We start from the raw sequence: 144,179 nt of genomic DNA, 5'->3' as shown, positions 1-144,179 counted from the left end.
ATGGCAGAGGAATGGATTTTAATAGATGAAAAAGATAGGCCTTTGTCCAGCATCTCAGTTAAGTATTGCAAAATCTGAGGAATATTTGGCACAGCTATATCAGTTCCTTGTGCCTGGTTCCAAGCATAGAATCTCTTCCATTTTCCAGCATTAGATTTTCTAGTACTAGGCCTTCTGGCTTCCAAAATGACATCCATCACAGCTTTACTGAGAGGTGTGTTTTGTATGACTACATTATCCGCCATGCTGCCAGGTTTAAAGTCCTGAGTTGGCTGTGCAGGATCTGATTGTTTTGCTGGGACAGTAGATGAGGTATTTGAGGTAAGTTCCAAACTGGGCATTGAGACAAGTTCTTTAGTATTGGATACCAGTACTGGCGGGGCCAGTCTGGGGCAATCAGTATCATCTTTGGCTTCTCCTGTCTGACCTTTAGGAGTACCTTGGGGAGGAGATGCAGTGGGGGAAAGGCATATACTGATAGGTTTTCCCAGCTGAAAGATAGGGCATCCACTTTCTATGCTTGTCTGTAATAAGTCCTTGTGCAGAACCTTTTTAGTTGGTAGTTGTGAGGGTAGGAGAATAGATCTATGTCCAGGCATCCCCATTTCCTTGTTATCATGCTGAAGACTTGTGGATCCAGCTGCCACTCGTGGGGATCCATGAGGTTTCTGCTTAGTTCATCTGCCAGAGTATTTTTCCTTCCTGGTAGGAATTGTGCCTGCAGATGTACTTGGTAAGTCAATGCTGTGTCCCACAAAGTCATGGCTAGTCTGCAAAGGGGGTAAGAATGTGTGCCCCCCTGCTTGTTTATATACCACATGACCGTGGTGTTGTCTGTCTTTATCAGTAGTTGTCCTGGATGAAGTAGGTCCTTGAAGGCCATCAGGGCATTTTGAACAGCTAGCATCTCTTTTTGATTGATATGTAGATGCATTTGGTTTGAGGACCATGTGCCCTGAATGCATCTTCTTGCCAAGTGGGCCCCCCAGCCATAATCTGATGCATCCGTTGTTAGGGTCTGCCTGGCTGGGGGTAATGTGAATGGCTGTCCCTTGTTTTGGTGACAAGCCTTTGTCCGCCATTGAAACTCCTGTTGCAGGCATGGAATGAGAGTAATCATAGTTTCCAGGTTGTGGCAATGTTGAGTCCAAACACTTTTTAGGTACCATTGAAGTTTCCTCATATGCAGTCTTGCATATGGAATTAGTAGGATGCAGGATGCCATGAAGCCCAAAGCCTGCAGAATTTTTCTTACAGATAACTGGGCCTTTGTTGCCAACATTTTGAAATAGGTAGTCAGTTGCCTTTGTTTGTCTGGTGTGAGATAAGCCATCTGGGCAGCTGTATTTAAGCTTGCACCCAGGAATATTATCTCTTGAGAGGGTACTAGTTTTGATTTCTTTTCATTGACTGTGTACCCTACACATGTTAGAAGTCTTTTTACAAATGCCAGATGCTTTAGAAGAATGTCCTTGTTCTCTGCTTGAATTAGACAGTCGTTCAAGTAAGGATATATTTGTATTCCTCTTTGTCTGCAGAATGCAATTACTGGTGCCTGGTACTTTGTAAAGACCCTGGACACAGTAAATAAGCCAAAGGGCAGTGCAGAGAATTGGTAATGCATTGAGCCAGCCTTGAATCTGAGGTATCTTCTGCATAATTGTCTGATTGGGACATGCAGGTGTGCCTCTTTTAGGTCTAAAGTCACAAGCCATGCGTTCTTGCCCAGCATGGGCAGAAGTTGCTGCAAAGTCAACATCTTGAATTTTGGTATATCCAGGAATGTGTTCAGAATAAATAGGTCCAGTATTGGCCTCCAGGCCTTGTCCTTTCTGGGTACCAAGAACAGTCTTGAGTAAAATCATTGTCCCTGCTCTTGCTCTGGTACTTGTTGAATGGCCCCCATGTCCATGAGGGATGAGACTTGTTTTTGCTCCTCTGCCCATTGATTTTTTGGCAGATCTGGCCAGCCGTTTGCCTTTGGCAGGGTATGAAAATGGAACTTATAGCCTTGTGACACTATATTTAGAACCCACTTGTCCTGGGTTATAATGTGCCAATTTTGTGAATAAAGTGCTAATCTTCCCCCTAAGTGTGCTGCCAGGAGATAAGTGCTTGGTGTAGGCAGAGGGAAGTCATTGGGACTGTTTCCTGTATGGTTGTGATTTGTCTTCTCCAACTTTGGAGGTAGAAGCACCCCATTGCTTTGACCTGTATGAACCTTGTGCCTGGGATCTGCCTCTAGGGCATCTGGATCTGCCCCTTTGAGGTCTGCCTGACACAGGAAAGGACCAATTCTTGGTTGGCCAGTGTCTACTAAACCTAGGTGGCTGTACTTGTAAAAAAAACTTTGAAAGTTTGCATAGATTTAGCTTAATCCTCCATTTTCTTTCACACCTCTTCTGCCTTAACACCAAGCAAAGTATCATGCTGTAAAGGTGCATCTAATAATTTAACTTTGGCGTGATCAGGCAGATTTTGTTCCTTTAACCAAGCATGCCTTCTAATTACAGAATTTGTAACTGCGGCCCTGCAGGAGGCCTCCAAAGAATCAAAACCACAGTATGTTTTCCAACTTGTTCAGCTGCATGCAATAAATCCTGCATTTCCTTGTTTTCTGCACATTCTGGGTTAAACAGCATTTTCTGTTTAAGCAATGCCATGACATGTTGCTGATATTTGAGCATATGAAACTGACAGTTTAAGGCCCTTATAGCCAAGGTAGCAGATGTGTAAACCTTTTTTCCCCATCTATCCAGTGCCTTAGAATCTCTGTCAGAGGGGGTAGGGGGTTTTGCAGCGGAAGCCTTAACTCCTTTGGGACCCTGTGAAATAGTTTCTGGGTCTGCAGCAGGGTTTTTAAAAAGGAATTTATGAGAGTCAGGAACCCTGTAATATCTGTCAAGCTTAACAGGAGCTGGAGGTAAGGAGTCAGGGGTAAGACTAGACTCCAAAAAAACATCATCTACAATATCTAACACAGGTGGAATGGCTAGTGGCCTGTGATGATGTAGTAAAAGGAAATACCTGAGCCTCTTTTTAGATTCTGAAAAATCTTGGCTCTCCCAGTGGAAATGCTCCCTCATGGTATGCAAAGTTTCCCCAAAAGAATAGTCCTCTGAAGGAGAAGCTGAAGGAATAGATTCTTCAGCATCAGAATCCTCATAGGGTAAGAGAATATTCCTGATCAGAAGAGGAATCAGAAGAAATAGAAACCTGATCTGAAGATTCATAGTCTGTCTCTTGCCTAGGCCTCTTATCGGGAGGGGGATGGGAACCCCTGATCAAGGTAATCAAGTCTTCGGCCATTTTGAGCATCATTTTTTTGGGCATAGAGGCCTGTCCACGTGGCTCTTGAGTGTGTTTCTTTGCTTTAGAAGGTGCTTTAGCCTTTGTCTTTGAAGCTGAAGTCGGTTTGATGTAAAGATGTTTAGGTCTGAATACACCCTCAGAAGCCGGTGCCTGCTCAGCGGCTCCGGACCCATCTGAAGGAATGCAATACCTTGAGATTCCAGTGGCATAGCCGACTCCATGTTCGAGTCAGTAGTGGCCTGCGACTCTAAAGTAGCGGGCGTCAGGGGCTGCAAAAGTGCCTCACTGAGAACCGGCGAACCAGCGAATGACTTAGAAGAAGCTTTGTCGTCAGTTTTAGGCCTTGGTTGTCTATCTCTCTCTCCTTCTCTTTGGGTTTTTGTGAACTCCGGTAGTCGGATGGCCATCCAACAGCATTTCTGGATAATTAAACCATCGTCCAAAATAGTTTAAAGCAAAATCATACCAACGCTTAATAGTGCATTGGTTAAATCTAGCACAAAACCGACAACCAGAAAAGTTGTGATCAGGGCCTAGGCAAGGAATACAGTAAGAATGAAAGTCCTTGTGAGGTATTTGCTTTCCACAAGAAATACAATTATTTACTTTTTCTGACATTGGTCTGGAGCAAGAAAAAAGTTTCCCCAATGGGGTACTTAGCTTTATTGAAGACTTTGGATCTGAAACTCGAACACAAAAATCTCAGGAGTCGGCCGACTGGCACTTGCGAACTGCTTCTGCTTCAAGCACCGCACGGCAAGAAAGACTAAAGAAAATGGCATCAGTTGCTTCTTTTATAGCCCTGACAACCTGACATCAGGGAAGGGGTGACAGCAGCTGACGCAGGACCCAGGACTTTGGAATTCAGGCCGACTGAGGGAAACCTGCAAGCAGGATTACCCAAATGTAATGACCGCAACAGTGAAACACGAAGAACATCAGCAATGAAACCCACATTTAAAGAAAATGCATACGTCTGGTGGCAGATAAAGTTTACCTTTGGGCTGTTTTCAAATCATAGGCCCCTTGCACACATTTTTAGGGCCATGCATACATGCATGTGTTCTTTGATTCACCTTCCTATTTGTATTAAATTATATTCCTTGTATAATACAGCACCACTTGTTAGAGCATGTTTTAAATTTGTAGTTTTGAACATTTTTTCAGTAAGCAATGAAACAAAATGCATGAACCAATAATGATAAAACTGTCTAAATCAGAACATTTCATCAGTAAACGTCTACTCAGACTTCTATCATTATAATCCACCAATATCAGTCAACATGCACAATCTCTTCAGAAGTAAAAATCATCTGAATAATTCCATATTAGAGATCTATAACTAATGAAGAGGTTGCTGCTAGCAAACAACATTTTATTTCAGTGTTTCAATAACAAAAGCAGTGCCTGCGGCCATTGAAGAATAAATTACTTATGTTACATTAAATAAATGGCAGGATGGTAATATTGCACTAGAGAATGGATTGCAAAGTGACAACAGGTTCATAGTTACTAGGCATCTCCTCCAATGGAGGAAATACTCAGGTCTGAAGTACCCCACCCCCTTAAATTACAACACAGTGTCAGCAATCCAGCTACATGCTGTGGGAGTAGAACCTACACCCTTCTGCATCAAAAGCAAGCATGCTACCTGTTGTGCTACTAGCAATGCTTTTAAATTCTTTAACACAATGCTGATACCACTTGCTAAACAACATTTGCATATTATAAACAGTCTTAGCATGAGCAGCACTAAACTTCTCTTCCATTGGAGCTCTCATTTCCTCATAAAATGCATATGACACTGAGTTTCTTGTAAAATGCACTTGACACTCAAACATACCTCTTAACCTTTTAGCACAAGAAATCTGGACAAAGCCAAAATTAATGGGGGGCAAAGGCCCAAAACTAGGGGCAGATTTTATATATTGCTTGTATAATCTTAGAAAGTTGCTAAAATAAAATGTTTTGTATTACCATGCATTTTCTGAAGGATGGGAAGACTGAAACTTAAATGGCTGTTATTATTTAATGAATTCAGTCCTCACTGATTTACCAGAAGACCTCAAATCTGAGACAAAAATCTAGGCAGTCTGTGAAAATATGGACAGTTGAGAGCTATGCACTCAACTCCTTGAAACTCAAGTTTTTTTAACATCTTGGTGGTTGAGTTAGATGATTCAGGATCTTGCTTCATTTACCTAAGATACAGGGTTTGAGCCTGAACCAATTAATTAACTTAACCACCAGTTATCCGTCCTTGTAGCATTTTTGTGTGCATACACACACACACACACACACACACACACACACACACACACACACACACACACACACACACACACACACACACACACACACACACCTTACTTGCTGAAGATGAAGCCTCATTTCATAGAAGCAGCACAAATCCATCCAGGAATGCATTGCGGTATATGAAAGGAAACAGTTAAATCCCACACACCTAGAAAGGAAGAACGGTTTGTGCAACGACGCATTCACAGATGCAGCAGGTGTGTGTGACCAAATGCAGGGACGAATGTCTTCAAAATATGTAATTTAAAAAAGTGTGAAAGTTCCTCAGCAAGCAGGCCTCCTTGCAGACAGCCCCCCCCCCCCCCCCCACCAAAGCCAGTGGGCCCTAGGCAACTGCCTTAGTGCTGGATCCAACTCTGCTTATAATTGCAGTTGGAAATGCACATATTAAAAATACAGATGCACATAATATGCTAACTCTTACTTTATGGCAGAGGACACCAGAGATACATAAAAAAATAATAAGAGGACAAACTATTTATTTGTCCAGACTGACATCTAACATAGATTTTAATCTAGAAACTGATAAATCAGAATGCTTATTTTCTGAAAGAAGATATGATAATGAATTTATTCAAAGTATGTTTTCTTATTTCAGAAAGTATAAATGAAATTAATATAAATAGATTGTTGGTAAAGACTTTGAAACAGCAAATTCTTTTGTATAGAGCGTGGATGCCAAGTACATTAAATAAATTATAAGCAACAGCTGGAGGATCATAAAAGGTCATCTGGAATTGAACAAAATACTGGAATATATTTGTTTTTGCTCATAGAATAAATAAAATAATTGGGCTGTTACTGGATACAGTTTCTCAAAAAGAGAGAACAAAAAGACCAGAGAAAGACCTTGACACATATCCATGCAATGTTTTGCAAGATGTAGAGGTTTATTAATAAAAGACCAATGATTATGTTAGTACATATGAACATGTAGTCTGAGATGTTATGGCAATATCAACACTGTACGATAAATGTATGAGCATCAAGAGGAAAAATAGAATGACATCCACTGTCATTGCACATTAAAGACTTCAGTTTTAACTTCAACTTTATTTAGATGATTTTTTTTCACAAAACACCATGTACAGTAGAATTCATCCAAGAACAAACAGTAAATATCATGTAAAATTACATAAAAGATTAAAACAGGTAAAGTAATCCCCCTGCCCCTTTATCAAAAAGGTAAGTTTTAAGTAATCTATGGAAGCTGGCCAATGTGCTGCACTGCCAAAGCTTCTGAAGTAGTAGGTACCACATATGGGAAGACTGATAAACAAAACAATAACATGACAGAAGTCTATAGATTTACCTGAGGAACTGACACAGGTATCTGAATGGCTAAGCGTAGAACCTTAGAATGGGTATATAGCAGCATAAGTCTTTCAGGTAAGATGAACCCAAGTCATGGACACATAAGTACACCAACACCAGGACCTTATACATAATCCTGAGTCAAACTAGCAGTCAGTGCAGACCATGCAGAACTGGAGATCTAAACTGGTAATGTGATGTACCAGTAAGTAACCTGACAGCAGAGTTTTGCACCAACTGTAAATAATCAACTTTAATGTTGAGAAATCACAGGTAACAGGCACTGCAGTAATCTAGCCATGACCAAGGCATGAACTACTACTGAATTATTAGCTTGGGACAAAAGGTGCTTTATCTTAGATAGTTTTCATAAATGGAATCATGAAGATATTGCAAAAGCTGAAACTTGGTCCAGTAGTGTCACTCTGCAATCCAAGATGACACCAAAATTTCATACATTTTACAAACTTGAGCTTATTCCTTTTACAGAAAACATAATTAAGAAGTAATGGGACACATTGAGTCTTTTGTGGTAGTAAGATCTGTTATAGCCTCAATTCTGGAGGTTTTTAATTTCAGCCAGTTAATAGATAGCTATAAATGTATGGTTTCAAGATGATCAGTAAGGGAATACTTATTCATCATTTTATCCTGCAGGAAAAGGTAAATTTGGGTATCATCTACATACATAACTGTGATATGCTAGTTCCCTCTTCCTGATAAGATCTCTTCACAGAATCATGTAAACTGTGAAGAATAATAGGCCTAAGATTGAACACTATGAGACTTCATTGTCCGAAGGGTATGGTGAGGATTTGTTCAAACCTGAGCAGGTCCTTTGAGAAGGGCCTAAGAGATACTATGCAAACTAGAGTAAGACCATAGAGCAGAGGTCACAATCAGATTTTAACTAATCAATCAAAATGCATAATCAACAATATTGAATGCTGCCAAGAGATACACAATGACCCGAACTAAGTAGTAACACTAGTCTCTGTCCATCAGTAGTTAATTTATTACCCAAATGAAGGTTGTTGAAATATAGTGGTAAGTGCAAAACCTAGTATGAAAGGGCTCCACAAAGTCATTTCTATGAGATGTCTGAAGATGCTTAAAAAACAGCCTTTTCAATAACTTTACCTAATAATGAAAGGTTACAGATAGGGAGGAAATTATCTAGTGTACTATAAGGTAGAGATCATGCTCAAACAAAGACTCACAACATCTTTTGAAGACTGGACAAATCCATCTTAGGGGCAAAAGCAACTAGCATCAGGGATATTAACCTGCTATAGTCACAAACCAAAATGTCTAGGACCCCTGCACTACTCTCCAGAATGAACTGAGGGTGAGTAGATGAAAAGAGCTCTGGAGTGATATGTCTAGTGGAGCAAATTAGCCTCCATTCCTGGACAGGGGAGTCTAAGTATGGGAGTTCAAAACAAAAATAAAGTGGACCAGAAAATCATCAGACAATGAAACATTTATTTTATTTTATTTTATTTTATTTATTATTTCATTTTATTTTATATTTGTTTACCGGGAAAGTCCGACTAGATATATTTCCATTTTCAGTGGAGGCCCGGGCAGAAAAACTCTAGAAAGCAGACTATAAAAACATTAGGAACAATAGAAACATTTAGAGATAAGTATAATATGCAGTTTTCAGTAGGGTGACAAACATGGATAAAACATAGTAGACAACATCAAAATCATGCGGCTTCAATTTCAGACAATAATACACGGAGTTATGGGCTAAGTCCCTTCAAGAATTCGTACACTTATTAGAGTATAAGATTAAAATGCTTAGGGAAAGTTTGCAGGAACAGTGGGTGGTGATTAGTTGGGGTTTAAGCAGGGACACTGCCAATGCTGTTGGAAGTATAGTTTGAGGCTTTTTTTGAACTGGGTTAAGGAGGATTGGTAAGAAAGTTCGGCAGGTAGCATATTCCAAGTTTTGCCTAATGAGTTAGCGTATAGTGAATCCCCAGTCACATTTATGCTCTTAGTTAATTGTACCAGCAGTTTGTCAGCAGAACATAGTGTCTTCAGCTTGCTGTATGGTTTGATGATCTTATTTAGTGCTGGTGTTTTTTCGGGTTGAAATATTATTTTGTGGGTCATTGTAAGTTGGTTGTATCGGAGAAGACTGGGCCACTCTAGACATCCTAGTTGAGTTAGGTTGATACAATGATGGGTCCTAGAAGTAGCACCAGTAGCAAATCTAGCAATATGGTTGTAACAACTAGCAGGTTTGGTAATGGTGGCTTGGTTCAGGTTAGTGAAGAGGGGGGAGGCATTGAGGAAGGTAGATAGTAGGTGGGACCGAGCAATAGTGGTTCTTGCAAAAGGAGTGAGGAAGAGTTTGATCCTGTATAGGGAGCCCAGTTTTTTGTCGACAGATTTGATGGCTTGATTGACATGGAGATCATATTTTAGGGCGTTATCGACTGTGACACCCAGGAGTTTTGTGTGAGTATCTGGGGATATGATTGTGCCATTGTTGGAACTTATAGTAAAGAATGGCAAGGAGGATTTGCAGGTAGGGGAAACGATGAGCAGTTTAGTTTTGTTGGGGTTTAATAGAAGCTGATGGTTTGCAAACCATTTTTCTACAGCATTGAAAGTATTCTGGGTTAGGGTTATAAGCTCAGTTGAGGAGGAGGTGGTACATATTAAAGTAGAGTCGTCCACATATTGGATGCAGGGGGCCGTGGGAGTGATGGTGTGTAGGTCATTGATAAAGACTGAGAAGAGTAGTGGTCCTAGTATGGAGCCTTGGGGGACTCCTAGAGTAATGGATAGATGTGTGGATAAGGTATTCTGCCATAAGACTGCTTGTTGTCTATCAGACAGGTAAGATTGGAACCATTTAACGGAGCTACTATTCCGTGACAGTTTCTTCAGGGTGCAGAGAAGCAGTTGGTGATTGACCATATCAAAGGCCTTAGATAGATCTAAGAAGAGAGCTGAGGTAAATTTGTTATTGTTTCGATTGGTGTTGATAGAGTTAGAGAAGGATAAGAGGGCTGATGTGGTGCTGTAGTGTGGCCTAAACCCACGCTGAGAGTTGGCCATTAGTTTATTTTGGGTGAGATAGTGCATTAATTGGTTGTGGATGCACTTTTCCATAATTTTGGCCAGTGGTGATAGTATGGCTATTGGTCGGAAGTTTTAGAGGTCTAACAAATTCCCTCCTTTATGAAGGGGAATGACATTGAAAACCTTCCAGAGAGAGGGGATAGTGGCTTTAGTCAAGTTGTGGTTTATTATAATCGAGACAGGGTATGCAATGGCATCTGCCCCTTTTTGTAAATATTCTGGTGGGAGGAGATCAGCTGCCAGGGTAGTGGGCTTTAGTTTGTTAATTAGAGATCGGATGATCGATGTAGTTACAGGTTGGAAGGTGAAAGGGAGTGTGGTAGTGGTTGTGGAGGAGTTTTGAAAGGAGCTGGTGGGGGCAGTTGGTTAGCTAGTGATTGGATGGTTTTGGTAAAAAAGTTGTTAATGATGTTAACAGTTTCCTCTGGAGTTTTAAGGTCACAAGTTGAGGTGGTGGGGGTGGAGATTTGGCCAGCATGGAGCAGTTTGTTTATGCCTGCCCAAAATTTTTGAGGTTTGTTCTGGTGCTTTTGCTGAAGGTGCTGATATAAGTTTTTTTTGTCTAACAATGTGGCTTTCTTGGTATCATTCCTTAGTTGTCGGAATTTAAGATGGTCGAGTGGGTCTTTGGAGGTGTGCCAATTGTCTCATGCTTTAGTTCTTGCTATGATTTTGGTTTTGGTTACTTTAGAGAGCCAGGGGGCGGTCTTAATTTTGGCTCTAATGGTGCGGATAGGAGCAAGGGAATCTAGAATGGAGAGGTATTTAGAATTAAAATAGTCTACAGCATCATCTAGTGGAAGTTCTTAAGTATGACCCAATTGCATGCTCTGAGTTCATTCTGAAAGTCAGTGGAGTTAAAGTTCTTGTTGTTTCTGATAGATTTATATAGAACTAGGTGGTGGTTATCTACTTTATGCTTAATGATGTAAGTGAGTAGGTGGTCACTTATATCAGCTGGGAAGGTACCCGTGTTATACAGGTCTGGGTGATTGTTGATAAGAATCCAATCCAGGATACTGCCTTTGTAGTTGGATTTATTTATTCTGGTGGGTGAGGATATAAGTTGGGTATAGCCATAGAGGTTTATATGGGTGGTGGGAGATTCAGAGGAACAACTGTTCCAATCAATATTAACATCTCCTATGCCTTTTAGGAACATAAAGTCCAAATTATGACAAAATCTATGAGTTGTAGAGGTAATAGACTGAGAAACAAAAACAAGTCCTTTCATAATATAATTAAATTCTTGATCAACCACTCAGGTCAAAAGTTGAAGTCACCAAGTACATAATCATGACCAACAACTGAGTCAAGGAGGAAGACAGAGAGCTCCTACAGGAAATTTCTTGCATAGCTGGGTGGACAGTAGAAAAAGAGAAAGCTGTATTTTGCTCCTACAGCTAAGATATGCTCAAAAAAATAGTACCCTTAGCAGGAATCTGAGGAATCTGAAGTCCACTCCTCACACAAACAGCAACTACTTCCCCCAATCTTAGCCCCCTGAGCCACTGCATTACTTAAAAAATGTGAAAGCATAGATGCTAAGAAAGAACTAAAGTTATTATCAAGCCAGGTTTCATTAGAAATGCAAGCAAAACATCTGCAACAGATGCAAGAAAATTCAAGTCTTGTTACAGATAGACCTCACATTGGAATACAGCACCCCAAGAAGGGCCTCAGGAGAACCATTTCCTTCCCGGGTTAAAAAACACAGAATCCTAGGTATCATACAAAAGTAAGCAGTAAAACAATGTTTCCTAAGGAAATTAGATTAACACCAAGAAACCACACAGATAAACATTTGCAAGGGAGATAATGCCAGCTTATCCATCTCACTCCCCAAAATGCTTCCTCAGAATTTGCAGTTGCCTATGCAGCTGAAACATTAGCAACTCCAGTGCTGTTTCAATCACTGCCAGAAGAGCTAGCAAACAGTTCAAGCTGATTTTAGCTCAGCTGAACTGCAACATTCTTGCTTTGCTGTTTATGATCATGGGAAAGCATTTTAAAAGGATCATATTTTGAAAGGATCACAAGGAAGCACTATGCAACATTTTGTGCTCAATTTAAAACATAAATATTGCTTTCACATGTATTATCAAAACTGCTAACAATTAATTGAAACTTGCTTGACATGATTCAAATAGAAAGATGATTTTGGGGAGACAATGTACAGTATTCAATTCTTGAGAAAGAAAATTGTTACATTACTGTCACAAGCACTTTCAGAAGCACTAGCAAACAATGAAACTGATTTTGATTGAGCTGAAACCTTGAAACCCTCTCACTTTGTAGTGTTATGACTATAGGGAAGCAGCACATAACATTTTAATTTAGACAAAAAAATGACATTCTTTTCAAAATCTATGTCTGAAGTGTTAGCAAACAATTGCCAAAAACACAAGACCTAAGCAGTACAGCATCAGTCACTGGCACATTTTGCTGGTATTCTACTAGTGTCAGTGATGGGCTGTTTATAGAGTGTCCTGATGGTAAGCAAAATCCATTCTCTCATCTCTGGACCTGCTTCATGTGTAAAGAAGTTTAAAGCATTTCCTAATTGTGGTATCTCACAGGAAAATCTTTCAGATGCTTCGACTCACTTATGTTGTAATAAGCCTATCTAGTCTGCCCTTTTAAGCACCTTTAACATTCTACCCCACCATCCTTGCTTTCCTTTAGACCTATTCTACCAGCATTTGCCCTTTTCATTACCCTGTGTATTTCCTCTTCACCACCTTCTTTGGTAGTCTATTCTAAACCCTCAGTATGAAAACATAATTTTGGATATAATCTCTATAGTCCACTGCCTGTGCCTCCTCTGACCTACCTGGTGAGACAGACACTTCACATCTTGCTGATACGATAATTTTCACCTGTAACATGACCATTCTGTATTTTCTGGTTTCTTCTGAGAAGAGTTCTGTAGGCTCATATCCCTTCCCCTTCCTGTCTATCCAGACCTTTCTGGTGGCATTTTTCCACATTCTTTCCAGCAGTCTGATGTCCCTTTCCTTATATAGCACCCAGAACTGGATGCAGGTTTGGAAGTGTGGTCTGACTAGGACCTTGAAGAATAGAAGTGTTACCTCCTTTCTTCTGAAATCTAGTCCTCCTGAGGCAGGCATGTCAGCATTCTGTCTGCTGCTGCCACTGCCATCTTGGTCTGTTCCAATTTTTCCTGCTCTGAGCATTTTGCCATCAATCCCACTGCTCCTGCTGCTTCATTCTAGGATTGTTTTGTACAAGTGCAGCACTTTATATTTATTCACATTGAAACTCAGCTGTCATGTGCTTCCCTGGACACTTCCCCAGCCCCAGCCCCAGCCCCTGCTACTGCCCCTATCTTTATATCATCTGAAATAAGTCAATCCCAACAATGGTCTTTCAGTTACATATGTGAAAACATATGGAATACTACTGGACCTATGACAGATCACTGTGATACTCCACTACTTATATTCCTAATTCCTACAATTTTCCCTCAGACCACAACCCTCTGTGTCCTACCATTTGACCATTCAGGTATCCTGTTCCTCAGTTTTTGTCTTGTCCCTAACAGCTCTATTCAGACTCCTATATGGAACTGAGTCAAAGGCTTTGCTGCACTCTGTATAGACCGTATGTATTGATGCTGTCTTGTCAAGTTCACCTGTAACCTAGTGTTAAAACTGAATCAAGTTTGACTGAGAGTTGCATTTGATCATATGCATATGTTGGCTTCTGTCCTTGATGTTGCTGCACTTAAGAAATGTTTCAAGCTTTTCTCTCAAGATGCACTTCATGGTCTTCTTTATCACATTTGTTAAATTTACTAAGCTAGCAGGCCTAGATTTTTCTTGATCCCCACATTTGTACAAGGGTGCTACACATGGTGTCTTACAGTCCTCTGGCACTTGTAAAGTAGCCACTGATATATTCAAGACCTTTGTCAGGTTGTAAGTTAATACATTTGCCAAATTCTGAGGACTCTGTGAACCAGCTCATCCAGACCTTGTGTTGTATCTTCCTTAAGGACAGATAGTACCCTCTACCTCCTTCTTTTCTACAAGTATTTGTCAATGACCAGTCACTCCACGTAGCTCACCAAAAACAAAAATTGAAAAAACACTGTCCGCTGATCAGCACAATAAAGGTATATCCTCCAGTAATTTCTGAAAAACCATGCTCCAGTAATAAAAAATGTATATAATTTTAATCAATGTCAAACACCAAAAATGTCTACAAAACATGGATATAGCGCGCTTTTGTCTCTACCCATGAGACTTCATCAGAATCAATTAAAGTCATTAGTTATTATGTATAAATACTTTTCATTATGATCAATTAAGAACCATAGCAACAAATTGATCTAACTAAATGAATCAACTAAATCAGTTAAAAAACAGTTAAAAGCATCGCTTGCCATGTATGTGTTCCTTAGTCCATGACATGGATAGTGTCTGGGATGTGCACACCTCCCACATGCATGTACAGTGACATGTGGAACTGTGCCTGGGGTGCCAGGGCCATGGTGTGTACAAAGATTATCATCAGATGTGCCAGTCTTGGCCACCTGTGGCAGGAACTGGTAATGGACAGCAGATTAACTCTGCACCTACATTGATAGCATGCTAATGGCATTCTCTGGTGTCAGTGGCATCTGTCCATATAGGGAATGTTTTCAGGCATGGTATGTCATTTGTGGGTCACATGTGATGGCACCACAGGTGTTGCAGGTGTCCAGTGGGGAACGATGCACTGTCTGCATGTATGTGCCTTTTGGACAGATGGACAGGGTGCCATGCCCTCTGTAGGCCACTGCAATCACTCCGTAGTTACTATCAGTGGACAATATGCAGTGTACTACACACATATTGGCTATTGCCTTGGCATGTGTGGGTGTATGTGTGTGTGTGTGTGTGTGTGTGTGTGTGTGTGTGTGTATGAGACATGGGTTGAGAGTGTGCTCCGGGTAATACTGGGGTTGCTATCTGTGATTGCCTGGCCTTGATGTCACATGTATGGGTAAGGATTTGCACCCTAGCCTCATGGCTATTCCACATCTGTCATCCCTGTATAGTGGACATTGTGAAAAATACTAGGGCCACCATATAAGAAATTTGCAAATCCTGCTCCACATTGGGCCCAGTTGTCACACACTCGCACCTACCTCCACACAGGATATGAGTTACAAACGCACACACACACATACACACACATACATACACACACACACACACACACACACACACACACACACACACACACACACACACAAACACACACACTTGTCATGTCTGGGAGTAGAACCCCTACCCAACTAGTTTATTAGACTACAGCACTATGCAGTTATAGTACGTGCCACAGAGATTACTGGAGTACACCTTCCCCAAAGGTGTATATCGCATTGGATGACATCTGCAGGATTGCCAAAGTAGGACATTCGAATTGTAGTGAGTGTGGCTAGGCTAAAATACATTGCTCCCTAAACAGACAGTGACACACACACACACACACACACAAACCATCCACAACCGACATGTGTGGGTATAGAACCCCTAACAGAGGCCTATAGCACACTACAGCATAGAGCTGTTATAGGATGCACCACAGGGATTACTGGAGAACTCCTTCCCCAAAGGTGTATAGGTGTATTTCACAATGAATGACATCAGCAGGATTGCCAAAGTAGGGCATTTGACATATACTGAGTGTGACTAGCCTAAAATGCATTGCTCCCTACACAGACATTGAAACACATACAAAACATCCACAACCAACATGTGTGGGTATAGAACACCTAACAGAGGCCTATATCACACTATAGCAGTCCACAGTTATGGCACGCGCTACGGACATTACTAGGCTACATCCTTCCCAGAGGTGTATTTCTAGGTGGATGACATCAGCAGCCTTGCCATAGTACAGTATAGCAATTGTATGGAATGTGACTACCCTAAAAAGCATTGATCTCTACACAGACAGGCACACACACAAACACAGTTGCCAAGGCTGGGGTTAGAACTCCTACCTAACTATTTTATGACACTACAGCAATATTCAGTTATGGGACATGCCATAGAGATTACTGGGATACAACCTTCCCAGAGGTGTATTTCTAGGTGGATGACATCAGCAGCCTTACCAAAGTAGAGCATTTAAATTGCAGGGGGTGTGACTATCCTAAAAAGCATTGCTTTCTACACACACACACACACACACACACACACACACACACACACACACACACACACACACACAGTTGCCAAGACTGGGGTTAGAACTCCTACCTAACTAGCTTATCACACTACAGCAATACACAGTTATGGGACGCGCCACAGAGATCACTGGTCTAAAACTCTCCCAAAGGTGTATTTCACGTGCATGACCTCAGTATGCTTGTCATAGTGGGGCTATGGGGAGGGCAGTGTGTGTGCATGGGCTAAAACCCATTCAGCTAGGGGTTGACATGCCACATGCAGGCACAACTTGGGTCATATTTCACAGGTACATGTATACAGCTGCTAGATGACTACTTCCTTAAACAGTCATGTTGCACAGCTGGCACGTGCACCACATACTCTGTAATGCTGACAGATACTGGTGGCTAGTATCTGCAGTGAGTGACATCTGACCCTCATGTAGTTGTGGCCCTTTGGCTATATGCTGGGTGGGACAGGCTTGGATGGCTCCTTGTCACAGTCACCCTCTTCCACACATCTATGTACATCTACCTTTGGCTTATTATAGTGTTGTCCTTACATATATGCCTGTATTCCTATCCACTGTGTGTGCAAAGCATGAGTGGTGCATATTGAGGAGTGTCTGCACTAACATCTGCGGCTGCCAGTTATGTCTGGTCTACTGGTGTTTGCAGACATGGCCTCCATGTGTGTGAGCATGTCCAGTATGACCTTTCAATATGTTGTTGAATGACATTGCCTTCATTTCTCTAAGTCTGTGGGCATGCCTAGTATGGCCGCCTGTATTGAATGTGTGGATCAAGTCCAGATAGTTAGTACTGCAGTGCTTACCTTTGTGTTGTACACCTACAAGTAGTGTGCTGCCTCTGCAGGGTTCTGCATTGGATGGGGGGGCACACCTGACTATTTCTACATTTCTACACAGGACTGGGGGGGCACAGCTGACTATTTCTACATTTATACACAGGATTGGGGGTACACCTGACTATTTCTACATTTCTACACAGGACTGGGGGGGCACCTGATTATTTCTACATTTCTACATAGGATTGGGGGGGGGCACCTGACTGTGACTACATTTCTATGTAAGATGGGGGTGGCACACCTGGCACTTGTACATATTTGCTAGGACTGTACTGGTATGTCGGGTACTCCATTTCAGTCTGTAGTCTTACCTATCATGATGACTAGAGGCATACCAGTGTACTACAGATCTTAGCTTTTAATTAACTACATGTTAGTTTCTGACTTCCTACCCTTCAGAACTAACATCCCACTGCCTGACCTGCTGTAGTCTATCTGTCTAGGCCTGGGAGGGGGCTTACACATAGGCCTCATTCAGAGGCCATAGCACAGCCTTTGTTTGTGTTTGTCTACATCTGTGCTTCTGGCTGTGACTGTTGTTGAGTATGTGAACCACCCTGACTGGCATGTGTGAGTCACTTACCTTGTTGGTGTCCCACTACTGAGGGTGGTACTGCAGGGCTGCCTATGTCAGATGCACATAGTTCACTCCCTACACATGGTTAAGCACAGGTAGTGCAATGTCTGGTACCATGTTTACTGTATGTGAGAGTCAGAGAGAGGTGTTATTCCCTGGGTCCCTCCTGTGTCAGTGTATGTGCTATGCATTGCCTCTTTGACAAGGCCAGGACATACTGGGCATGCCTCCTTCTGCCTACTGGGCAGACTCAGGTTGTTCCTCCTCTAAGTCACTATGTGCATGTGCAGGCCTTGGCAATGGTGGAGGGCTGTGGGGCCCTGCCCTGTGCTGTTCCTACTGCAGCTGTTTCCACAGGATCATATTGTGTAGCATGGCACATACAAGGTCAATTTGGGTACATGTAGCTGGTGAGTACAGCAAGGCTCCATCGGATGTGTCCAGGCACCAGACCCGTGATTCGAGCATCCCAAACACATGCTCTACTACAGTTCTGGTCTGTGTGTGTGCCTCATTATGGAGTTCTTGTTCGGGTGTGTGTGGATTTCTGATGGGTATCATCAGCCATGGCTCCAGTGCATATCCAGCATCCCCCACTAGGTGACCGTCAGGGATGTCCCCATTGGCAAATCTCTGGTACAGCTGCATCAGATGCCAGATGTGGGAATTGTGATAGCTTCCAGGGCAGCCAGCACACACATTCATTATTATGCCCTGGGCATCGCACATGACCTGGCAGATGATGGAGGGGAAGCCCTTGCGGTTGATGTAGACCCTACCCCACTCACCGGGTGGTGCTTTGGTGCATATGTGTACGAAGTCTATAGCACCCACTACCTCAGGGTATTCTGCTATTTGGTGGAACAGTTGCATATTGCTGGCCAATGCCTCACAAGTGTTGGGGAAATATACACGCTCACCGACATGTGCTGACGTGGCATCCAAGAACTGGTGGAGCACCCTGGATGCTGATACCTGTGAAATCCCCATCATATTCCCAGTTGGCCTTTGGAATGTACCTATAGCTAATATTTATAAACCTACACATACCTAGGTATCCACTGGGATTGGTTCTCCTGTGTTAGTTCTGTGTGTCAGGCATGGCCGGCACAGCTCAACAATTTGCTGTAGGAGGTCCCTGTCCACCCTATAGCGCTCCACTATCTCCAGCTCATGTAGCCCCTGGTAGGTTACCCTGGGTCTGTACACTCTTCTCCATCTCCTCCCTGTGGGTTTGTTGACAGCATTCACCTCCTCGCCACCCTCAGTCTCTTCCACAAGTTGTTGTATGATAGCTATTGCAGCACCTATCATTTTGCTGTTGTGAGTGTTAAAAGTTCCCCGCTTGTTTACACCAGTGGTGTAGAGTGTGGGAAAAACCAGAGGGGAAGGTGTTTGCATAGTTTATAGTAGTGTTCTGGGCTGGGCTGGTCTCCTGCCTGTGTACTTGGCTGATTATGATATATTTCACCTGCCAGCTAAGCTAGTTCTCCTTGATTACCTTCCTACTGCTGTTTTCCCTTCCCATTGCCTTTCTGTTTAAGCCCGGGTGCACGCCGCACAAACAGAGTGCTCACATGTGCACACTGCTGCTGTTTCCTGGTTTAACTTCTTTTTTCTTCCTGTAAAACCCGGGGCGCGGCATGCACACCAACTTAGGTTTTGTAAAGAATGCTAGGCAGGTTTAGACACACCCCCTAGCTTAGCTGTGCTAAGCTAGGAGCAAGCCTGAGCCACAGGGCTCCAATCCGCTTACAGTATGCCTGACACACACCCCCCCATGATGTCACCTAACTCCTAGGCTTGCACCAAGCTATTCCTACTCTTACACTATTGGGACCTGACTCACATGCTGGGGAAAACTGGGATTCACTATCCTTTCCCTCATTTGCATAGGATTGCCTGCTAATGCTTAGTTACGTGTCTCACACTGAGCCTCCCCCCTTAGCAACCACTACTCACTGGCCATGTTGTCCTCTGCCTGCCATTGACTTGCATGGCAGAATACTGATTTTAGTTAGATTGCTTAATTTAGTTTCATTTTGTTATTTTCCCCCCAATCCCATTTGCACACCGCTGCCCTACGCTTAAACAGCTGAGATCGGCTAAAAAAAAATAAAAGTTGATTTTTGTTTTTTTTTACTGTTTGCAGTGCCAATGGCCTTATACTTGGCCATTGGCATGCTTACTACATGATATGCAGCCTTTATTTAGAGCTGTCACAGCTCCATTTTGGATTCTGCAGAAATGTACTCGGTTACTAACCGAGTACATTTCTGCAGATAGCACTAGTCCTGCACGGACAGTTGCAAGCTTCCTGGATTGCAAAATTGCCTAATTTGCATAGATTTCTTCTGCAAATGGGATGATTTGCATACAAGGGCTTAGTCCGTGCAGGATTAGTGCAGGAGCGCTCGTGCACACCCCTGCAGGCTGTTCCTGGATCGCACAGCAGACATATTGCCTGCTTAAGCTCCTGCACCAATCTTGCATGCTGTGCAAGCTATAGAGAATCCGGGGGTATGTCTTAAACTACAGGGCACATCTGATCATGTCCTTTCTTTAAAATCAATTATTGTGCCTGTTTTTAAGCTTCTGTTTATTTAAAACACATTTAAAACTAAAATGGCCATTCAAGCCTGCCAGATATGTGGTATTTAATCTTATTTGCTACTCATATTCTTTGCCTAACATACTCTTAGCATCTACACCCCTGATATTGGGTTCTATCACATCTAACACATAAAGAATAAACACTTTAAAACTTGTACACTTCAAAGAGTGTCTATACAAAGCATTTTTACCACTTTTCTTCATTATTGCATGGCAGTATTTATATGCTATTGAACTCAATTTCCTAATAGTCCTGCTCACATAAAATGTCTGGCATGCCAGAGACTTAGCAGCATAAATTATAAGTATTATAGTTACAATATTTTGCTGTAGCATAACTTATTCTTATATTCAAACAAAAAAGTACTGTTTGCTGCAAATCTCTATTGATTGCACATATTACATGAGTATATTCCTTCTATTCTTAAATCATTTCCTTCTGTCTCCCCTTCCTATCTTTCAAGAATATTTTTTAAAAACACCATTATTGAATTGTCACTTAAGACACAGGCAAACATACATTTATATAAAAGAAAACAGACCATGTTAACATGTTAACATGTTCACAGTTACAAACATTATACTTGACATACATTCTTTTATACAATTATCATCAATCCAGTATTACATAAATTCATCAATTTCCACCTTTCCTTAAACCTCACTCCTCCCCCAAATATTCTGTGTGTACCATTCCTACAATTTCCATTTTTTCTATGTAATTTGCTCCTACCCTTTTCTAAAGATCCCATTTCTAGTTCTATCTCTGGTACAGTGTTAACTATTTCAAATACAATTGATTTATACTTTGATTTCCTTTTTCTAATATTTTTTCACAGCCACCAGAAATAAACTTAACAAGGCCTTACAATGTCTAGGCAATTTAAATGATGTATCCCAGCTCAAAAAATAATTGCCTTAGTTGCACCCACTTTCTCACTAAATATTTCTGACAGAGTACTCTGTAGGGAGTTTTTCAAGTTTGCAGAACTCATTATACTCCCAAAATATATAGTCTCATGTATCGTTTTCTTCCCCATCACACCTCCAACACTTGTCATCTACCTGAGGAAAAATTATTTGGAGTCCACTCAGGCATGTAAAAATACCTGTTAAAACCCTTCCAAGCAAAAATCCTAAATCTTCTGGACTTTGTTGCACATTTGGAAGCCATACATACGTCCTCCAATTGTTTCCTTGTGAATTGCTTAGCCAGTTTCTCTTCCCAATCTTTTCTGACTTCCGTAAATTGATTCTTACAGTTATCATGCAATATTTTATATGTCCTACTAATTATCCCTTTTTTAACAGCAGATTCTGTTCTAGATTCAACCAAAAAGTCCACCACAGCAGGACTTTCACTTAGGATTCTCCTATCCCTTTCTCTTTGCCTATGCTCTGATATCAATCCCTGATAGCCTGTAATCCAAATGTCTTCTTGGCCTCTTCCTTCTCTTTTACCTTCCCATTTCTAGTATTTGCTCCCAATACCTTGATTGCTTTGCCAGTTTTGTCCAGTAAATTCCAGCCCTCTCTTGCCTATTCTGTGTACCCCTAATTGCAGTTGTCCCTATCAGCAGAATCTCCTTTCTTCATTCTTGTGTTGGCTTAGTTCTTAGAATGCTTTCTAGTACCTTATGAATATAATATTCTGTATAGCTGTTAATATTCTTCTTAAGGATCTGCATCCCAAATTCCACTCTCTCCTTATTTCTTGAATTTCCCCCTGCTTCATCATCATCCCTTTTTACATTAAATTATTACTTTCTGCTTGTGTTATATGCATATGACCCTTAACTGTGTAGTAATAAAATGTCCCTTCAAATCTGATACTCCTAAACCATCTTGTTCTGTTAAAGGACAAGATTATCCCACATGACCCTTTCCCTCTTCCTCTCCCAGATAAAATCTTTCAACTCTATTGCCACCCACAACTTCGCCTCGTGTTTATAAAAATATGCATGACCTGTATATAAAACTAAAGAGATTAAAAAAATTTCACTGCTTGTAACTTTCTATCCGTATCCATAAACAAGAGCTTCCAGTTTCTCAGTTTTTGTGTTATCTTTTGTTTAATCTCTTCCCTCCATGTCTTTGCTGCTACAGCAGAATTCTTTTTAACCCATACTCCTAAATATTTAATTTTATTGTGTCCCCATAAATATGACATTTACTAAATCAATTCATGTGCTAAAGCCTTTGTTTTGTCTTCATTAATTTTATATGCTGAAAAGATTTGAAACTGTCTCAGAATGTTCCACAGCACTGAGATGTCCTTTTCTGGTTTTTATCAGACATAAAAGAATATCATTTGAAAATAAAGCCAACTTTTCTCGATTACCATACCAATTTTATCCTTGAATTTCTGAGTCCTGTATTTTGTTTCCAGTCACTCTAAATATAACATAAATAGTAAAGTAGATAGAGGACACCCAACCTGCTTTCTCTGTTCAGACACAGCTTATCACAGAGTGATCTTCTTACTTTAATTTTTGCCACCAGTTCCTCATATATCCTATTAATTATCCTTACTATTTGTATCAGAGAATGGAAATGCTTCCAATGCCAAACTCATACAGTCTCAACATATTCTTTCAAATGTTTTCTCTGCATCAAGACCCACCAACAACAGCAGTATTTTCTTATATTCTGCTTCTTTCTGGGTCATCATTGTTCTATTAATGCTGTCAAATGTTGCCTCCCCACCACAAAATCACATTGATCCATATCTATCAAATTTGGCAACACTTTTGCCATTCATTTAGCTATTATAGACATAAACACTTTATACTCGTGATTTAAAATTGAAATGAGCCTATATGAAGCTGGGTCTGATAGGTCTTTACTGTCTTTAGATATTACAACCACCACAGCTTTCTTTCAGGATGTTAGTGATTCCCCTCCTTTTAAAATACTGTTAAATAAAACCTTCTAGATCTTTATTACTTTCTTTCTTTCTAGCTTCCAAACATCCACAGGAATTATATCTATTCCTGGAGACTTTCTTGTAGATTGATTATACATCACCATTTTCTTTCATCTCCTCCTGTCTTAACTGTTAGTTGTTGAGCCTCATCTACCTGTAGCCTTGGCATACCTAAGTCTTCCATAAATATTTCCATTTGTGCTTTTGCTTGATTTATACAAATTTTCATAACATTTCCGAAATATCTCTAATACCTCTTCAGTTTTCCTGGTTATTTTTCTTGTTATAGACTCCTTAAGTTTAGGAACAATCCTTTCTACTTTCTATTGCCTAAGTCATTGTGCTAAAAGATTTTGTGCTCTGCAGTTGTTATTAAAAACAGTTGCTTAACAGCAGTATTTCTATACTCATGCATATTATCCAGATACTCCCATATTTTCTCATTAGCACTCTGCCTTTGGGCCTCCTATTGTTATGTGAGACCCTTCTTATTCTGTAATACTTTAACCTTTAAATCTTTGCACCTCCTAAATGACAAGAGAAATCTTTATGAGTGAATGGGAAATAGAAAATTCACCCCATGGATCACTCCAGTGGCTCTACTCGGCAGAGGCACTGAGAACTAAGGTCAGGTGGCACGATGCCAGGGTACTCCTATGGGCTAGACTTGTAAAGGCTCCAGGGCCATTAGCTTAGTACACACTTATGAAACTATCTATTTTTCCATTGTTTCTACCCTACTTTTAAACTCCACTTTCATTTTAAATCACTCACCAGCTATAACTTCTGAAGAAATGTCTATACTCCCTAATACCTTTTGATTAATTTCTACTACTCATTCCTTAAATTCCTCTCTGTTTAACAGGTAGGTGGGGAAGTGCCAGTGTTTCATTTGTACTGCATTACCCTGCATTTTTATCTTAGTTGTTACTGGCACATGATCTGAAATAGTTATTGGATCTATGTCAAAGCTTTCAGTTAAATGCACATGTTCATGTAATATGTGCAATCAATGTACATGTTCCGTGAAATTAAATTTCTACCTAGCCCAGCCCAATTATTGTACTATGGGGGAAAATATTTAAATTATCTCCACATTCCTACTACTGAATCCAATTCGTCTATACCAAATATTATCATAAGTTTCCTCAGAAATCTTCCCTCTTTTATTATCTTTTCCCTTCTAGGTCCCCAGATACATCCACACTGTTGTCCATTCCCCACTTAAAAGTAATATCCCCTGCTGAAAGCTGATTACTTCTCCCCAAATTTTCTTAAGCTCCATAATAGCAGCTTTAGGTGGAACTACATGACAGTGTAATCCTCTTCCTTTCCCAATAGCCCCTTGCTACCACAAATCTACAATTACTATCTTTTCCCCTTTTCTATCCCTATTGGAGCTCCTCTAGCAATTAGTATAAGTACACCCATTTTCCTTTGTCCCTGATAGTCTGCTGAGTATCCCTTCTGAAACAATTTCTTTTTTTCCAAGTGTGTCTCCTGTAACATTATTATTTGAACTCTGCATTTATTAGTATAATTTGATAAGCTTTCTTTTTTTACTATATCTGTGAGGCCATTCACATTCCAAAATAATATCTTTAGTGTAGCCATATGATAAGAAGTTACTATTCTCACCTAATATATAGGGTAGCTTTTTAAATCTAGTTTCTGCTTTTGTGTTACATGCACCAAATAATATTTGGCAGCCTGATCTTTTATACAGTTTTTTGCCATCTCCATTTAAAACTATGTAACATTTTACAAGACTAATGAAAAACCTTCAGAAAACACACCCACAGAATACTTCTATATCCTGTTGACTTAAAGCAAACACACACAACTTTGCATGTCTTCAAATAATGAAGTTAAGTCTCCAGATAGGAACAATTGTCCCAAATCAACAGCTACACACAAAGTCAAAACCTAACCTAAAATTAAGGTTAGCCATGCTAAAACACATATTACAGCCTGCACTCCTACTTACACTACTTGTTTGTTCTTGTCTTATATTTTATTCAATTCACAGATGTGAAAAACAACTTGTATGTGTTCAAAAAACATTAACTTTTAGCCTTAATAAAAAGTGTACTAGCTAGTCTTAAAAAAAACTAAATTATACAATGTTCTGGTAAATGCATTAAAATATTTAGTTACCTGAAAAGCTGCTATCACTTATTCACTTTCAATAATTTCAAACTTTATTTTTTAATTGAACTGCTGCTCTTGTCCCTTTTAATTTTACTTTCCTCTTGGTAAACAATGTCCAGACCTCATCATGGAAACATAAGAACAAAATGTAGACCCACTGTCAGCTACAGATTTTTCAAGTGGACCTGAACATTTATTTGCTTAAAGAAAACTATTTATTACATTGTGGTCTCTCATTTTTTAAAAACCCACTTGCATTCACAAAAAAGAACAACTTATCATTAGATTAAGCCATTATTTCAGACATTCACCTATGCAAAAGTAAAAGTAACGTTTCAATTCTACATACATTATATTGAGGACAGACTCCCCCCCCATGTTCTACAACAGCTTCCCAAGATTACAACCTATTGACCTAAACATGCTTTTGTCCAGCCTTTCTTCTCTTTTTACATTGTAATGCCTGCATTTCTTAAAATTAAAAGAGAGAGAGAAAAAGGTAAAAAAGCACCTGTTTACTTTAGTATCTTTATCACATACAAACACTGAAAATAATTTACTATATAACATGCAGTGTATATCATAAAATGCTTTATACAAATACTGTTAAGAACAAAAAGTGTTTTACTTATGGTTACCTTTTCCCACTTTCTCCCTCTTTTTTACCTTTTGGTGTAGTTCCAAACATTAATGACATGAATTTAGGAATATACCTGTCAGTCCCCCAACAAGTTCAATAAAGTCAACAAAAATCCAGTGTTTTTTTGGCCACTTTTTCTTGTAAAGTCATACTTTGCCAATGTAATTGATACTTTATAGTCCCACATTTATTCACTAATTTCAATATTGCTGGTCTTCTTCCTGTTCATCTCCATCTCCCAACCCCAGACTCTGGTTCAAGTCCACGGTACTCCAGATTCTTCTAGTCAACTCCTGTGCTTTTTTCTATGTCTCAAGCATTTTCCTTTGGACCACTGGGAAAGGTTTCACTGGCAAAGTCCCCTTTTGTTTGATGGCTCACCCATTGTTGGACAAACTTTTCTATTTTCCCCTTAGCCTGCTCTGTATCATAAAATGCTTTGATCCTCCAGGAAAAAAAATATTCTGAAGACAGCCAGATACAGCAGTTTAAATCTCATACCTGTCTTTTGACATTCCCTGATTACTGGGATACATTTGTTTCTATTCTGTCTGGTATGCAGTGAATTCTCTTTTTCCACAAACATTCTGTTTCCAATTTTTAATATTTTGCCCTTCAGCAACAGTTTTGTCTGGATAAACTATTTCTGCAGGTACGATTGTAGCTTTACTAATGTGGGTCTTAGGTGTTTTCTCATAGCCAGGTTTGGAGGACACACAAGATCTATCCTTTTAATTAACACATCCTGCTGTGGAATACCAAACCAGTTACTGATTTGTGCTTTCATAAAAATAATAGTCTCTTCATTCCAGTTTCTCTAGTGCAGAAAAAATAGGTATTCTCTGTGTGTTCTGTCCTCTATCTCTACTATTTTGAAATAGCACTTCTTGAGCAGTCTCGTACTCAGCCAAATATTTCTTTATTTTGACTTCTGATTTTTGTACTTTTATCAGTTTACCTCAATAGCTTTTTAAAGCTTCTTTCATTTTTCCGGTATTTTGTTGTTTGAGTTGATATACTCCTTCCGTGTTTAATTTATTTTAATCAACCTTGAGCACATTTGATTTATGTTTTTCCAATAAATTACTGGAAGCCATCTACTGTACCAAAGCTAAAGCTTGAAATGTTTTTTTTTTTTTGTATCCAGGCACTGTACTTACTAGCCAGTAACTGAATTTTACTAAAACAGACACAATTACTGGCCCTTAGCTATCTGCTTCCTTTTTCACAATGAGAAAGCTGAAATTAAACTATCGATCAGCGTGCAGTCATCTTGGAAAAGCCCTTGCCTTCAAGACTATTTTTAATGCTGTAACTTTATATTTATAATGTTGGGTTGTGCACCCACCACTTTATACACTACAGGTTCTCCAGACTGTTATTTATCACTAGATCATGAATTGCTAGAGTGTCTAGCTTATAAGTTAATACTAAACCTAGAGTATACATGCTTGTATCATTAATATTCATCTCAGAAGGGTTAGCATCATCTTCATCTTTATCAGTCAATGGTTTATACTGATGGTTTCTTCCTTTTTCTGTATCACTGACCATCTCCTCGTTGACACAGAGTATCCTCTTTCTTTAAGCATTCTTTTTAGACTGACCATTTCTCTTTCAAAATCATAATAATTTGTGGTTAGCTTACTAAACTTCAGATCTGACCTCTTACTATGTTTTGCTTCAAATAGGTGGGATCCATGCTACCATAATATAAGTAGCTATTGCTGGCAACAGCTTCCTTGCAACTGTGATAAATAGCTTCTCATTTAACAGGCATTTCTCAAGCTTAATGTCCAAGAATACTAAACTGTAACTCTTTTTAGTGAAAGTAAAATTCAAATATTTTGTTGTTTTATTCAAATATTCATGAAAGCTTGCAAGCAAATTATCACTATGCCAAACAAAAAGTATATCATCAATAAAAAGAACATAATTTTTCCAAAAAAATGGGAAAAATATTGCTATAAACCTTCAAGTCCTCCCAGTGTGCCAACAATATATTAGCAAATGTGGACGACATACCAACCCCGATTTCCACCCATTGAATTTTCTGGTCAAAATTATTATTAAAAATTAAGTAGCTGTGCTTTAAAACTAACTCCAGGCATGAAGTGATAAATCGACTTCTCTATCAATAAATGTCCACTTTTCAAGCAAATATACTTTAAACCAAACAAGGCAAGTGTCAGTGGGAATAACTATATAGAGACAATGAATATCTTCTGTCACTAAATAATATTGACTTGTTATCATAATGTTATTTAACTTGCTAATGCAGTCAGCAGAATCTAATATAAAAGATTTTATATTTCTTACTACAGGTTTCAATTTATATTCAACAAATATATCAAAAGGTTATGCTTTAGAACTTGCAGTTGACATTATCAGTCTCAAGGGGAGACTGTTGCAGTCCTTATGAGGTCTGGGTATGCCAAATATCACTCCTGTACTGGAGAATGTTACAGTCAAAATGTTTATCATCTTTTCATCTAGATACCCTTCTTGCAAATTCCACTTAAAAAAATCATCGATTTTCTTGTGCCCATCATTAATTGCACTTTTATCCAATTGTTCGTAAAAGGAACCCAAAGTTAAAAGTCTGCACATCTTTGTATTACATCAAATGTATCATTTAGCACAGTTCCACCTTTATTGGCATTCATTATCATAGAACATTTTAATAATGCATTTTTTCTTCTACAAAAAGATTTTAAAATGTTCTCTTTTGAGGTTACAAGGTTGACCTGATTTTTTTTTTCTTTTTCACATATCTATTTCGCATATAACTTATGTGAAATTATAACATCTGTAATGGATGCTCTCTTAGAGGGCATAAAACCAAAACCTCTTTGCAGCAGTTTAATTTCAAAATCAATTTCCTACTAGATCAATTGTAGACTTTTAAATATGTTGTACTTCCGGAACCACTCCAGAGTATGCTGACTCCTGCTGTAAAATACACTCAGTCTCTGTAGCCACTAGTTGTTTTGGTGGAATGTTAATGTGCAGGTTTGTCTGCCACTCATTTAGCTTTTTAGCTTTTTTTTTTTTTTTTTTTTTTGATACCAAACTATCTCCAGAAATCATTGCCCTAGATGAACTGATTAAAAGTTATTTGTTATTTGACACTCAAAACACAAAGTAAGCTGCTCTTTTCAAAGGGTTGGTTCTAACTGCAATGAAATCAAGTCTAGGAAACAAAAGAAACTACAAAGGAATAAGATGTATTATGACCACCACAGGGCAAATTCTATATCAGAGGATCAGCAAGCATTTATTAATTACACTGCAACTAGTCATAATTAATAGAAGAATAATATGGAAGATAACAATAGAAGACTTAATTTGGAAGATCTGTTGATTTTCCCCATCTCTTCTGGTTAGAGGGATTAATGAGTCAAGTATCATAGCATCAGGGGGTCCAACAATCTGATTACCAAACATGATATTTCTTTGCTGGTTTTGTTTACGAGTGCCCTATAAGTCAGCTGAAGGGAGTTTTGGCATGCTGCTATAGCTGATAGATTGCCTAAAACTTCAAATCTTAAAACACAAGACTATCAAAGTTACTTCAACAATTGCTCTTATGTGCAAATAAATTAGAATCCACCTGTAAGATATTTTGGCAGACTGATACTGTAATGTAAAGGTCATGTTTCAGTCTGTACAAAAAGAGCTTGTATCATCTGTGTTAGAGTGACTTACTTTGTGTTCTAACTAAAAAAATATACGTGAACCACTTATTAAATAGGCTCAGTCTCCTTCAAATGCATTTCATTTAATATGTAAATTCCTCTTTAAAACACTTTTTCAAATAACAATAGCAGCATTTGGAAAAAAAAGCTCACCATTCATTATACAAGAAGGCACAGAAAGCTTTCACCCCATTAGTACAAATACTCTTATTCTTACATAGGTTCATAGGTAAGTACTAGGCTAGCTGCCCTCAGATCATTTTAAGCCAAGACAATTTCCCTTTTGGTGCTTGAATTAACCTATCCCATTTGGTGTTACACTGGCCTTACCCATGCCATGGTCAATAATTATATATTATCTCAAGTAAGAATAACTGGGATGACACGATAGATAATTTGAGGGGACTCATGCATGCGATAAAGCATTTAGGAACTGCCTTTGTCCATTAATAATACAAGGAGCTGTTCTGGGTTAAATTTTCTGTTTCCTATCTATAAATCTAAGTTGTACTTGAATATGGACTGGGGTGAGCTTTATTTTTTGTGGATGAAGACTCTCTTCCAGAGCAGTAGTATCCTCTATGAGATATACCTGTCCTTCCAAGCCATTCTGTTGATGTTGCAAAAGATGTTTAGATCTCTAGACTGGGTATTCCTATTGCCATTTGGCTTACTGACATACATTAAATTTATCAATATTGGGTCAGCGGATGCCGTGCACCAGACACAGGTCACCTCCTAACAGTCTGTAGGATACTGAGTATAGTGATTGAGCTTTGAGTCATTCCATGTAGTACATATTACTTAGGTCTTGTATCCTTTTTGTAAGGTTTCTCTATGGCCATTCCACTTGTTGCATGTGTCTATACAGATACTGCCAAAGGGGGCATAATACGAATTTAATGACCTAATAAGCTGTGTAAAAGGGGATTAATGACATCCGTAGATCTTGACATTATCCCTTTGTTTATAAGCTGTGCACTGTAGAATGACTTTTTTGTGACAATGGACACATGTTGATTGAAAGTTAGGTCAGTGTCCACATAAGTTCCCAAATCCAGAACAAATTGGTCAACTCTTACAGGAATATTTTCAGTGTTGTTGTTCTCTAGGTGGACGACTTCCCAGCTGATACAATAATGCTTTTTTGGCATGTAGTTTCAGTCCATGATTTTGTCACCAGTTATTTGTTTGGGATAAGCCTTCCTATAGGATGGCTAAGTTATTTGGTGGTTCATAGGACTGCCTCTTTCTTGCAGTCAGTTACAAACTTAGTCAGCCAGAGCCTTTTGGCATTTTCTTTTATTTCAAAGAACAACATTATAAGTGAATGGTATTTACATTTTAAAGTGTGCCCCCAGTGTTTACCCTTTATCCATGATTATAAAGTTGGAGGTTATAAATAGTAAAATCAATGTCAACATTAATTTGATAGAGACAGCTTGCTTTGTATTGCTCATATCAGTCAAGTTTTTATGAAATAAGAAGTTGAATATCAAGAAAAAGTGAATATCAAAAAAAGTCCTGGAGAGCAGCAGATTGAAGTGACCTTTGCTGAAATGGCCACATCAGTCAGTATGAGTGCTTCACTGCAACATATTATATGACTAATATTTTAACTTCTACACTACAGGTCTGTGCAGCAACAGAAAATGGTTATGAAGCACATTCCATCACTCAAGTAGCTAGACATGCTTCAGAACAAAATAATTGTAAACAAACAAGCCATTTAAATATAACTGAAGCAAGTCACATGGGCAAGCCAAAATTATGCTGTTTAGTTTAGTCCTACAAAATTCTAAAGATCTAACGACTCCATATTAAAATATTTTCTGAATTGTGACATAAATCTCACATCATCTAAATGGGTGAATAAAAAAGACATGTAGTTCATTCCTATTAATCTCTGAAGCTCTAGTTCACAATATTAAAACCATTTCTATGTAGTGCACTCTAAATGTTAAAACTACATTTGTTACTTAAAAGATTGATAGTCAGGTATTAATTTATGCCTAGTGATATCCAGGAAACAGTTTCAGTTGCCATTTCAGCTATTTATGCTATAGCAAAGTATCCTGATTACCACCTCCTAAATCATTCTCCAATGTACTGATAAAAAAAAAAAAAAAAAAACTTTTAAAAAATCCTTAGGATGCATCATTATCACAGACATGCTAGTTATAAATCTTGTAAAATGCAGTCTCATTTTTGAAAAATTTCATTAGTGCCTGCTGAACATCTGGCTTTGGCAATTACACTTTAGTTGATTTTTTTTTCTCTGAGCATGCAGTTAGTTTCTAATGTTAGATTGTGTTCTATATACTTCAGACTTTTCATTCTTTTTACATGTGTTTTTGTAATGTAAAATTATATTAGCTTAGCCAGTTTTGGAGCTGCACAATGTTTTATCATGTTTTTCTTGTGTCTGAATCTATACTAGCAGAACATCAGTTATGTAAACACCCTTTAAGCCTTCAGTTGCTCATTGGAATACTTCTGACATGGGAAAATATCAAACTTAAGCCTCAGGAAACCATACATTCCTAACAGCACATTAAGTGCACACTACTTTATGCTTTCCCCATCAAACTTTGGCTGCCAGAATCCAAGATTTGCATATAATGCAGAAAAAAAATCTTTGACATAGTTGCACCATTTCCTCAACCATATAAACAATCATCGAGTACATTGCCCCATTTGGCATGTACCTTACTAGACACCTGCAACAAATGGAGAGGGCACAAAAGTACCTCACAAAGAGGATCCTAGGCCCTAAACACTTATCCTATATGGACAGACTCAAAAAACTCCAACTATTCTCTGTCTCATATCTCCTACTTAAAAGTGATCTCTGCTTGACATACAAAGCCATATCTGATCCAGCTCTGTTAGAAATGCTGCATCTAAAGAAATGCCAATCCCTCTGCACCACACACTCCAGTGACCTCAACTTCTTTATCACAATCAACAGAACATGCTGGAGGACAGGTTCATAACCCAGAGACTGCCCTTGCTATGGAATAGACTTCCCATAGATGTCAAACAGAGCACCTCACTGCCCCTCTTCAAGTGAAACCTTGATGAGTGGATGGGAAATAGAAAATTCACCCCAGGATCACTCCAGTGGCTCTACTCGACAGAGACACTGGGAACTAAGGTCGGGTGGCACAATGTCAGGGTAATCCTCTGGGCTAGGTTTGTAAAGGCTCCAGGGCCATTAGCCTAGTACACACCTGTGAACCTATGGACCTATGTCTAGTGCTCTCATTTAATCATTTTCTGCTCAAATATTTGCAGATTATTTCAAATGTGAAGCTTACCTTGATCATAATAGTGACTATATTGTTATATTGTTTACTGATTCTGTTGGCTCTGTCTGCTTCTTAATGATGCATACATTCTAATTCAGTTTGCTTTCTGCTTATTTCTACTTATCTGAGCTAACAGGGCTTTCCTAGGACCATGGTTTATTGGTACAGTGGTTAGAGTTATCTAAATATGATAATGAATAGCAAGCTACCAAAACCTGTTAATAAATCAGCATAATCATGCAATATATCCTTTCTGTGGCTTTATAAAGTATTCAGGGAGGTTGTGCAAATATGTGACTATTCTTTTGTACATACCTTCATACATATATGATTTGTTTCTGAATGCTGTGAATGCGTTTTGCAATGCCCAACCTCTCAAAAGCCAGACAACCTAAAATATTAGGTAAACCTCCTTCAGTTTTCCTGATTTAGTACTACTGTATGAAGATGAGGGAATGCCTTATGATTTTTATAATCATATGTCAAATGATTCTGACCCAGTGGATTTACTTGGTGTTCTCGCCACTCATACTGACTGTATTGCTGCACTTCATTTTTGCTCTCTGATTTTACTGTATAACACTTTCAATTTTAAATGCACCACTAAATACGTTGATTTCATGTTATGCTTCAGTTACACAAATTATTCTGAACACACGTTTTCTTTTGTATATCTTTGTAAAATGGTTCTTTTCTATCACAGCTTTTATAAAACATACCATATATGACATTTTCTTCTCTCATGCTTATACCCGCATCTAGTATATGACACATGAATTTTAGCTGCACCATACTTAATGCATACCTACTGGCTTTTTTTTCACCAGTATTCTGCATTTTTACTTTGGACTTCTTTTTAACCTTATTATTTTATTCACATCTTTACTGTATACACTTCCACTTTTCATTTAATTCCTTTAATGGTCTATTTGTAATGTCATTCACTCTGCATATATGTAGAATTTTATTTAAGGTCAGGTCTGCCTCTTTTAATGGCCTTCTCCCATCTCATCATATTTATGCCACAGACCATTATATCAACTATCACTGAATCATACATTGCACCAGATTTATAGCTTTTGGCTTGACTTTGTAGAACAGAAACATAAGCACATAGTTTTACTAAACCATGTTTTTTTTTAAAGAAGAACTGAAAAAAGGTACCATTTTTTCTAGGCTGACAATAATTATTGAATTATCTTTTATTGTTGTTATTTTATCATTGCCTTTTTCTTTTTCTTGAAATATAAAGATAGTTTCATAGTTTCAGTCATTCTGCATTTAGGGCACAAGGCCATCAAAGATTGCATAATCCTTTAACCCATGCATATACTTCCTAATTCCTATATAATCATCTAAACTTATTTTAAAAGCACTATGTTATGTTGACATGGGTACCTTCAGTGGTAATGTATTCCATAAATATGGAATATATTAAGCTCAATAAGCATCCTTCTTCCTAATGCTGCTTTTATTAAATGTAAAATGTGGACCTCTGGGTCTTACTTTCTGTACTTCATTTTTCAATTCAAGGCCTACATCCACTCTTAGTTTTAACAGAAACCATACCTTTAAACACAAGGCATTAACTTACTCCTAAGATATATATATATATATATATATATATATATATATATATATATATATATATATATATATATATATATATATATCCTAAACTGAATAACTGTAATTTCTGAGATGTCCCACTATATGTTTGATGTATGAACTACAGACAATATACAACGACTACAATACTGAGACTCGCCTTGTTTTTCCTCTTTTAAATAACAGTCCTAATTGCTCATTGCCTTATTTTTAATGTTTACCACATTTTAAAATGTAATCCTTAGTTAATTTGCATCCCCAGATCTTTAACAGAGTCTACAATTTCAAGCCAGTGATCATTAAATTTATTACCTTATATTGACTAGTATTAATGCATAAACCTGTTTGAATACCCAGAAATTTCTAATGATTAATTACTTAACATGTAGAAATATCTATTATTACAAATAACTACATCTCAAGTTTAAAGTCATCAGCATGCTTACCCAAAATAAAACTATGTAGAGCTAGGAAAACTGGAGCAAACCATATTAACCAGTACTGACATCATATACATATAAAGGTTATTTCCCAGGAATTATGAGAAACATGACAAACTATATATTTCCAGGCTTATTGGCTGTTCCTGTCACAGTGAGGAATAAATCAAATGTATGGATCTTTATCTCCTGTTTACTACTGTATTGCTTTGCAGTGAGAAAATTCTGGGAAGTTCCAGTTCTGGGCAACCTTTTCTTTAAAAGAATGGAATACTCTGAGGATATCTCACAAGTTATGTCAGTGAAAGAGAAAAATTGAGAATTTACTTAAAATTAAACTCAATCTATGTATTATATTTCTGCAACTTAGAATAGTAAAAGACTAAATAATGAATATATGTGTTCACTTATAACATGCTGATTTCTCTCACTGAAGAAGGCAGTAGCCGAAACTAGTCTGAGTGGTATTTTTGGATATTATCATGTCCTTTTTCAGTATTTCATCTAATATTGAATAAAACACGTGGAACTATCTTTGCTGGCCTCTATTGTTTTTTTCGGATTGGTTTGGCCGAGCATGCTGTATGTGCGAGGCATGCTGTTTGGAATTGGTTTATTGACTCTCGCTGTTGGCGTTTAGCTCCACTTTTCGGTAGGAGAGGACTCCTTCCCTGAAATACTACTTTTTTTACCTTACCGGCGTGATACCAGGATTATACCAGCGAATTTGGAATTTTACTTTATTTTTGGTACTATCTATTCATTCGTTGACTATTTGGGCTTATGGGCAAATCAGCGTATATGTGCAAACATCGCTCTGCGTGACTGGGAGAGTGTGTTTATGCAGGAACTCAGGTACTGAATAAATTCACACTAAACAGACTCTTTTTTGACATTTGGGGTTGTCCAAGGTTAAACAACGAATTATTTCTATATATCAACAATTGGTTTTGTGGATTACAACGAGTACGCATTGAAATTACATTACGGAGGGCCTATGGTTTATCCAAATTCATTATTTGGGCATATGGGTGAATCAACATACATGTGTGAACATCACGCTGCGTGACTGGAAGCTTGTGTTTATGCAGGAACTTAGGTACTGAAGAATTTACACCAAATACATTCTTTCGAGACATTTGGGGTTGTTTAAGGTTAAATAACGAATTATTACTACATATTAACAATCGGTTTCGTGGATTACAACGTGTACGGATTGGAATTACATTATGGAGGGCCTATGGTCTATCTGAATACATGCCACTTATCCCTATGAAGAACAGTATTTGGTCTATCTTCATTACGAAGCTTGGGCTTTAAAATAATTCATGGACATATATGTATTATCGACATTTATAAGTTGTGGAACCTGTTGAGTCATGTTTTTTCGGGCATATTGTCTATGAATGTTATCTTGCATAGATACTATACGATGATTGCAGATTTTGCCATTTTGTATTAATCACTGGGAATGACAAGAGTGTTGTTATCACTTTGGGAGTACTATTTCTAATTTAAGACCAGAATATGTGTTTTTTTCAGTTAATAATGTACCTCATTCAGGGACTGTTAATAGGTGTTGATCTAACAATTTAATACTGTCAGCAGGGCACACCAGGACATCATAATATTATGTTCTTAGGGCATTATAAGCTTTAATCTGATCACATTTATTTTGAACCTTCTGTGTCTATTATCATCAATACTGGTTCTGATTAGATTTATGAACATATAGTAGGAATGTGAATATGTGACCTTAGATAATAACGTAATAGTGTACTATTCTTTTTTTGAACAAGTGGTGAATAGTATTAAAAATCTTTTTAGTGAAGGATCACTAATTCAATAGAACAGAACAACGCTAATGCTAGAATGTGTTTCAAATGTTATTAAATACAGATGTGCCTTATTATTACACTTTGTTTCCCTGAACATTATAATGAGATAGGAATGCATTGCCATTGTGTTGAGTTATCATAATAGTTTGTTCAAATATTCTGGTTGAATTTGTCCTATGTATTATTTATAGAGATTTTTTTCTACTATCATTGTATGGTACTGGTTTGGACACTCTTTCTGGCCCTGCCTCTGGTCTTTCCATTGAGATTTAATTTGGCACTATTCATATAAACTACTGTGAATTTAGTTCTTGGACAACTTATACTAAATTGAATTATGGATTTGGACAAAATACTAGATGGGTTGTGTGCTGACAGGGAAGATATTGGTGTCTTTGGATTGGACCAAATCCCAAGCAACAACCAAAGTCAACCAAACTCTAATATTTCTGATGGTTGTGAATTGGCGTTTCGTAATTTAGAGAAAGGCTTGAAAGGGCTGAGAGCTAATATATGGCACCTTAGGCTTTTTAAGGCCTATTTGCATAAAAATATGGCCCCCAGAGGCCTTCGTATAAAACTACGGCCAATAGTCAGCAGATCTGAACAGAGGCTGACTGATGAATGGGAACAGGCATTACAAAATGGCTCTATGATTTTTGTTAAAATCTTAGCCTCTTATTATGAAAGGATCATTTACTTATGTGTATCTGAAGTCAAAGATTTGAGCATTGAGTGCAAATAATTTCAGTCCAGCATCAATTATCATGAGTTACTTGATAGGTTGTCCAAGGAACTAACCACATATGACAAAATGATAAGGGATAGGAAAGTTAAAAAATTTAACAGGGATGTCATGGACTACAACAAGGGACACCCATTTCAAATACAGAGGACTGTGAGATTTCAAGACACAGTTCAAGGAACGACCAGGGGCAGGACCAGAAAAAGACCCAGGTCCATACTTAAACATAGGGACAAATCTTATACCAGTACATCAGGGGAGGAGTCCTCATACACCGATAGTGAGGGTGGAACATTAGTTAACTCACCACTAAAGAAAAAAATGAATACAAATTTCCCTTTAGGAGAGGTAGGAAACCCAGAGGGGGGAGGAAACATGCCAATCGAAATAGGAACAGATTCAATGACAGGACTGATTCAGTCCCTACTGAAACAATAACAACAGAATTTGACAATGTTCTCAATTTATCAGATTGTGTACTGTCTGATGACCAATACAAAATACTTAATAAAGGATTGGGTTTTGTACCTAGTTTTTTCTCTGACCAATGTCAAATTGCATTGGATGTGATGGATTATTGTCAAAGACTTAACCTTAAAATATTTTTTTCAGAACAGGACACATCTAATACTCAAAGATCTACTGATTTTACATTTCATAAATCTACTTTTCAACCACCAATGAATAAGAATGTGGCCATCTTCCAACAGGCAGTACTTAAGGATTTACGTTTCCCCTATTTGGAATGTCACATTTCACAGGATAACATTACTTCTGCTGAGAAAAAGGCACTCTCTGAACTGAGGCTAAATCACAACATTGCTATACTCCAAGCTGATAAGGGAGGAGCTGTGGTGATTCTAAATATGGACTATTATGTCCAGGAGGGACTCAGACAACTATCTGACTCCAAATGTTATATGCATATGGGTATCGATCCTACACATCGATTCAAACAGGAGATTGATGCATTTCTTGACTCAGCATTGGAAGAGGGCATTATTCCTATTAAAACAGTACAACACCTCAAGGTTAAGGATCCATCTAAGCAAATTCTGTATTTACTCCCGAAGATACATAAATCTATTACTCACCCTCCAGGTAGGCCCATTGTATCAGGTAATGGTTCACTCACAGAACCATTATCGGCATTCTTAACCCAATATCTCAAACCTCTCCTAGCACATGTAAGGGCAAGAATACAGGATACAACAGAATTTTTGAAAATTATTGAAGACACACAACTTGAGCCAGAATGGTTGATGTGCACACTTGATGTTAAGTCCTTGTATACAAGTATACCACACTGGGCAGGGTTGCAGGCTTTACAACACTGGTTGAACAAGGTCGAACTGTACCCACCGGGATTCAACACATTGCTCATCTATATGTCAGAGCATGTGCTTAATAAAAATGTATTTTACTTTCAAGGGGAGAGCTACTGGCAACTGCAAGGTACGGCCATGGGGGCCTCCTTTGCCCCCATTTATGCAGATCTTTTTATGGCCTATCTGGAGGAATGTCTTATATACAACCCCCTGCATAACATCTATTTGGTGGAAATTGATATCTGGCGGAGATACCTTGATGATTGTTGGATGATGTGGCGTGCAGATTCTACCTATCTTATTGAATTTGTGGAATATCTTAACAGCAACATATGGGGTATTGAGTTCTCTATTACGTCACACACTGATCGAATTGATTTCTTGGATGTTACAGTATATCGGAATGAAGACCACACACTTAATACTAAGATTCTTTACTTCATGCATCTTGTATGCACCCACGCCACACCATCCGCAATATCCCTAAATCTCAATATTTGAGAATCAAATGAATCAATTCCTCAAATATTGACTATGAGAACGCCAAAGTGGATCTGAAAAACTGATTTTTGGCAGGGGATATTGCATCTTTGATATTACATCTGCCAGTGTATGGACAGATAAACAAGACAGGAAAACCCTGCTAGAATACAAGGACCGTATAAATAACCCAAAGGATGACACTATCAGGTTCATCACCACCTTTGGTAGGAATCATCAGGTGGTTAGGAATGTTCTAAATAACAATTGGAACATTTTGCTAGCTAATGATTACCTTCAGAGTATCCTGGGTAACCAATGTCCATTATCATACAGGAGAGGAAAAACCTTGGGAACATTATTTTCACATTACAAACAGAGAGAGAGTGGAGGGGCAAAGTACAAACAACTAACCATAATAGGGGATGAACCCTTGGGAACTTTCCCTTGTGGCCACTGCACCTCATGTAGTCAAGTGAACAAGCTCAAACAATTTACCAGTTCCAGTACAAGCAAGGTTTATGATGTCAGGATATTTGGTAATTGCTCCAGTAGCTGGGTTATATACCTGGCCACATGTCAGTGTTCTGCCTTCTATGTGGGCAAAACCTCACGATCACTAAGAATTAGAATAGGGGAACATCGGAGTGACATTTGTAATAAGAAATTGACGAATTCTTTATATCAACATACCATCAAACACCCCACGGCAAAATTCATGTTCAGAGTTATTGATAAAATTACAGGAAACAGACATAATCAACAAGGATGGCAAAGTATACTCAGTCACAAAGAAAAACATTGGATAATTCATATTGGAGCCTTATTTCCACCAGGTCTTAATGACCATTTATGATGAGTATATCAATTTATTCTATTATCAGAGTATTTCAACATAGCATGGATTTAGTAAATATTGTATATATTACTATGCCTTATATAGCATTGTTGCTTGGTTTTATTTTTATTTTTATTTTTATTTTCTTTCTTATGCTTTATGTCATTTTTGATCAAATGCAGATGCTTACATGGATTATTTGCCTATGATTTTTGCTGTACCTATGCATACAACTTATATGACAAATAATAATTTAGGGCACCTCTGAATATGCCTTAAGTTATTTTATTTAATTACTCTTTTTCATTATAGCCTGGTAGTCAACTCATGAATTATTCAAAAGGTATGGATCATACCTTCTATCTCCATTGGCTGGGTGAAGAATATAAAAAGATCACTGGTTTGCTGGTTGTATTTGCTGATTTCTCTCACTGAAGAAGGCAGTAGCCGAAACTAGTCTGAGTGGTATTTTTGGACATTATCATGTCCTTTTTCAGTATTTCATCTAATATTGAATAAAACACGTGGAACTATCTTTGCTGGCCTCTATTGTTTTTTTTTTTTTTTTTCACTTATAACATCTCTGGCACTAGCTATAACGTATGATGTTTGTCAGGATGTTCAGTAAAGGCACATACAGACTCATGCCTTTTATATAGCAGCCATACATCAGACTCATGAATGACTAGACTCCCTAAGGTCTTTAATATGACAGTCAGGTACTGCTAGGATCTGTGGGTGACATTCATACTCTAAAGGAATTAAGTTAATTCTTAAAGCTATATAATATTGTACTCTGTGGTCATTGCCAATAAAAAGTTATATGACGAGGAAAAGTCAACATGCGGCTCATACAAAGTGCAGCAAATGCTTGTAAGTGACAGAAATAGCGAAGCAGTATAGGAAGAGATTAAACATACAAAAATAGAAATAGAGGAGGGGTTTGTATCTCTGGTAGGGAACAAAGAGGAGAAGACGTATCCCTTATTATTATTATTTTATCTTTTTCTTTTTTTTCTTTAAAATATGTAGATTATTTCATTGTTTTGGTCATTCTACATTTAGGCCATGAGGCCAACAACGAATGCATAATCTTTTACCTCATGTATATACTTCCTAATTCCTATATAATCATCTAACATTTTTTTAAAAGCACTAAGTGATGTTGACATATTTATAGGAGGAATGGCAAGGAATAGCTGATGAATCTCTGAAATCGTATAATGTGTTATATGACTCAAGGGAATCTATCTGTTATTCAAAAACATGCATACTTATTGGACAAATCACTCAGTGTACCCATCATAAATCCATTCTTACCCACAGGAGCAAGTCTGCAATAAACAATCCAAAAGTCACATGAGTCCCTGCTACTGTAGCTACTAAAAATAAAAGCTATAGTCATTGTATTCACTGCATCACTAAATGGAGAATATAAACAAAACCAATAAGCATTAAAATATAAAAATAGTCCAACCATCTTCAGAGCAAAAAAGTGTAAAAAAAATGCTCATAGAAAGCAAGGCAGTTGCAAACATTCTACCATAAAAAAACTGCTGCATGCATGCATATTCCTAACTCCTTTAAAATGGGGTAAAAGAAATGACACAAATTGCACTCAGGCTAATTTACTGTGCTGGTATCAAAAAGTGCATACCCTAAAAATACACAGTACGTTAGTCACATGTCCACTATACAGCATAAGAGACAGGATGATTAAAGCCCGTTCATACAATGGCATTACTTTAATAATGTAAGATATTTCTTTATTAAATAACATAATTGTATAAGAGAGCAACTCATGATCCATTGTGGGTAATGTAGAATTTATCCATAGTTGGCTTGATCCATCAAACTTTACCTTTATGATCAAATCACATCAGTCATGGATAAATCCTGCATATACCTGAATACAAGTTATTGCTAAAGTAAACACCAAATATACTCCAAATATACTCAGTAGAAAGTCAGAGGATAAAGAATAATAGTGCTACAGAGAGAGAGATTTAATAAGACAGATAGATGTGAGATAGGTAGTAGGGGCTACTGGCTATTTGAGAAGAGGAAATGTGACAACAGAGTTGAATTTCACAGAAATTTTACAAACTGGTGAGGTACAAATACTGGTACTACTTTGTATAGCAAATAATATGAGATGCAACATGGGAGACCTAGTCAACTCAATGTACTGAATATTGGTACTGGTGCTTCTAAAAGGCAGTAAGGGGAAGGAGTTCTGGCTGCTTTGAAGTATGATGTGGATTGTACAGTTTAAGCCAACAGCAAAAGGATTGAGCATTTAGGTCACACAATGACCACATTAGAAAATTCAGTGTAGGAATGTATACATATGCAGTTACACTGGGACGCTGTAGATTGATAGTGAGAGGAACTCCAGGAAAATATGCAGGTACTGCTTCTGCTGTAATATTCATTAATTTAAAATTAGTATAATAGTACTTGACTGTGTTGGTGGAAGAAATTCTATGGTTTTAAAGATGTATTGGTGTTATATTCCAACTTGCATTTCTCAAGAGTTAAATCCACAAATGCATAAACAAGAAGTGATGCCATAGCTGAATATATTTATTTGAAACACGTAAACTTTAAAAACACATAAAATAAAAGAGATGAGCACTTTCTGCTTTTAGCCTTCTTCAGATCTGATTTCCTGTTATCAAGTGCTCATTAAAATATTAAAACTACCCAATAAAATCCTTGCTTCACTGTTGTAGTGTATAAAAAACTCTGATGTCTCTCTTCACAGTCACAAGTTCAACTAGCCAATCACACAAGTGAAAAGGAAAGGGTGTACCCAATCAATGTCATCGCCTCAGCCAACTCCTCTTTAAGATAGGTTTCACTGGTAGCACTTCATTAAGCCCTGGTTCCTTGTATTCCCTTAGGTCAGCAAACCATTTACTTCCCTCATATTCAGTCAGTCCTTTCAAATCAGCTTTTCTTGTGCTAGATTTCAGCAGCTGCAAGGCCATAAAATAAAAGAAATGATCAGGGTTCATGCTAATTTGTTTGTAAAGGGCATTAGTGCTATTTTTATTCTTAATGTCCCTTACATGCAATTGTATCCTGATCCTAAATTGGCAGTTCGATTTGCGTATATAAAAGGCAGTGCACTTCGTGTACTTTGCAACATAAATAATTTTCTTCATTGCACAATTCACAAATATAGGAGTTCTATATGTCTTGCCTGTGATCAGATGTTGGAAACATTGATCTTGCATCAGATGCTGACATGCCGTACATTTACCACATCTAAAGGTACCACATTTCTATGTATATGACATCTCCACTTTTTCTTTGTCTTGACATAGTAGCTGTTTCAAATTCTTCTTATTTTTATAGCAGAAGCTCGGATTGTCTCCTACTATATGCCTTATTAACTCATCAGTTGTTAATATCCACCAGTTCCTTCTAATTATATCACATATCTGTTTAGCATCTTTACTGTACGTTAATGTACATCTCATGGAATGTTGTTCTGTCCTTCTCCCAGTTAAATCATCTTCACAATCAGGGTTATGGTTCCTATGAAAATAAGGTCGACCCTTAGTAGTTCATAGATGTCGCAAATTCACTATAGTATCATTAATTTATTGATCCTTATATCCTCTCTGCAGCAGTTCTTCCTTTGTATGTATTACACTTTCTTCATAAATATTATCCTCAGTATTCAGCCTAGAATGCCGTGTTCTGCTTTTTATATAGGTCAAACTTCCTGCTCACTTCATATACGTATGTCCGAACATTTTAATGACATCAAGAACAAGTGAGGTTCCAGTGCCCTATTTAGACATACTGTTAAACATAACTCTACTAGATTTACTTTTATGGTGATTGAGAAAATTCAGGGAGATAGAACTAATAAAATAAATTGGTATTCTCTACTTAACCAAAAAGAAAAAAGTTGGATCGTTAAGCTAGGTGGCTTGTTTTCCCCAGGTCTTAATGACCACTTATAAGTAATTAATAGGAATGGGTGGAATACCAACGTGTCATTTGTTTTTCTTATATATAGGTACACATGTTTTCATGTATTTGTACTTTGTCATTGAGGAAGGCAGGTTTACCGAAACCGGTCTATTTTAATGTTGCCACGTTTTAATAAATATTGATTGTCACTCAGTTTAGTGCTGGCCTCTTTTTCTTTAGGAATTAACACTTTTTGGCAGTTTGCACCAGTCATACGTGCAAGGCTGTTTCAGGTCTTAACAAAGTGTTACCAATGAAACCTATCTTAAAGAGGCGTTGGCTGAGGCGATGACATTGATTGGGCACACCCCTTCCTTTTCACTTGTGTTATTGGCTAGTTGAACTTGTGAATGTGAAGAGAGACATCAAAGTTTTTTATGCATTACAACAGTGAAGCAAGGATTTTATTGGGTAGTTTTAATATTTAAATGAACACTTGATAACAGAAAATCAGGTCTGAAGAAGCCTAAAAACCGAAAGCGCTCATCTCTTTTATTATATGTGTTTTTAGAGTTTACATGTTTCAAATAAATATATTCAGCCATGGCATCACTTTTTGTTTATGCATTGTAGATTTAACTTCTTTCTTGAAGTGATTTGGTGGTGTACTTGGATTTAATTTATCAATTTCTCAAGAGTTGCTACTTTGCAAAGGAAAGAAAACTGTATCATATTTCTTCTTTTATGATATAATGTTTCTCTACTTTTATTTCTGACAACTAAGAACTAATGTCATGTCTTCTGTTGGGGTACTGCACATCAGATTATTTCATTATAACATCAACACCAAACCATGTGTCATCATAAATAATACAATCGTTTGTGCAGTACTGAGGATGAAGTGACAACAGTGCTATTGTTGATGGCAGGATGACTGTTATTCATGTAATCATTTTTCCATCATGTGTTAGGTTTTTAATACTGTGTACTATTTCATTTTGCTTCTACCAATACCTTTTTATAGATTACTTTTCTTTTTTCATTATCTTTTGAGTAACTGACAGCAGTAGCATTACTCAAATGATACTTATGATGCTGAATTGGCCCTTAATGGTGTTATGCATTGCAGTTTGCAACTTACCCCTGTCCCTTTTTCCCCATTTATTTTTTTCTGTTATTGTAATTGCAAGCATTATCATTACTCATCTCAAATAATTTCTGATGAAAAGCAGTTTAGTACATTGCTTGCTGAAATTTTCATTCCCTGCCCCCATTCTACATATATTCTAGAGTATTATTTAACCCCTAGTATGTCTTCTACACCCTTTGTCTTCTGTTTTTAAATTTATATCTGGAACATTTCCATCTCTGGCTTGTTCTCTTTTTACCTCTTCTGCTCTGATTTTCACAGTTGCTTCCTTTCTGATTGTTATTTTCAGTGCTGTTTCACACTGCTGACCTGACCCTGTCAGTACTGGCTCCAACCAGCTAGGCCACTGTGGCATCCATCTCCACTCTCTCTCTCTTGAACCTCTCCCCCAGTTTCTTTCATTTTCTTTACTTTCCAACCCTTCTCCCAGACTTTTTATTTATTTATTATTTATTTATTTATTTCAGTTTGATGACCAGGGGGTCCACTGAGCTCAGGAGCCCGTTTTCAGTGGAGGCCCGGGGAGAAAAGCTCCACATTACATAGTAAACATTACATTTTCAGATTAAAGTTACAATTCAAGATGGAAATACATTAAGATAAGCAAATTACAGTTAATATTGAGGATGCAGATGCATTATAAAATCAGAGACATGAACTGGTACATTGGTTACTTCACATATGAGTCATATGTTGAGATGAAAATTTTCAATGATTATATAGAAAATGTGTCTTGTTTGGGCAGTTATGGCAGAACAAGTACAAATGATAGGGAGAGGAGAAAAGGGAAAGCAAACTATATACAATTTATACAAAATGCACACAAGATAACACTGAAGAGTGAGTCATTTCCAGGGGAGTTAAGTAGTAGGCAAAGGGGAAGTAAGGAAAATACAATTTAGAATGGGGAGAGAAGAAGGCTAGGTGGGGAAAGTGCAATTGCACTTCCAGTTAGAGAAAAAGTAGGAATGGAGATGGGATTTGAAGTTGTCAAAGTTTTCAATAGTTCGTAGAGAAGGAGAGAGAGAGTTCCATTTTTTTGGCAAAGGAGAAGGACAGGAGGTGCCGTCCAGCAGGGCAGTTTGGTTTGTAGACCGTGATAAGGTTTAGGTGAGAAGATCTAAGTGGCCTGTTAGGGGTGTATGGTTGTAGGATGCTGTAAAGAGCAGGGCATATAGTAGGGTTAAATAATAGCCTATGGACAGTAATAAGCTGGAGGTAGTCGAGATGGTTGGGAAGTTCTAGCCAGTTAAGTAAGTGGAGGGCAGAGCAGTGGTGGGAGGAGTATTTGGCTTTTATGGCAAATTTGGAGATTTTATTGTAACAACTTTCCCTTTTGGAAGAGATGGAGGCAGATACGTTAGTATTTGTGCACCATACACTAGAGAGGGGAGAAGGTAGGTTGTGGCGAGGGTTTGTCTAGTAGAAGGAGCGAGATAGTAGATGCTTCTGTAAAGCAGGCCGAGGTTTTGATGTGCTTTCTTGATGTTTAGTTGAATATGGGTGTCAAATTTTAGGTGTTCAGCTATGGTAACCCCAAGTAGTTTGGCATAGGGAATGATTTTTATAGTAGAATTGTTGTGACTTCTAATTTGGAAAGAATTTTTATCATGAGGGGAGGATTTTGAGGAAGTGAAGAGTAGTATTTTGGATTTGTTAGCGTTTAGAGATAGATGGTTTTGCAGCATCCAGTCCTCAGTGGCGGAGAAGGCAGTTTGTGTGTATGATTGAAGTTCTGTGAGGTTGGTGGGGAAGCAGATTAAAGTGCCGTTGTCAGCATATTGTACTATTTTAGTATTTGGGATGGCAGAGTGGAAATCATTGACAAAGATGGTAGACAGCATTGGGTCAAGAACAGATCATTGGGGAACTCCAGTATGAGTGGGAAGGAAGTTTGAGGTGCCTTTCCTCCATTTTACAGCTTGAGATCTATCTGATAGGTAACATGAAAACCTGGACAGGGTATTGTGAGAAAGGTTTTGATTAGCAAGGTGGCTGATGGGTACGGGAGATTGTGTCGAAAGTCTTGGAGAGGTCTAATAAAACTGTAGAAAAAATTTTACCAGAGTCGCAGGCGTGGTTGACTATATCTAGGAATGAGAGAAGAGCAGTAATAGTGCTATGGCCAGGGCAGAAGCCATGTTGAGTTTGAGAGATTAGATGGTTTATGGTTAGGAAGGGCATTAGTTGGGTATGAATGCATTTTTCCAATATTTTTGATATTGGGGAGAGGATGGCTATGGGGCAAAAGTCTGAGGTATTATTATTTTTACCGCCTTTGTGGAGAGGATGTATAAAGGCAGCATGCCATAGCTTGGGGACATAAGATTCTTGTATGGATCTGTTGATTAAGATGCTAATGGGGAGGTCGATGCTGTCTGCAGCAATTTTTAAGAAGTTAGAGGGAATGTTGTCTGGGGCATTGGAGCATGGTTTCAGCTTGCTGAGAAGTTTTTTTATGTAGGAGGTTGAAATTGGTTTAAGTTCAATGGTAGGGGGAGAGTTAGGTTTAGAGGCTGGGGTAGAGTGACTAACTTGTGTGTGTGGGGTATTTGGGAAGGACTTAGTTCAGCTATAGAGTTAATAAAGGAGTTGAATAGAGTGGCAATTTCTGGATCAGTCTTAGTAGTGTCAGGGCAAGGGTTGTTTTTGGTGCCTGGGTTAAGGAGTGAGTTGATGGAGTTCCAGAATTGTTTGGGGTTTTTGGAGTGGTTGGCTTGGAGTTTCATATAGCGGGATTGTTTGTCCTTGATTATATGTCTTTTGGTGAGGTTGCGTAGTTGCTTATATTTAAGAAGGGTTTCGGGATGTTTATTGTGCAGAGAAAGTTTCCAGGCTTTATCTCATTGTTGCATAAGTTTTTTGGTTTCCTTAGTTAGCCATGGTGCAGGGTTGGATTTGACTCTTATACATCGTGGAGGGGCTTGGATATTAAGTACATTTAGGAAAGTAGAGTTGAAGTAATCAACGGCGTTATCTAGAGGAAGTGTTTTTAGATTATTCCAGTTAGTTTATTTGTGGGTGTTAGAGAAAGTTGTAAGGTTGATGTTTGTAAGAGTATGAGTATGTATATATTGGTGCTGGTGAGGGGAGGAATAGGTTGCTCGGTGGATGAAGGCAGGCAGGTGGTCACTAACAGAGTCAGGAAGGAAGCCTGAGTCTAAGATGTTGTTAGGGTGTGTAGTTAGGATCCAGTCCAGAGTGGATCCAGGAGGATTGATTTTGTGGGTCTGGTGATAGAGTTAGTAAATTGAGTAAAGTTGAAGAGATTGACAGATATGGCAGGATTTTTGGTGCTAGTTTTGTTCCAGTCTAAGTTAGTGTTACCTAGAATGTAGGTCTCTAGGTTAATATTAGTTGAGGCCCACTGGAGGATTTCTTCTAAAGTAGTGGTGTTGTTACCTGGTGGAATATAGAGGGATATAATGCAGATATTTTTATGATTATTCATTTGTAGCACACCTATTACAAATTCGGTGTTGTTAAACTGAGGAATGGGATTTGGGTATGGAATAATGGGGAGTATGTTAGAGAATATCAAGGATACTCCTCCACCTCTTCTATTCAAGCGGTCATATCTAATGGCTTGGTAACCAGGGGGTGGAATTTCTGAGTCAGAGATGTATGGTTTTAACCAAGTCTCAGAGACAGCTACAATGTCAGGTTGGTTCTGGTTAAGCCAGGCATGGAAGATAGTTGCTTTATTTGTAAACTTTGGGCATTAAGAGTAACTAATTTAAGGCTTTTGAGGCTGGTGGTTTTGGTAGTTTTTTGGGGAATGGGGTTGTTAGTGGTACTAGGTCCGGGGTTTGGATGTATATCACCTGTTAGAAGTAGGTAGGTGAAGAAAGAAGGTAGTAAGTGATTTAGTTTTCCTTTTGAGTGTTGGGGATGATATGAAAGAGGTTTAGGTAAGTTGTATTTTGTTAAGGTGGGTAAGATCTTTGGTTTGAAGTAGTAGAGATGGTTGGGCTGGACTAATGAGGCTGATATGGTATGGAAGTGAGGTATTGTGAGGGTGAGATGGGGGCTGGGAGAGGTGCAGTGAGACAGGAGAGAAGGGGAAGAGAAGTGGAGGAATAGGAGGTAGTATGGTATAATAGAATTAGAATTAACAAGGTGGAAGAGGGGATGAGAAGGGTTTGTAGTAATGCAGAATGCATAGTGAGATGGTATAAGTTTATAAGATGGAGTAGAGAGGGAGGTATAATATAGGTGAGGTATAAGACACAGAAGGAAGAAGGGGTGAGGAGTGGAGTATAGTGAATAGTATAAGGGGAGTGGCTTTTAATTGAGGGGTGGGGTGAGAAGAGGAGGGCAGAGAGAGGAGGACTGTGAGTGCAGTGATGGAAGAAGGGAGGAGACTACTGGATGGAATAAATGTAGGAGTGGTGGGGGCATGTGGAATTTGGGGGCAGGGTAGGGGAGTGGAGTGAGCCCACAGGGCGAACAGAGCGGGTAGAGCCAAGAAGAGGAGAATCCTACAGGAGGCAAACAATCTGTGAGAGAGGCTATGGACAATGGCTAGTCCTGCTGTACTGGGGTAAGTGTCAAGCTTGGGGAAAACTGAGGGCCAAGATAGCAGGGACAGAAAGTGACTGGTTGGGTAACTGGATATTTAGATTGCTAGCTCTTGCAATGTAATTAAGAAAGTATAATAAGTGAAATAATTTTCCTGGGGAGTGCTGACATCTAGTGGTGGAATTGGGGTAATAGCTGGTTGCTAAAGAGTGGAATATACCTGTGGGATGCAGGGAGCTTTATAGGAGGGGTGTGGGGACTAATGGCTGCAGAAGGCTGCAAGCACACACACGAGAGGTCAGTTTACAGGGGGATAATTGTTATAGTTACAGTTCCAAAGTTTATTTAAACTACCTACACAGTGGGTTGCTGACTGAGTTTCCAAAAGGCAGGAAGGTCACAGTTTAACAAAATGGGTAGTTCATGGCGTCCTTTCGGAGATGGCAGGAGAACTTTCTTTGTAGTTTGGTTGCAGAGAGGGCACCTGACGAGAATGGCTGTAATGAAAGAGAGAATAGAGTTAGACACTTTAAGAGGAGAGGGAAGGGAATTTCAGGATAGAAAGAGCGATGAGAGTATACTGCTGAGAGGAGGAGGATGATGGGGCAGGGATGTGAAAGAAGACAAGGAATAGTGAGGAAGGTAAAGAGCAGCGAAAATCAATAATGTTAGCAAGTGAAGACACTAACAAATGCAACATACATTTACATTATTTAAAAACAGTGCTAGGAAAACTAACAGTTCTTCAGATAAATGCAAGATCCATCTGCTATGCAAGCACAGAAATCAGTTAGATTAAAGCCACTATTAGTAGCATGCTGGAAAACTGAACTTGTCTTCAGAATATGCAGGTTCCGGTTGTTATGCGAGCACAGCAGACATGTGTATAAAGACGCTATTGGTAACATGCTGGTAAATACAGTGGGTTGCTGACTGAGTTTCCAAAAGGCAGGTAGGTCACAGTTTAACAAAACGGGCAGTTCAGGGTGTCCTTTTGGAGATGGCAGGAGAACTTTCTTTGCAGTTTGGTAGCAGAGAGGGCACCTGAGGAGAATGACAGTGGGTTGCTGACTGAGCTTCCAAAAGGCAGGTAAGTCACAGTTTAACAAAACGGGCAGTTCAGGGCGTCTTTTCGGAGGTGGCAGGAGAACTTTCTTTGCAGTTTGGTAGCAGTGAGGATAATGGATAGTGGGTTGCTGACTGAGTTTCCAAAAGGCAGGTAGGTCACAGTTTAACAAAACAGGCAGTTCAGGGTGTCCTTTCAGAGATAGCAGGAGAACTGTCTTTGCAGTTTGGTAGCAGAGAGGGCACCTGAGGAGAATGGACAGTGGGTTGCTGACCGAGTTTCCAAAAGGCAAGTAGGTCAAAGTTTAACAAAACAGGCAGTTCAGGGCATCCTTTTGGAGATGGCAGGAGAACTTTCTTTGCAGTTTGGTAGCAGAGAGGGCACCTGAGGAGAATGGCGGTGAGACGAGCAGCCAGCCGCAAGACCATTTTAGGGGCTGTGGATGCTAAGGGGTATAATTAAAAAAAAAATTGCCCTTACCTTACCCTTCCTTCCTGCGGCACCATCTTTACCTCTCTGAACCACTCTAATCCTTTCCCTATATCACTGCTAGAATGTACCTTCCACTCCACTGATTTTTTTTTTTTGTTTTGTTGTTGTTCTTCTTTGACCTTGATTCTTCCTTCCCTTGGCTCTACCCGCTCTGTTCGCCCTGCGGGCTCACTCCACTCCCCTACCCTGCCCCCTAATCACACCCGCCCCAGTACCTCTACACTTATACTTAGCTAGCCACTCCCACCGCTTCCACTATCCAATCCAAACTACCCATCATACCCCCAAAATTCCCTTCCCACACTTCACCCATTTAAGTAAGCCTACCCTTCAGAGTTTAGTGCCAAACACTACTTATCCCAATAAACTACCAAACAATTAACCTAAAACCATAATCTCTTAATCAAATAAACTAACTTCCCAACTTAACTCACCCCTTAAAACCAACATCATGACCATCAAGCCTGTATCCCTACTTATTCAAATAATACTTCTAATTACCTTAACTTACCTAAACTATATCACCCAACCTACTAATGCAAATCACTCCCACCCATTTCACACCACTACCCCAACCTCTACAAAGTACATATTTACTGTTACCCTTATATGTCCCAGTCTCTACCCCCTCAAGACTAGCATGCTCTTCCCCTATAGACTCCTACCTAACTCTAAAAACACTATTCCCAACTACACTAGTCTAATGTCCACAAAACTCTCTACCTATATACTACACCCCAAACAAACCAAATACCTCATCCATCATCTTATCTCTAACCTTCTCTGTGGGGACATCCACCCAAACCCAGGCCCCTCTACCACACTAAATCCAGCTCCCCACCCCCCCAAGCAACAGGCAAACCCCTCCACTTCTCAGCTCTAAATGCTCAGAGCCTATGTAAAAAAATTCCAAACCTTAATGCCTGGCTTCTACATAACCAGCCCAATATTCTCTCCATCTCAGAAACCTGGCTTAAGCCCCACATAAAATATTCTGAAATAACTCCTCCCAACTACCACATGTTAAGGAATGACAACACAAAAAAGAGGGGTGGTGTAGCACTCCTTTACTCAACATTCCTCTTAGTCACCCCTTTACCAAACCCCTTCCCAAATTTGGCAAGGTAGAAATGATACCAGCCCTACTCCACCTAAACAAGCATAAACTGATATTTGTTCTTTCCCTCTATATTCCCCCTGGTGACAATATCTCATCCCTTGAAGATATTCTCTCCTGGGTCTCCACCAACATTACTCATGAAACCACAATCCTGGGGGGATGTGAACATAAACTGGGTCCCAATCCAATCCCACTAACTCACTCAGTATTAACTTATATAACTTTACACAACTAATCAATTCTACCACCAGGCCTTCCAAGAACTACATTACTAGAAGTACAATAGACTGGATTCTAGTATCCCATCCTCACTATATCTCTGATAGTGGTATTCTCACAGACCCATGAGCTGACCACCCCCCCTTTTTGCCCACCATCTCCCCTCTTCCACACAACTAACTCACACCTATATTTCCACTCACTGCCTAAAGAACTTCAATTCTGAAACCTTCTCAAATGCACTAAAGAGCACAAACTGGAACCCATTAAAGACTCTTCCCCTAGATAATGCTCTCTCATACTTTGACTCTACTTTTACAAACTTGCTCAACACCTTTGCCCCTCTAAAAACAAAATGTACAAAAAGTAACCCTGCACGCTGGTTAACCAAAAACACCTTAGCTGCTACGCAACTCTGTGACAAAGCCTGGACACGTTACCATAAAAATAAAACCACTATTACCTTTAACAAATATAAAGCACTATGAAATAAAGTCAAAAAATGTATTACCTCAGACCGCAACGCCTATTTCTCCACTCTCCAACCCAACCACTACACTAATCCCAAACTATTTTGGAAAGGAATCTCATCTCTCCTCAACCCAGGAAAAAAAGAAAACCCTTGCCCTAACCCAGATGCCTCTGACATGGACTTAGCCACCCAATTTAACTCTTTCTTCATAGAGTTCATAAGCAAGCTAACACCGTCCTTCATCAATACCTCTATGACCCCTCCTCAGCCTGCACCCATCCCTTCCTCCCCTAGTATCCCTTGCCCCCAACCTCAACCCTTCTCTATCAATCCCATCTCTATATCCACCATAAAAAACTTCTCCTAAAATCAAAACCTGGTTCCAGTGCCTCTGATGAAATTCCCTCCCACTTCCTAAAAGTAGCTACATAAGCTATTGCTCTCCCTATCAGCATACTAATTAACCGGTCTATCTCAGAAAGCCAGGTCCCCCAGCTCTGGAAGAAAGCCTTTATTATTCCTCTACATAAAGGAGGCAATAATAATGACATTCCAAACTTCTGCCCTATTGCTATCTTATCCCCTATTTCTAAGCTTCTTGAAAAATGTATCCACCAACAACTCTTACCCTAGCTCATCAACAACCAGCTTCTTACCCCCAAACAGCATGGATTCAGACCCGGTCATGGCACCTCCACTGCCCTCCTCTCCTTCCTTGAAATAATTAACAAAGCCCACCCAATTCATGTCCACCCTTCTTATCGACCTCTCCAAGGCATTTGACACTATTTCCCACAACCTGCCTCTTAATAAACTCTCCAAACTAAACCTACCTCCTTCCTGTACCTAGTGGTTCTCCAGCTACCTCACAACCAGACAACAAGCAGTCAAATGGAATAAAGCCACTTCACCCTTCCTTAATACTCACACAGTTGTCCCCCAATGTTCCATTTTAGCCCCCCTACTATTCAATATATTCATTAATAACTTCTACCAAGCTATTACAAACTCCAGCCTCATCCAATATGCCGACAATTCTACCATTATCTGCTTCTCCCCTTCTATTCCCACTCTAAATAAGATTACCTAAAGTGCCTTCTCCTCTACTGGGCAGTGGAAGCTAAACAACCATCTGGCTCTTAATGCAACCAAAACTAAACTTATGTTATTCACTGCTTCCAAATCCTCCTCTCTTGATAAACACTCATTCAATGTCACCAGCAAAAACAATACTCCCCTAGAAATAGTCTCTGACGTTAAACTACTAGGAGTACTTATTGATGATAAACTAAAATTCAACAAACATTTACAAGTAAATATCAAAAAAAAAAAAAAACACAAAAAACTTGGTATGCTATACTGCCATAATCATTATATCTTTCCTTCCACTAGGCTCATACTAGCCAATACTTATCTCATCCCATCCCTCCTATATGGTGCATCTATCCTCACCAACCTGCAATTCTCCCTCAAAACAAAACTCTCCTCTTGCTATAACAAGATATCAAAATTTGCAGCAGGTCACAGAGCCATTTCTCACCATTGAAATTTTCTTCAGCAACTAAACTGGCTTGAGCTACCTAACCTCCTCACTTATACCCAACTCATCCAAGCACACAAACTCATTTACATCCCCTCTCTTTGTCCCTCCCTAGCCACTACCTTTGAAATGCATTAACCAGAATGACTTCTAAGATCTAATTCCCAAAAACTTATTAAATTGCACAAACCCACACGTCCAGCTGGGAATCACCTAATGTCCTTCTCTCTTGCGCTCCTCTGGAATTCTCTACCATCTCCTATCCACATCACCAGCAGTCTCTCCTCATATAAAACCTTCCAGCACTCACGCCTAACTTCACAATGGAAGTGCTCCTGTTCTCATCCTATCTAATCCTTCTAATACCACTTCCTACTCTCCTAGAACTAAATACTCCATCACTGCCTCCTATAGTTCCACAGCTCTATTGAACTATTTGACCAACTACTTAAGAGTTACCATATGCTGCTACTTTTATAAAAAAAAAAGTGTTTTTATTGCTTTTAACAAACTATACTGATATATTCTATCATCGTTAACCTTTTCTTATCATATTTACTTTGTATTCCTATGAGATAATCTGTAATGTATATGTGCAATGTGTACTATGTATTTGTATTTTTCTGGAGGTTTTCTCCCCAGGAGTCCATTGAAAATGGCTCCTTGGGGCCCAATGGACTATCCTGGCAAACAAACTGCAAATAAATAAATGTATATTTATGTATGTATTTATTTTTAAACATTTCCTTTGGCTTTAGACAGTGACACTAGTCTACTGAAATGCATGCTAGTGGATTGACACATCCTATTTCATTAACTGCAATGGCATCCCTGCATTATAATACATCCAAAGTGTAATTCAGTGTTCCCTAATGCTAGTGTGCGTGATGCTGACTATGATAATCAGGAAATGCTGGCATGTGAACTTGATGATGACTTGCTGTGATGAAGTGACCTATTGATGTAGGTGATCCTGAAGACACAGATTTCACAGTGCTGCGTTACCTAGACCTCAAATGAGAAGTTCTGCTATGTGTAGATGAAAGCTGATGAAGCCTGTATGACTTCTGTTGTGTTATGCCCCCACAGACTATTTCCAGTACATTTCTAAGTTGTACATGGAGTGCCACATACAATGCACCCATGTCCGGATAGTACTCTGTCATTGTGCACCACTGACTCCTATTTTAGTCTGGTAGGTCCTGAGTAGTGCACATGCGGAGGTGGACATGGCTGCTGTGCGTGTCACTGTGCTGCATATAAGTGAGACCATGGCAGTATCCCTACTCTATATGATTTCCATATAGTGTTGAAAATCCAGGGTGGCCACGGTGGTGCAGCAGTTAGCGTTGCCACCTCACAGCAAAAGGTTCTCTGGTTTGATTCTCAGCTGGGGTGCCTTCTGTGTGGAGTCTGCATGTCCTCTCTGTGGTCGCGTGGGTTTCCTCTGGGTGCTCCGGTTTCCTCCCACATCCCAAAGACATGCTGTAGGTGGATTGGACACTCTAAATTGGCCCTAGGTGTGAGTGTGTGTGTATGTGTGCCTTCTGTGGAAGGTTGGGTGCCGAGCTGGCAACTTGACACCATAACACTTCACTGCCAATCATAAGCGGACAAGGTGATCTGCTGTGGTGACCCCTAAATGGGAAAAGAAGAAGAAGTTGAAAATCCTCATTTTAACCCTGTACTACTCTGACTATGTCTATCTGACTCTCTGAGGCAGTGGACTGAGCATGAGCAATGTCACTGCTCATTTGCTGCTGGGCAGCCAGTACTTTTCTTGTTTCTGGAGTTAATGTGATATGTGCCTGTGCCTGGCACCCCTTTGCACAGGTGTTAGAGTGGATACTTCTACTTCCGAGATTGTGTCATCCTCTAGAATGTGCTCCTGTGGTTGAGAAGACACTGGTGTTGATGTGTATGGGTTCTCTCAGTGTACAGCCTGCCATGTAATGTACCCATCTAATTTTGTGATCTAGTATTACTTCCTGCAGAGTTTTGTACCTATTCTGGTGTTTGTGATCCTGACATTAAATTTGGCAGCTGGGTGCCACTGTCTTCAGGTTGTCTCATAAATATAATTATGCTATCAACATACATTATTACTGAGACAACGGAGCACACTACCGAATGTTGTGTAATAAGGTATGGAGAAATTACTTTATTACATTATTACTGAGACAACGGAGCACACTACTGAATGTTGTGTAATAAGGTATGCAAAATTACTTTATTACAGAGACAACGAGGCACACTACTGAATGTTGTGCAATAAGTTATGGAGAAATTAATTTCTTACATTATTGCTGAGACAAAGGAGCACACAACTGAATGTTGTGTAATAAGGTATGGAGAAATTAATTTATTACATTATTAATGAGATAACTCACTGTGGTGCAATGGTAGCATTGTTGCCTCACAGCAAGAGGTTCTCCTGTTTGATTCTCAGCTATTGTGCGGGGAGTGCCTTCTGTGTGGAGTTTGCATGTCCTCCCCGCGGGTTGAGTGGCATTCCGAAAGACATGCTTGAATGGGCGTGCCTTCATTGAAGGTTGGGCGTCAAGCTGGCAACTCGGCACCATGAAAATCTACTGCCAATCATTAGTGGACCGGAGTTCCGCTGTGGCGACCCCTAACCGGGAAAAGCCAAAAGACAACATTAATGAGATAACGGAGCACACTACTGAATGTTGTGTTATAAGGAATGGAGAAATTACTTTATTACATTATTACTGAGACAACGGAGCACACTACTGAATGTTGTGTAATAAGGTACAGAGAAATTAATTTATTACATTATTACTGAGACAACGGAGCACACTACCGAATGTTGTGTAATAAGGTATGGAGAAATGACTTTATTACATTATTACTGAGACAACGGAGCACACTACTGAATGTTGTGTAATAAGGTATGTAAAATTACTTTATTACAGAGACAACGAGGCACACTACTGAATGTTGTGCAATAAGTTATGGAGAAATTAATTTCTTACATTATTGCTGAGACAAAGGAGCACACAACTGAATGTTGTGTAATAAGGTATGGAGACATTAATTTATTACATTATTAATGAGATAACTCGCTGTGGTGCAATGGTAGCATTGTTGCCTCACAGCAAGAGGTGTGTTATAAGGAATGGAGAAATTACTTTATTACATTATTACTGAGACAGCGGAGCACACTACTGAATGTTGTGTAATAAAGTACAGAGAAATTCATTTATTACATTATTACTGAGGCAACGGAGCACACTAATGAACTTTGTGTAATAAGGTATGGAGAAATTAATTTATTACATTATCACTGAGACAAAGGAGCACACTACTGAATGTTGTGTAGAAAGGTATGGAGGACACTTATCATGTACCCTCAGTTCACTTTCACCTCATCGTCATCATCATCAACCTTTTTTTTTACATGGGGTCAGGGTATCATGTTAACTTTTGCCATCTCTCTTGATTCAATAGTACTCTCCTGCCTTCTTTAACACTCATACCTGACAGTCACAAATCTTCTCTCACACAATCCATCCACGTCTTTGCTGGATGTCCTTGTTTCCTCTTACCTTCTTCCTGTCTTTCCCGAATCTTCTTCACCAGATTGTCTTCTACTTTTTTTTTACAAGTATCCTAATCGCTATAATCTGTTCTCTTTGATCTTTTCTGCAATTTGAGCTACTTTGCCATCTGCTCCTATGTCCTAATTTCTTCATCTTTCCCACAGTGTGCATTGTACCACCCTTCACAAGCACTTCATTTCCATCACCTTTAGCTTCCTCATCTGCTCTGCCTTTAATGCCCAGATTTCTGTACCATACAGTAGTATAGCCACAACACTGATTTGTACACCTTACTTTTCAGATTCTTTGGCATTCTACTGTCATTCACTACCCTGAAACTCTATGCCAGTTGGCTGCAGCCCCTCTGATTCTAGCTCTGACCTCTTCATTCAGATTTCCATTCTCTTCAACCACCCCTCCTAGATACTTGAAGCTATTAACCTGTTCCACTATCTTCCCTTCTCTCTCAATTCTCAGCTGCTTCTGATTTCCCCAATTTGCTGCCATTACCACTGTCTTATCTGTGCTTAGTTTCATCTCATGTGCCTTTAGTTTTACATTCCATTCTCCAATCCTTTGCTGAAGTGCATGTCTGCCTGTAATGCCACATCATCTGCATACAGCAACTTTGTTGATCTGTCCCCCTTGACCCATTTTCTAATAAAGTCCATGACCAGCAGGAACAGCAGTGGGCTCAGAGCTGAACCCTGGTGCACACCCACTCCCACTGGGGAGCCCTCTGTGAGGCTGAACACTGTTCATACTTGAGTCATTGGGTCCCTGTTCATAGCCTGCACTAATTCTACCAATGTTTCTGGGACTTTGAATCACTGCAGTACTGCCCAAATTAGCTTTCTTTGGACCTTGTCATATGCTTTCTCCAAATCCAGGAATGCCCATTTGGACTCTTTCCTCATTTCTAGCATCTCCTCAACTAACTGTCTCACTGCAAACATCAGGTCAGTTGTGCTGCATCCTGATTTGAATCTGAGCTGCTCTTCTCCCATCTTACTTTCTACGATTCTGCGTATCTATTTATCAATCATCCTGTCCAGAACTTTCATGCAATGTGACAGGCGTTTGATGCCTCTATACTGCCCACGATTGTGAATGCCCCCCTTTGTTCTTGTACACTGTATGCTTATTCTCAAGTCATCAGGGATATTCCTTTTTCTCTACACTGCTATGAGACCCCTCAGGAGCCATTTATACCCTATCTCACCCAGCATCTTCATCATATCTGCTGTGACCTCATCTGAGCCTGCTACTTTCACTGACTTCATTTTCCTTAGTGCTATTCTTACTTTTTCTAAGGTGGGCTCCTCTTCTTCTGTCATTGTAAGCTATGACTGGGACAGTACAGCTTCTGTGGGGTTTTCCTCATTCAGAAGCTTCTGGAAATACTCCTTCCATCTGCCTTTGATGTTCTGTGGACTGGTGAGCAGGTTGTTGCTGTCATCCCTTTTGAAGGGTGTCTGACTATCTTCTTTATCTTTCTGTCTTTGCCTTGCAACCTGATATAGTTTATTTGTGCCACCTACTGAGTCACTTTCCAGAAGCTGGTAGACAGCCTCCAATGCTCTGTTCTTTGCTATTGAAACTCCTTTCTTAGCTTCTTTGTTAGCCAACTAGTATTTAGAAATAAAAAACACCAAACACTAATAAAAGAAAAAAGGAAGCACACGGCCGATAAACACTTCAAAAATATGTTTAATTAAGTGCTTTTGTCGGTAGTACACCTTTGACTTCTTTAGAATAAAGTAATGCCATTAATAACTTTCTTTTATACTCAAAGTCATATGACTGACTTCATTAAAATCACACATCGTGAATGGAAAATGCAGCCTAAAAAATTGGATTTAAATACATGTATAAACACAATGTATAAACAAATCTTTTTATATACTTATATATGTTTTTATGTATATTTTATAAATTTAAAAAAAAAATCCTTACTCAACAACACCATGACCCCACTAACAACAAATAACCAGTATATTAATAAAACCAACAATGTAAAATTTAGGTGAATAAGCTAAAAATATGCATAATATAAATGCATACATAAAGAAACATGTAAGCATGTATATTCACACACGTACACACAAAACACAGAGATATTCTCGATTATACCCTCATATAAATACCTATCCAAAAATTAGCTATTGAGCAGGTTGAAAACAGGTCAAGAGGAGGACCCGTTGATTTATTTCTAGAATATAAGGAGTTAATGTGGCAAGTGAGAGTCAATGCCACTCATCCCCCTGAACTCAATGAAGTGATTTCTATCTCTAGCTTTTTAAAATTACAAGCTGATTTTCATTTGTAGTACATTTGCACAATAATAACTATAATTTTTGGATAGGTATTTATATGAGGGTATAATCGGGAATGCCTCTGCGTTTTGTGTGCACGTGTGTGTGAATATACATGCTTACATGTTTCTTTATGTATATAAAGATTTGTTTGTACATCGTGTTTATACATGTATTTATATCCAATTTTTTTAGGATGCATTTTCCATTCACAATGTGGGAGTTTAATTGAAGTTGGTCATGTGACTGAGTATAAAAGGAAGTTGTTAATGGCATTATTTTATTCTGAGGAAGTCAAGGGTGTACTACTGACAAAAGCAGTAAATTAAACGTATTTTTGAAGTTTTTCTTGACCGTGTGCTTCATTTTTTTGTTTTATTAGCCATTATTCCTTCCAAGCCTGGTCGCTCTTTTATATCTACCACTATTTCCTGCACTCCTTCTTTCTTTCGATGACTTCCTGGACTTCTGCATTCTACCACCAGCTTTACTTATGTACCTTATTTCCATACCTGGGTTGGCCACATATCTGTTCTGTAGTCAACACACATGCTGTTTTGAAGCGACCCTTTCTTCTTCAACTCCACCAATTTCCTCCTCTTCTTGGGATGTTAGAACTCTGAGTAATTCTTTGAACTGTTGTAATTTCTTTTTACTCAACTTCCAGGTCATCAGCCTGGTCTTTGTTGACCTTGCAGCCCTCTCTGACCATTGCTTGCAGCTGGCTGTGGGAACCAGTGGTTTATGCTGTGGGCCAACTGTTTCACTGGGGACGACTTTGCAATCATTGATTCCCCAGTGCCCTTTCCTTACTAAGAGGAAGTCTACCTGAGTTGCATGTTGGCCTCCAATGTATGTGATCTTGTGACTGTCTCTCTTTCTGAATCATGTGTTTGCTACTATCAAGCCATTTTCCAGACACAAGTCAGCCTCTCCTTCTTTATTTCTGTTGCCCCACCCATGTGGACCCAGACAGTTCTCATATCCTGTTCTGTCTGCCCTGATGTGTGCATTCCAGTCACCTATTATGAACACCAATTCATGTTGTTCTGCTTTATTGAGTAGGTCCTGCAACTGCTGTCTGAATGCAATCTTTTCCTCACTATCACAACCCTACTCTGGGGCATAGGCTTAGATTATGTATATTGCCCTATCATTGCACTGGAGTCTCCTTTCCAAGAGTCTGTCAGTAATTCATGATATCCCTCACTGTCTTCTGAAGCATCTCTCTCACCATAATTCCCACACCATTTCTAGCCTGTCCTCCTCCTGAGTAGTAAAGTCTGGATCCCAAATGAAATTATTTCACTGCACTGCTCTTCCATCTTGTCCCTTGGATACATAGACTATCTAGCCTTCTCTGTATCATCATTAAGTGCAGCAATTCTCAGTTCATGTTTGGCAAGTTGATTGATTTTACATCTAGTTTTTGCTCAACAGAGCTATCTCAGGTAAACCAGGCTGGGCAACTTGACACCAGCCAGCCAGTAGCATATTGACCCAGGGCTGCTGGGATTTATGTCAGGCACACACTGTCCAACAGGGGCACTTACACCCCTCCCACCATTAGCTTGGGTTTCTGACATAGGTCAGAGTAGGCCATGTCATCAACCCACTTATCACTGGCAAATACCCATGCCCATTTGGCAACATTAGTCAACATGACCGAATCACCTACAGCCATGTGAGTACCCTCACTTTCACGTGTTGATAGTAAATGTCATGTGTTACATGTAATCAGTTAACCTCAGCAGGCATCTTCATAATGTGAATATGTTATAGTGCATGCACTAACCTTCCAGAACAGATGTCTGTAGATGTTGCTGAGTTGGGTAATTGTCAGTGTCCACATCAGCTCTGATTATGCCTGTGCCATATCATAGTAATCTCTGTGTATGGAGAGGAGGTATTCCTCAGTGGGTGTTTAAAAGGTAAATGCAGGGAAGTTCCCCATCAGTACTGCCATGGGCAGCTGCATTCCATCTTGCCTTTCTTCTGGCATGTCTAACCATATCACTGACCCTTTTCCTGCACTGTTTCTGTTTGCATTTCCTCCAGCAACAGCATTTACATGCATACTCACTTTTGCTCTCTGAACCTGTTTTGGCCCACCATTTCCAAAAAGATGCTTGCCATATGTCCTGAGGGGCCCCATGAGAACATGGTTTTCTTCAGGGCTGAATCTGTCTTTTTTTCTGTCTTGATCATTGCTGCTGTATTATGCATTAACCTGAAACATACTGGAGTAATCCTAGTGAAACATGATTTAAAAAAATGAAACCCAGGCAGCAAAAGAAACAAAAGCACCCCTGCATTCCTTAAACCCAAATCCTTTTCCAAACCATGCCTGTAGCACCATAAAAAATTAATCTTCCAAACAAAATCATACCATTAGTAACAAAAGGCCTGAGTACAGCAAAAATAATAAGTTTGATTAACTTATCTTAAATGCACACTACATTCATACATTAGTAAAGTGACTCAGGCTTCAAAACTGAGCAATGTCCTGTTAACCTTTTGTACTACTGACCTGTACATCATCATGCACAGACAAAAACAGTATTGCAAGCATTTATCATTTCCACTATTATCATATGTTTATTTAAAAGGATCTGCACAAAATGAAATATTCAGTGACATCTCCCCATACATTTCCTGTATCTATTACACTGCCATGGATGTCCAGCTTTAATAAATGACACTTCATATTCTCAAACCTTGCCATTACCATACCTGTCATTGTCATCAGCATACATCAATTGCATATAACATTGACTTCAGTGTAAAAAAAATGACATTTTCATGAGGGAAATTATCCATTAAATTGAATTTGCATATTTTGCCAATAATTTATCTCACACCTCTCAACTGTCCAGATTTTTGCCTCATTTTTTTTTTTTTTGGTTTGCTCCACATAACATTTTTGGTTGATTGGCAAATCGTTGAGGATTGAAGTCTGAAAATAATAACGGACATTTGAGTTTCAAACTTCAAACTCTTCAGAAAATTAATGCTAATGCAAAACCTGCTATTCTGTCAACTTTCTAAGTTTAAAGATGCCATTTTTTGTCTTTGTCTCCCCGTTATTTTAGACTGTGCAGATTTCTTGCACTACAAGGTTGAGAGGTATCATAAGTGTAATGTTGTTCTTAGCTTACTTTAAAAATTTTGCTCTGTCAAAAAGTGGTTGCCACTTAACTTGACTGCTTGCAGCTAAATATGGTGGCTTTACTATTACTGATGGGAATTCAGGCTCATTTATACTTTTTCCATGCAAATGAAGGTCAGCTGTGATGATCTCTATTTGTTGCAGTAATATGTGTCTATATATCTGGTCAGATATACATAGCTTTTAGGTGGTTATGGATGCACTGTGCTCAACTGCACTGGCTGCAGGAACAAGCATCAGCTCATAGCATATGCCAAGGGGAACTTAACTATCCCACAGCATTTAACTTGGAGCTCAATGAAGCCTAATATATAATCATTCTGCAGAATATGACAATGCTGAGCACTTCCTAAAAGTGAATTGCTTTGCTTAAAGGAAAGAAATACTAAATGCACATGTTACTATAAAGTTTCACTTACAAAACAGTAATTGTGAAAGGATTACCTTAAGCACTACTTCCAAACTCGTGTTTCTATAACTTAGTAATGCATGATCATAATGGGAAATTTGGATTTCAAGTAAAACATTACTCTGTTTCATCAAATACACATATAAGCCCCATGACAAACTAATGGCTTAAGCACTGATTTCACTTAGACATACAATATCATATGTACATATTCATTTCAATAAAAAAGTATTCTATCTCTATTCACTCCTCTTAAACTCAATCACCAAATTCTACCACAGTGCAGAGCCTATGGTCACTACATCAAACTCTGACACAGCAGGAGGTCAGCCATAAAGGCCAATCCCCCCCCCCAACATTTTTACCAATAATTATTTTGTCTTTGTATAATAGCCTTTGGTCACTACATCAGACCCCAATACTGCAGGAGCTCTGCCATAAGGGCCAACTTCCAAATGTTTTCACTGTGAATTATGTCTTTGTATAATAGCCTGTGGTCACTACATCTAACCTGATACAGCAAGAACTATGTCATAAAGGTCAAATCCCAAACTTTTTCACTGAGAATTTTGTCTTTGTATAGTAGTCTGTGGTCAATACTTCTGACTCAGTACTGCTAAAGCTCTGCTATAAGGGCTAACTCCCAAATTATTTCACTGAGAATTTTGTCTTTGTATAATAGCTTGTGGTCACTACATCTGACCCTGATACTGTAGAAGCTCTGCCATGAGGGCCAACTCAAAAATGTTTTCACTGAGAATTTTGTCTTTGTATCCAACACATCCAACCACAATACTATAGGAGCTCTGCCATAAGTGCCAACTCCCAAACATTTTCACCAAGAATTTTGTCTTTGTGTAATGCAAGCAAATTTAACTTGAAAAACCTTGCTGTATGATAACATCAATTACTCAAATATGTAGTTGCACTGGAAATTGGCTTTACCATCCCCTTTCCCACCAAAAGAGCAGTCATGAGCAAAGTAAATATATATATAAGTACAACAGAATAAAGCTCATGCAAATAATGTTACAGCCTTGAGATGTGTGCATATTGTTAGAATGTATTCAACAGTGAATAAAAGATTGAAATGAATTCTGTTGTAAATATGCTGAAAGATAAAGTATAGAATAAAAAGTTTCCTTGAATGTAGGTATAGAGTTTAGTATAAAATGAGCATCCATACTATATGTATAACAGACAGGCTTCTTCACATCATCAGCAAAAAAAAAAGCCTAAAAAGCAATTCCGGAAAGCAAGTATTACATGCTTTTCTCATGTTTGCAGAACAGTTTATAAACTCAGCAATACGTGATCTTTTACAAAGCTGTTTCCTCAGAAAACATGTTCTCCACAGTATCAGTTCCTCAAAAATATCATCAGCAGAACAGTTTGCACAGATGTTTCCTTTCAGATGTCTGTTAATGAACATCTTTTTATAAAATCAGTAGAAAAACAATTCTGATTGCGCGCATTTTCACATCAGCAGAACTGGTTTCAGAGAAGGACAATACTGCTTTATAAAAAAAACATTTCCTTAAAGAAGTCTGGAAAGTAAAGTATCAGCAGAAAAAGAAAAATCAGTCTTAAATGCATGAGAATGACAGTATATAAGAACGGTATACTAAGCTTTGTTAGAGGTATTTGTAGGAACTCAGGTTCTGAGGTAACTGGAGAATGGAAAGCCATAAAGCCATCGTCATTATCAGTTTGAAGGAAAAGCTTTCCACATTAAATTTGTTAACTACAATCGTACAGCTTGCTTGTTATAAAAATAAGTAATTTTTTAGTAACTGTGCTTACAGTGAAATAGTATTGTGCTGCAAAATATATTTATCAGTGTGCAATTTGGTGCTTTAAACAGACTACAGATGCAGTCATGCAAAACTGTGTCTGATTCAGTAGTAAACAGCCAGTAAGATTTTGTGTCTTAAGAAAACTTTGGCTCCACTCCAGCGAGTACAAAACAGCAGCAGCACCTTCAGAAAATTAAATTTTTCACATATATATGAAGGTATAAAGATGAATAAGAGGCTTGTAAAACCATTGCATGACTGCAGGGTTTGGGTATAGTGATGTCACATAGAGGTTATAGTTTCTGCTCTCTGAGCCACAACCCTGGATGTACATTTATCACTTTGGTTCTGGCACTTCTAAAGATGACAACAAATATGAAAGTATGAGGTTGAGCTAATCTGATAAAGAAGGCTAATGTCTTGTTCTTCCCCCTTGCAGGAATTATACCTAAAGAAAACTGAAAATATGGTACTTGGCACTGAATGGAAGAAGACTGACTTTTGACAGGAGTTTGATGACCACCTGACATCCCTGACAGGGATCACACACTCTAGGCCCCAGTTTTAGCACAGGTATGATGACCTGCAGAGGTTCATGCCTGGCTAACTGGCTGAGTGGGTTTCCTAGTTTAGTGCAAAAAGACAAGATTTATACAGTAAATATGAAAATATTTTACTTTTTTCTCTTACTTTATATAGGTTTTAAAATGGTATAGTAATACTGTAAAGGTATGTTACATAAAAGCAGCTATCTGCAAGTAGAAATGTATTTGGGAATGAAAAGCTGTATGTGTATGTATTATGCAAAAAGGTAAAAATGCACATAAACATATTTGTAAATATGCATTAGTATGCTTACAAGCATGTATGTGCATGTACACACACACACACACACATATATATATATATATATATATATAAATACACACACAGGCACACACATAAATGCATATATATATATATATATATATATATATATATATATATATATATATAGATATAGATAGATAGATATAGAGATATAGATAGATATAGATATCTAGATAGATATGTCTTTGTGCATCTGCACATGCATATACACTGTAACTATACTATACAGTATATACGGGATGTACCTGGCAATAACTCCTCATCATTTCATTCCTTCCCTAATCCTCTCTATTGCATCCGCTAATCTACTTGGTTCCCAAACTATCCTCTTATATAAAAAAAAAATTGTTAGTTAAGGAATAATTTGTATGACAAGCAAAAAGTTGTTAAAAATACATTGCTCTGTGTAGGCCATAAATCATTTATTAGTGCGATAATTTTGAAAGACAGACATTATTTCCAAAATACTTGCTATAAGTATAAGTTGGCTAACTCACACCCTAAGCAAAGTGGGGGATGAGGGAAAAATAACAAATGAATGAATTGTATTGTATTTAGTGCATGCTGCACTGTTCAGTCTTTTGGTTTCAGAGTTTAGACAGTGTCTTCCTAAAGCCACTTTACTGGATATTCAGGGGAAAAAACAGGCAACCAATGCAAGGCATAATGGAAATTAGAAAATTAAGTTAAAAATGTTAAAACTCTGCAACATTTTAAGATGTAACCATCCCACAAACAGACAAACTGGAGTCAGAAAAAGTATTTCAAAAAGTAGGAAGTCTTGACACCCCTCTGCTTTTACTTAGGTTCATAGGTAGGTACTAGGCTATCAGCCCAAGGACCTACGTAAGCCTAGCCAACAAGGTTCCCTGGCTTACACCAGCCAAGAAAGCTATTTTCCTGAGCCACTGTCGAGCAGAGACACAGAAGTGATCCCCGGGGTGTATTTCCTATTTCCCATCCACTCATCAAGATTTTTCTTGAAGAGTGATAATGAAGAACTTTGCTTGACATAGATGGGTAGCCTGTTCCAGAGTATGGGGAGTCTCTGGGACAGGAATCTATCCCTCCAGCTTGTCGTGTTTATTGCGGTGACAAGGTTTAGGTCCCTAGAGCATGTAGCTTGGATGGATTGGGATTTCTTTAGGTGTAGCATGTCCAACAGCTCTGGGTTTGACATAGCTTTATATGTTAGGCAGAGATCACCTCTGAGTAGGCGATATGTTACGAAGTAAAGCTGGAGTTTGTTGAGGCGGTCAGTGTAGGGCATTTGTTTGAGGCCAGTAATCCTCTTTGTGAGGTACGTCTGCGGCCTTTCCAGCTGCTGCAGATGTCTTGTGAGGTACATTCCAAAAGGGGCATTGTACTCGATAATGGGTTTAATGAATGTCGAGTAGAGGGGAACAATTACTTCTTTTTTCCTGGATGAGAACACTTTTATGATGAGGTGAGCCATGTAGAAGGACTTCCTGACTACAGTGGCGATGTGACTATCAAAGGAGAGATTACTGTCCACCTAGGTCCCAAGGTCTCTTCTCACACATTTGGTGTTAAGTAGATTGCTGCCTATGTAGTAGTTCATGGGTACAGAGTTTTTACCAAAGGGGATGACACTGCACTTCTTGGAATTGAACTTGAGGCCATGGCTCTGACACCAGGCATCTGTCTCAGTGAGGCCCTTCTGTAGGATGTCCACATCATTTGGGGACTTGACTATGGCTCCTAGTTTGCAGTCATCTGCAAACTTCATTAGCCAGAGGTCTTCTGTGTTAGCCTGTACTTCAGAGAAGTAGATACCAAACAGGAGAGGTCCTAGGACAGAACCCTGTGGTACGCCACTTGTCACTGCTTTGAGGTCAGATTGGAAGCTGCAACTTTTACAGTGTGGGTTCTGTCAGTGAGCCAGTTGGCAACCTATCTTGTGATGTAGGGATTTATATCTAGTTTAGTGAGTTTAGCTATAATTCCAGAATGGGGGATGGTGTTGAAAGCCTTGGCAAGGTCCAGATAGGCTGTGTGAACCACCTTACCCTCATCTATGGCTTTGGTGACTGCCTCAAAGAAGTCGATCAAGTTCAGAAGGCATGATCTGCCTTTCACAAACCTGAACTGGGTGGAATCCAGAGTTTGGAGGTTACCAATGTCTTTGTTTATGAGTTCCATGATGATACGTCCCATGGCCTTGCAGACCAGGCTCATCAGGCTAATAGGTCGATAGTTTCCAGGATCAGTGGTGGCTCCCCCTTTGTGGAGTGGGATAACTGTTGCTGTGCACCATTCAGTGGGCACAAAGCCTGATGCGAGGCTATTATTGAACATGGTGTTTAAGTGGGGAGCCAGTTCATTCTGAAGTTCATGTAAAACGCAGCCTGGGATGTTGTCCCGTCCCATGGATGCTGTGTTTTTGGCTTTAGAGAGTGCAGCTTTTACCTGCATAGTTGTGATTACAGGGACTCTGCATTATTCCTGTATAGATATGGGCTCTTTAGGGGGTGACGGGGGGGGGGGGTAAAGTTAGCACTGAACCTATCTGCCAGGATGTTGGCAATATCAGTTGGTTCTATAATTTTTGTGCCATTGTGCTGTAACTCAGAGCAGATCTGGGTGTTGCCATCGAGATTCTTGACATAGCTATAGAATGCTTTGTGGTTGTCCTTAGAATTAGTGGCGATTTTGTTTTTGTAGCTAGCTTTGGAGGATCTTATAAGGGATCTCAGCTTCTTACTGAGGCTGACCAGGGAGCTCCTCCACTCATGGGATTTTACTCTCTTTTGCAACAGTTTCTTCCTTCTGTTGTACAGTTTGTTTATGGCAGGGGACCACCAGATTGGCTTCCTTTTTTGGAGGATAGCATCTTGGTTCTGTTTGGGATAGCACGATCCATGCACTCGTGTAAGTGCTTATAGAGTGCATTTGTGTAGGATTCAGCAGTTGTAACTGTATTGTCCATCTGCATGGTTGTCATGAAGTTCACCACTTCTGTCTTAAGAAGCATGAAGTTGGCTTTGGAGAAATTTTTTACCATGGTTTCCTTAATGGGGGGTGGGGGTGGGATGTGGATAGCAAGGGTGATTAGCTTATTGTTGGATCAGACCAACGAGAAGTTGACTTCAGGTGTGGAACACCGGTCACTCATGTTGGTAATGACTAGGTCTAGGATATTGTTGCCCCTGGTGGGGGTGTGGATAAGTTGATCCAGGGCATTGGAGTTTATGAATTTCAGAAAGCGGTAAGCTAAGGAGTTGGTACATGAGTATTTTTCCCAGTTAATGGTGGGGTAGTTGAAGTCACCCATTATTAGGGTGTTTGCTTGAACCCTAATATTTTTCAGTACATCAAGAAAAGAGGAGTGGGAATCCTGGGGCATGGTGGGGGATCTCTAGCAAGCTACAATTTGGATTGCAGTTTTGCCCAGAGTTAGTTGCACTTGGATAACCTCGGATGCATTATTCTGAGCAACTAGCCTGGAGGTGTGGATATCCTTAATGAATATGGACACACTTCCACCTTTGGTGTTTTGGTCCAGGTTACATGGCCTAAAAGTGTGGTATGAGTTATAGCCTGGTAGTGCAGGGGTGCTCTCTGGACCCTTGAACTAGGTCTCAGTCACTGCACAGGTATCGATGTTCTCCATTTTAAGAAGTGCCTCAAGTGAGTGCATTTTGAGATTTAGACTTCTAGCATTGAGTAGCATTACCCTCAGTTTTTTCTTGCCTGTTCTTGTTACGGTGGTAAATTTATTATTTGAACCTTGCCTAAAAAAGGCACTATAGGGGCAGCAAGAGCCTTAGCCAGTATCCAGAATCTCAGGGGTGACAGGTGCAGGCCATCTGTGGCAAAGCATTGTGATCTGTCGACCATGTCATCCCAAGCAGACAGATACTGGATCCCCTTAGAATGACACCAGAACCTGCACTACCAATTGTTGAAGTCAATCATTTTGTCCTTGTACTGCGGTATCATTCTGGACGATGGCAGAATGCTACTCAGAGCTAGGGTCATACCTGCCTGGGCTACAAGATCGGAGAGCTCTTCCATGTCTCCTTTCATGTAGTCCAGGGAGGTACATCTCAGGTCATTCACACCAACATGGACAATTACAGTCATATTTGTACTTGTGGAGTGACCCGAGTGCGTGGGTTATGTGACGGATCATGGCACCCAACAGGCAGCTGACAGTAACCTTCTCCTTGTTTAGCTTGGTGAGTGGGACATCAGTGTGCCTGACTATAGAGTCACCTATGACTAGTGTGTTGAGTACGTTGTTTTGCCTTATTGGCTGTGGTTGAGTGGCACACTGAGTCTGTGGGCTATGTGTCATTTGGGTTGTGTTGGGGGATGGAGGTTGATTGCATTTCTGCTTTGGAGGTCTCTGTTGCTTAGACAGATTATTATTGAGAGCCTCCGCTAATGTTTTTGTGTTACTATGTGTGGATTTTGGTGGTGTAGATTTAGTGAGACTATGTGATGAGTGTGGTGTGATGCAAATGTTTACCTTCTCCTCATGACTGTCAAGTTCAGTCTTGGTTGGAGAGAGCTTTACCTCCAGTTTGGCTAGATAAGTGCATCTCTCACAGGTTGTAGTGTTGTGTGGTAGGAGGAGAGGGTTGTCTGTGTACATGAGGCAATTTCTACATTGCCTCAAGATGCCCAGATTCATCAAATAGACAGGAGAGAACACTGGGAGCTGACCCTTGGACATGCCTGAATAAAAAACTATTTTCCTCTAGATAAGTGAGGAAAGTGAGTACAAGAGCTGTTTTTCTCTAAGCAAGTTAGAAAAGTAAGTACAAAAACTATTTTCCTGTAGGTAATAAGGAAGGTTGAGTGCTATAGTAATTAGTAGCTTATTTAGTGCTTACAAGTTCTGAACAAGTGCTGAGTACGAACAAGCAAATTTAAGTGCTAAAAATAAAAATCTGTATCTGCACTAGACGAGTTACAAGACAGAAGCAAGTGCAAATGCAGGCTTTCAAATCAGAAAGTTGAGAGAGATGGAAGAGATTGCCCAAACGGCCAATAACTACAATTTCTGGGCCAGAACCACTCCTTATGTAGTAGACAGGTTACCTAGTGCTTACCACTCCTGCTGATAAGCTAGAAGGCTTCCCTCCAATACAGAAAGGCTTGGGGGGCACAGAAGCTTACATACAGTCCTGGATACAGCAAATCTGTATCTGGAACACTAGTTACAGGAAAGGTAGGAAACAGACTTACAGTTTTTTTTTTTTTTACAGAAAAGTAGCAAAAACAGTACTAAAAACAATTCACATGCAGTGCAAGCTAGCACACTTGAGTATGTAGCAATATTAGACTAAACACAGTTTAAAAATGCAATTAAATTAAAAAGGACTAAAAGCAAGTGCAGAAAGAGTTTATTAGGTAGAATGTGGTAAAGAGATGGGACTGGGGGAGTGTCCCAGATCAAATCTACAGTGGGGCGGGCAACTGCAAAAGCCAACAAATTTAAACTACAAGCCAAAAATAGGGAGGGTGGGTGGAACAAAACAGCTTCACCAGAGATCTAAGCAGCAACTAACAGTACAAACTCTAAAACCAAAAACATATACTCAGCTCTGTATATTTGCAGATAGATTGGAAAGCAGGTCTAATTTTATGCAAGTGATCCTTGAGCTAGATAACACACAAACTGTAAAAAACAGTTATAACTCAGAACAGGGAGACAATAGTTTCAACAGAGATCTAAGCAACAACTAACAGTACAAACTCTAAAACCAAAAAATATACTCAGCTCTGTATATTTGCAGATAGATTGGAAAGCAGTCTCTCAGAACAGGGAGACAATAGTTTCAACAGAGATCAAAGCAACAATTAACAAACTCTAAAACCAAAAAATATATATTCAGCTCTGTATATTTGCAGATAGATTGGAAAGCAGTCTCTCAGAACACAGATTCCAGCAATTAAATGCAGGCTGTTACTAACAGGTCTAATTTTATGCAAGTGAAACAAATGTAGGAATGAGTTTCAATATTAAGGAAAAATGTCATAGAATAATCAAATATTTTCTACTTCAGATGAACTTGCTTCTAGTGTGTGAAAGCATACTGTGCTGATTAATAAATGTAAGCATAGCTGACAGATAAGCATATACATATATGATAAACAACCATGCCTCCCCACCTTGTGTTTATCTTTCTGTAGGTGATGAGTAGGTAAATTGTAAACTTTGCCAGGGGTAGAGAAGATTAGAAAAGTTAACCGAGGTTGCTCGTGAGTATGTAAACATGAAACATACTTTTAAAATAAATATGTACAATTTAGCAAAGCAAATTTGTTGAATATTAACTGAAATACTCATTTTAAGTAAAATTTCAGATTGAAGCAACAATAAAATATAATTACAGAAATAATGTCCTATCTTTACACAATTCAAGCACAATCCATTTCAGTAATGTATTGCAGACTATTTTTAATGTAAAATATTCTTACTGTAAAATGTATTACCATTTCATATCTTAAACCTGCTTTTAAATGCTTATCAGTAACATTTTCCAGAACAATTTGCCCATGTAAAAATGTAACACTATTTCATATCTTGCACCTGCTTCCTAGATGCTAAGTAAACACTTTTGATAAAGTATGTACTGAAGTATCAGAAATTATGAGCAAATATATTGTCTTCATTTTGTGTGTCTCTCTATCCTCCCTCTCTCACTTTCTTATTTTAATTATCCATTGCATTGCATTTCTTGTTTTTTCCTTTCCATTTATGTTCATTTTTCCACAGGTCCAGAGATCCCAAGAGCAGCTTAACCATGTTCCTCCATTTCAGGGAATGCTCAACTTCTGCCCTCCCAGGGATGTCCTCACTGGTTCAGGGCAGTATCTCAGGTTCTGTAGGCACTCTGATATGGTGCAGCCTAGTAAGTCATGAAACCTGTGAGCTTTATGACTTGGTAGTGAATGTGGTGGAGCCGTCAGTGGAGAGGTAACTCCGGTCCATGCATGATATTCTACAGTAGGTGCAAGACTCAATGCCCTGGTTGGCTTTGACCACAGAGCCACCACAGGCCTCTGCACCTTCTACATCATGGTCTTCCATTGCACGACCATCAGGCAATGGAATCATTTGAGGTCCTGTGGACTGGGGTATGCCTGGCAATAACTCCTCATCACTTCATTCCTTCCCTAATCCTCTGTATTACATCCTCTAATCTACTTTCTTCCCAGTCTATCCTCTTATATAAAAAAAAATCAAAAACTAGGATGGTCTATCCCCCACCAAAAATATAAAACCCACCTCCTCAAGCACAACTCTCTTGACCTCTTCCTTCTGTGTCCCTTGTGCTCTTTACTCCTATTTTCCAGCTTTCATATCTTCCCTTTTCACACCTTTTAATGAAATCCTGAGGTTGTCCACATCAGGACACCCCTGTAGTCAATATATAAAACCCCTTTATACTTTTAAAATCATACTAAATAGCTATGCTCAGCACTGCTTGCCTTAATTGTATGTCATTAGTTTAAGCGGACTTGCAGAGAGCCACAGTCTTCCACAACTTCTGAAAAAGTCAGAATTCAGCCAAGCCCTTACATTTTAACACATTATTTTCCACAAGCTCAAGTCATTAATTTATCCATTTTAAGCATTTTATGAAAGTGGTCATTTCCTTGCAGAAACTTTCACATTGCTGTAGTCAAATAACCTGCTCTCAGTATATTTACATATAGGTGTAGCTGCTCTCTTTGCAGATAACTAATACAAAAGTGCAAACCTCAGAACTATGAATACCACACTTAAAAACATAGTATCAAAAAGAAAAATATATCCACAAGATTATAAATTAAGCTCTTGGTCTTCTTTTTATCAGACTTCATCAGAACAATCTTTTAAAAATGTTGCCATCCCATAAACATAGCTTAAATGTGACTGCATCCTAAATCAACCAATAACAAGTAAACAGTCTAGTATCTGCAAAGGCATGCTAAACTGTTAGGAAAACATTGAAATGTGTATAGTATTTGCTTTATTTTAGTTATTTATTTATTTATTTGTTTGTTTGTTTGTTTGTTTGTTTGTTTGTTTGTTTGTTTGTTTGTTTGTCCTTTGTTGACTAGGTTAGTCCCGTTAGGCTAGCAGCCTCTTTTCAGAGGAGACACAAGGTGGTATTTATAGTACTAGGGCAAATTTGGCCAGGGCACTGAAGAACTTCCCCTTTTCTTTTCAATAGGTGCTATGAGATCTTTGACATTAACCTGAGCTACCATCAACTCATGCAGATAAGTATATTTCAACATCCATTAAGTAAGACATTTATAGAAAAAGGACAGCAAAACTCTTTCTTAAAAGGATGCTCTGATAAAATTTGAATAAACATACAGGGCATAAGTAGCATGTCCTGTTCAGACCATCTCAAAGCCCTATCCCTATATTGTCTTCTACAGGCTGTTGAGGGGAGATCTATGCCTGGCATACAAGACATTGTCAAACTGCACTCTGATGGACCTCCTGCATATCCTCAAAACAAACAGCATCATAATTACCCATTCTAAAGACTTAAACCTTACCTGTGATCTAAATAGGACCTGCTGGGCATTAATCCCTACGTCACTCAATGGGTTGCCAATTGGCTTACTGACAGAACCCACACTGTAAAAGTAGCTGACTCCAAATCCAGCTCCAGACAAGTGACAAGTGGAGCATCTCAGGGTTCAGTCCTGGGACCACTCTTCTTTGGCATCTACTTCTCTGAAATACAGGCCAATACTAAGGGACTCTGGCTAACAAAGTTTGCAGATGACTGCAAACTGGGAGCCATTATTGAATCTCCAAATGATGTGGATACCCTACAAAAGGGCCTTACAGAAACAGATGTGTGGTGCCAGTGCCATGGGCTCAAGCTCAATGCCAAGAAATGTTTAGTTATCCCCTTTGGGAAAAAACATGTACCCATGAATTACCACATAGGTGGCAGTACAATAAACACCAAAAGTGTGATAAGAGACTTAGGGACACGGGTGGACAGTTTTCCCACCTTCGATAACCACATCGCCACAACAGTCAGGAAATCCTTCTATGTGGCACACCTCATCACTAAGGGCTTTTCATCCAGAAAAAAGGAGGTCATTGTCCAACTGTACTCATCCCTCATTAGACCCATTATAGAATACAATACCCCATTTGGTATGTACTTCTCAAGACACCTGCAATAACTGGAAAGGCCACAGAAATACATCACTAAAATAATCACAGCAGATGCCCTATGCTGACCGTCTTAAAAAATTCCAGCTATACTCTGTCACATATTATCTACTCAGAGGCGATCTCTGCTTAACATACAAGGCCATGTCAAACCCAGAGTTGTTGGACATACTGCACTTAAAGAAATCCCAATCCCTCAGAGCCACACACTCCAGGGATCTAAACCTTGTCATCACAATAAACAAAACATACTGCAGGGATAGGTTCCTGACCCAGAGACTCCCCAGACTCTGGAATAGACTGCCCATACATTCAAACAGAGTGCCTCTTTGGCCCTCTTCAAAAGGAACCTTGACAATTGGATGGGAGAAAGGAAATTCACCCCAGGGATCACGTCAGTCACCCTGCTAGACAGGGGTCCAGGAAGTAAATAGTGTGGGAAGAAATAGCCAGGGAATTGTTATGGTTAGGCTTGTATAGGCCCTAGGGCAGATAGCCTAGTACCAACCTATGAACCTATGAACCTATGGAGAGACAGGTATGTATCCCAGAGACTACCCTTCTCTGTAACAGGCTCCCATGCATGTGAAGCAGAGTTCCTGCCTATCCCAGTTCAAGTGTAACTTGGGCAAATGGGTGTGGAAAAGGAAATGAATCCCTGGTTTGGCACTTATGTCTCTAATGGAGACAGACAGTCTGTAAATGGTTCATCTCCCAGGCCCCTACTTGTAAATTTTTCATCTCCCAAGCCCCTGCTTAGACTTATCAAGGGTATCAGAACTTGTCATAGATTAGGGATGCACGGCTAGGCTTGAAAGTGCCTTTGTGATCATTAGCCTAGTACACACCTATGATCCTATGAAACTAAAAAGGCAGACAAGTGTTTAATTTGCTCTTTTTTTTTTTTAACAGTGTGTTTTTACCTATGTAAATGGAAACGTTGGATATAGAGAGGACAGCATTCATGATCAGTTTATAAAGATCTGAACCAAATATAATAATGTGGCAGGCATGGACAAATTAATTATATGGATAAGTACATCAAGGTAAAACTCGTGCAAATAATGTTACAGCCTTCAGATGTGTGCATACATATGAAGGTATAAAGATAAGTAAGAGGCTGGCAAACAGTCATAAAAGGCAAAATAATGCAGGAATGCCATTACAAATGGTCACAAAATAGAGCTGATGGGTAAGTCTTTTACATTTTTGACTTTGCCAGTTAGAGGTGCTGCTGATCATAGTTATCTTTGTAAATGAGTGGGGGGTAATAGGCAGTAAGCTTTGCCACCAAGATTTAAAAAATGTACAAAGATTGGTAGTAATAGCCAATATCTGCACTATGCAATTAAGTACAGTCAAATATAACTTGCATCTACTGTAAACATGGCAGAAAAATGTGAGATTGTGTCTCTTTTATTGTCATGATTCTCAGTGCAGTCAAAATGGGTCTCTAAATAATCAATATTTTGTTTTCTACCTTGTTATTTTATTGTCAGGATAGATTCGAAAGACTTAAAATCATACACCTATTATCAGTATATCCCCAACCGTGCTTTTCCTGGAAAGCATATGTACATATGAGGAAAACATAAAAGGGATAAGCTTTATTTGCATGCTGCCATATCAGATCCAGGCTGTTTTCACAGCTACTCTCATTTGCTACCCAGTACTAATTGCTAGTGCATTGTCCGGATTCAATTGTTTACATAGCAAACAGAAAAAACATTTTCCCAGGGATATTAAATCCTTTTTCCCAAGTAGTCACAATTAGCCATACCTGCCCTAGAGTTCTGTCAGTTATGCTGTAAATGGTAATGCTGCAGTTTTAGTCATGGGATAACCTATGTATACATACTGATAAAAAATGTAAAGTAAATTAACATTTCTTTCTAAACCATAAACAGTATAATGTGGAAAGGATGCTGTGAGGTCATCAATGTCAACATATTTGAAATGTCTATTGTTTGCAATGTTGAAAGTAGCATTTTTTTCTTGAAATTAACCTCTTTTTTTAAGGCTTAAACAACTTGGCATACAATTTAACTATCTGAAGTGCATATGTAATTGTCATTTATGCTGAAGGCATGCCACAAGATATTTTTCCAAGGACTTTGACTATCTCGGTCTCAGAAGAGTGTCAGTACCTTAACATATTCAATTAAATATATAATTTGTTTGGTTTCCTTCTCAGTGATTTATGGCTTATATGTAAACATTGTATTTGTAAATGCATCTGTTCATGAGTGGCAGGACAGATTTGCATTTTTATTAAAGTTTATGTTCTTCCAGTTTGCTATCCAATGTGCGTTAACTTAATTATGCTAATTTGCTGAACAGTTCTCCTGTTGAAGAGAGCTTAATTATTTCTGTAAATCTTTTTAATCCTGTGGTTTTCAGAGTGAGTTACATGTTCTGAATTGAGTATATTACACTCACTCTCAAAGAAATAAGATGCATCCTGAAATTAGATGTCCCCGCCAGATGCTGCGACACACCTAATGAGACACGAATGCATAAGCAGCTCGGCATGCTACTCATCAGCCTGATTCGTTAAGTACAGAGGAAACAAGCAGGCGTTAGCTTCCTTAGGCAGTGGTGGAAATTCTCAAATCTCAGCCAGCTCTTGCTGTTATTATCGTGAAGATTCTATTATGACGAATTTTGTTAGCAAAATACAGGCTAGACAATTTAATTTAGATACATCCAAGCAAAATGGAAGAATGTTATTTAACACAAGAAACCTAAAATTCCCAGTGTTTATGGCTGAAACATTTTAAATTAAAGAACAGTGCTATGTGTGTCAGCATTTTCTTTTGTATTTCAGGCTTAAGTAATTGTGAAAATCATATTTGCTTTTTGTAGTTGGACTGCATAAAATGTGTATTACGGCAGAATAACTGAAGGCCTACCATACCTTGCTACTCATATGCTCTAGCCACACTTGGGAAAAATATATTTTTTTCTCTTGATAATAAAAAACATGATTTGCCATATTGCTTTTTATTTGTTTTCTTCTCTTTTTATTGTCGTATGCTTTTTATTAAGTTACATTTGCATGTGTGGTTTTAAAAAAATTACAAAATATTTAAGAGTGAAACCTGTATCTTGCTCCAAAATATTATTTCAGTATAGGCAAAATGGGTGGCAACCCAGGGGCCACAGCCAACAAAACAACTTTATATCATTACATTCACACCTTTAGTGAGACCTGATACAAAAAGTCTCTCTTTTCTTCATGACTGTAGCAAAACTTAATAAAAGTCTTTTTCTTTTTACTTGTAGCACAACCTAATAAAAAGGTATCTCTTCTACTGCAAGCACAGGTTCTGTGCGGCACAGGAAGTAACACAATGTGGAGAATCTGCTTTTCCTTTCACAGAGTTGGAGGCCTGCTTCCATAGCTGGCTTTAGGCACCAGTGAACCCTGTGGTCATTGGGGGCCCCAACCACAGCAAGTTATCTTGATATTTTGTAACGTCTGTCAAACCAGCAAAAGATGGTACAGCAATTTTGTACACTTAATAAATGAGGTGATTAATAATAACTCTTATCTGTACCTCCTTTAAAATTCAAAGATATCTCTTATTATAGCAACAGTGTTTTATCAAGTAACAGGCTTCACAATTCCATTAAATGTTTTACCACTGACATAGTGTCCCTGACTTAGTTAAACCCTGCTGGTGGGCATTCTCTCCATTAAAACTAACAACATAGCCAGCTTTGGGTGCCTGCAATACCCATGACTGCAGAGGGGGCCTTAATCATCCTTGACTGCACGGGGGTCCATGAAAGCTGTTGGTGGTTTTGGAAAAATTAGGAGAAAAAAATGTATTCATTTTCTGATTACGTTCTTTAACCTGAATAGTGCTGTGATATGATCTTGTGATGATAAAGCTAATAATGGTCTCAACTCTGAACCGTACCCATTCTAAAACCAACCTTGCTCAGATGCGTGTGTGTGTGTGTGTGTGTGTGTGTGTGTGTGTGTGTGTGTGTGTGTGTGTGTGTGTGTGTGTGTGTGTACAGAATGTTGCTGCTGGTTATGTGGGGGGGATGGATGAAGATTGTGTAACTATTATTTTAATTTTCATCACAGCCAAACCTTAGAGGTGTGCACAGGAGGTCATTATAGTATTTGTGTTTGGACTGGGGACAGTGTGGAAATTGTTTTTTTTTTATTTTTCTCACAGAGCTTAGAGGTGTACAAAGAAGGTTACTATAGCTTGTGTAGGGGCAGTGAACTGTGTAAGTCACACATCAGGCATGTATAGAGGTGGCTGCCTTTGGGGTTAGGAGTGAGGAGGCATGCTATGTACATGTATGTCAGCAGTCACTTGAAATACATGACTGTTGCAGTTTAAACCTCTGTGTTCATCTCAGTCTAAAACCAAAGGGATGCATAGGTAGTGGCTATCTTTTTTTTTTTTTTGGGGGGGGGGGTAGAGAGACAGGCATTATTTCCAGATAGGACCTGTGTATCCTCACAACAATTGTCTTATTAGTTTATTGTGAGCTATTATCTTTTCAGCATTGAACATTAAGCCATGAGCACAACTTAATTTTTCACTGAAAGAAAAAAAATAAAACTGAAATTCTTTTTTTAGTCATGATTTTTGTTTAGGCCACCATTAGATTAAAAAGATGGAAAATGTTCTAAAATGCATCCAAGAGCATCTATAACCCCTATGGTTTCTGGGGCACTGGCTTAATTGAGTTATTTATTAAATGGTTATTACTGTGCTGTCTTGGCCAGGAAAGATGTGTTGAAAGAATGTAAGAAAAACAAAAGTTGAACAACAACACTGAATTACTTTCCTTAATCATAATTTCTGTTCTTGTCATCATTGGATAAAAAGGTTGCGTGAAAATAAAAAAAACTTTAAAATGCATTTCAGACCATATAGAAAGTTATGGATTCTTGAAAAAGCTGAAGACTAAGGCAAAATGTGAGAAAAGGAAAAAAAAACTAATGTGATAAGTGGAGCCCAAGAAGGAGATAAAGAGAGGAAAGCACTGGAGAATATAAGTGCATGTATGGGGAGGGGTGCTGAAACAGAAGGGATTTTCTGGAGTGCTATTTCACCAAGTCCAGCCCTGTACATAGAGTTGCAATGTATCACTCTTGCAATTAAATGGCAATAACTGTAAATGTCCCTTTGTGAGATGGGCCAGCATAGTGTGGTACCTAGACCTGTTGTAATCTAAGAGCATTGTAGCTACAGGTCAGTCTGTGCATACTACATCCAAAAGTTTACAGCATAGACTAAAAGGTTGCTTAGCAGAGCGATACTTAGATTGGAAGTCTCTAGAGGGCCCCTAACTTGACATTTGCTGGGGGCTCCCAAAATGCTAACATTAGCCCTGTGACTGCTTATCACATTATGTTCATACAGCAGCACAACATGGGGACTTTGCTGGTTTTGCTAAGAATGTAGTACTAGAAATAACACAATTTTTGCTTGCGTGGAGCTGGAGGCCTGCTTATTTACATGCAGTAGCACTTAAGGGAATCTGCTTTTTGCTAAGCAAGAAGATGGGGGTCTGCTTATGGTTAGAGAACACAATTTTGTAGGACAAGTTCTGCTTATGGCTGGAGAGCAGAATAAGAGCAAAAATAAACAGTGGGAATATGCTGCATGATGTGTGTATGGTCCAGAAAGATATTTAACTATCAGTCATTAATATGGTTGTTGTTCAACCAGTCATTATAGCTAAAACAGATTTTTTTATTATTAGCAAAGGAGCACTAACTGATATAGTAATTTGCCCAGAATCACACAGTAAGCAAAGGGAATGAATCTGAGTCTGTGTGACTCTGACCAAGTTACTTCACCAGATAGTAGTCCTGGATGACCCTGAAAAGGGACAATTGTGCCTAGTAGGTTGTCACATGCTATTAGTAAATGTGTTACACATTTGTCTCTGGAGGCAAATGCTGCAACAGTATGGCATTATCAGCAATTCATATAGGTCAGACCTGTACTGAGTAATGTCAGAGGAGACAGTTATTGTTGATGACAGAAAAGACATAGGGAGTTCAAAAAATTATATGTAGATGTCATGTAAGCATGTAACCCCCCCCCAAAAAAAAACAGTATGTAGTCATATTTCTGATGTTTGTTGAACAAAAGCTGCTATAGCATCTATATTGTCTTTAACTGTGTTACTTTATTCATTGCAGTAATGAATTAATTAATTCATTAATAGGCCTTGTTTGCATAGTGCACCCCAAATGTTGCAGTTTATTAATATATTTTTTCAGTACCTTCTTCATAGCCCCCAGAACTGTGAAGTGGGTTGAGATTTAACAGGTTATGCAGTCTCCATTTTTTGGAGTGATGATCAGAAATATCTGATTTTCAGCATCCATTATTGCAGTGATTGGTTCAAATTACTGTGATACTGTCTTCTCTACAAGATTAGATTGTAAAGGATTTCTGCATTTAACAGTTAAAAGCTATTACTCTCTGGGAGGTTAGAGCAGAGGACTAAATCTCTGCATTGTTAATGAACTACTTCCTGTGGTAAGGGTGCTTGGATCTTTCCAGCAAGTCACTTAATCAGATAGTACTTTGAAACAATTGGGAATTTGGGCTATGCTTCTTAATGGTTTCTTGGACTGCATGCCTAATAACTAACCATGAACCTGTGCTAATTTTTTGCCAGCCATTCCCTATTGCTTAGCTGATCCTGTCCAGGAAATGTTATGGTGGTATTATCAGCACACACTTTTTTTTTTTTTTAATGCAACAAAGCCATTTATTTTTCAAGGGCAGCAGTTACTACATTTGTAAATGAAGCACTGAAATGCAAAGTTGTTTGCCAGCAGCAGCATCTGTATTATTAATTGTTGTCTTTACTATGGAATTATTCAGATGACTTTTACTTCTACAGAGATTGTGTATATTAACTAAGCATATGTTATCGGGTGGTTAAAATTTCTTATACTCTCACCATAAATACACTTGTATTTAAACTGTACTACATGTAGCTGGGTCTTAAAGTTTAATGCTAGTGATTACACCATATAGTTCATCCACAGCTATAAATAAATTAGATGTAATTTATTTCTTCATAACAATAAGGGGTATGCAAAGTTAACAAAGCAGCTATGACACTGGTGGGGCTGAGGCTATCTGTGGATAAAATTATTTTATGCTCTTGTCATTATCATCTTATCATCATTTTTAACAGTCTTTAATCTGTCTTTGCAGGACTACTATGCATGTGTGTGTGAATTAAGTTGGAATATTTCACTGTACTTACTGTGGTCCTGAGTGCGTAACAAATTTTAAATATGTTACATTAGTCATTATTATTATGTTTTGACACAGACTTCTGAGAAGGAGGCAGTTAACAATGTAGCTATAATTCAAAACACCAAAAAACACTTGCAAGATGGTTAAATGAATTCCAACTACTGCCCAAATATAAGAATAAACCAATACTTTATTTTATTGGCAATATTCAAGTTTAAGTGCTTTTGGCCATGAATGACAGCTATGGCCTTCTTCAGAAACACTCACAATTCAAACAGCAAACACTTAAATACCCTCCCCTATCTTAACGTTAATTAATTAATTGACACCTCTCATTAAATAGCATTAACTAACTACTTTAAAAACAACTAAAAAGCTGCAATTCTACTTGCATTTATTATACTTTGCTTTCCCATGCAACGTAATTTTATAATTAACCCCATTATTAAGACCAGGTTTATTGCAAGCATTGAGCTGAATCCGCCATTTAAGTTCTTTGCACTCGAACTCTCCTTCTCTATCCCCATTAAATTCAAGGGAAAAATTGTCTATTACTGAGGATAAAAAATTTTTACAATTAACACATTCTAAGGTGTGCTTAAACAACGCATTATTATAATCTTTCATTTTTATCCTATAATAATGCTCATAAATTCTTCTCCTCAGGGGTCTATTGGTTTTTCCTATGTAGAAGGAATCACATGTTGAGCACTTGACCATATATACCACCTACCCTGAACCACAAGTAAACCTACCTGGCCCTGTTATAATTTTGTCGTAAGTGCTTTCTTCTACATAGGGACCCTCAGCTATATATCTACAAACTCTACAGTCTAAGCACTTGCACATACCCTTGACTCTACTACTATTTGGTTTGTGTGTATCTTCCAAAATCTCTTTGAAATTCCTAGCTCTTTTGTTTATGAACATTGGCTTCTCCCCCACTGCAGTCTTGACTTATTTATTTGCTAGTAGAATCCTCCAACTGTTTTTAATAACTTCTTTTATAGCTTCACTATCAACTGTGAAAATTAAACCTGTTCTCTCATTCCTTCACCTTCTGCTGTCTCTTGCCTTAAACCTTCTACTACTAACAAATTACTGACTATCCTGGTGGGATACCCTCTATTCTTAAACCTTGGATCCAATTCTCCCACAAATCCATCTAGTTTACTGACGTCACTTGCAAGTCTTTTTACTCTAATTAACTGTCCCTTAACTATATTATGCTTAACATATATGGGGTGCATGCTAGAATAGTGAAATAAACTGTTGCTTGCCACATTCTTGTAACTGATGACTGTGCTCAATTTTTGTTGCCCTTGTTCCTTAATGATGTCCAAATCTAAATAACTAATCCTAGAAAAAATTATATTCTAGGGAAAAGTTTAAAAAAGGGGTGTTGTCATTCATTTTCTTTACAAATTCCTTTAAATCCCCTTCTGGACCCCTCCACACAAAAAAAAACCAGATCATCAATAAACCTACAATAACATAACAGATTATTGTACCCTGCTATGTGGGGCAACAGATTGGTCTCCCAAAAAGCCATGACTAAATTGGCATAATTGGGAGCCATCTTTGCACCCAGAGCAACTCCCCTTGTTTGTAAGAAAAACTTATTTTCACATGTAAAATAATTATAAGACAGAATGTGCTCTATACTTTCTAAAATGAATTTGCTCTCCCCCCACCTCAAATTGTTGACTTTCAATCAACATATAACCCAACCAATCTAAACCTACATCATGTGGGATGCAAGTATAAAATGATTGCACATCTGCTGTTACTTATTTGCCCTCTCTTTCTATCACCAAGTCCCTAATCTTACTCAAAAAAATGCATAGAATCCCTAATAAATGATTCTGTTTATTGCATCAATTTTAAAAGGGCCCTGTCTACAAATATAGATAAGGGTTCTAACTTGAACACCCTAGCTGCAACTATTGGTCTGTATAGTGTATTTTGCTCATTTTTATGCACTTTAGGCATTCCAAAAAATACCCAATTTTTGTTTTTTTTTACCTGGAAAAATTCATACATAATCTCAGAAATAACTCCTTTTTGCAATATATCCATCAGCCATGCATCAATATACCTATATGCTTTGTGTATCTATTTTCAAAACTTTTTTATATGAATGCACATCTTTTAAAAATTCATAAATTCCATTAAAATAATCAACCGTATTTACTACCGCCATAGACCCCCTTTGTCTGCCCTCATGATTCTAATGGAAGAATCATATTTTATAGCTTTGAAACTTTCACTTTCCTTCTTAATGAGATTGTAATACTTTCTTTACTTTTTTGTTTCAACAAACGTCTTATCTCTACTTCACAAATGTCTTCAAAAGCTTTGATGGTGGCATTAAGAGGTGGATTAAACACACTTGGCACCTTAAAGTTACTTTTTTCATACCCTTGTTCTTGTCCAAACAAAAGCCTTAAATTGAGCTTGCGTGTAAAATCTTTCAAGTCTACTATTGTTTGCACTATGTCAGACCTCCCTGAGGGAATGAAAGAAAGACCTTTACTTAAAACTTTCTTTTCTTGTTCCATTAACAGTCTATGCGACAGATTAAATATTTTAAAAGTCTTAGGCATTACCTGTACTGCCTGTTCCACTGCCGGTTCTTCCCTCTCTGAAATAATGGATAAACACCTGCCTAGTTCGAAGTTTCCACCAGAGTAGACCAAGTTCTGTCTATTTGGCTGTTCCTGTCTCTCCGCTCGGGTGCAGGTCTCAGCTGTCCATTGACATCTCCTTGTTGTAGATTCTGCATATACCTCCACTCTTCTATCCTTTTGGAGCACCTGGGAGATAAAAAACAACCAGCTACTTGTCGCTGCTATTGGCCTCCATCCTGAACTTCACTTTCACCTGATGTCTGCCCAACAGTCTGCTCAACGGCAGAACTCACCGAGGTGTTTCCCCTGGAGCTCCCTTTCACTTCCTCTCTTGCTGTTAAGGTCGTACTGACAGTTCTGTCATAATATAAAGTGTGATCTCTCTTTATTTTCTTTTCCTTTTTGAATTTCAAAAATGAACCCAGTTTATCCATTTTTTGTTGTATATTGTCCAGGAAACCTTGAATCTCTTGGACTGTGGCTGCTAATGTTAACTTATCCAGTAGACCTTCAATCCATTTACTTAATTTACTTTCTTCTTCTTCTTCATGCTGTTCCTTAAGTAGCCCCACTAAGGCTAACCTGATATCTTTACATACTTGGTTGTTTTTTTATCTCCCAGGCACTCCTAAAGAAGTCAAGACTGCAGTGGGGGAGAAGCCAATGTTCATAAACAAAAGCGCTAGGAATTTCAAAGATATTTTGGAAGATACACATAAACCAAATAGTAGTAGAGTCAAGGGTATGTACAAGTGCTTAGACTGTAGAGTGTGTAGATATATAGCTGAGGGTTCCTATGTAGAAGTAAGCACTTACGACAAAATTATAACAGTGCCAGGTAGGTTTACTTGTGGTTCAGGGTATGTGGTATATATGGTCAAGTGCTCAGCTTGTGATTCCTTCTACATAGGAAAAATTAACAGACCCCTGAGGAGAAGAATTTATGAGCATTATTATGGGATAAAAAAGAAAGATTATAATAATATGCGTTGTTTAAGCACACCTTAGAATGTGTCAATTGAAAAAATGTTTTATTTTCAGTAATAGACATTGTTTCCCTTGAATTTAATGGGGATAGAGAAGGAGAGCTCAAGTACAAATAACTTAAATGGTAGATTCTGCTGAATGCTTACAATAAACCTGGTCTTAATAATGGGGTTAATTATAAAATTGTGTTGCATAGGAAAGCAAAGTTTAATAAATGCAAGTAGAATTACAGCTTTTTAGTTGTTTTTAAAGTAGTTAGTTAATGTTATTTAATGAGAGGTGTCAATTAATTAATTGAGTAAAGTTAAGATAGGGGAGGGTATTTAAGTGTTTGCTGTGTGAATTGTGGGTGTTTCTGAAGAAGGCCATAGTTGTCATTTATGGCCGAAAGGGCTTAAACTTGTATATTGTCAATAAAATAAAGTATTGGTTTATTCTTATATTTTGGCAGCAGTTGGAATTCATTTAACCATCTTGCAAGTGTTTTTTGGTGTTTTGGATTTTCAGTTGTTGCACTTGTATTGAGGCATTCATTCAGTTTTTCTTGGTTAATGTAGCTATAATTGCTACACAGAAAAAACTTACTCTGCTAATTTAATAAATTTAAAAAAGTCATCACTCTGTCTTTGCAGGAATAGTTTGTATTTGTGTAAAGCACATTTAAATAATTCATTGTGACCATTTTATCACAATCAAATGCATAATATATGCAGAGTCAGTGAGGTGGCTAAAATTAGTAAGAATATCAGTGGATTACAATGACAGTAGTTTGAGTGGCCTTTAATTGTTGAAATGTTCAAAAATGGGTACATTTGTTATTACTGGTTATTACATTTTATTTTACTGCTTACTGGAAACAAGTTCAAAACTGAAAAGTTAAGATGCATTCTAACAAATGTTGCTGTATTAAACAAGAAATATAACTGAAAACAACCAGGATGTGAACTGAAAAGAACTCAAGCATTTATGCATGGTCCTAAAATTGTGTGCATGGGGACAATAGTTTGAAGACTGCCCAGGTCCCATGGAACACTTAATTTCCCACTGATAGATTATACACAGGCCATAATGGCATCCAAACCTACATCGAGCTTTGAAACCTAACATGTTGTTTTCCTTTTGAATCTGCCTTCTCTTTTCACTCAGGCCAGTTCTTGAAATATGCTTTACTGTTCCAATATTTTGCCCTTAATCTGATGATTAAAATGTTTCTGGGGCTTGATCAGTAAGTGGATATTCATTGCTTTAATGGACCCACATCAATGTCAAATCTAATAAAAAATGTGTCTGCTTCACAGACTATTGAGTTGCTTCAGAGGATAGTGGTGGACAAAGAAAGAGTGAGAAAAATTGAGACTTCTTGTGCTTCTCTGATTTTTTTGAAAAATCTGCAATTTTTCTCTTAAAATGGTAGCCCTTACTTACTTGCAAGTATTTATCATTGTAGCATTCTTGGCTTTAATAATTTACTTCAAAGTTTAGGGAGTAGTCAGGGCATATAACAAAACTATCTTACAATTTATATTTACTGGTACACTACTGAGATATTGTCTGGTATTAAAGCTTTATACCTGACATCACATACAGTCAACTATATGCATTATTTTTTTTAATAAATGTAGCTGCATTTATAGGACACCATACAGTTTTAGAGATATATGCTTACTTATAAAATGGTATATCAAATTCCTGTGACAAAGCCTTTCTCATACCCATCACTTATGTTCCTTATTTTCTGTATTGCTACTTTGTGTCTTACTAGAAATCAGTGTTCCGATAATCCAGTAAACAAATCCATCTAACCCTTTGGTATCTTTTTTTTATGTTTAATTTAAAGGAGTTATCCACAATATTATTTTCTGTTGTTAAAAAAGTGACTTCTGGGCACAAGAAGATATCTGACAAAACAGTGTTGCCTCAAATTGTGTATAAAACATGCTAGAAATCATTGTTAAATCGATTTGTATCCTGTAGACCTGTGTTTCATTCCCATAGCTTTTGAATGAACAACACGTAATCTAAGGGACCATGCAGAGTACCAAATGCCTGATTGATGAATATCTTTCCTGTGAGCAAGAAATACTGAAACACTGTTCTGTTGGAACTCTTTGTCTGAGATTCATAGACATATTGCATACTAGAGAGTACCTGCTTGTGCGGAAAATGGTCACACATAAGGGTAGTAGCAATTCACTGTGCCATGTTACTCTATGGAGCAATGAGCAAATGAGTGTGCTGCAGTAAATATATACAATTGACAGCATAATTATTCAAATTAAAGAAAGTAGGGAAATATGACCATAATGACATATGAATATATACAAGCTAAACACAGTCTCAGTTCATAGTTGTAAAATAGGGAAAATGTCACATTTTGTACCAGACTATATAAGAACAAATGACTCAGAAAATATATGAATTTCAGAATGGAAAGATGCTCATAATCACAGCAGTGTTCACACAGCAGCATTTAGCAGCTATTATGATTGCTACTTCCTGTTCATAAGTGCGGAGCATGTCATGAGGCAACAAAAATAGTACTGAGAAGCAGATACCATTCCATATTTAGTGACCATGAGATTATTAACATCTTCTCTGTAGATAAGGATACTGTACAGAGCTTGGCTGACATGCCCATCCACAGGAACACATGACCTTCCTACCTTTGTGAAGAACAAGACATGTATAGTGCATACTGTCGCTGGTAATGGCAGTTTTCAGAGACCAACAAGGGACATGTTAGGTGTTACTGAATAAGTTCCTAGATGTTGTGCTTCTACATATAGATAAGCATGTCTGTTTCCCTAACTCACCAGAGAAGACAGCCACAGTTATGAGTGGCTTCTGTGAGATGTCTCAAATTAATGAGATGTTGGGTCCAATAGATTACATATATGTAGCAATAAAGCCCCACCTGGAGCAGAATCACAGGAAAGTCTGCTATTCTGTGAACTTACAGGTAGCATGTGATGTACATGGGATTATAACCAATATGGCTGCTTAACACCTAGGCAGCTCCCATGACTTATACGTGAGGTATATGTCCATGTTGTATCAGCACTTCCTGCAAAGTAACATCTCACAGGGACATCGAGTAGGTAAATGCAGGGACTATGGCTAAATTAAATGGATATGACTATATATATATATATATATATATATATATATATATATATATATATATATATATATGTGTGTGTGTGTGTGTGTGTGTGTGTGTGTGTGTGTGTATATATATATATATATATATATATATGTCTACCTGACATTGCCAACAGTCCAGAATGCTGAAAACCATATGGCCGACAACATATGATCGACATTCGGTTTTGCCGACAAAGGGAAACCCGCATCGCACTATAGTGCTGAATGGAAAGATTTCCATTCCTGCACTGTAGTGCGATCTTAGAGTTAGTATATTAAAGTTACGGCGGGGGTGAGGGCTGAGCCCTCCACGGGGATTGAAAGGGAAGTTTATGTAAAATTTTATGATTTTTAGTGTTGTCGATATTTCGGTTGTCGGTGATGTGGTGTCAGCCATGTCGTTATTGGTGTTTTGTGGTTTTGGTGTTTTCAGGTAGCTCCATATAGATATATAGATATATATATATATATATATATATATATATATATATATATATTATGTCCAAATATTGTAAAGAACCCACACATGTGTTGTGCTGCAGGTGATCCTAGATACCAGCTAGTGCCCTGACTAATGACACCTGTATGGAACCCACATAATATTGCTGATCCTTAGTACAAAATAGCATGTGCACAATTCACTAATATCACAGACTGTGTTTCACTTAGCTCAAAGCCTACTTCCCCTGCCTTGATAAGTCTGGCAATCATTGCAGTACTACCCTTCCACAGCCTGCAGGATTTTTCTGCCATGCTACATAATATAGTCATGAGAAAAATGGAATCACTATCCATGGTATGAGTACTGTCAGGCCACCTGCACATGATTGGTACACAAGGCATAACAACATCATCTGTTGAAAACAGTGAAACAGAACTGCCCCACAATACTCTCAGGCAGCAATAAGCATAATACATGGCATCACAGGTGAAATGATGATGTCTAGTCCTAAACCATGGGCCCTGAGGAATACACAGCAACAGTGCAAGACTTGAGGGACACAATGACAAATGGCTATTCTAGGCTCAGACAACACTGCTAATAGTAACAATTATGGTGCACTGCTAATTCTCCACATGGAGGTAGACATGGAAGCATTTTGTGCCACCACACACCTCATAAGACGAATCATAACAGAATCTCTGGACTTGTTGTTCTCATGGAGCTGGTGGTAGTGCTGAGCACCATCCTTTTGAATGCCATGTAGCACAACAGTCAGCTCTGTTATGGACTGGAGAGCAGACTTACCCTGGGCATGTCTTCTGACTGATCCTGAGTGCCATCCACATGTCAATGGACAACTATGGCGTATAACAGTGTTGGGCATCCCTGAAAGGCTTTGCTATGGCAGCTATACTTACATCAGACACTGGATACCCTGGCCAACCAATGTGTTGGAATTACTAGTGCCAATCATGACTGGTAACACAGATGGTGTTTGAATCCCAACCTGCCAATCAAATGTGTGAAGAACTGTGGCACACACTGTCACCAAATATGAAGAAAATGTCTGAGCTGGCACTAGTTGTATAATGTTTTGAATCACATCATTGATACCTAGCAGGTTAAAATAAAGTAAAAAAGTGGACAGAAGTCTTACTCAGTAATCAATTCACAAAATACAACCTGTCCCGAAGAGCATAACAAGAACATGTACTGATGTACTGGGTATGAGCTTTCAAAATCCACAAGCAAATTAGAATGCTCACAGGCCACCTTGAGTACTAAGTCTTGGATCTAGCACCCTAAACCCTCTTATCACCATTCTCTATGAGCCATGGTGTTTTCCAGTACCCCTTAAGCACAGTACCTGCTTTTCACATGTTATTAGTGACACAAACACACACACACACACACACACACACACACACACACACACACACACACACACACACACACACACACACATACACTTCACAGGGAAAGCTGGTAGGATTCTCCAATTCCCTACAACTTTCTTCTTGGCACAGTAGTACTGCTACACACTGGTTAGTCAAAGACTTCCAATTACATGATGTTGTTCATTAAAATAAATATGAAGTCATGCACCTTAATATTTCACTGTCAATACACCCAAATTATCTAGCTAAGTGTAGATGGAAACCTCAGATTGTTAATCTACAGTGATGAACAATAACACCCCTCTCAGATAATAAATAGTAATAATACATATAAAATAAAGAGGCTAGCCACCAATACTTAAAAGAGATTAAACAAACTTTATATAAAACAATAAGGCAAATGGTGCATTTACAAAATGGATATGCAGAGGTATAGGAAACTGCACCAGGAAGATCAAAATAACCTTCAGTTACACTGGACAGATATATTTAAAGAAAATCTATAATTAAGATATATGTATCTATACATACACACATATATATATATATATATATATATATATATATATATATATATATATATATATATATATATATATATATATATATATATATATATAGTGTGTGTGTAGGAGTGCCGAGATCTTACAGTTAGAAGTCCAAAGATAGTAAGAGGCAAAAATTGCAAATAGCAAACTTGCAGGGAAGTGGTCACATCAATATCTTCCAAGCAAAGACATGAAAGAACAAAGATTTTTTTTTTAAACAATACACATCTTTATTAAATTATCACATATGACATAGGCAAGATTACATTTATATAAATGAAAATAAGCCATCTCAGTTGCAAATATTCTACATTACAAACCATGCTTACACAACTGTAGCTGCAAACAAAATACATCTCTTGTAATATAGCCAGTCATTGTCAATCAAACATTACATATCTCATTCAACTCCTGCCTTCTTTTAAACCTTGTTCCTCTTCTACATGTATTGAACCCACAATTTCCATTTTTCCTATGTAATTTGCTCCTACCCTTTTCTAAAGATCCCAATTCCAGTTGTTTTATCTCTGTTACTATCTTCTCTACTTCTAGAAAAGCTGGTTTAGACTTTGATTTACATTTTCTAGTGATTGCTTTCTTTGCAGCCATCATAATTAGACTCAGCAAGAACTTACTATGTCTAGGCAATTCCAATTCAGTATCATAACTAAAAAAAATAATTTCCTTAGTTACACCATGTTTGCTCAACCAGTATCAACAGAGCAGTCTGCAAGGAATCTTTAAAGTCTACCAACTCATTACACTCCCAGAAAATATGTTCCCAGTTACCTACTTCTTCCTCATCACACCTCCAACATTTCCTGTCTACCTGAGGAAAAACTCTTTGGAATTTACTTAGGGTTTACAAATACCTATGTAAACATCTTCTAGACTTTTCTACATATTTGGAAGACATACATATATCCCCCATTGTTTCTTTGTAAATTGCTTATCCAATCTCTCGTCAAACTCCTTTCTAACCTCCTCTGATTGATTGTTGTAGTTATCCTGCAATATTTTATATGCTCTACTAATTTTTGCTTTTTAATGGCAACTTCTGTTCTAGATTCTACTAAAAACTCTACCAGTGCTGGTCTTTCATTTAGGACCCCTCTATTTCCTTCTCTTTGCCTATACTCTGATATCAGTCATTGATTGGGAAGGCAATCTCTAATCTGTACTCCTAATCATTATGGAACTCATAAACAGAGACATAGGGGACCTACAGACACTTGACCCCACCCAGTTCGGCTTTGTAAAGGGCAGATCCTGCCTTTTAAACCTGGTTGACTTTTTGAAACAGTCACTAGAGCCATTGATGAGGGCAAAGCAGTCCATACAGCATACCTGGACTTGGCTAAGGCCTTCGACACAATACCCCACTCAGGCATCATAGATAAGCTAAACAGCTTAAAAGTAAACCCTTATGTCACTAGATGGGTTGCAAACTGGCTAAAGGACAGAATCCATAAAGTTAAAATCGCTGGAGCAATGTCAGACTCAAAGCCAGTCACAAGTGGTGTCCCACAGGGATCTGTCCTGGGACCCCTCTTGTTCGGCATTTATTTCTCAGATGTTAAAGCAAACATGGGAGGGCTGTGGCTGACAAAGTTCGCAGATGACTGCAAACTAGGCACCATAGTCGATACACCAGCAGACACACACATCCTACAAAAAGGCCTCACTGAAACGGACAACTGGTGCCGTAGTCACGGCCTTAAACTAAATGCCAAAAATGTATAGTCATCCCTTTTGGAAAAAACAAAGTACCCACAAATTATCACATAGACAGCAACCCACTGAGTATGGAAAAAGTAATCAGAGACCTAGGGACCCAAGTAGACAGCGACCTCTCATTTGACACCCACGTTGCCAAAGTGGTTAGAAAAACATTCTACCTTGCACACCTCATCATGAAGGGATTCACATCCAGATCCAAGGATGTCATTGTACCCCTATATTCCTCCCTCATCAGACCCATGATTGAGTACAATGCCCCATTTGGTATGTACCTCACCCAGCATTTGCAACAGCTGGAGAGACCACAAAAGTACCTCACCAAAAGGATCAAGGGTCTCCAACATATGTCTTATTCTGCCAGACTAAAGAAACTTCAGCTCTATTCAGTAGCATACTGCCTGCTCAGAGGTGATCTCTGCCTGACGCACAAGGCCATGTCCAATCAGGATCTGATGGACATGCTCCATCTCAAAAAATCCAAATCCATCAGGACCACGAGAGCTAAAGACTTAAACCTCGGCACAAGTATGAATAGGACATGCTGGAGGGATAGATTCATAACCCAGAGGCTTCCCATGCTTTGGAACAGGATCCCAGTTCATATTAGGCAGAGCCCCTCACTGACTCTCTTCAAGAGAGATCTTGATGAGTGGATGGGAGATCGTAAGTTTACCCCAGGGGTCACATCTGTGTCACTGCTAGACAGGGGCACAGTAAACTAATTTTATTATATAAGGGGACCTTCATTGTGTCACTACTTGACAGAGGCACAGTATTCTAGATTTATTCTGTACATTTTTGTACCATTTCATGGGGTGGCAAAAGCCACATCACTATGGCTAGGCTTACAAATGCCCCAGGGCAGATAGCCTAGTACTATACTATGACACTATGAAACTATAATAGTTTCTTGGCTTCTTCCCATTATATTACCTTTCCATCTCTAGTTATTTGCTACCAGTACCTTGGTTCCTTTGCCAATAAATTTCAGCCCCCCCCCCACACCTATTGTCTGTATCCATGTTTGCTTAGTTCTTAGAATACTTTCTGCTACTATAAGAATATAATATTCTGTATAACTATTGTTATTCTCCTTAAAGATCTGCATCCAAAATCTCAGTCTCTCCTTGTTTCTTGGGCTTCCCCCTGTTTCATCATCATCCCTTTCCACTTTAAATTTTAGGTTTCTGCTTGTGCTATGTATGGGAGCCTTAACTGTATAGTTCTAAAATACCCCTTCAAATTGGGTAATCCCAATCCACCTTGTTATATTGGAAGAATCATCTTATCCCATTTGACTCTTGCCATCTTTCCCTCCCAGATAAAATCCTTCAGCTCTTTATTAATTCATATCCACAACTTCTCCTCTGGTTGATAAAAAATATGCCTGACCTGTGTATAAGACTAAAGAGACTAAAACATTTTAACTGCTTGTATCTTACTATCCATATCCATATAACAGAGCTTCCAGTTTCTCAGTTTTGTATTGTCTTTTGTTTAGTCTCATCCCACATATCCTTAGCAGCCTCACTGGAATCATTTTAATATATACTCCTAAATGCTTCATTTCATCATGTCCCCATAAATATGGATATAGCTGATCCAATTTGTGTGTGGGTACATAATTTACCAGTATTGCCTTTGTTTTAGCTTCATTAATTTTGCATCTTGAAAAGATATGAAACTATCTCAAAATGCACCACAACACTGTAATGTCCTTTTCTGGTTTTGTCAGGTATAAAATAATATCATCTGCAAATAGAGCCAGCTTTTCTTGACTACCATAACAATTATATCCTTGAATTTTTGAGTCTCTTGTTTTCTTTGCCAATGGTTCTAAATATAATGCAAATGACAAACAAGAGAGAGGTCACCTCTGCAAGGTTTCTCTGCTCAAGCAGAAATTATCAGAGAGGACCCCACCCACTTTAATTTTCACATCTGATCCCTGATATATTCTTCTAGTCAACCTTATAATTTTATTCGGGAATGCAAATGCTTCCATTGCCCTGCTCATAAAATCCCAGCTTAGTCTGTCAAATGCTTTCCCTGCATGAAGACCCACCAACAACACTGGTATTTTCTTATGCTCTGCTTTCATCTGGGTCATCAGTGTTCTGTTAATGTTGTCAAATGTTTGCCTCCCTCAAAAAAACACAATGTTCCATGTCTATCAATTTTGGCATCACTTTTGCCATTCCTTTAGCCATTATAGACATAAACACTTTATAATCATGGTTTAGTATTGAAAAATAGGCCTGTATGAAACTGGATCTGATGGATCTTTACCCATTTTAGGTATTACAGCTACCACCACTTTCTTCCAGGATGTTGGTACTTCTCCTCTTCTTAAAATACTGTTAAATAGAACCTTACAGATCTTTATTAGTTTTTTTCCCTCATAGCTTCCAAACGTCCACAGCAATACCACCAATTCCTAGGGACTTTACTGTAGACTGGTTATACATTACCATTTTTATCTCCACTCCTCCTATCCTGTTAGTAATTGTGCCTCCTCTACCTGTAGCCTTGGCATATTTAATTCTTCCATATACATTTACATTTGCACCTTTTCTTGATTTCCATATTTATCTGCTTTATACAGACTTTCATAGAATTTCCAAAATATTTCTAATACTTCTACACTTCTACAGGATCATCCTTGATGTAGGCTGCCTAAGCTTGCTGACTGCCCTTTCTACTTTCTGTTCTCTGAGTCATTGTGCTAAAAGTTTTTGCTCTAGAGTTGTTATCAAGCAATCTTTCTAAACTCATACATATTATTGAGGTAATCCCTTATTTTATGTTTAGCATTCTGCAGTTGCTCCTCTTCTTGTTCTGTGAGATTCCCCCTATTTACAATACTTTAACATTTGTCAGTCTCTCTAAATAATTCTTCCTACTTCTTAACCATATCTCCCTTTCTTTTACTTCCACCATAATTTAAACTCCACTTAAATTTTATCTTACCCCCAGCTATATTTTCAGAAGAAACTTCTACCTTCTGTAATAGTTCCTGAATAATTTCCACTACTCAGTCCTTAAATTTCTCTCTTTTCAACAGATAGGAGGAAAAGCAACAGTGTCTCATTGTTATTTTATTACCCTGTGTTTTTATTTTAGTTATTATTGTTGCATGATCTGAAATAGTTACTTGATAAATATCAAGACCTTCAATTAAATGCACATGTTCCTGTGAAATATAAATTCTGTCTAGCCTAGCCCAGTTTTTTATGTCTTGGGGAATATTATGAACATTCACTCTGAACGCCTAGTACTGAATTCATATATTCCATGCCAAATGTTTTCATAAATTTCTTTAAAAATCTATCCTACTTTGTTATATTTTCCCCACTGGGTTCCAAGACACATCTTCACTTTTACAAATCAAATTCCAGTCCCTACCTATAAGTAATAATCATTACTGAAAGCTGATTATTTCTCCCAGAATTTTCTTAATATCCATTTTAGCAATTATCAGTGGAATAGATATACATGCCAGTGTAATCCTACTCCCTTGCCAATAGCCCCTTCATACTACACAGCTACCATTATTGTCTTTTTATCACCTTTATTACTATTGGAGCTCCTCTTGCAATTAATATAAGTACTCCTCTCTTCCTTTGGCCATGGTATTCTGCTGAATAACCTTCCTGAAAAAACTTTCTTTATCAAATTCACATGTTTAGTTCTTTCCAAGTGTATCTTCTATAGCATAGCTATTTGCACTCTACATTTTTTAATATAGTTCACTACTCTTTTTCTATTTATCTGTGAGACCATTGACATTTAAAGGCAGCACAGAAAGCAATATATTCTTGAGAAATTATTATTCCCACTTTTATGTATAACAGCTTTTTTGTTAAGTGTCTAGTTTCAGCTTTTGTGTTACATGCATGTACTGTTTGGTAGGTTAATATTTTATACAGTTATTTGTTGTCATCTGCATTTGAGCCTAAATCGCATCTTACAGGACTTTTTGTTTTATTGAACACCCTCAAAAAAATATACACACACCCCAATACCCCCATAAAACCCAATAATTTAATAATAACACACAAAACTATATACATTTTCAAATATTGAAGTTTTACCCTCCTAATATGAACAAATGTACCAAACTGACAACCACACACACACTGACTTGAGATAACCTAAAAGAAAGGTTATCCATGCTAGGATGCATGGTACAGCCTGTGGTTCTATTAAGTGCTGTCTGGTTTTATCTTATCTTTATATCTCTATCAGATGGGAAAACATTTGAATGCTTTCAGAAAACATTTTCTCCTAGCCATTTCTATTTATTGGATTGTTTGTTAAAAACATGAGAACCAGACACAAACTGTTTACAAGGAAAAAAACCTTATAATATTCAATATTATTTTTCATTTACTTGCTTTCTCTTAAAACCTGTTACTAGATTAAGCTAATGGCTGTAACCCACTAATTCTGCTATGCAAGAATGAGAAAAAGCATACAACCTTTTCCTTTGCCGTGCTCTTTTAACCAGATCTTTTTTTTTTTATTTATTGCAGTGCCTACACTTCTTAAAACTGAACAAGGAAAAAGAGAGAAGAGAAAAGAAAGAAAAAAGGAGCACTTATTTACATTAGTATCCCAATTACACTTAAAAGTAACTGAGAAAACCTTACTTTATAACATGCAAAGAAAAATCATGCATATTTAAATAGTACAATTAAGAAAAAATGTTGTTTTATTTACAGTTACCTTTCTTCCTCTTCTTCCCTTTCCTGAATATTTTCCGAATATTAATGGCATGAAGTAGGGCATATGCTTTAGAGTCCCCTACAAGTTTAACAAAGTCCAACATTTCCAAATGTTCTTGTTCTGTCATGTTTCATAAATATAATTATTGCCTTGAAATCCCACATTTGTCAATTTCCAAGTTACTGATTTTATTCTCCAAATGTTAATGACATGAAGCAGAGCATATGCATTACAATTCCCTACAAGGTTAACAAAGTCCAAGAAAGTCCAATATTTCAGATTTTCTTGATCTATTCTTGTTCATCTCCATCTCCCAAACCCTGTCTCTGCTTCATTTCCAACAGACTCTCAGTTCTTCTAGTCAACTCTTGTGCTTTTTTCCTCTCTCAAGCATTTTCTGTTGCAACACTGGAAAAGGTTTCCTTGCCATTGTCTCTGTGGTCTTTATTACCAGAAGAACAAGAAGAAGAATATCCTTCTGTTTCATAACTCAGTTTTTCTTGGACAAACTTTTGTATTTCTTCCTAAGCATGTACTTCATCAAAAATGATTTTGTTCCTCCAGGGAAAAATAGTTTGAATATAGCTACATACAGCAGTTTGAATCTCATACCTGCTTCTCAATATTCCCTGAGTAATGAAATAAATGTATTCCTCTTCTGCATGGTGTACATTGAGTAGTCATTTTTCAGAAACACTCTGCTGTCTCCTACATTTAGTACTTTGTCCTTCTGCCACAGTTTTGTCAGAATCAACTCCTTCTGCTGGTAAGATTGCATTTTTACTATTAAAGGTCTAGGCTGTTTTCTCATTGGAGCATACACATGATGTACCCTTTCAATTAACAATTCCTGTTGTGAAATACCAGTCCAGTTACTTATTTGTGCTTTTATAAAATGAATGCAGTCTGTTTCTTCAAGTAGAATATCTAAAGTTTTCCCTACATGCTCTGTCCTCTAATTCTATTATGTTTTGAAATATTTCTTCTTGTGCCGTCTCAAATTCAGCCAGCCTTTGCTTCATTTCAACATCTGAGTTTTTCAGTTTTATCACCTTATCTGGATATCTTTTTAAAGCTTCTTCCAGTTTTTCCAAACTTTTATTGTTTGAGTCAATATACTCCATCAGTGTTTCATTTATTTTAGTCATGTCTGTGTGCAGTTGCCTTATACTTTCCTGTAGGCTACTGGAATTCATGTCTGGAGCTTGCACTGTTTTTTGCTGAACAGTTGCAGTACTTTTCCCAGTCAGTGCTTTTTCCTCACCTTTTGTAACTATTTTTCCTTCTTGTCCTCTGTATTTCTTTTTTCCTGGCATCCAGGCATTGCAGTTATTTAACCAGTTACTGAAATTTACCCAGAAATCTAGGTCCACTGGTGTTCTCTGCTAGGTTTCTGTTTTCACATTGGGAGAGCTAGAATTAAGCTGTTAAACAATGTACAGCCATCTTGGAAATCCCAAGATAGAACAAAGACTTGTCTCAAATATTTATATATTTCAGCTCCTCAGCTGTGTTCTCTACAAATGAGTATATTATTTTCTTCTACAGAAAACATTACACAAGTTTATTTTAGCTGTTGGCTTTTGTACAGCAAAACTAACTAAATCAGTTCTACTACCTATAAAGAACAAGGGCACAGATGCATCAGTCCAGGAAAATAGAAAGCACCAATATGTGGAGTCTGGCAGTTAGTGAAGAGTATCAAAGACCTGTTAATGAGCTGTTTCCTGTAGTCCAGTGGTTCAGGGTTTGATTCTCCCAGCCTCCATTGCCTAACTGTGTGACTCTGAGCAAGTCACTTAACCAGACATAGCTCCTGGACTGAGTATGAAAAAAATCCTGGTTAGCAAATGTGAATCAAAATAAAATAAATTATCACACATCTCAACTGAATATTAAGGTCTGTTTTCTTTTCACAGTTCTAGTCACCTATGTTTTTGAGGTGGACTATGATTGCATTGTATGATCTGCTAGCACAGGAGATGCAAGAGGTTATATTTTACAATTTAACAGAGGATTCATGCCTTTCCTTATTTTCATCTTCAAGGTTACACACAATTTGCAGCCCAAATGTGTTACTAGTAGGAAATAAAAAAGAGAGGGAGGGAGATAGAATGAAAAATATAATATCTTTAAATCAGTTTTCCTTAGCCTGCCATCATCCCTTACACCACACTCAACTCCAGTTATTGTGGAAAATATAATGTTTTCTGCTTTTCTACTTGTAGCATGTATATGCTTTTATTAAAACTCACAAAAGTTATCAAACAGACCAAAGGTTGTGTTAATGCACTATTGCACTATTAAAAAAATGCATTTTGTAAACCTGGACTGATTCCTCTGGCCTTAGTATATCATAATATAATACAACATGACAGTATAACATATACTGTAAAAAATGTAATGTTATCATAACATAAACAGTCATCAGAAGAAAAAGCAGTTGCCTGACCTGCAAAAATGCTGCAGCTAGCCTCAGGCACCCTCATACATCTGATCCATTTAGAAATCTCAAGTTGTTTTAAAACTCTCAGCTGAGTTAACTTTTAACCCCCATTCTGCTGAGTCCACACATCAACCACAATCTCAGTGAAAGTTTATGTTTTCTCATTAATACTAAACTATGTTACCATTATCTGCTGCCCATGCTGCCTACTAGCAACTTTCCTTACTAGCGGTATCCCATCACATTTTCCTTTAATATGTTATATATGCATACCATATCTCCAATTGTGTCTACATTTTTTAAATATAAAAACATCAAGGCTCCTCTGTTTTTTTGCTAACTGTTTGGAGCCTGTGCTGTCAGATTAGGCAATCTGAGATATCTGGTATTGAACAGGAGGGAACAACACACAAACTTTTGCTTTATGTGGATGATTTGTTACTTTACATTACCAATACGCAGGAACACCTCTCTCTATTATTTGAGGAGCTTCAATGGTTTGATTATTTGTCATGATATAAAGTCAACCTGAATTAAACAAATATAGTTAAAGTTAATTATATCCTTTTCCAAACCATATTATTATGGTATCCTTTTTTTCATAAATGACTAGCCCATATCTTATTTAGGGGTCATACTACGTTCTTCCTTTGATATCACCTTGGTTTCTACATAAGATTAAATAATAATACCAAGTTTGGCTTAGGCTTTGTTTGGACATATCTCAACATGTGATTGCACTCACACTATGTGTGCTTCCCTTGATTCATTATACTTAATAGGGTTACATCATCTCCTCCCAACACACACACCTTTTTTGGTCTAGATTAAAGTCCTGCTTATGTGATTTTTTTCTGGGCATGTGAAAAGTCTAGAATGTAGAGGCAACATTTGACCCTTCCTGTCACTAGAGGATGGCAGGGGCTGGCAGATTTGGAATTATATACAAACATGGTAAAAATCGTGGACTTTGGGGATTTGATAAATTTGGACAAGCAGACAGGTTGATGTAATATTCTGGCTTCATCTCCAGAAGCCTGTGTAAAATATCTATCACTTGTTACACTGTGGAAGAATTTCTCAGTTAAAATCTTATTAGCTCATTGTATGCACTGGTCAGGGCAAGTATGGAAGACTTTAAGATCACATCAACAGTTGGCCCATTGATATTCTTCCTATAGATTCAGCTATTAACTGGTGGTCTTGGAGTGCATTTGTCCCTCAGACTATCAAAACTGAATCTGGCCTACAATTACAGGAACAACTATTGGAAGGAGGCCAAGTTTTACAATGGGATAGTTTTAAAATTAAATGGGGATTTCACCATCTTAAAGAAGACCTTCATTGTAGGTTTATCAAGAAATTGTGGTCAAAGAAATCATTTACTATACCTCAAGACTGTAGACCATAGACCTATCTCTACCAAACGGAAATTAACTCCCAATGCCCCTCATAGAATAGAAAGGGAATCTTAGGACTTCTTTATAATATTCTTGTGGGAATCCTTAACAGACAAGTACAGGATCATTTGGGAGCAGGTGTTGAATATCCAGATTGATAAATATAGCTGGAATTTGATGTTGGTAAATTCAAGATATGTGACTAGGTCGCATAAATACAGATTCTTTGGCCAGCACTATATGTTTAAGTGCAGCTATACCCCTTTTAGATTAGGTAGCTTGTATTCCAATCTCTCCCCTGTCTGTTGGAATTGTTTGACTGGAGAACTGGGTCACTGGTCTCATATTTTTGGGAGACTACAGTGTGCTTGCAGATTTTCAAAGATGCCTACAGAAGATATGTTACATAATCTGGCCTGAACAAGTGCAAATTACAAAAGCTGTTTACTTTATGAGTTCCATTTCATTATCTCTAGTGGAGTCCATACTTTCCAGGTTGCTTAATTTAATCTTAATTGTTGCAAAGAAGTGCATTACCAAATGCTAGAAATCTATATTTCCACCTACCTTTTTGGACTTTGCGCCTTACCTTAATGAATGACTTAATAATTTTGCTTGTTTAGAGCCTTTGCTCTCAGATACACACTTTTATAAAAAGTCTGTGGAAGAATAGTCAGTTTGGTATAAGTTTGTGAAGGATAACTCTGAATTCTTTAAACATATGCAATGATTGCCCTCCCTGGTTTTATTATTTATATAATTTAAATTATTGATTTAATTTTAATGTTCTTATCATTCATATGCCTTTTGTATTCTGTATGTGATTAGCATGGTTATCTGCTTTTTGTTGCAAAATGCAGTTGCAATATAAAGTTTGAAAGTTATAAAAAATCAAGGTTCCTTAGCCTCATATGTCGTACACTGTGTTCTCTGCATAATTTCTGTCGCCTTTCTGTTCACTGCTCCCAGAATTGTAGCTGTCCTGCCCCATAAGGCCTTTAGAATCACATTCAATACTCTAATGGAAGTCAAATAGTTCCTACTAAAGAAACATTATCAACAACTTCTCTTTCAGTTCTAACCCCAACAGTACATAGCTAGGATTTGAATTGCTTTTGCCACTGCCATACACTTTTTGTCTGATTGTTTAGGTTTTCTTTAAAAATCCACAGGTTCTTTTTGCAGATGTTTTAGTCTGATGTCACCATCTGCTTATGTAACCTCTTGCTGTCATTCCACAGATCTAGCCCCATGAATTTATAAAGTATGAAGAGAAGATGCCAGTTTTAAGACTATCCATCTAGTCTCTACATCTCTCTTCATGCTTTTTCCCCGATCTGTCATCATTTCTCTAATTGTGTTGTCTCCTCAAAGGGAATGATCCAGTTTTCTGTAGGCAGTTTAGTATAGAAGGACAACTAAGGCTCTATCTATGGCCCAGATGACCCAAATTTGATTAGGAGCTTGGGCATCTAAGATGCTGACAGGAAGTTATTAGTCAGGGGTAGGATGCTCATTAATGCTCTCCGTGAATGGATGCATGGTCCATAGATAGGAGTAACCTTCTGACAGAATAGATGAATGCAGGGGATGGGGGGAAATGAGGACTGGTCATTAAATAAATACTCCCCCTCCCCACCTGCAGAAGCAGTCACAAGCATGACCTCTCAGGATGCCCTTAAGATACACACTAGCCTCACTTCTAAGTTGGGAAAAATCCAGGGGTGGAAAGAAGAGATGGTAGATTCCAGCAATGGATGGGGGCACTAGGATGGCTAGAAGGTATAAAGCAAAAAGGGAGGGAGGAAAAGACTGATCCAGTTTTCTATGCCCTCCATGAGTCCAAGGCAAACACTCTGAATAGTGTTGAACATAGGACTGACTCCTCTCCTCTGTGGGACATTATTCTTCACTTTCTTGCTATGTAGTTGTTCCTCTGTTAAATCCTGTTCCTTCTTATATAATCACATCTGTGCCATCTACAGTTTGCTTATTCATATCTTCTCATTTTTGCAAGAAGTATTCAGTGTAGGGCTGAGTTAGTCTTTACTGAAACCCAGATATCACATCCAGATGTCTGCCTCTGCCTACTTTCCTAGTGGCCCATTCATAAAAGTGGATTAAGATATTCTGACAGGCACCATCTCCATCGACATAGGTGATAATTCCTTAATTACAAATCAGGGGACCTGAGTTCAAGTGGTGGCTTGGAGGCCAGCTAGAACCAGTATGTGGGATAAGAGTGACACAGCTTATTTGGCTCGTGTCTTCTAATGGAAAGGTGCTGGAACACATATAGAGGCCATACATTCCTGTCATTCAATCTCTGAAGGAAACTGGACACCCCAAGGGAGTACTGGCTTTAAGGCAGGACAGAGCTGTCCTAAGAGGATGTAGAACCAACTGAAGTCAATAACACATGCTTGACAGTGCCCGTTGAATGCCAAACTATAGATATGTTGCTGTGCATGTGCACTACAATACAGCCTCAAAAAATAAATAAATAAACTACCCCTGATGGCTGCCCATGATGAATACTGATGAATAACTTTGAATATTTTTCCCACCAGCAAAGAGAATTCCACTAGTCTATGCTTTCCTGGGCTAGTACTAGCTCCAGGCATGTAGAGTGGTACTAGCCCCCACCATAAACACACACATACACATAACCCCCCCCCCACACACACACACACACACACACACACACACACACACACACACATAACCACACACATTCACACACACACACACACACACACACACACACACACACACACACACACACACACACACACACACACACACACACACTCTCTTCTGGAACACAATTTCCCTATGAAATCTACTGAATACTTGTTTCAGAAAATAATAGAACAGCAACCAGCTAGTCACCTGATCACAGAAACACTAAAAACACTTTTATTTAACCGAAAGACAAAGTTAAGCATTTTCATCTGCTTACAAAGACATCATCAGAACTGTGACTTTAAACTAAAACGCATCCCTTTTGAACTACATGAACTAAGACACACCCCCACAGTACTCAGTCAGAAAGAATGATTTCACCACTAGTTTCTTAAAGACCACATGCAACATTTAGTTAGAATCATATCCGCAGCAAAAATACATAAGTCCAGGGGGCTATTATCACACCATACAAGCTCATTTTTTTCAGTTCATTTGAAATTGAAATGTTGTCCCACTGGACTGGAACTTACTAAACTCCTTATTAAGAAAAATGAGAGGTGTATGCACAGACACAAACAAGAGATACCCAAATTTGTGGAGTCTATCATGGCAGATTAAGCAATTCACGAATATGAGTCAGACTTTAACAACATGTTTCAGTCCACTGATAAAAAATTAATACAGGTGAAAAACTGGAAAGGAAAAACTGTTTAGAGACAACCAAGTTAATTGAAATAAAAACATGTACCTCCTCCCCTCAGTTAAATCATCATTGGAAATTTCTGTGAACAAGAGTGGTGTTAAGTTTTCCAGTAATGAACATGAGGCTGAAGCCCCTTTAGAGGAAATTCCCCCAAGAAGGTTAGAGAGGTTGGCCAACAAACAAGAGGTGAAAACACAACACCTGGGGAACAACCCCCAAGGCAAAGGGAAGAGGTCGAGGAGCAACAGGAATATGCAAACTCTTTAAAACCCGAGGTGGTAATGTTCTGATTCCCTCATCCAAGATGGAGCTTCATTTCTTACAAAAGCTGTGTTAAATATTACTTTGTTCTTTGACTTTAACATCTACAATTTCACTGATGTAGTTATTGGCCCAGAACACCACAAATTCTTTTTCCTTCTACAAGGGCTAATGTCAAGGACACTATACTTGATCTTAAAATGTTTGCACACAAACTCAACTTTCAAATACTTTTCAGGGACACTGGTGATCCTGGGCACTACGCTGAAAGCAAATACAAAAACAAAAGCATTGCTAACTCACCCCTTTACCTGGTTTTGAGTGTCTTTGAGAAGATATCTGAGAGGGAGATACAGGACCTTCTAGAAAAAAAGACTAACAGAACATTTTATAATCTTTCTAAACAGGACAGAGTAATCTTAAACCAGCTCACAAACAACAAGACTATTAGGTGTATGAAACCTGATATGGGAGGGGGAGACTGGTTATTATGGACTGGCTAGATTATTCCAGCCATATGAACAACCTCTTACAAGATGGTGAAGTGTATAGTATTGTTTCAACCCACAAGATTAACATTGCCTATAGAGAAATTAAAGTGGCCTTGGATGAGGTACTATTGTTTGATACAATATCACAGGGTCTGTATGATTTTTTTGAGGGTGGATCATCCTATCATTCCGATGATTTTTGGTTTACCTAAAATATACCCCAATCTTGATGATCCTACCTTTCGGGCTATTGTGTTAGCTAGAGGGTCTGTTACAGTACCTCTAGACAAGTTTGTTGACTAGAAATTAAAAGATCTTTTTGAATCTTATCCACACATAGTGCAAGACTCATGGGACCTGTTGGATGTATTAAAGAATATGAAAATGAGAAATGACTATATTTTTGTCACCTGTGATGTGCAAAGCTTATTCGCTGTTATACCACATGAAGTGAGACTGGATTGGTTCAAGGAAATAATCAGGAAACATGGGTCCCTGATTAACACAGACTGTGCTCTAATAATTGAACTGATGGAAATTATTTTAAATAACAACTTTTTGAATTTTGAAGGGAAGAATTACAAACAGTTAACTGGTGTTGTTATGGGGGCCACCTGTACCCCCAAGTTTGCAAATGACGTTCTCCTGAGATGGGAATTGAAAACCTTGTTTAAACTTTCACTTTATGAGCTGTTTGTGGGTTCATATTTCTGAATGATATGTTAATTATCTAGAAAGGTACTGGAGAACAACTGGATGAATTTATCCATCAACTACAAAACAGTACCTCATTTTTAAAATGTACCCATAGCTGTAACCTGGAAAGGATCAACTACTTAGATATTATGATTATTAAGTGCCCAGATGGAGAACTAGTTCATAGGTTCATCGGTGTGTACTAGGCTAATGGCCCTGGAGTCTTTATAAGCCTAGCCCCCAAAAAATTGCCCAGGCACCATGCCACCCGATGTTAGTTCACAGTGCCCATATCCAGTAGAGCAACTGGAATGATCCCTGGAGTGAACTTTCTGTTACCCATCCACTCGTCAAGATTTCTCTTGAAGAGGGCCAGCAAGGTGCTCTGCTTAACATGAATGGGAAGCTTATTCCAGAGTATGGGCAGTATTTGGGAGATGAACTTGTCCCTCCAGCATGTTCTGTTAATTCTGGTAATGAGGTTGTGATCTCTGGATCATGTGGCGCGGGGGGACTGGGATTTCTTTAGGTGTAACATTTCAACTAGGTGTGGGTCGACATGGCATTGTAAGTCAAGCAGAGATCACCTCTAAGTAGACAATAAGAGACTGAGAACAGCTGAAGTTTCTTGAGTCTGTCCATGTAGGACATGTGTTTAAGGCCTAGGATCCTTTTTGTGAGGTACTTTTGATCCCTGTCCAGCTGTTGTAGGTGTCTGGTCAGGTACAAGCCAAACGGGATGTTATATTTGATGACTGGTCTAATGAGGGATGAGTAAAGAGGAATAATGACCTCTTTCTTCCTGAATGCGAAACTTTTGGTTATAAGATGTGCCAAGTAGAAGGACTTTCTGACCACAGTGGCAATGTGGTGGTCAAAGGTGAGGTGGCTGTCGACCTAGGTGCCCAGATCTCTTATGGCCCCTTCAGTGTTCACTGGGTTCCAATCAACGTGTAATTCATGGCAACTGACTTTTTTCCAAAAGGGATGATAACGCATTTTTTGGTGTTAAGCTTCAGGCTATGGCTGTGACACCAGTCATTGGTCTCAGACAAGCCTTTTTGTAGGATTTCTGCATCACTTGGGAAGATAATAATGACTCCTAGCTTGCAGTCATCAGTGAACTTGGTCAGCCAGAGCACTTCTGTGTTGGCCTGGACTTCTGAGAAGTAGATGCCAAACAGGAGAGTGCCCAGGACCAAGCCCTGTGGGACTCCACTCATGACTAATCGACAGTCTGACTTGGAATCCACAACTTTCACTCTATGGGTCCTGTCTGTGACCAAATTGCAACCCACCTAGTGATGTAAGGATTGATGCCTAGTTTGTTTAGTTTATCAATGATACCTGAGTGGGGAATGGTATCAAAGGCCTTGGCCTGGTCAATGTAGGCTGTACATGGAGGCCTTACCCTCATCAACAGCCTTGGTGACTGCCTCGAAGAAGTCAACCAGGTTCAGCAGACAGGATCTACCCTGGACCACTGATGTCCCTCTCACCAGGTTGAATAAGGAGAAAATTACAGTCAGCTGCCTGTCGGGTGCCAGGATCCGCCACATAACGCATGCACTCAAGTCACTCCACAACAAGTACAAATATGACTCTGTCATTGTCCATGTTGGAGTGAATGACTTGAGACATACCTCCCTGGACTACATGAAAAGAGACATGGAAGAGCTCTCGGATCATGTGGCCCAGGCAGGTATGACCCTAGCCCTGAGTAGCATCCTGCCTTCGCCCAGAATGATACCACAATATAAGGATAAAATGATTGACTTCAACAATTGGCTAAGCTTATGGTGTCATTCAAAGGGGATCCAGTATCTGTCTGCCTGGGATGACATGATTGACAGACCACGATGCTTTGCCAGAGATGGTCTGCACCTGTCGCCCCTGGGATTCAGGTTACTGGCTAAGGCTCTTGCCACCCCTATAGTGCCTTTTTAGGCAAACTTCAAAGGACAAAACCACCACCGTAACAGGTACAAGCATGCAAAATCTGAAGGTAATGCTACTCAATGCTAGAAGTCTAAACCTCAAAATGCACTCTCTCGAGGCACTCCTAAAAATGGAGAACATCGATATCTGTGCAGTAACTGATACCTGGTTCAAGGCTCCAGAGAGCACCCCTGCAATACCAGGCTACAACTCTTACCACACTTTTCGGCCACCAAACCAGGACCGAAACACTAAAGGTGGAGGAGTGTCAATATTCACCAAGGATATTCACACCACCAGGCTAGTTGGCCAACACAATGTGTCTGAAATTCTCCAACTGCAACTAACACTAGGTAAGACTGCAATCCAAATTGTAGCTTGCTACAGATCCCCCACCATACCCCAAGATTCTCACTGCACCTTTCTAAACATACTGGAAAATATTAAGATAGAACCAAACACCCTAATACTGGGTGATTTTAACGACCCTGCCATTAACTGGGAAAACTACTCATGTCCCAACACCTTTGCGCAACGATTCTTGGAATTCATAAATTCCAACGCCCTGGATCAACTAATCCATAGTCCCACCAGGGGCTCCAATATCCTAGACCTGGTCATTACCAACATGGGAAATCAATGCTCCATACCTATGGTCACCCCCTCGTTAGTCAGGTCTGACCATAAGCTAATCACCCTTAACATCCACATCCCACCCCCACCCCCCAGTAAAGAAACCACCATAAAAAACTTCTTCAAAGCCAACTTTATGCTACTCAAGTCAGAAGTGACAAACTTCATGACACCCATGCAGATGGGAACTGAAAGTTCAACTGCTGAATCCTACACTAAGGCACTGTACGAGCACATCCACTCATGCATGAATCGTGCCATCCCAAATAGAACCAAAATGCTCTCATCCAAAAAAAGGAAGCCAATCTGGTGGTTCCCTGTCATAAACAAACTTTACAACAAAAGGAAGAAACTTTTGCAGAAAAGAGGAAAATCCCAGGATGCAAAAAACTCCCTTACTAGCCTCAGTAAGAAACTGAGATGCCTCATAAAATCCTCCAAAGCTAGTTACGAAAATAAAATTGCCAAAGATTCCAAAGACAACCACAAAGCATTCTATAACTATGTCAAGAATCTAAATGGCAATGCTCAGATCTGCTCTGAGCTAAAACAGAATGGCATTAAATATACTGATCCGAAGGATATTGCCAATATCCTGGCAGATCGATTCAGTGCCAACTTCACCCCCTCTCACCCCCTAAATTGCCCATCTCAATACCGGAAGATTGCCAAATTCCAGTAATAACGGCCACACAGGTACAAAACGCACTCTCTAAAGCCAAGAATACAGCATCCATGGGACCAGGTGACATCGCCGGCTGTGTAGTACATGAACTACAATATGAACTGGCACCTCACCTAAGTGCCATGTTTAATCATAGCCTCACCTCAGGTTTCGTGCCCACTGAGTGGCAGAGCTACAGTTATCCCAATCCACAAGGGGGGGATCCACCTTGGATCCCGGAAACTACCGTCCCATCAGTCTGACAAGCCTTATCTGCAAGGCCATGGAGCATATTATCATGGAACTTATAAACAAAGACATTGGCAACCTTCAAACACTGGACCCCACCCAGTTTGGGTTTGTGAAGGGCCGATCTTGTCTCCTGAACCTGATTGACTTCTTTGAATCAGTCTCCAGAGCCATGGACAAGGGTAAGGTGGTCCACACAGCCTATCTAGACCTTGCCAAGGCCTTTGACACCATCCCCCACTCTGGAATCATAGATAAACTTACTAAGTAGGGCATTAATCCCTATGTCACCCAATGGGTTGCTAAATGGCTTACTGATAGAACCCACACTGTAAAAGTAGCCGACTCCAAATCCAGCTCCAGACAAGTGACAAGTGGAGTACCTCAGGGTTCAGTCCTGGGGCCGCTCTTGTTTGGCATCTACTTCTCTGAAGTACAGGTCAACACTAAGGGACTCTGGCTAACAAAGTTTGCAGATGACTGCAAACTGGGAGCCATTATTGAATCCCCAAATGATGTGGATACTCTACAAAAGGGCCTTACAGAAACAGATGCTTGGTGCCAGAGCCATGGGCTTAAGCTCAATGCCAAGAAATGTATTGTTATCCCCTTTGGGAAAAAACATGTATCCATGAATTACCATATAGGTGGCAGTACACTAAACACAGAAAGTGTGATAAGAGACTTAGGGACACAGGTGTACAGTGGTCTCACCTTCGATAACCACATCGCCACAACAGTCAGGAAATCCTTCTATGTGGCACACCTCATCATGAAGGGCTTTTCATCCAGAAAAAAGGAGGTCATTGTCCCACTGTACTCATCCCTCATTAGACCCATTATAGAATACAACACCCCATTTGGTATGTACCTCTCAAGACATCTGCAACAACTGGAAAGGCCTCAGAAATACCTCACTAAAAGAATCACAGGCCTAAAGCAGATGCCCTACACTGACCGCCTTAAAAAACTCCAGCTATACTCTGTCACATATCGCCTACTCAGAGGCGATCTCTGCTTAACATACAAGGCCATGTCAAACCCAGAGCTGTTGGACATGCTACACTTAAAGAAATCCCAATCCCTCAGAGCTACACGCTCCAGGGATCTAAACCTTGTCATCACAATAAACAAAACATGCTGGAGGGATAGGTTCCTGACCCAGAGACTCCCCAGACTCTGGAATAGATTGCCCATACATGTCAAGCAGAGTGCCTCTTTGGACCTCTTCAAGAGGAACCTTGACGATTGGATGGGAGAAAGGAAATTCACCCCAGGGATCACGTCAGTCGCCCTGCTAGACAGGGGTCCAGGAAAGTAACTAATATGGGAAGAAATAGCCAGGGAATTGTTATGGCTAGGCTTGTATAGGCCCTAGGGCTGATAGCCTAGTACCAACCTATGAACCTATGAACCTATGAACCATGCCAAGCTGTGTGGAGTCAAGAGTTTGGAGATTGCCTATATCTTTGTTAAACAGGTCCATGATGATGTGCTCCATAGCTTTGCATACCAGACTCGTCAGGCTAATGGGGCGATAGTTACCAGGGTCTGTAGTTGCTCTCCCTTTATGGAGCGGGATGACTGTAGCAGTGCACCATAAGTTAGGGACATAACCTAAAGTAAGGCTGTGATTGAACAGGGCAGAAAGATGTGGTGCCCGTTCATTTTGTAGCTCATGTAAGATGCAGCCAGGCATATTATCAGGTCCCATGGACACTGTATTCTTGGCTTTGGACAATGCAGCTTTTACCCGTGCCACAGAAATGCTGGGTACCAGGCTTTCTTCTGGTATTGTGATAAGGCCCTTGGGGGGGGGGGGTAAAGTTGGCACTGAATCTGTCACGCAGTATGTTGGCTATATCTGTTGGCTCAGTATAGGAGGTGCCATTGTGCAATAACTCAGAGCAAATCTGGGTATTGGCTTTGAGGTTTTTTGATATAGCTATAGAAGGCTTTGTAAGAAGAAACCTCTGGCATTCCACCACAGCACAGCAAAAATTCCACCACGATAAAGTCCTGTGTCAGACTGCAAACAGGTTTAATAGAAAAAATAATAAAATAAAAACAGCTTGTAAAATTCCAAACATGTAAAACGATAAGCGCTTTCGGCTGTTTAGCCTTCTTCAGATCGTTAACTTTTAATGGTAATGCTTTATATTTATACAAAAACTAACCAATAGGATTTAAAATTAATTAACTTCTTAGCCTATCATATCAATTCATTCGCCTTTGTTATTTGAATATTCAGTAGACTTTCTTGTTCATTATTAAGTATCCTATAGCTACGATCTAAAAATGGCACCAAAATTATGCTAATATGCTAACTTTTTATCAGTCTCTATTGGTAGAGTCTCATAGCGCCAGTCATTGGTGCTTTGCTTCTGGTTAAAATACCTAGTATTGGCCCATCATATGTCAGCAATATGCTAATATGCAGTATTCCATCTGTTTTGTTACTGGTTGTAATTGCCGAGTGTGTCATACCAAAAGGTTTTATTTTCCTTTGTTTCCTTGCTTCTACTTTGCTGCCATCCAGTGGCCAAAGTATAATATTCATTTTTCTCAGAAGCATTCTTTGTTTAACATTTGTAAACCTATTTTGACTGTCTAATCCCTTTTATCTAATTTATTACATCACGTATGTGAAACAATTCTTTATCCATATCTACTAAATTATTAAAGGATAACTAGCGCGATCTAAAAACATGGTCTATCTCAACCCTTCTTCTGCTAACACGGAGATCCATAACTACACGTTAAATTTCTATTTTCTTTCCACTAAGTGCAGTATAAAGTGTTCTTTATTCTATAGAAATCTCAAATATAAAGAACAACATTCCTACTCACTTAAGATTTAAATTTTGGAACTTTTAACCTTATTAAATTAAATATAATTAAATTAAATTATCACTGCGGTGGGCGCACACATGCGCACATCCTCAGTGGAATAAAATACTCTAGTCTAATGGACTTCCCTGGTCAGAATAAACGAAAATGTATATTCATACCTATAAATTATCTAAAACCATAACTATAATATAAAATATAAAGATATAAAAGTGAATATGACTCCACTATGCTTGATTTATAAAGCAAAATTAAACAATCAACTTAAAAATATATCAACTTGAAAAAATATATATATAAAGTAGTGTTGAATCAATCTTGAATAAAATAAAATGTGATAAAATAAAGATATAGCTATAATGATTACTAACTGAGTTTTGATAGTATTTCTTGTTTTCAATATAGGTTTCAATGGAACCATATTATTTAGTCCAGGAGGCAGATTTGCTCTCATGTTAATTATCCAAGATATTTCACGTAATTCAGTTCGATTGTGAACATCTCCTCCTCTATTTGTCTGGGTGACAGTTTCAATTGCTTTGAAAAGGAAAGAGTGAGTTGGATATTGTGTTATATGCACTTCATTTTATTTTATTCAACATTGATTCAACACTACATTATATATATATATTTTCAAGTTGATATATTTTTAAGTTGATTGTTTAATTTTGCTTTATAAATCAAGCATAGTGGATTCATATTCACTTTTATATCTTTATATTTTATATTTTATATTAAAGTTAGGGTTTTAGACAATTTATAGGTATGAATATACATATTCGTTTATTCTGACCAGGGAAGTCCATTAGACTAGTGTATTTTATTCCACTGAGGATGTGCGCATGTGTGCGCCCACCGCAGTGATAATTTAATTTAATCATATTTAATTTAATAAGGTTAAAAGTTCCAAAATTTAAATCTTAAGTGAGTAGGAATGTTGCTATAACAACCAAAACAAAATGACCAGTGAAAAACATCTCTACTTTCCAAATACACTTTTAATCAAAGAACACACTTCTCTTAGCGCCTCGGCCGTAGCCTTTACAGAGTAAAAACTTTCTTTGTTAAAAAACATCTTATTTATACAATTTCTATTAATCAATTAGCAATTAAGTTACCACAATTATTCAATTCTCTTCTTAAAGTTAAAAAACATTATATAAAACTTTGCCAATTGCATTCTTTGTTCATACCCTTAGGTATAAGTGTGTCATATTTCATTATTAAAATAGATTTCTTCTGTCTTAATACATATTTTAATAACTCTACATTACCATATTGTAATGTTACTTGTTCCAGCACTGTTGCTTTCATAGTTTTTATATCACCTTTATGTACTTTATTAAAGTGTTCAGCTACAGGACTGAGAATTTTATTATTTCTTATGTCTCTCACATGCTCTTTGATTCATTCTGCCAAAGATCTTTTTGTTTCCCCTATATAGCATTTATTACAAGAGCACATTAAAGCATAAATCACACCTTTACTATAACAAGAGTACGTTCCCAATGAACAAAGAATGCAATTGGCAAAGTTTTATATAATGTTTTTTAACTTTAAGAAGAGAATTGAATAATTGTGGTAACTAATTGATTAATAGAAATTGTATAAATAAGATGTTTTTTAACAAAGAAAGTTTTTACTCTGTAAAGGCTATGGCCGAGGCGCTAAGAGAAGTGTGTTCTTTGATTAAAAGTGTATTTGGAAAGTAGAGCTATTTTTCACTGGTCATTTTGTTTTGGTTGTTATAGCAATTTATCAGTTCAATAAGGAGTGGTTACATGAGTAGGAATGTTGTTCTTTATATCTGAGATTTCTATAGAATAAAGGACACTTTATACTGCACTTAGTGGAAAGAAAATAGAAATGTAACGTGTAGTTATGGATCTCCGTGTTAGCGGAAGAAGGGTTGAGATGGTGACCATGTTTTTAGATCGTGCTAGTTATCCTTTAATAAATTAGTAGATATGGATAAATAATTTTTCACATACTTGATGTAATAAATTAGATAAAAGGGATTAGACAATCAAAATAGGTTTACAAATGTTAAACAAAAAAGAATGCTTCTGAGAAAAATTAATATTATACATTGGCCACTGGATGGCAGCAAAGTGGAAGCAAGGAAACAAAGGAAAATACAACCTATTGGTATGACACACTCAGCAATTACAACCAGTAACAAAACAGATGGAATACTGCATATTAGCATATTGCTGACATATGATGGGCCAATACTAGCTATTTTAACCAGAAGCAAAGCACCAATGACTGGCGCTATGAGACTCTCTACCAACAGAGACTGATAAAAAGTTAGCATATTAGCATAATTTTGGTGCCATTTTTAGATCGTAGTTATAGGCTACTTAATAATGAACAAGAAAGTCTACTGGATATTCAAATAACAAAGGTGAATGAATTGATATGATAGGCTAAGAAGTTAATTAATTCTAAATCCTATTGGTTAGTTTTTGTATAAATATAAAGCATTATCATTAAAAGTTAACGATCTGAAGAAGGCTAAACAGCCGAAAGCGCTTATCGTTTTACATGTTTGGAATTTTACAAGCTGTTTTTATTTTATTATTTATTCTATTAAACCTGTTTGCAGTCTGACACAGGACTTTAACGTGGTGGAATTTTTGCTGTGCTGTGGTGGAATGCTCCATTTTTTCCCACTGGTAAACCTTCAACAAATGTAACAGTTTTTCTTGAATAGAAGGCTTTGTGGTTGTTTATGGTGTCAGCCACAATTCTGCCTTCATAGCTGGCTTTAGAGGATTTGATAAGGGATCTCAACTTTTTGTTGAGACTGATGAGAGGTTTTCCAGTCTTGTGACTTTATTTTTTTCTCCAGCAGTTTCTTCCTTCTGTTGTAGAGTTTACTGATGGCTGGGGACCACCAGATTGGCTTCCTTTTTTGGAGGAGACCATCTTAGTTCTATTTGGTATGGCAAGGTCCATGCATTTGTGTACATGCTCGCACAGTGCATTGGTGTATGATTTGGCAGTCATGCAGCTATTTTCCATTAGCATTGGTGCTGAGAAGTTAGCCACCTCTTTTTTTAGGAGCCCAAAATTGGCTTTAGAGAAGTTTTTCTGGGTCGTCACCTTAGCGGCGGGTGAAGGTGAGATGGAGATTTCTATGGTGGTCAGTTTGTGGTCAGATTTAACCAGGGAGGAATTGACTATAGGTGTGGAGCAAGGGTCTCCCATCCTGGTGATAACCAGGTCAAGGATGTTGCTTCCTCTAGTGGGGGACAGAAAGAGCTTGTCCAGGGCATTGGAGCTTACAAATTCCAGAAAGCATTGGGCCTGTACATTAGTACTTGAATAGTTCTCCCAGTTGATGGAAGGGTAGTTGAAGTCACCCAGTATGAGAGTATTGGGTTGGACCTTGATAGATTCCAAGGTGCTTAGAAAGGTGGAGAGAGAGTTTGGGGACATGTTTGGGGTTCTGTAGCAGGCTATGACTTGTATTGCCATCTTACCCAGTGTTAGTTGTACCTGAAGTATCTTGGATGCATTATGCTGGACTAACAGTCTAGAGGTGTGCGTATCCTTTAAGAATATGGAGACACCACTGACTTTGGAGCTTCCTGCCATACTCTGGGGCTGAAAGGCATGGAATGAGTTGTAGCCTGGGAGCGCATGGGTGCTTTCTGCCTCTTTAAACCAGGTCTCCATTACAGCACAGATGTCGACATTCTCAATTTTGAGATGAGCTTCGAGTGAGTGCATCTTGAGATTTAGACTTCTAGCATTGAGCAGCATGACCCTCAGATTGCATTTGTTTGTAGCTGGTACTGTGGAATTTTGGTCTTTGGAACACTGTCTAAAAAAGGCACTATTGGTGTGGCAAGAGCCTTAACCAGGGGTGACACATGCAGGCTGTCTCTGGCAAAGCATCGAGGTCTGTTGATCATGTCTTCCCAGGCAGACAGATACTGGATCCCATTAGAATGACACCAGAAACTTAGCCAATTGTTGAAGTCAATCATTTTCTGCTCGTATTGTGGTATCATTCTGGGTGATGGTAGAATACTGCTCAGGGTTAGGGTCATACCTGCCTGGACCACATAATCCGAGAGTTCCATCACATCTCTTTTCATGTAGTCCAGGGAGGTATGTGTCAGGTCATTCACACCCACATGGACTATGACTGAGTCATATTTGTACTTGTTGTGGAGTGATCTGAGTGTATGTGTTATGTGGCAGATCCTGGCACCTGATAGACAACTGACTGTCACCTTCTCCTTGTTCAACCTAGTGAGTGGGACATCAGTGTACCTCACAATTGAGTCTCCTATGATTAGTACATTGGGCAAAGTGTTTTGCCTTAAGGGCTGGGGTTGAGGGGCACACTGCGGTGGTGAGCTATGTATTATGAGGTTGGTGTTGTGCTGTGTTGTGGTGGTCGAGTACGTTTCTGTCTCGGGGGTCTCTGTTCTGTGGGTAAATTTTTATTGACAGCATCAAGTGAAGGTGGGTGTATGGTTTGTGTTTCTATGTGTGGATTGTGATGGTTGGTGTTTTGGAGTGCTGTGTGTTCTATGTAGTCAGTTACAGGTGTTGACCTTCTCCTCTTGACCAGCTAGTCCGGTCTTGGTTGGACCATGCACTGCTTCCAGTTTAGTGATATAAATGCATCTCACACAGGTATGAGTCTTGGGATGTAAGAGGAGAGGGTTGTCTGTGTACATTAGACAGTTGCCACACTGTCTCAGAATGCCCAAGTGCACCAGGGTAGCAGGAGAAAGCACAGGAAATTGCTCTACAATCATAACAGGAGAGGTGATCATAACTAATAAGTAGTGGTGCTGTTACTGTGTAGGAACAGCTTGTGCTGATAGCACCTACGTGTGTTACAATAAATGCTACAAAATCCTGTTAAAGTGCTAGCTGATTACGCTAATTGAAGTGCAAGAAATAAAAGAACAAGCACGTTTTAAGTGGAAAATTGAAGAGCAGACTTTCTGGCACCGGTAATAGTTTACCTCAGCAGTTAAAACAGTAGCAAAGGCACTTTGAATGTAGTACAAGATAGCACACTTGAGTGTGTAGCAATATCAAGGCAAGTACAGTTTAAATAAATGCAGATAAATTAAAAATGACAAAAAAAAAACAAGTGCAGAGATCAGTAAATTATGAAAAAAAATCAAAATAGAGGCACTTAGATTATCTCTTTCTCCTTCCTATTGCTCTTGTAGTCTGCAGGATGCCAAAACTGGATCTGCGGAGCTTAAACAAGCTCAAACCCACACAAACACAGACCTTTAAACCAGAAAGTTGAAAAGGATGGAAACAGAAATTTATAGAAAACCATCATACTGTAATACATTTCTTCACTTCACCAGTTGCCACCCATTTCACCAAAAGACAGGGGTAGCAAAAAAACAGTTCATTAGAGCATCCTCACTAATTTCAGATGATGAGAAATTCTGGAACAGTTTAATACCTTAAAATCTATATTTTTGGACAGACTCTACTCTTCAATGCTAATAGATAAAATTTTCGAGGAGGTTTGGAAGGAAAGGGAGTGTAGATATGCACCGATTATCAAGAAAGGGTTACAGCAACTGGCCAGTATTTACAAAGGGCATCCAGGTCCAGAATATAGTGGTCACACCAATATGGTTCTGCATTACACCTTGGACAACAAGGAGACTGAATCTGTTATGCGGAAGAATTGGTATATGCTGCAGTGCGTTGAGCCCATTAAGAACTACTTTTGGAAAATCGGTTCTTTCCATATAAAAATAAAGGGAACATCAAAAATGTCCTCAACAGGTCAGAAGTAACTAAGGGGATTTCATACACACAGACGTGGTCATTGTCCACAATGCCCCTATAATAACATAAATTATCAAGGTCCCTTGATGAACAAAATCGTTGGTAATATGCACGGTGGCACTTACAACTGTGCTGCACATAGAATTATTTATTTGGCTACATGCTTCACGTATGCCTTGAACAAGCATATTTACCAACACTTATGCAGTATAAAATGTCAAGACACGAAGAGTACTCTAACCAAACACTCAAGTATATGTTCTGAGTTTAACAAGTTTGTTTCTTAATTTTGGAACAAATACAGGTCATACCATATAGGAAGGACTCCCAAAACAAACTCTTGCACCAGGAAATGTATTGACAAATTAGACTCAATGCAGCTAATTCACCCAGTCTCAATGACAACATTTCAATTTCAAGTGAACTGAAAAAACAAGCTTTTGTGGTGTCATAATAGTCTCCTGAACTTGTGCATTTTTACTAGTAATATGATTGTAACTAAATGTTGCATGTGCCCCTTAAGAAACTAGTGGCGATATCATCCTTTTTGATTGAGTGCTGTGGGGGTGTGTCTTAGCTCATGTAGTTCAAAAGGGATGAGTTTTAGTTGAAAGTCACAGTTCTAATGATATCTTTGTAAGTAGATGAAAGTGCCTAACTTTGACTGTCTTTTGGTTAAATAAAAGTGTTTTCAGAGTTCCTTTGATCCGCTGACTAACTGACTAGGTGGTTGTTCTTCTATTATTGGATTTTGTTTATACCGGTTCCAGAAACCTGCTTGTGTTTGGTTTTGGACCTGTATCAGAAAACCTAACAAAATCCCCAAACCCTTTATAGAATAGCTGATGGGATTTCCCATATTGCTCTGTTGTGCCCTCCTTCAGATACTTGAATGTAATTTCAACTTCATCCATTGCTGTGTCCAAGATCTGTCCATTCTCCTAATGCCATTCCTTCCTGGTACCATCATTCTGCTTCTCAACTACTAATGTAAAATGTTTTTGAATTATCACATGTTACTTTCCTTCCCAAATTAGTCACCCAATATCCCTTCTCCCTTTTCCTTCAACCCAAATATCTGAAGATGACCTTCATCCCCATTTTGAATCTTACTAGTAACCCTCCTCCTGACACATTCTGCTTCCCTGTGCCTAGCTTCTACATATTCTTCTTGATTATTGGCCCCCATACACCTGCAGTCCTTTCTTTCTTTCCTTTTTTCCTTTTCCTTTATTGTCATCCATTGATATTTAGTCAACAAAATTAGTTACATTTTTATTTTCATCTTGGCAACCCTTTTAATCCTTTTTCATGCCTCTTCGTATTACTACTTTATGGTTTTCCATAGTACTTCCACCCTTTTTCTAGCTTGCTGCCCTTTCAAAGCCCCATTTACAATCCCCACATTCTGTTATAGTTCACTTCCCTGTAATTCGTAACCCTAATCTTTATGGCCTCCCATGTTTCCTTCCTCATAGCTAATATAAACCATAGTGTTATATCACCTATAGATTCTGTACCTCATCCACACTACAGATTAAGTTATCAAGGATTCTTGTATCCCTACTTCACCTAAAATACATTGATCTACATCTTTGAGGATAAGTACCATCATCTGTTCATTTTCTTTTTCTCTCCTCTTTCCCTCTCTGTTCACCCAGTCTGTTTCTGGCATGAAAAGAGCAGTACAGGTTGCACGGAAAGGGAAGAAGAGGGTAGATGAGGTTTGCAGGATGAGAGACAAAAGTTTAGTTCAAGTACCCCTGGGATGGCAGAGACTATAGAGTCTGCAGAATAAAGTGGAAGCAGTGGAAAATAGAGAAGATGGAGGATGTAAAAATCGGCTACTCAATGAGAAAGGGCAGAGTGGGACATGAGAGGAATAGGTAACCAGCAACTAGTAGAGAGGATGAGGAAGGTAAAGGTGGAGGAAAGGCACAGGAAATGAAGGCAAAAGGTAATCAGAGGAATAATGCCAAATAGACTGCCACAAAGAAGATACAGACAAAAATTCTGAGTCATCAATGAAAAAGACGACATTGCAAAGGAACACAAGGTAAAAGGACAGTTACAGAAATCAGTGAAAACTGATGAAGAGAAGGCAGAACTAGATAGATGGCATCAGCTGTGCATGGCAATAAGGAAGTGAAGGAGCATGAAGAAGCACTCATCTAAGCTGATGGGACAGAGAGCAAAAAGGACAATGCAGTGGATAGTCCATGTCACGTCAGTGCTATTTTTATATGTATTTGTTTATAATTTTATTAACTGGCAAGGTAGGCAGGCTAGTCCAAAGACCCATTTTAGACACAACCTGCACCAGAGAAAATTATTACATAGAATGAAAAGAAATACAATAAAAACACTTTAGATGGATAATATAGTGTGCTGACTGTACACAATAATTACACATTTTAATTAGCGAATACAATTAATTGTCTATTCACAGCTTAAATGAGATCTGAGGTTAAACACTGAAAAAGTAGTCCAGCAGTAAATATCGTAAAATATTTACAACATATAAAACTGATTGCAAACCAGTAGAAGAAATGGTAGTGTCATTACGTTAGAAAGGAGACAAAAGGAAAGAATGGCAAATCAAAGTGCGTTTAAGTTATTTATTTTCTTGACTGATTGATTGATTTTTTGCATTTGTTTTCTAGGAAGGTCCATCTGGGCCAGCAAAGTCCCCTTTTCAGCAGAGACCCATGGAGTAAAGCTCCACAATGTTAAATAAATAAGTTTCATTAGAGAACATGAACTAAGCAACAAACCAATAATGAAAAAAGAAACAGGAAAATAAAAATGTCATGATAGTGCATAAATTAAACAATAAACCAATAATAAGAAAAAAGTAGGAAAATAATACATTTTCTTTAGCTGAAGAGATTAAAGATAGGGTCATCATGCTAGCAATATGATTGTCAGTGAAAGGGTCAAGAGAAAAATAAAAAAAAACATATATACAGTATTGTCAGTGCAGTAAAAATAAAAATACAACTGCACATTAAGTGTTCCCTATGAGGTGGCACACAGGGTGGATAGAAGATGTACAGACAGTGTCAGTACTGAGTTTATTTAGGGGAGGGTTAGAAGAGTATGAAGGACTATGATCAGCTTAAGTGGGGTATATATAATTAATTGAAGGAGGAGGTTGAGGTTAACCAGGTGCAATCATGTGTAGAGCAGGCTGGTTTTAACAAGTTAATAGAATGTTGGAGTAGTCCTTGCCTAAAGACAGACAGGTTTGAGCCAATTTTATATCAGAGGCTAAAGTCCTAAGTGGCAATGGCAAGTTTAGAGATATTTGTTTCATTTATTCTTAGTATGAAAGGTGATCTGTCAGTGGTGCTTGTGATTTCATAGTGGGGAGGTGTTGCAAAAGCCATTAAATGGGCAGGGATAATTGAAATGAGGTTGGGGTCTATTACAACAGGTCAATGCCTATTATCTGTGAGTAAAGAATAGATGAGGCCAGTCACTCTCATAAACAGACTACCTCACTCCACACTCATAACCAATTTATGGACTATACACCTCAGCTATCTGACTGCAATCAACAAGGCCAGCATTAGATTAAATGAAGACCGAGACAAATGGCTACATAGGCTTCACATTGCACACTGTTGCACCCTGCACTGCCCCAGTGCCCATCCAATGTCCCCCTTACCAGCCCCCATGCCATCCAGGTTCATTAATTGTTGGCAACTGTCAAACCTTTTGTATATTGTTTGTATATCTTTTAAAAATGTTTGTAATCTTTTTGTACTATTGTTATGGAACTTAACTCCCCGGGTCTCTGCTGAAAACTTACTACTAGCCAAGCCGGACTCTACCCAGTTAACAAATGTAAAATAAAAAATAAAATAAAATAAAAAATTACTTTGTAGTATTCTCCTCCATCATTTTAATACACCCTAACCAGCCAATAGTGGTTCTCCAGACATCATTGGGTTCCAGATGGCCTGATGTGCATCTTACAGCTTTCTCTCTCTCTCTCTATATATATATATTTATATATATATATATATATATATATATACACACACACACACACACACACACACACACACACATACACACACACACACACACACACACACACACACACACACACACACACATATATAAAACCTTTCATCCAATGATGGCCTAAACAAAATTTTAAGTAAACCAAGACATTCAATCTTATTTTTTTTTCAAGGAAAAATAATTTTTATCTAAAGCTTAATGTTAAAAGCTAATGAAATTGTAGATGTTTATCATGTTGATCACTGCTGAGGTAGCCAAAGCTATATGAGTTATATCCTGCCAAGGATATAACAGCCAAACAGCTTCAGGGCACCTTCCATGGGCCCAAACTCTCAGGCAGCTCATACTAAGCTGACTAAAAGGCAAGTCTGGGCATCAAGTCCCCCAGAACATTACTGCCACCAAACAGAACACTCATCTATGGTTTTTGAGTATCAGCAGTCAGCTTGGTGCTGTCCCTTTGCTGGGCAGATAAATTCTCTTTGGGAAAAAACTTCCATTTTTTAAATATGGTTTGTGTTTTATCACTCTCCTCTTCAAGAAAGTTATTTTAAAGCTAAGAGTTTGATGTTTTAATGGACTATCATGAGACTGCATTGTACTTTTAAGTGGGAGAGTGTTTTTTTTTCCTGTTAGTTCAAAATTTGTATGAAGTAACTAAATCCATTTTTCTGTGGAGAAATTGCATTTATTTTACTTTTTTGGTGATTGTACGTGTCTTAAAGTGTTTTTACTGTGTTTTTCTGTAAAAAAAGTGACTTTTAAAGACTTGTAGATTTTACTGGCATTTACTGCTTGTCTTCCTTGGGAAGAAGGCATCATTTTCTGCTTGGCCATACAACAAGCTACCAGTTCTACAGTCGGTCCTTCTTCCAGCCACAAAAAAAAGAAAAAGTTAAGCAAAAAGCCTTTGCCATCACAGCAGTCTAGTAATTTGCCTCTGTTTGTAGGTGGGCAACTCTGCTGTAGACATTTGTACTTCAGACCACTCATCCTTTACCCCCCGAGCTCTCTGGTATAGCACCTACTGCCACTATTGGACTGGGGGTTAGACACATTCTCTGAGGCTGTTGGGGACGCTCAGTGGGAAAGGGAGAGCCACTCTTGTTGCTCCTTGGACAGGGAACAAGGAAGCTTCCGTGTGTGTCAGAATGCTGTACCCACCCCTGGGGAAGCTGCTGCTGCCATTAGTATCATGGTTGTCCTATTTTCATGTAAAAAAGAAACTGAAAACTAAGCATGTGTCTACTCCTGCTCAAATTCCCTTAGACACGTAGCTTGCTGAATCTGTCTCAGGGCTTAATTCAAGCTCTTGATCTTTCTTGTAAAGTACTTTCTGTTAAAAGAAAGAAGGATACCACTTTTCCTGAAGAGATTCAAGATTCTGAATCTGAACAGGAAAATGAAGGGACAGATACATCATACCTCACAACCTCTTAATGCAAGAAATCTGGACAAAGCCTAAAATAATGTGGAGACAAAAGCCAAAAATAGGAACAGATTTTAAATATTGCTCTTACAAACTTAGCATGCATTTTCTGAAGAATGTGAAGTCTAAAACAAATGTAAACATTGATGATTTGCCTGAAAAAACACAGATTCTGTGAGGAAAATATATGACAAAAATCTGGACATTCTGCAAAAATCTGGTCATTTGAGAGGTATGAGATGCAAAGGTTTCTCCTCAGATTTCTGATTCAGATTCAGAGGAGAGCTTCTGATTCTCTCTGTAGGGGTTTTCCTTTCTCTGACAACCTTGCTAGAGTATGCCAGTGTTTTCAGTGGGAAAACAATGAGGTTTCTCAGACCCTCAGAAAATACTATGAGTTGTTACAGAAGCAATTTCCAGAACCTACAACCATTCCTCCTGTTCTATCTGCCTTAGAAGATATGTTTGTTACTGCCTGCCATTTTCCTGCTAGTCATCCAGCTGCCTCTATAAAGGCAGATAGGCTGTATAAAGTTCCTCAGTATTTTTTAGGTTTTTATTGGAGTCTGCATGTCCTCCCTGTGGTCGCGTGGGTTTCATCCAGGTGCTCCGGTTTCCTCCCACATCCCAAATACATGCTGTAGGTGGATTGGGCACTCTAAATTGGCCCTAGGCGTGAGTTCATGCATGTGTGTGCCTTCTGTGGAAGGTTGGGCGCTGGGCTGGCAACTCGACACTGTAAAACTCCATTGCCAATCATGAGCGGACAAGGTGATCCGTTGTGGCCACCCCTAACCTGAAAAAGCCGAAAGAAGAAAGAATATTCCCAAACTTGACCCAGCAGCTATAGCTTTAGTTCATCCCGCTGCTGCTAAACTCTTTTAATATCAATTGTAGTCTCCCTAATAAGGATGGGAAAATTATTGATAATTATGTGAAAAAGTGTATGCTTCTGCAACTTTGATTTTCAGAGTTTTGAATTGCCAGACTCATATGTTAAAGTTTCTTCTGAACAATTGTGAAAGCATAAGGAATGTTTTATCTATAGTTTCTTCATGTTTAGAAAACTCTGCTTTAAATATTTTACTTTCTTCTATTGCACATGTCACGACTCATTGTTTACAGTGTGTGTATGACTCTGTTGACACTTCTTCCATGGCTATGGCCACTGGTATTGTTTTAAGGAGGTTTGCATGCCTGTATTTCCAGAACCTCCCACATGATGTTAAAAATAAGATTTTAAATTCACCTTTGGAAAGAGATTTAGCTTTTGGCCTCTCTGCTGGAGAGGTGATCTAAAAATGTGATGAAAGAGATTTAGTTTTTGGCCTCTCTGCTGGAGAGGTGATCTAAAAATGTGATGAAAGGGGTAAGCTGATTCAGGGAATCTGTAAGATTTTTTATCCCTCATTTTTCAATTTTTCTAAGTGATTCTGGAGCTCCTCATCATATTTTGGCAAAAAAGCGGAATTAACAGTCTCAACAAAATATAAGTAACCAAACATTTAACAAGAAATGGCAAGGGGGTTCCATAAACAAACCTCCCAAAACCAAGAACAGTTCAACAAGTCCGAATGACTGTTCAGGAGACCTTGTGACTTCCTCCCACTATGGCCCTTTTTTTTTCTTTAAAAAATTCGGAATCTTCATTTTTCTCTTTGGCAATAGATTGCTTCAGACAAAGCATTTCTAAAGGTCATTCATCAAGGTTACAGAAGGCAGAAGTTCCTCCTTTCCACTGGTTCATTCCTCATCCTCCTCATTCCTCATCCTCCAGGTCAGACTCTTTTATTTCCACCAGTTCTTCATTACATGTTGTCCCAAGAAGTGATAGAACCAGTTCTTCCATCCCATATGGGAAAGAGTTTTAATTCAAGTATGTTCTTAGTTCCAAAGAAAGAAAATGCTTGGATACCAATTCTAGGTCTTTCTTTCATAAACCTATTTATGATAGTGCCCAATTCAAAATGATGTCATTTCATAACCTGTCACCTCTTCTTCCTCTTTCAAGTTTCCTAATAACGCTTAATTTAAATGCTTATCGTCACATCCCTATTCTTTCTGACTTCGGATGTTTCTTAAGGTTTTGTGTGTCTGGATTACATTATCAGTTCTCTGCCTAACCCTTTGGACTATCCACTGCACCTAAACTGTTCACAAAGTATCTAACACCAGTTATAGATCACCACAAGCAACAGGGTATCCACATTTTCCATATTTAGACAAATTGCTTATCTTCGCAGAGTCTTTTTCAAAGTGTTGGGAATCTCTCTGCCTTGGGTGAGAGATCTCTTACACAAGCTGGGATTCCAAGAGAACATTCAAAAGTCTTTCTTGACTCCTTCACAAAGGACTGTGTCCCATGAATGTCAACTAGATACCTCAGTTTAAAGAACTTTTCTTCCACAGGAAAAAATAGATATATATCTAGATGTATTTCTAATGTTTTCCACTGAAATTTCAGTTACTGCAAAGAAATACCTCAGGATTTTATGCCTCATGGCTTCTATGATTCTCATAATATCCCTGGCAAGATTCCACATGATAAATATACAGTTGTATCTGAAGTCTCTTTGGTCCCAGTACCAACACCCTTTGTGTTTTCAGATCTCAGTGCTTGGTGTTGTCAGAAGAGAAATCATTTGGTAAAGACAATAGATATCCTTAAATCCAGGTCTCACCTTCTCCCTCCCTGTTCCAAAACAGTCGGTCACAATAGATGCCTTGGACTTTACTTGAGGAGCAGTTTCAGGATGTATAAAAATGCAGGCTGTGTGGTACACCAAGGACTGATGTAAACACATAAATATCAAAGAGAGGCACTCAACTCTCTGACCCAGCTTTGGTCCAAGGGACCTCTTCAAATTGTTACAGACAATGCCATAATCATGTGTAACATCAACAAGCATGGGAGAATGAGGTCTTACCTCCTTTTCAGACTAACCATGTCAGCTCGGGATATAGCTTCACAGCACAATCTCACTCTACAGCACACAAGCTGAGCAGGACAAGGGCAGACCTAGAAGCATAGCTGGTTCAGCTACAGCCCTGGGCCAGCACTATAAATCAGTGTCCCACCCCTTCAGCTGTCCACTGAAGAGAAAAAAAATGGACATTCCTTCTACTGGCACACCAGCCAGGTGGCTAGATGCATGACATGCCCATCCTCCCTCCTGTCCCAGCCATTCAGGTTTTGTTTCTGTGCCTTAGCTTCAACCTTCCTTTAACATATTTTATTTAAAAAAATAAAGGATTTCTTCTTTTAAACTGTAGTAAATGGTTTGCTACAAATGTAGTAAACAGTTGATAAAATTTATACCCTGCCTGCACAGAGCATTATAACGTTGAAGTTCTAATTAAAAAAAAATACTTTATTTACTTTTAAACTGTAGCAAATTGCTTGCTACAGTTTGGACCACAAGTGGAGTACTGCAGAGCTCAGATCTGACCATAAATACAATACTGGCCAGTATTATATTAAAGAGCGATTTGGCTGATTATGCCCCCTAACACTTTGCACCTGGGGAACCCCACTTTAGCTACACTGCTAGACAGGCACTAATGAATTTTAAACTAGATCAGGGGTATTCCAAGATTTGATCTATTTGTAGGGAGTTCCTCAAGTAGACCTCTTTGCCTCCTCTCTGAGCAAATGACTGTCAAGATTCTTTTTCAGGACTCCATGCAATGAGGCCTGGAAGATAGATGCCATTTATTTTCCTTGGATGGGAATGTTCCTGCATGCTTTTCAACTAATATCTAGGGTACTTCTGAAGATTCAGAAGGAATCCCCCAAGATCATTTTTGTGACATCTCTCTGCTCCAGGCAACTGTGGTTCTTTTTCTTTTTGAAATGGCTGGGGGCAATTACCACAAGCTCACTCACAGATTGGATCTACTCGCACAAGAACAGGGGTGTTTACTACAATCTGTCATCAATCAACTTCTCTTGACTGCCTGCATGATAGGGTCTTAATTCCTTTTAGGCACCTGTTTACTGAGGATGTGCAGCAGGTAGTAATGGAAGCAGGAAAGCCTGCTACTAGAAAAACATGTATTAACACCTGCAAAAGGTTTTCTAGTGGTGCCAACATAACCAGCACCCATCCAGGGAAGTTGTCCTCTGGTTTTACAATATCTGGTGAGTTACTGTCTAATAGTCTTTCTTATTCCTCTATCATGGCTCTTTTATTGGCCATTTGAGCAAGTCTGCCAGTGGATCCTCCTCTTTCAATGCAGTCTCATGTCAAAATGTTTTTGAAATGTTGTTTTTGCACAACAGGGCTCCAAGTAAACTGGTGACCCCTTTTGGGGATCTTAGCTTTGTTTTAGGGAAACTAGCACTTGTTTAATTTGAACCAGCTAACTTGGCTGATTTGAGGTTGTTAATGTGGACAGCAGTTTTACTGATTGATATGAACTTTTCAAAAAGAGTATCTGAGCAGCAAGTTCTTATGGTGAGTGAACCCTTTGAGAACTAGTCCTTCTTTCATGTCTAAAGTGGTATCTGCATTTACGTTAAGCCAGGCTGTCTACCTCCCATTTTCTTTCCTGAACTTAAAGGGATACTCCATACCTTGGCTATCCAAAGACACCTCTGTATGCTTAACATTACGTTAGAGGAATAGAGTGCTCTGCACATGTTAAACTAGAAAAGTGTGCTCATTACACCTACCTGCACACGCTAACTTTAGTAACTCATTTTCTGGTTTAGCCCCGCTCCGCTAGCCATCACTCTGCACTCCACCCTGCCATCATATCCCACCCGCACCCGGTATTGCTAAATTTATAGTGCCATCACCATGCCCCTCTACTTAACCAATCAACAACCTGTGAATCTATAAAACTGCCAACTCCTGCGACTATCATACATCTTTCATTTACCACAATATCAATATTAGCCTACTCCCAAATATTCTCTGCCTAAAAAGCATTAACCTCTCTTATATACTCTTCATGTAAACATAATAGCAGACTTTGCCCTAGTAGTCGCAATAACTGCACCCAAAATACTCATGCTATTATCCTTACTCTACTCCTGCTATTTATTCCTTACCACCTAAGCTCCTATAAAAATGTACATTATCCAGAATTCCAATTCCCAAAATTTCAAACCTCCACCACCCTAGCATTTAATAAATTTAAGCACTTTATAACTTCACTCTCTCCTAATTCCTTACCCCCCAAATACTGCCAACTGATTAAATACAGTTACATTAGTCCAAACACCAAAGGCTACTAAAAACTTATAAACAAATTCCTGAGACTCATAAATGGCCAGAAAATTAACCTTATGAGGGACAGAGACATCCACCCTAACCCTGGTCTGTCCACAGCTGTTGACCCAAACTAACTGACTAACAATCCAACATGCACTACCCAGATAAATAGGCTCCCAAACTCATTTCTGGCCTGCCATCTTAACATCAGAAGCCTAAATAACAAGATCCACGGCCTCCATGCACTCCTAGCTGTTCACTCCCCTGATATCCTCTGCCTCACTGAAACCTGGTTAAAACCAACAACTAAAGACAATGAAGTAACACCCCCCACAGTACAACATTCTTAGATTGGATCGGACCTCAAGAAAGGGTGGCAGGGTAGCTGTGTTATACAAGTCCACCCTAACTAATTACACCCAACAACCACCCCAGTTTAGCAATGCAAAAATTCTCATCACCAAATTACAAATAAATAAAAATAAGCATAGATACATTGTCTGCATTTATATACCAGCTGGTAAAAATGTCAACATTCTGGAAAGTATCCTGCAATGGCTATCTAGCAACTATTCCCAGGAAACCATAGACTTAGGTGACTTTAACATTGATTGAAACACCTGTTCCTCTAAATCTCCCTCCACCCATATAAACCTTCACGGGTTTACTCAGACCATTTCCACCCCCACTAGGTTCAATAAAAACAAAGCCAAAGATAGTATCCTTGATTGGATACTTATCAATGGCCACCCTCAAATGTACAAGCCAGGCATATGTGTTCCTGTCAGAAGAACTAATATGTATCATGTTGAATGTGTCTTCATCAAACTGTAAATGTCGAAAATGCAAAATGACGAAGCGGCTTTTAACCGAATTCTTTCCTTGGGAAAGAAGTCACTTGGCCGCTTCCATCACTTTGCTGTTTTTGGCAGCGTAGTGCGATCTCGAAGTTGATATATTTAAGTAGGGGGGTGTGGGGGGCACAGTCCCTCACATGGGGGTGGGGTAAGCCCCCCACTTAAAATAGTGTTTAGTGTGTTTTTTTTTTTTTTTGGGAACAGCAATTTTTTTTCCCCCTGGGAAAAAAATTGCTGTTTTGGCTGTTCACTCTTTTTTGTTTTTTTTTTTTCTTTTGTGGTCAATATAACAGCATTCAATCTTTTGATCGTTTGCTGTTATAACATAGACCCAGGCATACTACCTGATGATCTAAGTGATCACTGCCTTACCTATATTATTAGGTTTAAAGCTGACATTCCCCATCAGCCCACCTATAAAACAATAAGAAACATCAAGAACTTTAACCTCGACAACTTCCAAAAAGAACTCAAAGCATGTAATTGGTCTGTTCTGAAACATCTTCCATTACAAGAGGCAGTGGATTACTTCAACACTAAATTCCTGGCTATCTTTAATTTACATGCTCCTACCCGCACCATCTGTGCCAAAACAAAAGTTGCACCATTGCTATCTAAAGATACAAAATCCAAAATTATACAAAGAAACATGGCCTGGGCCATGTGGCATGTTACTAAAGCCCCAATTGACCAAGTCAGATATCAACAATTAAGGAATGAGACTAAAAAAATCTGTCATTCTAGACAAAAAAAAATATTACTCCCTCCTGCAACAAAAATTCCTACAAAAACCTCAAAGTTCTGGGCTGGAATAAACAGCCTTCTCCACCCAGGCCGTGCCACTACTCCTACCCCATCACCTGCCCTTGATAAATCTCCTGTAGAAATCGCAAATACCTTCAACACCTTCTTTACCAAAACTATCCAGTCTCTAGCTAGCCATCTCACTCCCACGTGCTTCAAACTCCAGCGCTGTCACATCTAGCTCTGACCCATCCAATGCTCAACTCTCCTTTAGATTTCAACCTATACCTACTCCCCTAATCTGAGCCCTACTTAAAAAACTAAAACCTACTACGTTAGCTGCCGACCTCCTCCCTGCTGAATATCTGCAGAAAGCTGCAGACGCCATAGCACTCCCCATTTCTATCCTGATTAATAGATCCATTTCCGAGGGAACCATCCCATCAATATGGAAAATTTCACATGTAATACCTCTCTATAAAGAAGGTAGTTCCACAGAGCTGTCTAAATTTAGACCTATAGCCATTCTGTCACCGCTAGCTAAAGTCATAGAAAAATGCATCACACAAACAACTCATGCACTTTCTTATGCAAAACAAACTGCTTGCTGACTCTCAGCACAGCTTTAGGCCATTTCACATTACTACCACTGCTCTCCTGTCTTTCTCTAATGTCATCAGTCTTAATTGTAACAACAACAAACTATCCTCAGCACTCTTCCTAGATCTTTCAAAGGCCTTTGACATGGTCAATCATCAGCTGCTGCTCAGTACCCTGAAATCCATAGGTTTAGACCATCAGGCTATACAATGGTTCCAGTCCTACCTACTTGGTAGACAGCAGGCTGTCATATGGCAGAATAAGCTGTCGTCCCATCTGCCATTAACCCTAGGGGTTCCACAGGGCTCTATACTAGGTCCCCTTCTTTTCTCAGTCTTTATTAATGATCTTCACACATCCATCCCAAAAACTACTTGCATCCAATATGCAGATGACTCAGCATTGATATGTTCTGCCTCCTCTCCAACACACCTACTGTCCCTAACCCAGACTACTTTCAACACTGTAGAAAACTGGCTAACTAATCGCTGCTTGCTTCTAAATCCTAACAAAACCAAACTGCTTCTTTTCTCCCCTACCCATAGGTGCTCTCATCCATTCTTCACCATTAAATCTAACAATGACACCATTATCTCTTCAGATGACCACACTAAGCTACTAGATGTAATAATCGACAACAATCTTAAATTTGATATGCATGTTAATCATACTATTAAGTCCATTAACAAAAAACTTGGCTCCCTATACAAGCTCAAACCTTTCCTCACCACTCTTGCTTGGGTGGCTATTGCACACTCCCACCTTCTCTCTATCCTTATGTATGCCTCTCCTGTACTCAATAATCTGTCCACAACCAATCTCAGCAAATTATCGGGCTGTTACAACCATATAGCTAGATTTGCTACAGGCATGGCATATAGGACTCATCTCTAGGATGTCTAGAATTTCCTACCCTTCTACAGTTCAACCAGCTTATAGTAGTGCACAAAGTCCTCCACCAACATGAAAACACCCCTGCCCTTAAAAACATTATCAGCCCCCATAGTGCCCTGAGGCCACTACGCTCATCTAATAAACTAATGGTACTGACCCAAAAATCCAACAACTCTGCAGGAGATGCTCTGTTTGCCAACTCGATTGGTAAAACTTGGAATCTACTTCCTGCCAACCTTACCAAGGAAACTTCGCTACCCCTATTTAAAAAAGGCCTCAAAAATTACTTCAAATCACACTGGCTCTGCCCTTGCTCAAATCCTGATTAACAACTCCATAAAAATGAGTATTCCCTCCCAATCTGCTATTTAGTAATCTACCCATGCCACATTACATATGTATGTCTGTACATATTGAAAGATGATATCTCTTTGTATCCTATATTAATATTTTGATATGTTTCCTGTGTTTAAAACTTAGTTATGTATTTACTGTCTCTGTTTTGTTTTGTTACATGGAGCTTTTCTTCCCGCGCCTCCACTGAAAATGGACATGTATCCAGTCAGACTATCCTGGTCAACAAATGCAAAATAAATAAAATAAATAAATAACTCTGGTACTATCTTGACAGAACTAAATCTTTCAGATCTTCAAATTGGTTGTCCATTTCTTGTGAATGTAAGAAGAAGGGACAACCTGTGTCAAAATGGTTGTTGGTATTCTTACCATAACAACATTCCAAGCAGGTTCAAGCCCCCCTCTACCAGGGGTTGGATTCTAGAAGCTACTACTGGGTCCTCTGCACTGTAATTTTTATTCCTTCTGTAAGTCCAGGTCAGGCTTTGCTAGGTCTTTTCTCCAGGCCTCTTCAGAAACAATACACCTCTAGAAGACAAACTTCAAATTTCTTCAGAAACAAAAACACCACGAAATTCAAAGGAAGACACAGAAGTAGCTAACATCCATCTTTATTCTTTCCATCCTGGTACCTCAGCTGTTCGCCTTCAATGGGACATACTTTAACATTTTCAGTGTTCTTTTATATATGCATTAATTGATTAATTAAGCATAATTTAGTTAATTAAACATCATTATGTCAAACATTTAACTCTTTCACCACTGAAACATATTCCAAGGAAAGAAACATTTCCATTATTTAACTATTTAAAGCTCATTTTTTTCTTCTTTTTCTTAAATTACAAAATTTTTAAATATTAATTACAAAAAGTATAAATATAAATAAACTAAACACTCCAAATTTAATTGATTAATAAATTTCATTAATACAATAACTTCTTATCATTTAGGCATGTGTATAAATGTAACAACCTGTGGATCACTTTAACTTATCAATATTACAAAACTTCATTTTTAACATATATTACTTCAACAAATATAAGTTAAATTTCATTTACACTCTTTAAATTTCCAAATTCATTCCCTTAGGGAATAAAGTATGATACTCAATAATCATCCTCTGTTCTAACTTACTTAGGGCTGCTTTATAATTTCCTTTACTAAAATGGGGCCTGGCTAAAGCACTAAACTTAAAACTATCATTCACACCATTATGTGTGCTACAAAAATGTGCAGCTACGGGGCTCTCTAAATTACCCCTCCTTATGTCACCCAAATGTTCCAAGATACGAATCTTAATTTGTCTAGTGGTTTGCCCAATATACCATTTTTCTGGAACACAATCACAACCTAAGATGTATACAACACCTGTTGACCTACAATCAAACCTTTCAAAAGCAGTGTACTTCTTTCCATTTATTTTCACCCCGTGCATGTTTTTGATTTTATTACAGACGGAACATTTCCCACAGCTATACATCCCTACCTTACCATCTGTTTTAACTTCAACTTTCCTATTTAAAATCTCTTTTAAATTAGGATACCTTTTATAGGAAAAGGTAATATGTTTGGGAAAAAGGTGACCTATTACAGGATCTTCACTAACCACAGGCCACAAATCCCTGATAACTTTTTCCATAATGCCTGAAAAGTTGGAATACTTGGATACAAAAAACAACTTGTTTAACTCTGATGCATTTTCAAACTCAAATGCATACTTATGCCCTCGTCTCCCAAATGTTTTATTTTTACACAATCTATATTTTATAGATTGAAGCTTGTCGTGCTCATATCCACGTGAATATAATCTATCCAAAATTTCATCACACACCTCCTCCCAAAGAATTTCATTTGAAGTATTCCTTAAGTTCCTTTTAAATTCCCCTTCCTCAAATCAAATGTGCTGGGTGCATGCTGCTAGCATGTAGAAAATTATTCACTGAAGTGGGTTTCCTATAGGTTTTATGCTCAACCAAACCATTTACCCCCACATAAAATTCTACATCAAGAAAAGGAATTTGAAATTCAGATATGTGTGCCACAAATTTTAAACCATGGTGATTGTTATTTAAACTCACCATGAATTCATCAAAAAGAGTCATCTCTCCTTTACACACAAAAATCAAATCATCAATATAACGTTTAAAAAAAACAACATTATTAACAAAAAATGTATTCTGAAACATAAATTCCTTTTCAAACTCTCCCATATAGATCACTGCATAACTGGGAGCAAAAGCAGCACCCATGGCTGTTCCTTTAATCTGCAAAAAATATTCTTTTTTCCACAAAAAATAATTATGTGTTAAACTAAACTCAAGCAAACTTAATATAAATCTGGTATATGGCCCTTCTCCCATCATTTTGTACACTGCTTCCAAGCCCCATCTAGTCTTAATGTTGGTATAAAGTGATACAACGTCAACACTAGCCCAATAGTAATTCTCTTCCCATTTAAGTCCCTTTAAAGCCAAACAAACATCCTGAGTATTCTTAACATGTGATTGAACCTTAGGCAGAAATTTCTTGAAATGATGGTCTAAGAAAATATTAACTCTCTCAACAAAAGACCCAATCCCTGAAATAATAGGTCTACCTGGAGGATTGGTGACATTTTTATGAATCTTAGGAATTATATACATGTAAGGGTGTCGGGGTTCCCTCATAATCAAACTTTTTACATCTTTCCCAGTGAAAAATCCCAGTCTTTCACCTCGCTCCAGTAGCTCATTAAGTGCACTGGAATAAGAATTAAGAGGGTTACTTTCTAACTTTTGATAGGTGTCATCCAATAATAAATTATTGATTGTGTTCTCATACTTTTCACTATTCATAATCACCCAATTGCCCCCCTTATCCGCCGGCTTGACAACAACTTTATCCAATTCCATCCTAAATGTTTTAAGGGCCAACCATTCACTTTTGCTTAAATTAAAGATCTTTTTACATGTACAAAAAGCTTTATGTGCCGATTCCAACTTGGCCATAATAACATGTTCAAAGGCATTTATAGCCAAAGATTTCTTAGGAGGCATAAAGTTACTGTCGCCTGAAAAATGGGGAACTTCTAAGTGACCATATCCACCTCCAAAAACCCCTTCCATGTTGGATTCCATAGAGAGCTCATGAATATTCTCAGTTTCATTCCCATTTACATCCAATTCCAAACCTTCATACTCATATGTACTTAAATTTAAAAGAGTTTCATCCAAAAGAACAACATCTGCCTTATTTGTACTTTTTTCCTTTTCGTAAAAATAAACCCTTAGGTTTAATTTACGAATAAAGGCTTTTACATCAAAAAGAATGTCTGAAATGGACGGTATCCTAGTGGGTACAAATTTTGTTCCCTTTGAAAAAACACTTAACATTTCTTCAGACAAGGGGAGATCAGAAAGGTTGATCACATTTAAACCATTATTGGCAGTGGTACCAACATTGAGTTCCTTTTCATTTTCATCATTGCAAATATCAGTAATACTGGTGAGCTCACGAGATATGTTAAAATCATCCTGATATCCATCCTGAGATATAACTAATTCACTATTACCCTTATTGATATCACTAATAGCTTTCTCATTCATACTGCTATTACCATAACACTCACAAAGAAGTTGAGACTGGATATGTGTGATGTTACTATAAACATCTTCAGATTTACCAGTGTAATCACATACAATTGCATCCACATTATTTACATCAGGCTGCATATTTTTATTAAAGCCATCATTTCTCAAACTAACTGTTTGTCCTAAGCCCCTCCTAAGATCATCACTGACAGAAAGATTAACATCTTCCACATTCAGCGTCTCATCCATAGAGACACCAGCTAATTCAGACAGTACACCTTCATCACATGGTTTCAACACTGAATCCAAAAAACTGGAACTGTCGGCAGTTCGAATGGCAGAGGAAACATTATTGTACTGTGAATTAACCCGACTATTGGAACATTCAATTTCCGCAACTACTAGCTGCTCAATACTCCCACAGACAGGGGCAAAAAAAGCATTAGTATGTCGTAAATTAGCAAGATTATCTAAACGGTTGATTACCGGAACAGCTAGTTGCTCGACACTCCCATTACTATAAACATTTCCAAATTTGTCGGCATCATCACGTACAATTACATCTCCATTGTTTGCATCAAGTTGCATGATTTTATTAAAATCATCATTCTCCGTACTTACTGCTTGTCCTAAGCTCCTACTAGTATCATCACTATCTGAATAGTTAGCATCCTCCACATTCAGCGTCTGCTCCACAGGAACACTAACTGACTCAAGTAATACACCTTCAATTAATGCATATATAAAAGAACACTGAAAATGTTAAAGTATGTCCCATTGAAGGCGAACAGCTGAGGTACCAGGATGGAAAGAATAAAGATGGATGTTAGCTACTTCTGTGTCTTCCTTTGAATTTCGTGGTGTTTTTGTTTCTTTTCTCCAGGCCTCCTGAACTCTTCTCGTTCCACCTTCCAAATGTAGTAAGCTGGGTGATTTACCCATAAAGCTTAGGCTCCTGCAGCAGTGATTAATATGAAGAACATAGTACAGTGCATACACAAAAATGTACCAGTTTTAAAAAATCATATTTTTCATATTGGAGCAAGTCCCTTACCCAGTATGAGGTGGAAATTGGGAAAATATAACTGGATACAGAGAGTTATTGTGGCAATTGAGATGAAATTCTGAGGTAACTCCAGGTTTTATGATGACATATCTATTAAATATATTTTAAAAATGAGGGCTGCCAAACTATAAAAACACATTTTGTTTAGTACTTGTTTTTATGGTTTTGTATATTTTATTTTATGTATATTTTATTTGGTATGTACCTTTAAGTATTTAGTCACATGATTTCTTGGTTACATAACTTAGATCACATGGTTTATATGGCTATTTAAAGGTTTATGTAGCACTGTGTTTGTATTCTGAAGAAGTTTTTAAAAAAAGTGAGACAAAAGTATCCAATTTCACTGGAAAATATTTGGTCAGCATTCTTTCTGTTTATGGTTCTTGGTTTTTGATTGTCTCACTGAGTAACCATTATTGCCCCAGTCCCCTTCAATAATCACATCAAACCAAATGACATTTCACGACCTTTATTAAACTTCTATAACATAACTTTGATAGCCAACATTTATTAATTACAACTGAACATAATATACTTGATTTTAAACACAGCATAAACATCCTTGTAATGTTAATCAGGACAGCGTATCTACTCATCCTGCCCCAGTAAGCAGCGTCCATACTTCTGCTCGCTAACTTTACTTATGAAGCAGAGTCCAAGATCTCACTTCATATCCCATTTATTGAATTACCCATCCACTTACTTTACTTATGAAGCAGTGTCCCCAACTCACTTCATAAACCATTTATGGAATTACCTTCCAACCAAATAAGCAGCGTCCTTACCACTGCTTGCTTATTTATTTAGCAAGCATCCTCCAGCTGCTCACTTTCCTTTCCCAAATCCTTGAAATGAACATCCAAACAGCAGAGGCAGAACAGAAGAGGGCAAGCTTGTCCCTCTTCTCCACCAACCAGCCTGACCAGGCTGTTCCCCCTCCCTGTCAAAAGTTTCTGACCACCTACTCCCCATAAAAGGAAGGGTTAAGCCAAACATAATTTGGTGTACCCATCTTCTGTAAACAACTTAAATCCCTGTCATCAAAACCAAAAGCCCCAACATGCCAGCACTGAAGCAAACTTTAATGAACCTAAATAAAGTAAGATTCCCATAACCCCACTGTACCCCACCAGAAGATCCACTCCAAAAGAATACATACCATTTCACTCCTCTTCCTTCAAGCCAATAACCATTGCTCGCTCAGTTAACTGCACTCTGTGTCCCCATTGCACCACTCTAGTGACCAAGACATCTTCTGCAACCGATATAATCAGAACAGCAGGAACATCCACCCTGTCAACTCCATCACCTTCCAAAGCTACTTCCTTCAGGCCCCAACTGCTTCCACCTCAAAAGAAATGACACTGTAAAATCTTTGCATACACCAATCAAAATTTCTTAAAGACATTAGGCAATGTCAAAGCGCACCCTGCCTCTAAACTGACCCAGCTAAATTGCCCTGGCTCCCCTACTTCAACCTGACACTACCTTACCACCATCAATCCTTTCCCAGCCAAGGCAAGAACATGCAACAGAATCAACGACCTTCAGTTCCATTTCACTTTGTGTTATAATAACTGAAGTGTGACAACAATCACTGTAAAAGTATAACTTAACTAAAAATATACCTTACCTGGGTCACCTCTTGATTTCCCACTAAATCTATACAGCATTGCATATGCCTAGTAAACCTGCCTCTTAATAGTCTCTAAAGCATTTATTTAATCAGCCTACCAAATTACCCCACACGATCACTGAATCAACTAGTAACAGGGGCTGTTTAAATCCCAGCTGCTGTGCACAATAGAAGAAACCAATATTAATGTCCCATCTTGACATTTCCAGGTGACCATTGCAGTATGTACAACAGCAACTTATGTGTAATAGTCCCAATACCCCCCACCTAAAATGGATGACATGAAGTGTGCATACCAAAAGAAACTTTCCTCCTATCAATATAATAATAATCCCTCACCACCTGCTACCAAAATATAAACAAGGACACATTTACACTTTCAGAATAACTAAATATAGCCATAACATACATGCCACAGCAACTATAACCCCATGAACTCCATATCCAAACACCAATACCCACATCCAACCCATCTTAACAGTCAAAGTCTGACCCTCTTCCTTGTCAACCTACCCTGACCCTTCACACCAATGACCACTAACCAAATTAATTCACTCAACTTGGGCATTCATGCAACTGAAGTAGTCTTAACTATATCCTCAAAACCAAATGAAACTACCTTACCCTGTTCCCAATCCTGTCAAATAACTCTTTCCATCAAAGTTCATCCACCCCCGCCTGTAAACCACACCAAGTAAGCTAGCCTTGCCCTATTGCATGTTTGACTTTATAAAGAGGAGCCACGACCCTAATTTATGAACCCTCTCCCCACCTTATCTGTCCCATCCCTCACCTAACCATAAAGGGAGCCCAATCACATACATCCTCCTAATTACCTGCCCCCAGATGCCATGTTCAAGCAAAGTAGCACTGGCCCCTCAGCACCCCTTGGCCTAACCTCTCCATAGAAAGGATTTTGGGGTGAGTTAGTTGGATATGACCTATCCATAATAGCCGTATCATGATTCCACCCCCCCCCCGTGTAAAACTGCACTTCCCTTAACAATCCTGTAGACCCACTCTACCCTGTCCTTAATGCACCTCGGCCTCATTGCCTCCATACTACTCCATAACGCAACAAGACTGACATGGATTAATAACTATCCAAAGGTAGATTACCTGTGCCCTCCTTGTGCACCACTCCATCCAAGCAACTTTCACCCCTTCAGGCCACTGACTGATGAGACTCTGTGCATCTCCTTCTACAACCTCCTTTCCCATCACTCCAGCTACTGGCACACTGTCCACTGTGCACTTATTTCTCATTGATCTATAAAAGAAAGGAACGGTAAATTCCCTGCCACAAAGCAAAATATCTTAACATTGAATTACTGACAAGGTGACCCATAGCCATAATGCCCCATCACTCTTCCATGTAATTATTACTTAAGCTCCCCTCCTACTCCTCTATCCCCCCTTTATTTATTTATTTTTAAGTTTTAGTCTGCTTAACCCTAACAGCTGAAACTGTTAATATGCCATAATATACCATTAGTATGAGTACCACATTCTGCCCATTTGTTCCCCTTTAACTTGCAAACAATAACACAAGCAAAAGCTCTAAACGTATACCTTTCAACCTCTTAGCCCAGGTAATGTGAACAAAGCCCATCCTTCTCAACCTTTAGAGCAAAAGTGTTCACAAGCCATAAATAAAAAGGGGACGGATACATCCTCTGACTAGTATAAAGTGAGAAACTGAAATGTCTGCCATCTTCTAAATTTCTAAATAATAAATAATAAATAATGCTTTGCCACCAATTGTCAAAAACCCCAACTCTATGAAAACAAACCCCAAATATGAAACAAATTCTGGACATTCAATGAAAATCTGTACAGCTGAAAGGTATGACAGAGCAGTTATATATGGAGCAGACCAACCTCTCAACCCAACACAGCTGGCTATCCAATAAACTTGAACCCAGAACCCCCCATCTCACACAACATGTTAAACCTCATTGTACCCGTGCAGCTGCAGGGAGGACAGGCAGACCCCACTTCTACTGAATCTGGCCCATAATTTGAATCAATGAACCAACAAGCTATTCCCCTCCCGAAATGTTAAAAGCATGACCCTTCAACCCCTTACCTTCATCTGTGATGCTTAAGTACAGGAATCCGAAAACAAAACCAAATGTCAAATGCCTTATGTGCATTCGATCACCTGTGTTCAATAACCAGAAAACTTTGCTAGACGTTACCACAGAAAAGTAGTCCCTATGTTTAGCCATTCTGGTAGACATTCAACATTACTGATAAGTGCATACACCTTGTGTGTATATATTATATTCACCCACACATTTATTTATTTATTTTATTTATTGCCGTTGGTTTACCAGGATAGTCCATTGGGCCATAAAGAACCCGTTTTCAATGGAGTCCTGGGGAGAAAAGCTCCATAACAGAAGGTATTTTCAACATTTAACAGTAACAATCTTAGTACAGAGAGTTATTAATATTATGTAAACAGAATAAAAGTAGAACTAATCAAATTTAGAATAGCAGTCATAACAGTTAATACATTAAGAAGAAACCTACTAGTAATAGAATAAATGTAAACATTAATACTGATTAGAGAACAAATATCATAGCTTGAAACTGGTCCCCCACCCCCCCTCCCTATTCTTGGTTGTAGTTTAAATTTGGTGGCTTTTGCAGTACCCGCCCCACTGTAGATTTGATCTAAGACACTCCCCCAGGACATCTCTTTACCGCATTCTACCTAATAAACCCTTTCTGCACTTGCTTTTAGTCCTTTTTAATTTAATTACATTTTTTCAAACTGTCTGTGGACTAATATTGCTACATATTCAAGTGTGCCAGCTTGCACTGCATGAGAATTGTATTTACTACTGCTTTTGCTACTTTTCTAAAAAAAAAAAATCTTCTGCTTTTACTGTACTTGTGTTTCTTCCTACTTTATTTTGCTTTTGCGTCATCTTAAACGTTCTCAATTGTATTTATTACTGCTTGGTGTAACTCATTCTAAGCCTTTTAGTTTAAACACTTGGGCTTCAGACCAGTTGTTTTACATTGAGAGGGTTTGTGGTCTGCACTGTAGTGGCAGAACAGGTAGCTTACGTCCCTCTAAGTTGGAAACTGCTGATTGAGGGCTCAGTGTCTGTTATTCTAAAAGTATATTCTGGTTTAAGCACTTGGGCTTTCAGGCCAGTTATTTTACATTAAGAGGGTTTTGTGGTCTGCACTCTTGTGGGAGGAGAGGCTGGACTCTGCCCTTCTGAGCTGGGAATTTCTGGTTGAAGGCTTATAGTGCATGCATATCTGAATTTCTTCTTACTGAAATTGGTACACCTTGTTTGCTGTAGCATAGACTACATCAAGGCCTGCTGAATCTAGCTTTGTTTGTATAACTTGAGCACTAATCCAGGCATTATTTAAAGTATTCAGTTGTATTTATTACTGCTTGGTAGTAACTTGGTTAAAGTGTAGCTATCACTCTAAGTCTTTTGGATTAAGCACTTGGGCTTCAGACCAGTTGTTCTACATTAGGAAGGTTTGTGGCATGCACTGTGGTGGCAGGACAGGTAGCTTTCATCCTTCTAAGTTGGGAACTGCTGATTGAGAGCTCAGTGTCTGTTATTCTTAAAGTGTATTAGCTCTGTTTAAGCACTTGGGCTTCAGGCCAGTTATTTTACATTAAGAAGGTTCGTGGTCTGCACTCTTGTGGGAGGAGAGGCTGGACTCTGCCCTTCTGAGCTGGGAATTTCTGGTTAAAGGTTTATAGTGCCTGAATATTTGAACTGTATCTTACTGAAATTGGTACACCTTGTTTGCTGTAGCATAGACTAGATCCAGGCCTGCTGAATCTAGCTTTGTTTGTATGCTTGTTATTTCCCTGGAATGCTAATTCCACCTAAAACGCGGCTTCTCAGTGCTTCTGTGGATCCCTAGTGATATCTGCATTGCTTACTGTACTTATTTCCTTGCTTCGCTTGAAAGAAAGTTACTGTTTGTCGTTTCTGCATTTAAGTTACC

Source organism: Protopterus annectens, chromosome 8.part1 (genome assembly GCF_019279795.1).
Source record: "Protopterus annectens isolate FY-2018-M chromosome 8.part1, PAN1.0, whole genome shotgun sequence".
NCBI lineage: Eukaryota > Metazoa > Chordata > Ceratodontiformes > Protopteridae > Protopterus > Protopterus annectens.
The sequence above is the reverse complement of the archived record's forward strand: the minus strand, read 5'-3'. Positions refer to the sequence as shown.